Source organism: Hevea brasiliensis, chromosome 9 (genome assembly GCF_030052815.1).
Source record: "Hevea brasiliensis isolate MT/VB/25A 57/8 chromosome 9, ASM3005281v1, whole genome shotgun sequence".
In the NCBI taxonomy this organism is placed as follows: Eukaryota; Viridiplantae; Streptophyta; class Magnoliopsida; order Malpighiales; family Euphorbiaceae; genus Hevea; species Hevea brasiliensis.
In genome coordinates, this window is record NC_079501.1 from 10,892,353 (window position 1) to 11,034,336 (window position 141,984).

At 33.7% G+C, this 141,984-nt stretch overlaps 13 protein-coding genes, 2 non-coding genes and 2 pseudogenes across 36 annotated transcripts in view; 10 read left to right on the top strand and 7 right to left on the bottom strand.

Annotated features, from left to right (window-relative positions):
- The first annotated feature begins 2,199 nt into the window (after positions 1-2,199).
- LOC110668459 (putative pentatricopeptide repeat-containing protein At5g40405) lies at positions 2,200-4,074 on the top strand. The gene has a single exon (XM_021829694.2). It carries the CDS (start codon positions 2,313-2,315, stop codon positions 3,942-3,944), a length of 1,632 nt encoding a protein of 543 aa, XP_021685386.2. The 5' UTR covers positions 2,200-2,312; the 3' UTR covers positions 3,945-4,074.
- A 12,774-nt stretch (positions 4,075-16,848) lies between these two features.
- LOC110668495 (protein NRT1/ PTR FAMILY 4.6) lies at positions 16,849-22,752 on the top strand. The gene is made up of 5 exons (XM_021829761.2): positions 16,849-16,936; positions 17,073-17,184; positions 17,321-17,538; positions 21,011-21,451; positions 21,559-22,752. Exons 1-5 carry the CDS (start codon positions 16,934-16,936, stop codon positions 22,516-22,518), a joined length of 1,734 nt encoding a protein of 577 aa, XP_021685453.2. The 5' UTR covers positions 16,849-16,933; the 3' UTR covers positions 22,519-22,752.
- A 180-nt stretch (positions 22,753-22,932) lies between these two features.
- LOC110668488 (aldehyde oxidase GLOX-like) lies at positions 22,933-25,185 on the bottom strand (annotated as a pseudogene).
- TRNAA-AGC (transfer RNA alanine (anticodon AGC)) lies at positions 23,334-23,406 on the top strand. The gene has a single exon. It is a non-coding gene; the product is annotated as a tRNA-Ala (tRNA).
- Positions 25,186-26,368: 1,183 nt separating the features above from the next.
- Positions 26,369-31,912, bottom strand: LOC110668470 (protein TWIN LOV 1). 9 transcript variants are annotated; one of them, XM_021829707.2, is made up of 8 exons: positions 30,977-31,910; positions 30,673-30,880; positions 30,518-30,582; positions 30,278-30,357; positions 30,080-30,135; positions 29,927-29,990; positions 28,051-28,135; positions 26,369-26,684 (listed from the first exon to the last, which is right to left on the bottom strand). In XM_021829707.2, the coding sequence occupies exons 1-8, from the start codon at positions 31,512-31,514 to the stop codon at positions 26,614-26,616; spliced, it is 1,167 nt and encodes a 388-aa protein (XP_021685399.2). In that variant the 5' UTR covers positions 31,515-31,910; the 3' UTR covers positions 26,369-26,613. The 9 variants fall into 9 exon arrangements, 7 of the variants coding, with proteins under 7 accessions (XP_021685399.2, XP_058008824.1, XP_021685403.1 ...); XM_021829709.2 differs by having other exon boundaries at positions 26,537-26,684; positions 29,932-29,990; positions 30,977-31,909; XM_058152841.1 differs by having other exon boundaries at positions 26,369-28,135; positions 30,977-31,912.
- Positions 31,913-36,029: 4,117 nt separating this feature from the next.
- LOC110668457 (uncharacterized) lies at positions 36,030-38,644 on the bottom strand. Of its 2 annotated transcripts, none has more exons than XM_021829690.2 (5): positions 38,329-38,644; positions 37,641-37,889; positions 36,918-36,996; positions 36,466-36,544; positions 36,030-36,386 (listed from the first exon to the last, which is right to left on the bottom strand). In XM_021829690.2, exons 1-5 carry the CDS (start codon positions 38,587-38,589, stop codon positions 36,383-36,385), a joined length of 672 nt encoding a protein of 223 aa, XP_021685382.2. In that variant the 5' UTR covers positions 38,590-38,644; the 3' UTR covers positions 36,030-36,382. The 2 variants fall into 2 exon arrangements, with proteins under 2 accessions (XP_021685382.2, XP_021685378.2); XM_021829686.2 differs by having other exon boundaries at positions 36,030-36,374; positions 38,329-38,642.
- A 1,627-nt stretch (positions 38,645-40,271) lies between these two features.
- LOC110668471 (uncharacterized) lies at positions 40,272-50,758 on the top strand. 5 transcript variants are annotated; one of them, XM_021829713.2, is made up of 12 exons: positions 40,272-40,438; positions 40,808-40,867; positions 40,954-41,249; positions 43,757-43,834; positions 43,944-44,509; positions 45,722-46,342; positions 46,509-46,663; positions 47,789-47,976; positions 48,073-48,206; positions 48,300-48,649; positions 48,731-48,834; positions 50,322-50,758. In XM_021829713.2, the coding sequence occupies exons 3-12, from the start codon at positions 40,958-40,960 to the stop codon at positions 50,390-50,392; spliced, it is 2,559 nt and encodes an 852-aa protein (XP_021685405.2). In that variant the 5' UTR covers positions 40,272-40,438; positions 40,808-40,867; positions 40,954-40,957; the 3' UTR covers positions 50,393-50,758. The 5 variants fall into 5 exon arrangements, with proteins under 5 accessions (XP_021685405.2, XP_021685404.2, XP_021685406.2 ...); XM_021829712.2 differs by having other exon boundaries at positions 40,808-41,249; XM_021829714.2 differs by lacking the exon at positions 40,808-40,867.
- Positions 50,759-52,263: 1,505 nt separating this feature from the next.
- Positions 52,264-60,186, top strand: LOC110668472 (serine/threonine-protein kinase PBL34). Its single transcript, XM_021829715.2, has 6 exons — positions 52,264-53,007; positions 54,527-54,861; positions 55,008-55,143; positions 57,726-57,862; positions 57,939-58,062; positions 59,211-60,186. The coding sequence occupies exons 1-6, from the start codon at positions 52,791-52,793 to the stop codon at positions 59,726-59,728; spliced, it is 1,467 nt and encodes a 488-aa protein (XP_021685407.1). The 5' UTR covers positions 52,264-52,790; the 3' UTR covers positions 59,729-60,186.
- Positions 60,187-60,942: 756 nt separating this feature from the next.
- Positions 60,943-61,138, bottom strand: LOC131183533 (U2 spliceosomal RNA). Its single transcript, XR_009151582.1, has one exon. It is a non-coding gene; the product is annotated as a U2 spliceosomal RNA (small nuclear RNA).
- A 4,572-nt stretch (positions 61,139-65,710) lies between these two features.
- LOC110668473 (hypersensitive-induced response protein 1) lies at positions 65,711-70,281 on the top strand. 6 transcript variants are annotated; one of them, XM_021829717.2, is made up of 6 exons: positions 65,711-65,946; positions 67,416-67,642; positions 67,883-68,003; positions 68,587-68,678; positions 68,767-68,863; positions 69,555-70,281. In XM_021829717.2, exons 1-6 carry the CDS (start codon positions 65,787-65,789, stop codon positions 69,908-69,910), a joined length of 1,053 nt encoding a protein of 350 aa, XP_021685409.2. In that variant the 5' UTR covers positions 65,711-65,786; the 3' UTR covers positions 69,911-70,281. The 6 variants fall into 6 exon arrangements, with proteins under 6 accessions (XP_021685409.2, XP_021685416.1, XP_058008829.1 ...); XM_021829724.2 differs by having other exon boundaries at positions 65,800-65,946; positions 67,451-67,642; XM_058152846.1 differs by having other exon boundaries at positions 65,805-65,946; positions 67,311-67,642.
- Positions 70,282-70,974: 693 nt separating this feature from the next.
- LOC110668475 (mitochondrial outer membrane protein porin of 36 kDa) lies at positions 70,975-87,543 on the bottom strand. Its single transcript, XM_021829726.2, has 6 exons — positions 87,385-87,543; positions 87,191-87,258; positions 73,294-73,404; positions 72,494-72,580; positions 71,995-72,203; positions 70,975-71,639 (listed from the first exon to the last, which is right to left on the bottom strand). Exons 1-6 carry the CDS (start codon positions 87,431-87,433, stop codon positions 71,333-71,335), a joined length of 831 nt encoding a protein of 276 aa, XP_021685418.2. The 5' UTR covers positions 87,434-87,543; the 3' UTR covers positions 70,975-71,332.
- A 13,253-nt stretch (positions 87,544-100,796) lies between these two features.
- LOC110653556 (alpha-amylase 3, chloroplastic) lies at positions 100,797-110,240 on the top strand. Of its 2 annotated transcripts, XM_021809254.2 has the most exons (13): positions 100,797-101,193; positions 101,579-101,709; positions 101,906-101,960; positions 102,038-102,151; positions 102,268-102,388; positions 103,726-104,075; positions 104,965-105,602; positions 106,020-106,209; positions 107,209-107,315; positions 107,852-108,101; positions 108,535-108,657; positions 109,183-109,350; positions 109,679-110,240. In XM_021809254.2, exons 1-13 carry the CDS (start codon positions 100,927-100,929, stop codon positions 109,835-109,837), a joined length of 2,673 nt encoding a protein of 890 aa, XP_021664946.2. In that variant the 5' UTR covers positions 100,797-100,926; the 3' UTR covers positions 109,838-110,240. The 2 variants fall into 2 exon arrangements, with proteins under 2 accessions (XP_021664946.2, XP_021664947.2); XM_021809255.2 differs by lacking the exon at positions 101,579-101,709 and having other exon boundaries at positions 101,053-101,193.
- A 1,345-nt stretch (positions 110,241-111,585) lies between these two features.
- LOC110653557 (probable pectate lyase 19) lies at positions 111,586-113,816 on the top strand. Its single transcript, XM_021809256.2, has 4 exons — positions 111,586-112,139; positions 112,314-112,977; positions 113,059-113,301; positions 113,405-113,816. The coding sequence occupies exons 1-4, from the start codon at positions 111,958-111,960 to the stop codon at positions 113,627-113,629; spliced, it is 1,314 nt and encodes a 437-aa protein (XP_021664948.1). The 5' UTR covers positions 111,586-111,957; the 3' UTR covers positions 113,630-113,816.
- A 1,824-nt stretch (positions 113,817-115,640) lies between these two features.
- LOC110653499 (ethylene-responsive transcription factor WRI1-like) lies at positions 115,641-118,359 on the top strand (annotated as a pseudogene).
- On the bottom strand, positions 118,176-124,380 carry LOC110653555 (uncharacterized). 2 transcript variants are annotated; one of them, XM_021809252.2, is made up of 13 exons: positions 124,070-124,380; positions 123,921-123,982; positions 123,431-123,508; positions 123,237-123,318; positions 122,966-123,036; positions 122,676-122,777; positions 121,983-122,072; positions 121,717-121,791; positions 121,302-121,334; positions 120,046-120,123; positions 119,469-119,528; positions 118,976-119,112; positions 118,176-118,517 (listed from the first exon to the last, which is right to left on the bottom strand). In XM_021809252.2, the coding sequence occupies exons 1-13, from the start codon at positions 124,122-124,124 to the stop codon at positions 118,496-118,498; spliced, it is 945 nt and encodes a 314-aa protein (XP_021664944.2). In that variant the 5' UTR covers positions 124,125-124,380; the 3' UTR covers positions 118,176-118,495. The 2 variants fall into 2 exon arrangements, with proteins under 2 accessions (XP_021664944.2, XP_021664945.2); XM_021809253.2 differs by lacking the exon at positions 118,976-119,112.
- A 7,630-nt stretch (positions 124,381-132,010) lies between these two features.
- LOC110653552 (uncharacterized) lies at positions 132,011-140,961 on the bottom strand. 2 transcript variants are annotated; one of them, XM_021809247.2, is made up of 9 exons: positions 140,904-140,961; positions 140,619-140,833; positions 140,477-140,529; positions 140,166-140,328; positions 139,272-139,360; positions 135,565-135,697; positions 134,787-134,879; positions 133,336-133,438; positions 132,011-132,738 (listed from the first exon to the last, which is right to left on the bottom strand). In XM_021809247.2, the coding sequence occupies exons 2-9, from the start codon at positions 140,775-140,777 to the stop codon at positions 132,314-132,316; spliced, it is 1,218 nt and encodes a 405-aa protein (XP_021664939.2). In that variant the 5' UTR covers positions 140,778-140,833; positions 140,904-140,961; the 3' UTR covers positions 132,011-132,313. The 2 variants fall into 2 exon arrangements, with proteins under 2 accessions (XP_021664939.2, XP_058008831.1); XM_058152848.1 differs by lacking the exon at positions 140,904-140,961 and having other exon boundaries at positions 132,011-132,137; positions 132,289-132,738; positions 140,619-140,897.
- The window catches only part of LOC110653553 (single-stranded DNA-binding protein WHY1, chloroplastic), a 3,952-nt gene continuing 2,811 nt past the window's right edge, over positions 140,844-141,984 (top strand). Inside the window, exons 1-4 of the mRNA XM_021809249.2 lie at positions 140,844-140,848; positions 141,082-141,440; positions 141,564-141,664; positions 141,750-141,842. Coding sequence (XP_021664941.2) covers positions 140,844-140,848; positions 141,082-141,440; positions 141,564-141,664; positions 141,750-141,842 — 558 coding nt within the window. The remainder of the gene's footprint in view (positions 140,849-141,081; positions 141,441-141,563; positions 141,665-141,749; positions 141,843-141,984) is intronic.

The window sequence follows — 141,984 nt, forward strand, 5'->3', positions numbered from 1 at the left end:
ATGGCACCGTTTTAGTCCCTTTTAAAATTTCTTAGTATTAAGTTTGTTATTAAATGAAATTTTAAATTAGTATTTTAACAATTATTTTATATATGATTTTCAAGAGTTTTATTTTATTATTGAATTTTATTTCGATTTTGATTAAATAATTGATTTTGTCAACTATCTCTGCATTAGACCCATTAGGATTCCGGGAACAGGCCTTTAATGTATTTATATTGATTGATATTTGACTATAAATTTACCTGATGTGTTACTGAATTGATTTGAGATTGATTTGATTTTATTGACTCTCTAAAACTATTGAAATACACTATTGGAATTGCACTATCAGTTATTATTTGCTATCTGAAATTTTTTATTGATTTTGATTGATCTGTATAAATTGATTTTCTATTTTAAATTGGTACCTGTGCCCAGTATCTGTTTCTGTTATCTGGCCCCGCCGTATGGACTATCACGGTATTAGGTCGCATTGTCGAGTCATGCTTCATTGCAGTTTATGGTTTGCATTAGTATCATATGCATTGATATCTGTGAAGGAGGAGGAAGGTATCTAATATCTGGTAGTGCGCTTACCATCTGGCTTTTGGTGATGTGGTGTATCATCACTCTGGTGCACTGTACCATAAAATTTCTTTTATATATATGTTTTATGAAGTAATTTTATTAATGATTTTGACAGCATGAGCATGATTTTATTGAATAGAAAATTTATTGTGAAATTAATCAAGCGTCTGCCTGTTCCTATTCCGTTGTGTGCTATAATTATCATTCACTGAGTATCTAGCTCAAACCACGTTTTTTTACGTGCATTATCTGCTTTGGATCGGAGAATTCTGCAGCTGATACAAATATTCAGTCCATTTTCTGGAGAGGGACAATATTGATTTGTTTTCATGGTATGCCCGAATTCATGTTTTCTCGGGCTAATAATTAGTTTAGTTTATCGAATAGTTTAAGTTTTTATTGAAATCTGTAGAGACTCTGCAGTTTACTTATGTGATATTTATGATGTTTATTCAGCATTTTGTTTATTTAGATTTTGTCTATTTTTGGGATTAGTAAGTGACAATATATTCATTCAAGATACTTTGATAAGGCTTACTTGATTTAAAAATATTTAAATTATGCGCCAATCACGGTTCAGATTTTGGGTCGTGACAAGTTGATTACCTGCTGCATTTGTCTGACTATTTTAGTATAAGGTGTTTATAGCCCATGAAATTGGCATTTCGCATCAAACTTTAATTAGCTAGCTGCCTCCAATCCCCTCAATGCAACTGTATGCAGTTTTAATTTCTTACAATTTTGAGAAGAATATATATATATATATACATAAATACGCAGTTTGGCCTACTTCCATGATTATGTTATGTGCACGAGGAATTTCATCTGTGCTTTTTCCTTTATCACCTAAATGGTTTGCTCAATATCTTTGGTTAAGAACTAAGCCTGCACCTTCGACCTGAAACCATTATACTTGGAACATCCAACTGTCATATTGTTAAATCTTCTCTATGGGTTAGAGGAGATAGTAAATCCTGATTGACGAGAAAGGAAATTACCATTTTTACTGTCCAGACTAATCCTGTTGTAGGGTCTCGTGGGACAATTTATTCTCGCTGTGCTAGAAAGTTGGCTGGGAGGGACGCAACTCCACGCACTAAATAATCCTTCTTTAGAGAGCACATAAATTGGATGCTATTTCACTCATATAATATATTCATGAAATAAGAAAAATGAACATATTTTTATGTGAGTGATAGAACATATACATCAGTGCATTGAAATAATTTTACAATATAATTATAATTTGATATCATGATATTATAAAAAATGATAAATTAATTATAGATTGACATGTAGACAAAAACAATTTTTATTTTTTTTAAAAAAAAAAAAATATGTAAATATTTTGAACACACACACAGATATATATATATTATATATATATATATTATATTATTATATACAATTCTTGGTGTGCTGAGTGTCCATGCAGAAAAGAATAATTATGGAATACATCAGTACTTTTATATAAGTAATCTATGTGACAAACTAATTAATATAAGTATGAATAGATGAGTGTGAATATTACAAATATGAAAATGGACTCAAAAATGAAAACTATCAGGCAATTTATTTTAATAACAGAGTTTATATATTTGTTAAATATTTAATGGGCTGCCATTTCATTTATTCACAGCGTGGCTAAATAATTTATCGAAAAGAAAAGCCATACACCAATGAAGCAAAAACGGGGGAAAAGTTCATAACGCAAACGCATTTAAAGAACGAAACCAACGGTAATGAGCTACTTAACTTTCAGATCTGTTTCAAAGCACTCTATTCTTTCTCTTGTAGATTCTCGTGCCTGTCTTAAAGAGCTCAAGCAAATCCACACCCAACTTCTCATTAACGGCTATCTCAACGACCCTCATTTTCTAGGCCAATTTGTGGCTGCCATTGCCCTCAAAAGCCATAATCTTGATTATTCCAATCTTGTCCTTCACCAATGTCACACCCCGACTCTCTTTGCCTTGAATTCCATGATCAGAGCCCACTCTAAATCCTCTACTCCTCAAAACAGCTTTCACTTCTTTAATGAAATCCTCCGTTCTGATAAACGTATTTCGCCTGATAACTACACTTTTAATTTCCTCGTTCGAGCCTCTGCGCAGCTTTTGGCAAGGGGGACTGGCCCGTCTGTCCATGGCTTTCTTATAAAATATGGGTTTGAATTCGATTCACATATTCAAAGTGGATTGATCTTTATGTATGCTGAATTGGGTTGTTTAGGTTCGTGTCACCAGGTGTTTGAATCAATTCCTAACCCAGATTTGGTCTGTCAAACAGCGATGGTGAGCGCGTTAGCCAAATGTGGCGATATTAGTTTTGCGAGAGAATTGTTCGATTCAATGCCTCAGAGGGACCCCGTTGCATGGAGTGCATTGATTGCTGGGTACACACAGTGTGGGCAATCAAGGGATGCATTGCGTTTGTTTAATTTCATGCAATTAGAGGGTGTCAAGGTTAATGAAGTGTCAATGGTTTCAGTTTTATCTGCCTGTAGCAATTTAGGTGCTTTGGATCATGGGAGATGGGTCCATGGGTATATTGAGAAAAATATGATTCCATTGACGGTGATATTAGGGACTGCACTCATTGATATGTATGCAAAATGTGGGGACATGAATAAAGCAATGGAAGTGTTTTGGGGAATGAAGGAAAAGAATGTTTACACATGGAGTAGTGCCATGAATGGGCTGGCGATGAATGGAGCCGGTGATAAGTGCCTCGAACTATTTTCCCTCATGCAAAATGAGGGGGTTTTGCCCAATGAGATAACTTTTCTTTCGATTTTAAGGGCTTGTTGTGGGCTTGGATTGGTTGAGGATGGCCATATGTATTTGGACGCAATGAGAAAAGATTATGGGATTGAGCCTCTACTTGAGCATTATGGATGCATTGTTGATTTGTATGGTCGAGCTGGGCGCTTAGATGAAGCCTTAAATATCATCAATGACATGCCATTGAAGCCTCATACTGGTGCTTGGGGTGCTTTGCTCAATGCTTGTAAAACGTACAAAAATATGGAATTGGGTGAACTTGCCTCGAGAAAAATAATTGAATTAGAAAGCAAGAATCATGGGGCCTATGTTCTCTTATCAAATATATATGCTGATTCAAAGAAATGGGAAAAGGTTGATAATGTGCGCCAAGTTATGAAGGTCAATGGTGTAAGGAAACAGCCTGGTTGTAGTGTTATAGAGATTGATGGTGAAGCTCATGAGTTTCTTGTTGGAGATAACTCCCACCCAAAGTATGGTGATATTGAGGTCGTGTTACAAGATATTTCTAAGAGGATGAAATTATCAGGTTATGCGACTAATTCTGATTCTTTGCTGTTTGATATTGAAGAAGAGAAGGAGCTTTTATAACAATGAGAATTTTGCTTTTGCATTTAGTTTCATCAACCAGAAAGGAAGATGTTCCAATTAGGTTTCTGAAGAACCGCAACATTTAATTGGGATTTTCATGGTATTATAAAACAATTAATCTAATTTTTGACCTTCTGTATGCTGTAATAGACAAAGCTTAAAATTTAACAAATTCTATGATTTTTCAAATTCCTAAGTGGAACACCTTACTTAGATCAATCAAACTAAATGCATTCTCAGGCCTATATTCTATACATATTCTTTCTAATGGTTGATCATTACATTTGCCTTCATACTCTGCTGCACATTTGCCCCCTTCCCTGTTATTGGGATTTGGTGTGACATGTCTAACTAAGAAAGCATACAGGCTGCATGATGCTTGGCCTCTTAAATCAGTTATCCTTCTCGGGCCAAGTTCACCCAACTTTAACCTTCTTATACAATTAGCTAGCATATCTAAAGCAAAAGCATCCAAACTAAGTACATACCATTTAAGGATAATCCTTTACTACTTGATGTTTGAGGCTATCATAACTTTCTTGATTATTGCAGTCTTCTCATGGGCTCAGTGTTTGTTTATAGCTGAGTTATATGAGTACGTAGAATCAGAAAATGTTTTTCATGGATGGGCCAAGAGATAAGCAGCTTAAAGCCCAGGACCAAGATGTTTATTTATCTATTTATTTTTTTATGAGTTATGTTATAGTCCACATACCATATGCATTGTTGATGAACAGTCTATGACTAATTCTGTTACCTATGATTCATGGTCATAGAGTATTTCACTTTCAAAAATTGACTTCAATTGGAATTCAAAATTGAGAATTATTATTGAATTAAAATTAATTAGTAGTTATATATATTGTTAAACTTATAAATTTATTCTATTTAGTGGATATATATATATATGTAAAAAAAAGGCTTTAATTGTAAAGTTATAAAAACAGGATCTAATTGAAAATAATAGCATATCTTTTATTTTTGTATTTATCCCCAATAAGACTGTTTCCATGTGACTGTTTAGGTATTTACATTTATACCTTTGATGATGATCGTTGAGGTCAAGTCATCACGTGCTACTTTTAGTATCAATATCAATATAATTAAAATTTGATTGTGTTTGTTTCTGGTTACCTTCGTTAATCAAATCAATTGCCCATCACTCATCAAAATTCATTTAGATATATTTATTTATTTATTTTTATAAACTTTAATCGAGGGAAACACTTCTGATTGAAATTGCTCACTGATTACTTGCACTGCAAAACGAGTACCTCTTCACCATGCTAATATCTTATTAATTAGCAAAAATAAATTCAATTTTATCTCTATGATTATATTAATTTATTTAGAGAAATTATTATTAACCAATTAATAATTTTTTTTACCATAATTTCGATTAAATGTAACTTGTTATAATTTTATAAATTCAATTAAAATTTTCTCTAAAATTATTATCAATATTTTGGATAATGATATTTAGATTATTCAAAGTAACGGGAATCTAATCTTTTAATTGGGTTGATGAAGGAGTAGATAATTTATGAGGATATAAACATATAGTTAGTTCACAATCACATTAAGCTAAGCCGCCCCATGCATGAAAATTAAAGAAATTAAGACGTCATCAGAATTCAGAAGATTAATTGAAATTTCAAGTCTCAACTACTTTTTTTTCTTTAAATTATTTGTTTTTTCATATACAGGAGTTTAATTTGCGCCTGTATGCTCTCATGAAAATCCCATCCCACCTAATATGTTCAATGATTATATATACAAACACTCAATCCTTTTCAAATGTTACCATCTAATGCCAAGTAATAGAAATCAATTCCAAGTAAATTTCACACTAATCTCAAATTACAATCAATCATAATTGTAATTGTGAGTTGATATTATTAATTAATTACAACTTAGAAATCGGATATAATTAAGGGTAAAGTGTGAGTTGATATATCATATGTATATTTCGTTAATTTGTAGGTGATATACCCATTTTCGAACGGCATTTGAAGAAATAAATACTAATAAAAAAAAAAAAAAGTGACTCATGTTTCTCATCGATGAAAACGACACGGAAATGGACAAATTGGGTTGAATTTCAAACTTTTTGTGTCCTCACTATACAAATTTCTCTAATCCATGCATGAGAATTGAGATTGACCCATAAAATTTATATATACATATATAATAAATAAAAGGGAAATTTAAGTCACAACCTTGGTGGTCCCATTAGGAATGCAATAGAGAATGAAGAAATTTGTATAAATTTATTATTAATATTATTATTATTATTATACCATGCTACTCAGAAAGTCACACTTTCTCCTCTCATTTTCCTCAGCTCCCACTGATTGCTTGCACGTTTTCCTCTCATGTATTTTCAATGTAATTACAACTCTCCCTCATCTCCCTTTCGCAGTGACTTGAAAAAGTGAAAAATCTTGATCTAAACTCTGAAACGCATGTGTAAACTAATGAAATCTTAAAATGCAAGCATTAATATATATATATATATATATATATATATATATATATATATATATATATATGCCAATTGCTTTCTATATATAGCTACTACCTAATCTTCAATTACTGTGATAATCGTTTTTATGGTTATAAATTAGCCTATATTTAAATTAAGTAGCAAGAGAAACAAATACAAGTAATTAGATTAAATTACCTTGTTTTGCCACTGAATCATGCACCAATCTATTTTTGTTACATAAATTAAGAAATCTCAGAAATATTTGTTTGCGTGCGGTGGGAGCAGTTATGGCGTCCACTCCCTAACCACCTTCTCATTAATTCCAAACTTACAAAATTGTTTTGTCCTAATTATATCATACATGGTTTAGAAAATCACACTCGGTCCACACTGCAGTAAAGGTCCGTTCACATGTCTAATAGTTGAATTCTCCAGTTTTTTGAATTAAAACATTATTTATTTTAAAATTAAAAAAATCATATATATTTCATTGTTGAAGGCCCTCTAATGGCGTCAGATATTTCATTTGTCTAAATTTGAAAACCTTTTTTGCTATTTACCCACGGATTCAACAATTCTAAAAGGGCAAGCAATAAAATATCACCTTAATTAATTCTATCATCATAAATTAGTATATAGCTTTGAATTTTTTTGTCCATATTGAATATGGCCACTGTTTATGCATGGTGGTGGTGGTGGAATATGATGGGTTTACATATATTGTCACGATCCAAAATTTTGAACCGTGACCGGCGCATAATTTAAGTATTCTTAAATCATGCAAGCCTTATCAGAGTATCTTGAATGAATATATTGTCACTTACTAATCCCAAAAATTGACAAAATCCAAATAAACAAAATGCTGAATAAACATCATAAATATCCCATAAGTAAACTGCGGAGTCTCTATAGATTTCAAATAAAAACTTAAACTGTTCAATAAACTAAACTAATTATTAGCCCGAGAAAATATGAATTCGGGCATACCATGAGAACAAATCAAAATTGTCCCTCTCCAGAAAATAGACTGAATATTTTGATCACCGCACTCTATTCGATCAATAAAATATATGTGCAAGAGAAACGTGGTTTGAGCTAGATGCTCAGTGAATGATAATTATAGCACACAACGGAATAGGAACAGACAGAAGCTTGATTAATTTCACAATAAATTTCTATTCAATAAAATCATGCTCATGCTGTCAAAATCATTAATAAAATAATTTATATAAATCATATATATAAAAGAAATTCATTTAATAAAAATTTTATGATACAGCGCACCAGGGTGATGATACCCCACATCACCAAAGGCCAGATGGTAAGCGTGCTACTAGATATCAGATACCTTCCTCTTCCTTCACAGACATCAATGCATATGATACTAATGCAAACCATAAACTACAATGATGCATGACTCGACAATGCAACCTAATACCGTGATAGTCCACACGTACCAATTTAAAACAGAAAATCAATTTATACAAATCAATCAAAATCAATAAAAATTTCAGATAGCAAATAATAACTGATAGTGCAATTCTAATAGTGTATTTCAATAGTTTCAGAGAGTCAATAAAATCAAATCAATCTCAAATCAATTCAATAAAAATCAAATCAATCTCAAATCAATTCAATAACACATCGGTAAATTTTATAGTCAAATATCAATCAATATAAATACATTAAAGGCCTGTTCCCGGAATCCTAATGGGTCTAATGCAGAGATAGTTGGCAAAATCAATTATTTAATAAAAATGAAGATAAAATTCAATAATAAAATAAAATTCTAGAAAATCACATATAAAATCATTGTTAAAATATTGATTTAAAATTTCATTTAATAACAAATTTAATGCTAAAAAATTTTAAAATGAACTAAAATAGTGCCATGTACTATAATTACCACTCACTTGAAATCTCCAATACAATAGTTATATTCAATAAAAGAGAAACAATTTCAGCTGACAGAATGAATATTCGAATCTCCTACATATAAAAGAAATATTAAATAATAATAAAATAAAATAATTTTAATATATATATATATATATATATATATATATATATATATATATATATATATATATATATATATATATATATATATATATAATCTAAATTCAAAGTTATCGTTTCACAATAGTTATGATTAATCCAATTCAGTACCAATAGTCAAAGAGAAGGAAAATAAATTTATAGAGTAGTTGTAACGGTTTAAGGAGAGAAAATAAAATCAAATTCACCCATTATTGAACAAAGAACGAGAATTTTTATTTTAAAAATATAATCAAAGGTGATGAATTGATAAATAAAAATTTAAGAATTATCTGCGCACATCAGATTATAAATCGTATGTATATGTATAACAATAAATAAAAGATTATGAAAATACCTGTTGTGAGTATTTAGTAGGAAGAGGAGGTGACAAATAGGTTTTGAGAGCAAAGTTTAGCAGAAGAGATGATTAGGGTATATATATATTTCAAGAGTTCTATTAGGTGTAGAATGGGATAAGAGTTATTATTGAACTGGGTTGTTCAGATTGCAGATATATATTTAATTTCAAAAATAATATATATATATATATATATATATATATATATATATATATATATATATATATATATATATATATATCTAAAAATAAATAAGCAGACCATCTAATAAAATATATATATTTTTTATAAATATATTAAATTATTATTAGCTAATTAAAATAAAATAATAATAAATAATAAATGTATATGGGTTTCCACATACTTCCCCCCTTAAAAAAAAATTCGGTCCCCGAATTTGAATAGACAAAATTCTAACCTGAAGAATCAAATGAGTGAAGATATTTGGCTCGCATTTCAGATTCTGCCTCCCATGTGGCCTCACTACTTGAGTGATTATGCCACAAGACTTTGACCAAAGCCACTTCCTTAAACCGGAGTTTCCTAATTTGTCGATCTAAAATCTTTACTGGTTGCTCCTCATATGACATATCATCCCTAAATTGCATGGTTTGAGGTTGTAAAACATGAGATGGATCTGGTACATACTTCCTAAGCATAGAAATATGGAAAACTGGATGTACATGTGCAAAACCAGGTGGAAGGGCTAAACGGTAAGCAACTGCTCCAATTCTCTCCAAAATTTCAAATGGACCAACAAAACGAGGGCTAAGCTTCCCTTTCTTCCCAAACCTCATGATTCCTTTCATAGGGGAAACTCTCAGAAATACATGATCACCAATCATAAATTCTACATCTTTACGCTTAGGATCAACATAACTTCTCTGTCGACTTTGAGCAGTCAAAAGTCGATCACGAATTAGTCGAACCTTCTCTGAAGTTAATTGTATCAACTCTGGTCTAGTAAGCCTTCTTTCTCCAACTTCATCCCAACAAACCGGTGACCTACACTTTCGACCATATAATGCCTCATATGGAGCCATCTCTATACTTGCCTGATAATTATTATTATAAGCAAACTCCACTAAAGGCAAATGATGATCCCAACAGCCACCAAAATCCATAACGCATGCACGAAGCATGTCCTCTAATGTCTGGATGGTCCTTTACATTATCACCATCCGTCTGAGGGTGAAAAGCAGTACTAAAGTCTACTCGTGTTCCTAAAGCTTCTTGGAATTTCTTCCAAAATCGAGAAGTAACTGAGTACCACGATCAGAGACAATGGAAACTGGAACTCTATGAAGACTAACAATCTTGTTTATATACAACTGTGCAAGTTTAGCAAAGTCATATGTAGTCTTCACAGGAAGGAAATGAGAAAATTTTGTCAATCTGTCCACTATCACCCATATTGCATTGTAACCATCTCGTGTACTAGGTAAACCCACAACAAAGTCCATGTCAATATGCTCCCACTTCCACTCGGAAATAGGCAATGGCTGAAGTAACCCAGATGGTCTCTGATGTTCTGCCTTAACCTGCTGACAAGTAAAAAATTTAGCAACAAAGTCTGCAATATCCCTCTTCATGCCACCCCACCAATAATGCTCCCTTAAATCACGGTACATCTTAGTTAAACCTGGGTGTACTGTGTAAACAGAATGGTGTGCCTCCTCCATGATTTCTCTTCTCAACTCATCAATATTGGGGACACAAAGTCTAGTGCCATAACTAAGAACTCCATCATCACTCAACATGGACCCTTGAGCTTGGTCCTGATGAATACTATCTATAATCTCACACAGCTGAGAATCCCTCTTTTGAGCAGTCTTAATTCGATCAATCAAGATAGGCCTAACTCGAAAATGTGCTAAGAATGATCCAGCTATGATTTCAAACTCTACTCCCTGATCTAGCAACCCATGTAATTCACCAATCAAAGGCCTCATCTTGGTAGATATATGGGCTAAACTACCAGAAGACTTCCTGCTTAGAGCATCAGCCACTACATTAGCTTTTCCAGGGTGATACTGTATGGTGCAATCATAATCCTTCAGCAATTCTACCCATCTTCTTTGCCTAAGATTAAGATCACGTTGGTCAAAAATGTATTTCAGACTTTTGTGGTCAGTGAAAATTTCACAAGTCTCTCCATACAGATAGTGCCTCCAGATTTTCAAAGCAAAAATTACTGCAGCCATTTTCAAATCATGAGTTGGATAATTCTGCTCGTGCCTTTTCAACTGACGAGAAGCATATGCAATAACCTGTCCATGCTGCATCAATACACATCCTAAACCAATCCTAGAAGCATCACAATATACTACATAACCCCCTGATCCAGATGGAAGGGCTAACACTGGTGTTGTAGTTAAACGAGTCTTAAGCTCCTGAAAACTTTTTTCACAAGCCTCAGACTACTGAAATTTCACATTCTTCTGTGTCAACTTAGTTAAAGGTGCTGCAATATGAGAGAAGTCTTGAACAAACCATCTATAGTATCCTGCTAAACCCAAGAAACTACGAATCTCTGACACAGTTCTGGGTCTAGGCCAATGAAGCACTGCCTCAACTTTCTTCTTATCAACGCACACCCCATCCTTAGATACTGTATGGCCTAGGAAGGCCACACTATCTAACCAAAACTCACATTTTGAGAACTTGGCATATAGCTTGTGTTCTCGTAAGATCTGAAGGACAATTCTCAAATGCTGTTCATGCTCCTCTTTACTCTTTGAGTACACTAGAATGTCATCGATGAACACTATAACAAATTGATCTAAGAAAGGCTTGAAAACTCTATTCATGAGATCCATAAAAGCGGCCGGAGCATTGGTAAGACCAAAAGACATTACAAGAAATTCATAGTGTCCATACCTAGTCCTAAAGGCCGTCTTGAGTATGTCTTCTTTCTTGACCCTCAATTGATGATACCCAGATCGAAGATCAATATTGGAAAAATACTTTGCACCTTGAAGTTGGTCAAACAAGTCATCTATGCGTGGAAGAGGATACTTATTACGCACAGTTACCTTATTCAATTGCCTATAATCAATGCACATTCTCAAAGACCCATCCTTCTTCCATACAAATAACACAGGAGCACCCCATGGAGAAACACTAGGGCGAATAAACCCCTTATCTAATAGGTCCTGTAGTTGCTCCTTCAACTCCTTAAGTTCTGCAGGTGCCATACGATAAGGTGGCATAGATATGGGCTCAGTTCCAGGAACTAAGTCTATACCAAACTCTACCTCTCTCTCCGGAGTTAAACCTGATAAATCTTCTGGAAACATATCAGGAAACTCCTTAACCACTGCAACATTCTCCAAACCTGCACCTTCTACCTGAACATCTCTAACATAAGCTGGATACCCTTTACACCTCTTTCGCAATAATCGTCTAGCACTCACTACTGAGATAAAATTACTAGAGGCTATACTGCGATCTCCCTGAAATTAAAATTCTTCCTCCCTAGGAATTTTAAAGAACACAACTTTATTATGACAATCCAATGAAACGTGATAAGTGGCTAATCAATCTATGCCTAAAATCACATCAAACTCAAATATATCTGAAGAAACAAGATCTGTAGCTAATTTCCTTTCTCCAATGTGAACTATACATCCCCTATACACCATATCAGTGTCTATTGCATTCCCCATTGGTGTTGATACAGATAATGGATACTCTAACAAAGTAGGTGGTGTACTAAATATCGTGGAAAAGTATAGAGAAACAAAGGAATGGTTGTGCCCCAGTCTTAGCCATAGGCGTCTATTCAGATGTCTGATTAATAGTTTGAGGTGGTACCTCCTTTGTTGGATCAAGGTTTGCACCATTAAGACCCTTGGCCCTAGCTCTCCTCTTACGTTTAACAGAGGCACCTATTCATTTTAATAAACAAGTATTAAATCTGAAAATGTGAGCCAAATTAAGACAGGTGAAAAAGTACGAAGGACGCAGATATCTAAAGTAATGATAAACTGAAAAGACATTAAGGATCCTATGCTCCGCAAGTTTACTAGACCTTAACCGAGCTCTGATACCAACTTTGTCACGACCCAAAATTCTGAACCGTGACCGGCGCATAATTTAAGTATTCTTAAATCATGCAAGCCTTATCAGAGTATCTTGAATGAATATATTGTCACTTACTAATCCCAAAAATAGACAAAATCTAAATAAACGAAATGCTGAATAAACATCATAAATATCCCATAAGTAAACTGCGGAGTCTCTATAGATTTCAAATAAAAACTTAAACTGTTCAATAAACTAAACTAATTATTAGCCCGAGAAAACATGAATTCGGGCATACCATGAGAACAAATCAAAATTGTCCCTCTCCAGAAAATGGACTGAATATTTTGATCACCGCAGATTTCCGATGATAAAAAATATAAATGTGAGTGAAAACGTGGTTTGAGCTAGATGCTCAGTGAATGATAATTATAGCACACAACGAAATAGGAACAGGCAGACGCTTTATTAATTTCACAATAAATTTCTATTCAATAAAATCATGCTCATGCTGTCAAAATCATTAATAAAATAATTTATATAAATCATATATATAAAAGAAATTCATTTAATAAAAATTTTATGATACAGTGCACCAGGGTGATGATACCCCACATCACCAAAAGCCAGATGGTAAGCGCGCTACCAGATATCAGATACCTTCCTCCTCCTTCACAGACATCAATGCATATGATACTAATGCAAACCATAAACTGCAATGATGCATGACTCGACAATGCAACCTAATACCGTGATAGTCCACACGGCGGGGCCAGATAACAGAAACAGATACTGGGCACAGGTACCAATTTAAAACAGAAAATCAATTTATACAAATCAATCAAAATCAATAAAAATTTCAGATAGCAAATAATAACTGATAGTGCAATTCCAATAGTGTATTTCAATAGTTTCAGAGAGTCAATAAAATCAAATCAATCTCAAATCAATTCAATAAAAATCAAATCAATCTCAAATCAATTCAATAACACATCGGTAAATTTTATAGTCAAATATCAATCAATATAAATACATTAAAGGCCTGTTCCCAGAATCCTAATGGGTCTAATGCAGAGATAGTTGGCAAAATCAATTATTTAATAAAAATGGAGATAAAATTCAATAATAAAATAAAATTCTAGAAAATCACATATAAAATCATTGTTAAAATATTGATTTAAAATTTCATTTAATAACAAACTTAATGCTAAGAAATTTTAAAAGGGACAAAAACGGTGCCATGTACTATAATTACCACTCACCTGGAACCTCCAAGACAATAGTTAGATTCAATAAAAGAGAAACAATTTCAGCTGACAGAATGAATATTTGAATCTCCTATATATAAAAGAAATATTAAATAATAATAAAATAAAATAATTTTAATATACATATATATATATATATATAAACCTTGGACGGACGTGGATACAAGGGGATTCAAATATATATATATATAAACCTTGGACAGACGTAGACGAAGGGATTCAAATGCGTGGATAATAGGGATGCTTCCAATTGCTTCCCATATATATATATATATATAAAATCTAAATTCAAAGTTATCGTTTCACAGTAATTATGATTAATCCAATTCAGTACCAATAGTCAAAGAGAAGGAAAATAAATTTATAGAGTAATTGTAACGGTTTAAGGAGAGAAAATAAAATCAAATTCACACATTATTGAACAAAGAACGAAAATTTTTATTTTAAAAATATAATCAAAGGTGATGAATTGATAAATAAAAATTTAAGAATTATCTGCGCACATCAGATTATAAATCGTAAATTTATATATATCTGTATATGTATAACAATAAATAAAAGATTATGAAAATACCTGTTGAGAGTATTTGGTAGGAAGAGGAGGTGACAAATAGGTTTTGAGAGCAAAGTTTAGCAGAAGAGATGATTAGGGTATATATATATTTCAAGAGTTCTATTAGGTGTAGAATGGGATAAGAGTTATTATTCAACTGGGTTGTTCAGATTGCAGATATATATTTAATTTCAAAAATAATATATATATATATATATATAGATATATATATATATATATATATATATATCTAAAAATAAATAAGCAGACCATCTAATAAAATATATATATTTTTTATAAATATATTAAATTATTATTAACTAATTAAAATAAAATAATAATAAATAATAAATGTATATGGGTTTTCACGTATATATTACCAAGAATTCAAGAACACTCTATTTTCTGCAACTTGTTTTCAGCCTTGTGATCTTTAATATTGGTTTCAGTTACAATAGATGATTATGATCAGCCTCTCTCAACCAGACAGTTACAAATGTATTCAGTGAAGCAATTCTTATATGATCATCATCCATCGAAGGAAATCCCTAACTGATTCTTCTAGATCATTTAAAAAATCATGTTGTTACGCTTGTGCTTAGGGTTAAGTAGTTTTTTTCTTTTCAATTGTGATTAGAGATTTAATGAAACTTTCCATTCTAAATTAAAATACTTGGTTCTTGCTGAAGCCTGAAGAGGGCTAAAGCATCAGCTAATTATTCCTTTTTCTCTTTCCCTTTTGTATGTTAATATTGTATATTGAATTAAACAATGACATTCCACTGTTGATTTTTCTTGTGACTGGGATCTTTGCTGCTATTCTAGTGTCATTTATGGAGAAGTTAAAGTCAGTGAGCTCATCGTTCATTTAGTCATGGTTATGAATGCAATTTATTCCGCAGGATGCTTATTTAATTTCTTATTAATGTGTTGCCGCACATAATTAGATTTTCTTTAAAATACTAGAACATTTCTACAAAAATTCAGTTGAACATGAAGTTAAAATATAAATATGTAAGAATTGTATATTTAAAATATGAATCTCATTATACAATTTGTGTTTTATGTTGATAATAGATGGATTAAAAAAAAATCTTAAAACACTATCACATGAAGTTTTAGGGTAATCAATGTTTTAGCTAGCTAGTGAGGAAAGCTTTTCTATTTAACTGCAGATTATTTTTTTTTCATTGCAATATAATAACATATGGTTCTTGCTTTACTATTTGTTTTAGTGATGAAGGTTTTATATATTGGGGGCAATTTTCTCTCATTAATCAATCGCTAAACTGTAATATACTAGTTTAATATCAGATTCAAAGAAATGTGAAGCATCAATAACTTTAGATTAGAAATGAAAAATAATTTTAACTGATGATGGTCAAACAAGGAAAGGGTTGTCTTTTCTTTTTATTTGGAAGGAGGATTTGATGCTTATTTGTAGGGGTGAGCAGATTTCGCTCTTAATCGAAAAATAAAATCAAATTGAGTTAATTCGGTTCAATCGGTTTAGTTTGATTTATAAATTTTGATAATTTTTGTTAATCAGCTCGGTTCGATATTTTTCATAAAAAATAAAAAAAATCAAAGCGAACCCAAATTATATATATATAAAAAAAACCTAAGATTTTTAAGTCTTAATTTTTGATATTTTTGTTATTGAGATTTAATGTTAAAAATATAAAATCTTATAAAATTTAATATGATCAATTTAAAATCAAATCAAACTGATATTTATCAATTTGATTCTTTTTAATTCCTTCTTAACGATCGATTTGATTCAATTTTAAAATTTTTTATTTTTAATTTTAAATTTTATCAATTCAATTTAATTTGAAATGACTATTTGTACACCCCCTACTTCTTTGTCCATCTTTTGCCTTCCTTTAGTAAATATCTGTCTTCCCTAACTAAACAACCATTGAGAAGAAACTTTTCTTTTTCTTTTTGACATGTTGATATTCGGGAAATGAGGTTCCTTAACAAAATATCTGAATGGAATATCTTAACAAAATTGGAAAAAGATTTTTTTTAATGGAATAATGATAATAATGAGGTTTCCCAGTAATGGAAAGGGGCTAAAAGGATTAAATTAAGTAATTTTCTAATGGGCCCATATGATTTTGTCTTGCTCTATTTTTTCTCACTCTTTGAATCTTCAACCAGTCATCACTCATCCGTCTTCCTTTATAATCAGCAACTCCTTCCCCCAGTATCCAACTTCTCCACTCGAAAAGATATTTTGAGAGAGAGAAATGGTGGGTTCCTCTCCCTTTTTTTGCTCGTTTAGTCCCTCTCTCTATCTAATTCATTCCTGTTCTGTATGATTGTTACAATTTCTTTTCTTATATTTTGCTATCATCTCATGAGTCTTCCTTTCTGCTGTATATGTAGGAACAAGAACAAGAGCAGCAGCTCGCCCGATGGGATGGCTATGTAGACTGGAGGAACAGGCCTGCACTCAGAGGCCGTCATGGCGGCATGCTCGCTGCCTCCTTCGTATTGGGTCTGTTACATATAATCTTCTTATTCTTATCCTTTAGCATTTAACACTAGTTTTTGGGCTATATATCTTTTCTTGTTTCTTTGTTCACAGAAAGAGAAGGAAAATTATGGGTTTTTTACTTTGTTGGTGTGTGCAGTTGTGGAGATATTGGAGAACCTGGCATATCTGGCAAATGCAAGCAACTTGGTGAGGTATCTATCAAAGTACATGCACTTATCTCCATCTAGATCGGCCAATAATGTCACGAATTTCATGGGAACTGCTTTCCTTTTAGCCCTTCTTGGTGGCTTTCTCTCAGATGCTTTTTTCACTACTTGTCGCATATACCTGATAAGTGCAGCCATCGAATTTTTGGTAATTACAGCTCTCTCTCTCGATCTCCTTTAACTTGTACTTGTAACATAGTTTTCTGTTAGTTACTCTAAGAATTGGGTCTCTCTCTTCATTCCTCTGCACCTCTGCGTCTTGTGCTTCGGTTTCTTTTCTCTTCCTAGCTACTTTCAAACTTTCTTTCCTAAACTGGGAAAACATTTGATGATTCTCAAAGTCCTAGAGTATTTTCATAGGACCTTGTCACAGCCAGGACAGCAGAGTGTGACTATTGCAGGAAATGCAACAAACTCACTCATATAACTTCGGAAAATGTTCGCAAGATATTTTTTAGATTGATTCTCACTTTCTTTTGACACATTGCATGAGAAGTTTTAGTCCATAGTTAACCTGGTTTAGAAGTAGTAATATTTTTATGTTTAATAATTATACTTTCTTGAGTTTTCTTGTCAAGTGGATACGGCAAATCCAACTAATATAACTGTATAATTTATTTATTACAACATAAGTTAAGAACAGACTTTTTTTTTTTTATTTACTGGGGAAGTCTGAGGCTTGAGGGGTGATCATGATATGATATTGAAATTGTAAAAAGCATAAATAAATAAATAAATTAAAAACCAATGAAAAGCTTGTCCTAAGGGTTGCAGATCATTTTAAGGAAGAACAGGCAGAATTAATAAGGCACCGCTGTGATGTAATCAGCTTCTACTTTTTTACAGCAACTTGCTTGGTTGCAGAACTTCAAGTCCTAATCAAAGGGAACTTTTTCCTTAAGATAGCCATTCCTTTAATGGTTAAATTTGTCATAAAAATAAGTTTTCTTAAAGTAATTACATCCGCCCAGTCGTGAATATTTGAAAATTTATCATCATTTGATCAATAATTTAATCATTAAATGTTTATTTATAAAGTACAAAATTTAAAAATTTATTTCTTTTAAAATATAGAAAGTTTTGAAATTTCATCGTGAATTTAAAATAAAATAATGTTAATAGGGTTATTAGACAAGCTAATGATGATGATGATGAGTAGCATTTGCATCTAGGATCGTCTAATTAATGAATGTATTTGCCTGTAATACTACTTCTTGTGCATAAAAATAAATATTTTATTTCTTATAAAATAATAATTATTTTATAAAATAAAAAAAAATTAACTATTAATAAACATGCATATATTAAGTGCCTTGATATAATCTCTCTCGGTAGTGGTAAATTAATTACTATAAATTATAAATTAAAAGTTAATTGATTCTTTTTTTAATTACTCATATATATATATATAAATTTATAAATTTATATTATTCAAGTATTAATTTTTTTTATGAAAAATATATTTTTAAAGTGAGAAATTAATTGACTTTTATTTTATTAAAAAAGTTTTAATATTTATATTCTTTAAATTGACTATAGTGGGTTGGTGGGAAAAATTTTGAAGGAATTAAATAGGGTCGGGTATAATTATATGAATATTTTTATAATATCTTATATATATATATTAACCCTAAAAAAATTAACTAATCCAGTTAGAGCGAGTCCTCGTAAAGAAGAAACCCTTAAGGCATAGATCTGTAGCGTGTTTGCCAGAACAAATAGAAACTTCTTTTTTTTTTTTTCCTTAATATCTATTTTCGTCTTCTTTTCGCAATCTTGTCTCCACTGACAGACAACAACGCCACTAAGTCACCCACAGTTATGTGACAAACGTCTCTATGCCGTAGTTGCTCCTTTCCACGTGTATCTCCATCTGTGGCATCAGGTCTGGACTCTGCTCTCTCTGTCTTTAGATAAGGAAATCTCAGTCTGATCTTGGCTGAGCGAATTCTGGATAAATAATTCGTTCTTCTTTTGCCAACCCTTGTGGGTTTTCTGACAAAGTATGGTAGCCACGTACGTAGGTTTTTTTTTTTAATGAAAGATAAAATATCATTCAAGAAGAGAATAAAACCTCAGACAACAGAACATCCAGGAGGGGGAATAGAAAACCGCCTACAATAACATTACTAGAGCGAGCCTGATTAGCCACGCATTTTGCACTTCTATTGGCAAGCCTATTAACGTAAGCTACTTTTGTTAAAGGACACTGATTTTAAAAAACTCTTAACATTCAAAACATAAGATTTAATATCCTAAGAAAAAGGTAAATTTACGTTGAGTCTAAAATTATTTTTTTAAATAAAAATATAATTTTAAATGCTATTCAAAAAAATAATTTCAAAATAATAATTTCAAAAAAAATTATTTTATTATTTTAATATTTTTATAATTAAAATTAATTAAATTTAATTTTTAATTATTTTTTAACACTCTTTAATTAATATATTTAAAAAAATAAAATTTTCAACAGCAATTTTAACGGTATTACAAAACAGGCTCCTAGACTATTCCCAACAAATCAAATCTGCAAGTTGTATTTAGTCTACCGTAATAAGATAAGGAAATTAGCTTCTACTTGGAATCAATCTGCAAGCTATACTAAAAGCATACCCCTTTGCTGCCAAAGGAGAAAGGCTAGAAAAAGTTGCCATAAGGCCATCCATCAAAATATCTTTCCAATTTCTACATAAAATTCCAAACCTACTTTCCCAGACCATAATCAAATGAAGTATCAATATTGATCTTAAAACAACCCACATTAGGAAGAGACCAAGGCATCTGCCTAACTGTGGGAGAGCCTAGAGGAACCGACAAACTAGAAAATTTCAGGGTGGAAAATTATCGCATTTCTTGCTTTGTTTGCATCATTTACGTCTTATGTGATGTATTAATTAAGTGTTTATCCTATAAGGTCAAAAATCAAAATTTATGGACTCATTTCTAAATGGTAAAGTCTAATTTTTTTTTTCCTAGTGCTATGTTTGGATATGAAATAAGGGAGTAAGGACAATAAAGAAAGAAAAATATTTTTAATTTTTTGTTTTCTTTTTTTAGTAATGAAAGAAAAATAATGAGGGACATGAAAATAAAATTTATTTTTTCTTATTTGGAAAGAGAGAAGAGGAAAAGAAAATATTTATATTTTTTAAAATTTACCATTTTACTTTTACTTATGATTTAATAAATTACTTAAAAGTTGCAATGAAAAAATGAGATTGTTTATGCAATTTCATCAATTGAAATACATTTTCTTCCCTAGAGAAAATAACTTTTATTTTTCTTTCTCCTTTTACTTTTTTTTTTTTGCATTTCCAAATAAAATAATAATAATAATATCAATTTATTTTCCCTCATTCATTTCTTTCCTCACCCTTTTCCTCATATACAAACAGAACGTAAGTAATTAGAAGTGAACTTAAAAAAAGTGAAGAATTTGAAGTAAGATGATTCAGAATTTGCGCGAGAAGAAATGTAATTTTTAAGTAGAAAATAATTTTCATGTACTGTATATTATTATATTATGCACAGGTCCAGTTGATATGGGCTCTTTTGAAAATTTGAGGCCTCAGGTCCATTGTGTATTGGTTTTGAGAAATCTTGAATTTTGTTCGTCACAGGGCCTGGTGCTGCTCACTGTGCAAGCTCGCTCACCGTCGCTAAAACCACCAGCATGTAACCCAGCCAACCCCAACATCCCATGCCAAGAAGTAGATGGCGCAAAGGCTACAATGCTGTTTTTAGGGCTCTATCTGGTGGCCCTTGGCGTTGGAGGGATAAAGGGTTCTCTCCCAGCACATGGGGCAGAGCAATTTGACGAGAGCACCCCACAAGGAAGGAAGCAGAGATCAACCTTCTTCAATTACTTTGTCTTCTGTCTTTCTTGTGGAGGCCTAATTGCAGTTACTTTTGTTGTGTGGATTGAAGACAACAAAGGGTGGGAGTGGGGCTTTGGGGTTTCTACCATTGCAATCTTTTTGTCTATTCCTATCTTCCTCGCTGGCTCACCCACTTACAGGAATAAGATACCTTCCGGAAGTCCCCTCACGACCATTTTGAAGGTATACTACAGGTTTCTCATTACCTTTTTGGCTACCATGTTAAACTGCTGCACAAAATTTCATTAATTTTTTAGCTAATTGGCCACTTAATGGTTTTTATTGAACAGGTTTTGATTAATGCTGCAACTAACTGTTCCATAAGCAGCACTCCAAGCAATGCCGTGGCAAACCTGAACGCAAGCCCTTTCAATCCAACCCAAGTCAGCGAGGAATCAAAAGAAATGGCACCCAGTAGTGAAATTGCAACAAAAAGCTTCAGCTGTCTTAACAGAGCAGTAGTGAAAAGGCAAGTCCACTCTGCACTAGAATGCACAGTACAGCAAGTTGAGGAAGTTAAGGTTGTGATAAAAATCCTACCAATATTTGCCTGTACCATCATGCTCAATTGCTGCCTAGCTCAGCTCTCCACATTTTCTGTACAACAAGCTGCCACCATGAACACCAAGCTTGGTTCCTTGAAAGTCCCCCCAGCTTCCCTTCCCATTTTTCCTGTAGTTTTCATTATGATCCTAGCACCAATTTACGACCTTTTCATTATCCCATTCGCTAGGAAAGTGAGTAAATCTGAAATGGGCATCACTCATCTGCAAAGAATTGGCATTGGTTTATTTCTTTCCATAATAGCAATGGGAGTGGCAGCTCTAGTTGAAATCAAGCGGAAGAGAGTTGCTACGAGTTCTGGACTACTAGACTCGAATGATCCATTGCCCATCACATTCTTCTGGGTTGCTTTCCAGTACTTATTCTTGGGATCAGCAGATCTTTTCACCTTGGCAGGGCTGTTGGAATTTTTCTTTGCAGAGGCACCCACAGGCATGAGATCCTTAGCAACTTCTCTTTCCTGGGCCTCCTTGGCCATGGGGTACTACCTGAGCTCAGTAATTGTATCAATAGTAAACAATATTACAGGTAACTCTACACACAGACCATGGCTCTCTGGCAACAACATAAATCACTATCACCTGGAACGATTCTACTGGCTGATGTGTGTGCTAAGTGCTGTGAATTTCTTGCATTACCTTTTCTGGGCCAACTGGTATAAGTATAGATCAACAAGAGGTAACTAGCAAAATCAATTTACGCATTCGATATAGCTGATGAGGGGCCTGTTTGCCCTGTTTACACCAGATGATCAAATGTTTGCGCTAAGCAACCCCTTGGCTGTATATAAGATGAATTGCTGGATCTTTGTTGCCGGCCAATACGTGGGAAGGGTTTAGAGTAATTTTATCGTGTAATCACTGTTTCTTTTGAAAAAAAAGCAGCTAGTTCATTTTGTTCCAAAAAAATTGATTAAGCGACTCTTGTCCAGCGTTAACTAATTAATTCTAATATAAGAACACCTTGATTTCTAAAGGAGTTATTGTGCACCATTATCTACAGGGAACTTTCTAAAGGAGGAGCAAAATGGGTGAACCTGGCTATTAAAGATGCAAAGATTAGCGAAAATAGTACCCAAAAAAAAAAAAAGGCATTATGTAGTACAAAAGAATCTGAATACATTGCAGGATTAGAACTCATATCCACTGTAACCAAGAAGAAAGTAAACCACAAATTAACGAAATATATATTAAGGTGGAAAGCTTGTCATATTCATTCTAAACATTTGTCTTGTTCTTCATGCCAAGTCCCCCTATAGCGCCAAAAGCAAACAATTCCAAGAATTTTGCCCTCATAATAACATTTAAGTCTTTAAGAGGATACAGTGCAGGTACTATTAGGCACTTTTTTTATTTTATTTTATTTTTTTATTCCTTTTGATCAAGAAGGTACTTAAAGCTTAAACAAAACATCATCATCTCTTGTACCTTTCCAAGGGATCTATTAAGCATGCACTTCTGTTACGAAAAAAGAAATTAAATGTAGCAAATAATAACATAATGGGGATGTAGCTCAGATGGTAGAGCGCTCGCTTAGCATGCGAGAGGTACGGGGATCGATACCCCGCATCTCCAATTTCATTAATTTTTGTCCACAAAGAAATTCGGAACACCTCGTTGTACGACCGCGTTTTCCTCGTCGACGCCACTCCAGGAATTGACTGTTTTAGATGTGTGTCCAATGGGTCCTCATATGGCGGGTAAAACGCCTCCAAACTCTGTCTGTCTCGTACGTATATGCTGTCAAGTTGTACGTTGGGTGTGGATTGCTCAAACACGCCAAGATCCTGCCATCTGGCAAAAGCGCTGCTGTGGGGTGGTACATTCTTGGAATCTTCTCTGGGAGGTAAAGAACCAGGTTCACGGCGTCGTTCCAGCCCACTGTGCCATTAGCGGCGCCGTTGATAATGATGACGGCACCGGTGGGTAATAGTATCATATCATTCATGACCCGTGGAGTGGGCATGAGCTCCATTCTGCATTTGAGCTTCGGGTCTGTCTCTCTTAACCTCCCACATGTGCTAGATGCTCCGTTGTAACCATGCTCAATGTAAGCCTTGACATAGGAACTGGGCTTTGACCCGCCGCAGATCATTACTTCCGCTTCTGGTAATTCAGGCATGTCAGTCCCTTTGTTTAACAGAAGAGGAAGCAAAATGGAAGAGCCAGTGCAAGGAAAGTTCCTAGCACCATCGGGTATATCGGGTACTCCTTGATCACCTTGTTTCTCGTATAATCAAGCAAGATGGATCGATTATTAGCGAAAATGAAAAGATTTCCATCAGCAAGTAGGTGCAAAAAGGGATAAAAATTTTTCCCTTCTTGTGGGTCTTTTGTTTCTACCAAGAAACGCAAGAAAATATTATCCCGTATCTGAGAATTCTTGGGATAAATCTCTTACCCCTTGGTTGGATCGAGAGAAACAGAGAGAAGAGAAAAAAAAAAAAAAAAAGAAAATTTTTTTTTTAAAATTTTTTTATTTGAACATCAAATAAAAGGAAAAATTAAAGGGAAAGGAAGAAAAGGAAAGAGAAATAAATAGAAATTTTAATTAAAGTTTTTTTTTAATTAATAAAAAATATAAGAATATAAAAAAATAATTAAAATATTTAAATATTTTTTATAATATAAATATAAAAAAAATAAAAATATAATAATATTTTTTCTATAAAATAAATTATAATTTCTTTTTATTCTAACAATTTATGAAAATAACACAAAATAAATTAAATTTACTTTCTTTTCTTTTTTTTCCTCGTTGCCTCTCTTTAATTCTTCCTCGTTTCCTTGCCAAGTTAAGGATAAACAAAGGGTTAGGTAAAAACCGTTCTGCCACCAACAATAATGATGCGACCATCAGGAAGTATCTGACAACTGGCGTACCATCTCCGGCTCAAGAGGGGAGTAGAGAGCTCAACCCAGTCGCCAGATTTGTCATCACAGGGTATGAAAGCACGAATTACGCGCTCACCTTTCTCGTCGCCTCCGGTTTGGATAAGAGTACCGTTGGTATCGACAGCGCCGGAAGAGCACCAGGTGTTGGCTAGAATGTTGGGAGGACGAATTTTGTTGGAAGCGATGTCGTATAGGACGGAATGTGCAGTGCAATCTTTGGGTCTGACGGCCTCATTGTTATAGCGGCAGTGCCATGAGGGAGAGAGAGGTTGGAGAAGCCAAAGTCGGTTCGATCAAAGATGATGACCTTGCTGTTCTTGAGGGTCTGAATGTGCATGGCGGAGATGCCTATGCTTTCTTGGAGAAGGACCCATCTCCAGCCTGTTGTGGTGGAGAAAAACGATGTGGGGTAGGCAAGTTGCGAGCAGAGCATAAGCAAATTAAAGAGAATACAAGAAGAAAAATGAGAAAAGATTGGTTCTTGATCGCCGTTGGAGTTGTTTCTTGCGGTTAGAGTTTGATGGTTAATGGAAAGAAAGAGGGTTTTAGGCAAAGAATATTTGGAATAGGGTAATTCCCATGGACCTTGACTGCTAATGATGTTTAGATTTGGGTAACATCTTTCTCATGAGATTATCCCTTGATAACATTCTTTTTGGCCGGGACTTGCTGGTTCCTTTGGAAATGGAGAAACCAAATTATTTTTGAAGAGGAATAATGTGAGACCAGTGGATTGTTCTTCAGTTATAATGTCCTCTGCTAAGGAAGTAGAGGAGGCGCGGGGTGCCTGCGAAGGGGTCAGTATGGCAGGGTGTCTAAAGGGATGAGGCTTATAGGGCATAGGTTGGTCTCCACCTCCTTCCTGTAAGGAAGGAGGAAAATGGCTTCAGTTGGTGTTTGCGGTCTCACACAGGCTCATGGATTGCATGTTCTGCAACGAACTTATTAGGGGATTGCTCGATAACTATAGCTGAACAGTGGGGGCTGTTCACAGATTTGTCTATAGCTTGGGACAAGCGTGAGAGGATTGTGTTTGTTCTTTCAATAAACGAGAGGATTTTGTATGTTGAGATAGTAAAACTTGGCCTTCAAGAATGTGATTAGATAACTCAATTATTCAGTACACGTCTTATAACAAAATAAAATTTACACAATTGAAAAAAAAAAAAAAAAAAAAAAAGAAGAAGAAAGAAAGAAAGGCACGCGTTGGAGAATCATAACCTCAACTGAAGGTTGTTTTTTTGGGAGTCTCTATGTATCGTTGATAAAGCATCATGTAATTTAGCTTGAGTCATTTTTAAATTTTTTATTTTGGCTTATTTAACTTCGAATAGGGTTTAAATTCATAATTTTATGTTCTTCGATATGAATGATGCTCTTTTGAGTATTATCTAAAATCAAGGTCAAGGATGTCGACGTTGTGTTTGTTTATTTATCAAAAGAAATGCCTTCTATTTTCACCTTCCAATTATACAGAGCCCAGCATCGAAGCCCAGTGCAAATAATCAGCGTCCCACTTTTATTTAAGCCGAATCCTGCACTAGGTTGCTTTTTTTGAATTTGTAGTTTATGGATCTATAGAGCACGCATCAACTAATCTGCACAGCTCAACAATTCTAATTTCTAATAGCTGAAACACACGTGAATCCTCAATCATATTTTTATATATTGACAATTTGAATATCACAAGAATCCATCAGGGTCCCCATTTCTAGCCTTTACAAGATAATATGATGAATTTCAGGGTGAGTATTAATCCTCTTTCAAAACCAGTAACCAGCAGCAAAGAATGTTGAAGTTATATCCTATGATTTAGAGGAGCCGGCACCAATTGATGTACTTCTTACAGCTACCCTCACCGCACCTACGCAACTAAGCTGCCTCATCTCAGGGTTCAATCCATGACTTTCCTGGCTCTGAAACCCTTCTTCTATTTGGACACCCACATAGTATGCTATCTGAACAGTCAGACACCCAGTAAGAAAGACAAGAATTGCATAAAGAAATCACATGTTTGGTCTTATTTCCTTAAAATTAGAATCCAAACTATTGGAAGATATTTAAACCAAAATAAAACAACTGGGCAAAGCAAGAATGAAGATTGAATGAACTACATGCCAAGGTGCTTGTGTAACTAACACCAGCAGTTCATGATCAATAGTAAAAAGCAATAAATCGCCCACATTGTCAAAATATATAAAAGAACTCCTTCCCATTTTGACAATGTATCATTCTCAGCTGCTGACATCCAACTTACTGGAAAGTGGAAACCAATATGTTCATGTTCTCATATCCACAGCCATTTGGTATTTTTAGCTTAGAATCATCCTCATCAGAACACAAAGGCAAGAAGACCAATTTGTTGGTAATTCAATTATATCATCAATTCAATGAAAATAATAACACCAAAGAGTTAATCAAAATGCTTATGAGAAACCCTGACCCAAATAAGAAAGCAATATAATTGATTTCCCAATTTCTTCCTAAATTAGGCAGTATTAAATCTTTAACTGGCAGTCTCCCATCAATTTTACACCTAGAATAGAACACCTACAACCTTAATACTAAAGATTCCCAACCCTCTTGGCATCTGCTGTACCTACACTTTGTTGACAAGTGAGGTCATTACTAAATGGGTAAGCCTGTCACTTCAATGATAAATTTCTTCAACAGCAACCAGAATTATAGCTCTCTTCAATGATATATTTCTTCCACAAGTTGTATTATAGTTTATTGACACAGCAAGATAATGGCATTACGATTCTGAAACTCCTCAGAAAAACTTAAACAAGCAGAAAAATAGGGGACCATGGAATTTCCAACGAATAAACAGCCAAATATTGATGGGGTATTAATATGTTTCATAGACCTTGGGCTACCTGCCACAGCAAATAACCAGCCCAAGAAAATGACAATGACAACTGAGGGATATACATGTGTATATGTGTATAGATTTCCTGTGCTTCAACCCTAGAAGCATAAAAAGCAATGGTTTTCTCTACTTCTACTTATCATTGTGGATGGCATCTTTCACCTTTTCACAATGTTTAAGATTGGACCACCATAAATTGATAAAATGGGTACAACAACAACTGTATTTATCTCTTGAAGTTCTACAAAAATGAGATATAATCAACAATCATTATCCATGGCCAACAGTTTGAGAGGGTTAGCCTGAACCACATGTATAGTGTGACTGTGAGGAATTGTATTTGATATGGTGATTATTAGAGGCATACACACATGACATATAGAGAGAGACAGAGAGAGAGAGAGAGAGAGAGAGAGAGACAGGGAGAGAGAAGAAGGAAGAAGTAAAGTAACCAAGAAAGACGTTAAAATGGTTTTTGGTTGAGGTTGTCTGATATAGCTGAGCTGCTGAACAGCAACCATGTTCCAAGCCAAGTAACTGAAACAAAAGGTAAGCAAAAGAACCCGGTGAATTCTTCTTTTCCTAAATCAGCACAATTGACATAACATCCCCCCAGTCAAATAAGATAATATAGTCCAGAAAAGTAAATACATCTCAAATTATTCGATCTTGATGGGGGATTTAAGACTACCATTTATATTTTCATCCCCCCAACAAACAGAAGAACTATATTTGGTCTGAGTAAACCACAACAAATTTTATAATTAACCAACCTGTCTCTGTTATAAGATTTTTTCCCCTCCATTTTCCTTCTCTCACCCCCTCCCTGTCAATCCCCTCTATCTGTGTCTCCCAAGCTTTCTCTCAAAGATGCCCTAAAATCACCATATAATATTGAAGACTTTGGCTTCTTTTGCTTGCCGGGTAAATATGAATGTCTGCCCTTTTATGTAAAATAGTTTGATCCATACAACAAATAAGCAAAAGAGTTTGATGGACACAGATACATTTGGCAGCTGCAGTCCACTGTTCTCTCTCTTTTCACTGCTGATATCAGAGCTTCTCCATTGGCATTGAAACAAATCCCAGGATTCTTGATAACCTGATTCACCCCCAACTCTGCAAGTTTGGCACATGTTTTTCCAGAAAAGAGTGGTCCATTGTTTGTCCAAATACTGCATTTTGTGCTTGTTTTGACTATGATGATTGGATGGTGAACAGAGTTAGAGAATGAGGTTAGAATCATTGATTGATGCTGGGTAAAGCATGGGGTTGATAATCAATCATAAATTTCTAAGGGTGGCACGAGACCCTTTTTGGCAGCAGGAAGCACTGGCTTGACCATTCTATCACAGGAAAGTCACATTTCTCAGGCAATGAAAAGGAGATTCATATTGTATTGTTAATCTGAACAAGAAAACATGCTGAGATTTCTTTATCAGCAATTGGAAAATTAAGACTAACTTAAGCTAGAAATTGGAAATTTGAGATAGATTTAGATGATGATTTTGTAGGCAATCATTGAGAGGTAGAAAGAGACAGAGACAGAGACAGAGAGGGAGAGAGATGGAGTTACAGGATAGAAATGGGGCAGCAACAGAATTGAGAGAGGAAGACCATGAGAAAAAGGATATTTTGTTCCACTTCAATAAGGAGGTTGTGTGTTTAGCACAAATGTTTCTGGAAATAACCCCACTCTATTGAAAACCCATATTTTTAAACAATCAACTTTAGTTGCAAGGACAACTGCCTTATAAACATTTAAATTTTCTAAACAAATCTTGTCCACATACAAAAAGAAGATGATTCAGCACCACCCATTTCCCAATTCTGAATACTAAGAGAAGCTTTGTGCAGATTGACATCCTTTGCATACAAACAACAATGGGTATAAATAGCACATGGAGAAACAGACACGTGGGAAAAAAAAAGAACACAGATTGAAATCCCTAGTCTCCTTAAGAATTCTTTTGGAATTTGGACTTTGTGGTACTTGCAATGCCTGAAAACCTAGTGAAATGTAAGAAGTATTCCCTAAATTTTACTAAACTGTCATTCTAAACCGTTTACATACAAATTGACAACCAAATACAAGACCCGAAGTTCAATGTCTACGGTAAAAAGATATACTCCTATCTGACAATCATAAGAAAAAGTCTAATAAAACAAAGTGCAAAGTTGACTAGAGTAAAAAAAAACGAAACTAACTACCATTTTTCACTGCTTTGAATCAAGCTGCATGCTACCAGCAAAAGGATCTAAACCCATCACATTATCAACAATTAAAAATGTGAAAAATAATAAAAGAAATTTATGCATGCAAAGTACCTTGCCTGTAGCATTACGAACAGGTGATATGTGAAGAAGGTTCCAAAATGTACTCTTATTCTTCCTAGTAAAGGAGGAAAGCCATTATTGAGAACCCATGAGCAAAAATCCATTTCCATCAAACAAATTGGAAGAATAGTTAAAAGTATCAACCTGTAATTTAAGATACGTACTGTGCATGCTTGTTCAGCTTGAATGCTTTCTCTTATCTGGAGGAAAAGAAAAAAAATCCATCACATAAGTTTTCAGTCGAGAAAACCATATTACAAGTCACGAAACCCATATTCCAAGTCACCACACAGGCATAAATATAGTAAAACTAGATGAAAATGGAAAAAAGGAAATTTGTACCTTCTCAAGAACTGAGGAATCTGTTTCAACTCCACTTAAAAATCTACAATTGCGCCCCAAGACTTCATCCCTAGCATAACCTACAATGCATAACAAAATGGCACAAGTGGCTGAGCAATTTCAAATTGTTCAGAGATTTGGACACCTTAAATTACAAATAAATCTATGTCAACCAATGAAATTAAGCATTAAAAATGATTTATATTTGAGAAGTATCAAAATCATAAAAGCACTGAGCACCTGTCAATTTCAAGAAGGCATCACTTGCATAAACTATAGGCATATCTGGCAAGTGCGGATCCGTCCTGCAAATGCAAAAGCAGAAGCATTAGCAATCTTGTAAAGAAAATTTTTACGCAGAAAAAGAACATAAATAGGAATTTGAAACAACTCACAATACAAAGCTTTGTTTGATTCTACCAAGAGATATATTTAAAGATGAACTGATAAGGGTTGCTCCAGGTGAGCTGCATCTTTTTCCACACACCAATTTGCCAGTTGACTCGCTATATTGAGTTAGTACAGACAAAATATTGTTAATGGCAGATGCTGCTCTTCGCTTCTCTGCCTCACTAGCTTCGCATGGTTCCTCGGTATTTAATCCTGTAACACTCAAGCCCATTAACCCAAAAAAAGCACCAATTACAAGTAGAAAGCTCAAATTCAGGATGAAACCAACTAAGAGCTTGAAATAGAGACCTCTACTATCTGAATCCAATGCCGAAACCCGACACATATCCATCGAGCAAACCTCTCTCCTACACGAACCAAACACAATCTCCTTAAATCCTGACCCTTCCTCACTCAAACTCAACCCGTTTAGCCGCTGCCTACTCAAAATGGGCACCTGAACCGCTACAAAGTGAATGACCCTCCCATCCTCCTTAGCAAAAACAGGGCTTATGTGAAACAGCATCCAAAACGGCGTGCCGTCTTTGCGATAATTCAACAAACTGATCTGCAGCGCCCTCTCCTCCCGAATCGCCTCACGGATTTCCATGACGGACCTCCGGTTAGTCTCAGGACCCTGAAAAATCCTTCCATTTCGGCCGATAACCTCGTCCTTAGAATAGCCAGACATCTTCAAAAAGGCACTGCTGGCGAAGATAATCGGGTGGCCGGAGATGCAAGGATCGGTGATGGTAAAACATTCAGGCAATTCATCGAGAGCTTCCCGTGCCCAGATAGAGTAACTAGTATTAAACGATTGTTCAATCAAAGCCAAGTATGAATCCATTTGGATTGGTCCCCTTTGAAATTGTGTATCCTTGCTTTGCAAATCAGCCCCAATCCCATGTGGCACAGCTAATGCAAATAGCGAACAAGAAAAGAATAAAGATAGATGAAGTGAATTCTAGATTGAATCAAAGAATCGTATAAAGATAAAGAGAGAATCGTTTTCAAGCTACATAGCCTGTGTGAGAGTGAGGCGTAGAGTTGAGAAGAAATGGAAAAATATCTTGGTGAATGAACATGGATGACTCAGAGATACACATCAATCCTTGTTTGAGCTTTGTATTGCACAAATTTATCTTCTTTCTTTCTTTTCTCTGTGTCACAATGAATGAGAGGCTGCTAATCAAGAACTTGATTGCAAGTAGGCATGGCAATTGTTAAGTTATAATGGCTTACTTCACTACAAATCCAATATAGTACTATTTTTCTAACTTTAAACTTACTTTAAATAGAGTTATGAAATATTTAAACTCATTTTAAAAAATTACCAAATTTGTCAAAAATAATGAAAAAATTAATACAATTAATTTGATAGAGATTCTTAATTTTTTTTTTTTAGTGTAATTGATTAATTAAATTTTATTAATATTTTTAATTTTCTTTTAATTATAATTTTTGCCATTTGTATGCATAGATTGAAATTTAGAAATTATAATAAAGTTTAAGAGGATGTGATTGTGATAATAATTGGGAAAAGACATGTGGGTCCCGAAGCAATAATGCAAAAGGCAAATCCTCCAGGCACAAATGTTAAAAACAGGAAGCGAGGCGAGCCTCCAATTGGGAATGCGGTTGTAATCTTGCATGTTCCCCAATGAGCTCCTTCCAGTTTGGGGAAGCCTATCCTCACCGTGTTAGGTGTTCTTACCCTTTTAAAATGTGCAAACGGCGGATTCGATATCGTAGTGGCAACGCTAAATTAAAACATCTGGACATATTTTACTGGCTGGGTGTTGGTGTGTGGTGGTGGGTGATGATGCTTTTTTTTTTTTTTTTGAAAACAAAAAGAAATCTGCGGATAAAATTCTATAATCAGGCAATTTACAACCCTGTAATATTTAAGTCTCAACCTGTTAATAGATCAGCATAATTCGAGTTCATTTCCTCAAAGGCATCTTGCCTGCGAAAGTCCTCTCAATTCCGCCACAATTTTTGGAAATGGTAACTGGGCGGTTCGATAATGGATCACTCCTCCTTTTTCTTGCCTCAGGAGTTTGGGTCAGGTGGAGAATTTTAACTTTTGTTTTTTTTTTTTTAAATTTATTATTAAATAATATAAATTTATTTATTAAAAAATAATTATAAGTTGGAAGTATAAGTTTTTAAATATAATCTTAATAGTATATTTATATTTTTATTAAAATGTTAATATTTAAATATTTAAATAAATAAAATAAACTATTTTTTAATAAAAATATATTATTGTGGGGAAAGGTTACATGAATTTGGATAGAAAGACCTTTTCTTTATTATTGTCCCACAATATATCAAAATTGACACCAATAAAAAAAATTAACAAAATACATGGTGAATCTAATTGAGATAGAAAATAATTATCATCTCTAACAAATTTTAATGATTTCTCTGGGATGTGTATTATTTGATTATAATCAAATAATCAGATTAAATCGATGAAATTTTGATATTTTAATAAGAGTGAATTCAATTTGGTTAAATTTTTTATTAATAAATATAATTTTTTTTAATTATCTGTTTGGTTTAATTTAATAACTGAATTAATCTAGATAATTAAATTTTTATTAATTAATATATTAATTATAATTTTATTAATATTATATTATTTAGAATTATTTTATGATAATATTTAATTTATAATTATTGTATTATTAATATTAAATCATATTTATTAATTTTTACAAATAAAAAATTATATTTACATTTTTATTAATATTTTTTCAATTAATTAATAATATAAATATATATATTTTTCTTTTTATTAATTCAATTATAATCAATAAGCCACTAAATATTTGTAATATTAATAAATTTTAATATGATTCAATTAATATTTTTAAAATTAATTAATAATTTAATTAATTAAAAATTCAATTCAATTAAATGAATACTCATTTCTATGATTCTCTTCTCTTTTAAGTGGACAAAGGGTTGGCCAGTGGCCACAATTGATTCAGATAGATTTTAAATCGAAATTAATAGTTTTAGAGGCTAAAATTAAAATTACGATTACATGATTTTCCTCATTTTAGTTTAACATTAAAATTAAAATTCATAAAAAAAAAAAAAAAATAGTAGTAGTAGAAATTACAAAAGCAGAGGAAAACGTCACCGCCAACTCAGATGCGCGGGAATGTGGGGTCAGGGCCAGTGCAGTGCAGTGGGCCCAAACGTCACCGCCGCATTAGGTCGTGATCAGTAAAATGGAGGGTCGAGATCACTTGAAAGCAACGAGTGAGAAAAAACAGAAAAACCGATGCTGATTCTTATCCGTCTGCGTCATTCTGCAGTGTTCATTTTCCAAAAGAAAGCTTCTTGTCTACAGAATGTATACAATTACTGAATTAATTATTAATATATTATTAAAAATTATAATAATTCTTACCATTAAATATAATGAGTCTTATTAAAAATATATGTATAAATTTTAACTCTTTTTAAATCGATCAATTATTTAAGATAATTCAATTTAATTTAATACATATTACTCATTTAATAAATTAAAGTTTGAATCTCTATTTTCTTAATTTTCTAACTAAAAATAATTCAAAGATTTGTTGGAATCCCCTATTTAAAAAAAAAAAAAACTTTTCAAGGCAATTCTTTAAACTCTTCTCCCTGACTCATGGTTTTAGTTGTGGAATCTTTGCTAATTTGTTTTATCTCAACTAAATCCATTACTTCTGTTGTGATAAATATTTTTTTCATTAAAAATTTTAAATTATTAAAGTTCATTTATTTCATATAAAATATTTGATTAAAAAATATTTTCTATAATTTTTTAATGTTTGATGCACTAAAAAAATATTGATGAAAAATATTTTTTTATTAAAAAGAAAATTAAATCATTTTCTAAATTTTAATTATTTTACAAATATATAAAATAATTATATATATTAAACATAAATATATACAATTAATTTAATATTATAACTAAATAATTAAAAATATTTTTCATAAAAAATATTTTTTAAATACAAATTATTTTTTCATGAAACAAATAAAGTTTAAATTTTAAATTATATAAATTTAATGTCAAACATGAATAGCTTTATTAGTCTTTTTTCACTTTTAAAATATAAAAAATGAGAGTCTCAAATTTTAAGTTTTCTCTTTTACCTTATATTCTTTAAAATTGATTCCCATTGTGCCGTTATCGAATTTAAATCATATAAATTTAATAGATATGACCTAAAATTAAGGTTTTTTTTTTAATTATTGACTTATTTTACATTTAATATTAGCTTTATTCTAATGCTGTTTGCTAATGTTAATTTTTTAAATACACAATTGATGATACACCACACTCTATTTTTTTCTCTAACTAAAAATCCTCTGATGTCTCTTTTCGATATTTGTTTATAATTTTTCTATTTTCTTTTCTTCTTCTTTTGTCTTTTCTCTCCCCTTCTCTCTCTATATATAATTTAAAATACTTTATTTTAGTTATTATAAACATATTTTGTATTATTTTATTATATTATAGGTAATATAAAATAGAATCACTTTTTTAATTTTTTAATAAAAAAATTTATTAATAAAAATTTAATTTTACAAGATAAAAATATACATGATATTAACTATTGTTTAAAAAGAATAATTTATAATACTATATGTAAAAGTAATTGATAAAAATAACATCACATTTAATTAATTATTTTATTCTCACAAATTATTTATAGGATAATAATAATAATAATAATAATAATAATAATAATAACAACAAATTTAAAAATTTAATTTTATATTTTGATTTCTCTTTAAGAATTCTAAAATTTTTAACTTTCACCAGATGACATTTTAAGAGAAAAAAATAGTAGTTTTCAAGAATGTTTTTAGCAATAATTATTTAAGATAAGTTTATTCATTATTTTGTTGATTCACATAATTATAATTGTTGATAACTATTATCCTTTACTATTATATAATCTAATTTATTAAATTAAATAACATATTTAATTAATTATTAGTATATTTAAATAAATACTAAATAATTAATTTATAAAACATATAAGTTGTAAAATAATATAAATTCTTAGTATATGTAATTTATTAATAAAATTTCATATATGTATAAGATTAATATAAGTTAATTAACCATTTATTTATAATTTTTTTAATAAATTTTAACATATTTAAGTTTTTTTTTTCTTCTAAGAAAAGTACTCACCATTTTAATGAATCAATTATTGAATATGTTAAACCTTTTATCAAGACTTCCTTTGAACCCTTTTTTCTCTTCTAAAAGAAACAGCCAGAAATGGCAAAATCAATACCATTACTGGCAGAAGAATATAAGCAGAACTGTTAAGGGCATATATGAACCAGAACTGTCCTGTTTATATTTACATACTGGTTTACATAAATAGATTTCTTAAACAAAATATCTGATGAGGGAACCAGAAATACATTTAACTTTTCAAAAACTTGTGGTACATTCAGAAGAAGCACCCTCGGTTAGTTATTTACAAGAAGAAATTAAATAAAAAAAAAAGAGATTCATAATTTGGGGCTAAAAAATGAAAAAACAAATAGGAAACATTTGCCCCAACTGAGCTGCTTCACATCTATGTAGGCAGAAAATTGCCATTGATCATTGCTTCATTTCTGCACAGGCTGTAGCTTTGAAAAGTGCGGGGAAAGCTTCTTCTCCAACTCCAATAAACTGAAATTTCATCTATACAGCTAGTGAAGGAACATCAAATTTGAAAATGCTAGGATGAAATCAACTGACCAAAGGAAAAAGAATCACTTACATCTGATATTTTTGAAGCGCCTCATTTCGTTTGGCCAAGTACAAGTCACTATCCTTAGGTATATTGTTCGAAAGATTGCCTGGCAAATGCATTGCGGGACAAAATACAGCATCAACACGCTATGTCTAATTTAAGATGTATTTTTGAATGCAGATTTATAATCCAACTACAATTTATGTATTCTATGTCTATGTGCATCATTTGAATCAAGTCTGCTCTTACATTTATATCAACAAATTAGAGTCATCCCCTTGCTTATAACGAGATTAAATTAAAACTTGAAAAGGACTTCATGTCATTTTCCCCCCTATTATATGATGGATCAATTTTATGTAATGAAGCCATTTTATGGGATGGATTTTCACTTTTGGAAGCACAGCCTAAAAAAAAAAAAAATCTTCATTTTTCATAAATGCATAAAAAAGATCTAAGAATCTATGACAGGTACATACTCGGAAGAGATGATAGTTCCTTAGTATCCACAATCTTGTGAACTTTTGGAGAGGTTGTTTTGTCAGTCTGCTGCAATCCCTGTTCAAGTCAATAAGCCATATAAACTAGCATGCTCAATACAAATAGAACACAAATACCACGGTCAAATCAATTGATTAAAAAAGAGTCTTAAACTTCATAATATGAACTTGTCGGCCAAAGGCATTTCTTTATTGTGCTCCTTTAAGAAAAATAAAAAAAATATCTTCTTATCTGATATGCTCAACTACCTAAGATGAATGGCTTTTTGTTGAATTTTCAGCTACCGAGTTTTTTCCTTCTCCAACTGAAACAACTTCCCATTTAAATTTTAAATTATCATGTTCAGAAAGTTTTGCCATCAATAATCACTACAAGCCTAGAGTCTAATTACTTTCAAAGTCCAAATTGTCTTGGTAAACTCAGCAGTTAGGACCTCAATTAATTAACTAAATAAATAGGTTATAAAACAAACATTTTACTTGTAGCTATGAGATGGAGGAAGCATCACCAACAGGAAGTTTATGACAGTAGATGTTGGAAGTTGGAACACACTATTCCCATGTTTCAGGCACCAGCTAGGACACTAACAGTTTCCTAAAGTGTGTGTGTGTGTGTGTGTGTGTGAGAGAGAGAGAGAGAGAGAGAGAGAGAGAGAGAGAGAAAGAGAGAGAAAGAGAGCAAAGATGAGAAGTATCTGCTACCTTCTTCCTTTCCCTCCTCTTTAGTATCTTCATATGACACTTCTTAATGTAGTGCATCAAATGGTATCTAGCATGTTTGGAGCATAGCTGTTCTTTGACCTCTGGATTTTCAGTTAACCAGTCAGAAATATCTTTAGACTTGACCACTTCATCTTTATCTAAAGATTCCAACCAGGAATAAACAGGTAGCCATTGATCCGTCCGTTGAAATCGAACATGTGGAAGATCAACCTGAATCATTTTTGTTGCCTGATAAAGGAAAGATGGAAATTAATCTGATTGCATACGGAAACATGGAAATAAAGAGTAAACTTTATTTCACAAAAGCGAAAGCCCATCATTAATTATTAAGGAATTCCACCTTCTCCTTGTTTGATCGCTTTTACAGTAGAGGTAGTTGCGTCGTATACATCCTTAATCAAACAGCCAACAAGTGCAGCAAAGTTAAAAACATTTCCAAAGTTGTTTTCTTGCTCCAACAACAATGTTTTGCAGCAAACTAGCACTAAAATATAAAATTATAGCGCTGTAAGCAGCAACACATCCATTCATATACGTTATTTATTGTATAAACTCCACACTCAAAACTATCATAGGCGTTCCTAAATTGCATGTCAATACAGATAATTTTTCTAATCAAATTCTCAGAAATATAGGCTAACCAGAGTTGCGATTATAGTAAAGATACCTGATTGGGCAACCTCATGTAATTTTGAATTGCAAGGAGGCGATCAATGAGGTCGGCTCGGGGCATGGACTGGAGGTCGGCCGGTAAAGAGCCACGGTTAGAGTCGATCCAAGCCTCGACCTCGGTGGTGCTCACGGCTTTGGCCTCGGGGAATGCGCTGAGCCAAGCTCGGGCCATGGTCTCCCATTCTTGGGATTGATTAGGGTTTTGATCGCTGGGCCTTTGGTCTTCTTTTGTGGTTTGTTCATTTGAGTTCGACATTTCAATTATTTTCCTTTTGCGGCACGCAAAAATAGTCCTTTGGATCAGCGCTGCAGCCGCCGGCGTGAGTTTATGAAATTTTCACTTAAAATATGAAACTACGTCGTTTCTTTATGCTTGGTTCCAACATCAGTGAACTACTGGCTCTTTTTTTTCCTTAAAAGAAAAACGAAAATGAGAAATTAAATTTCTTTTTCCCATGCAAAACTAAATAATCATTGAAATTACTCTTTATATATATAAATAACTTTTTCAGTTTTATTACTTATAAAAACTTATATATTGCTTATTAATTGAAGGTTCATAATCAGAGATTCTCTTCATAATACATGGTAAATTATAGATTATATTTTTTTAGGCTTCATTTTTAAGCTTTTTTCTTTTTAATAAAGTTATTTAATTGAATATTGGCTAAATGGTAAACACAAATCTATCTATCTAAAATAAGCAAAATCTTGTTAAGAGTTTATTATGTGGCATAAATTTTCTAAAATTTGTTATGTAGAATTTTAAGAAAATCCTCTATCTTTTAATGGTATTTACTTAAATATCTTATTTAAATTTACATTAATATTTAATTTTTTTTTTTTTTTCTATCATCTAATCTTTTTTAATTTTTTAATTCTATTTTTATTGTTTTATTCAAGTTTTATTAATATTGATTTTCCAAATTTATTTATATTTCTACTAATTTATAATTTTTTTTGTAGAGATAGTTGAATCCAAAACTAAAAAATTAAGTAGCACCAATTACAAAAAAGAATAATAATAAAAAGACAAATATAACTATTTATAGATATATGTAAAGATGAGTTTGGAATATTAATTTTGCATACATTTCCTTTGATCTTTATTTTTTATTTATCTTTATTATTTACCCATTAATATCATAAAAATTTTATATTTTTAATATTTTATTTATTTATTTATTTTTATACTTGATGTTATATTTTAACTATATATTAATTAATTTATTTTTCGCAGAAAATAAATGAAAAGTGATAAAAATATAATTTTATTGAAAAATTAAAATAAGAAATAAATTTTAAAAAAATTAAAATGAAAGTATTATAATTACGTTTATAAATTAGAATAATTAAAATTATACAAAAATATTAAAAATAATTTTAATAAAAAAGTAAAGTATTAAAATTTTGATTAAATATATAAAAATTAATTTTTATTAAATTTATGCATAACACATTGATAACTTTTCTTATATCATCTATCCATTAAGGTCACTATAATTGCCATGACATCAACTTCACAACTGGTTCTGCTGGTACCTTTTCTCTCGAGAGAGAGTTTTTTTTTTTTTTTTAGCTACTTGTTTATAACTATGAGTAATAAAGGAGTTAGAAATAATTATGCAAATTACAAATTATTTAAAAATGAACACCGACTTCAATTGGATAAATCATCAAATTTGTGGAAGATACTTCAACAAAAATATGACATTTTAACAAATTAATGACATTTTCAGCTAAAATTAAAAAAAATTACCAATAAATTAAGTTGATACCTTCAAAAGAAAAAAAAAAATCTTCAAAAGAGAAACAATATTATGCAAAAATAATTATTTAAATATAACATATATTAAATTTTATATTTTTTATTTAAAATTTTTAGAATAAAAAAATAAATAACACTTTCAAAATGAAAAAACTTGGGCTGTGGGATGAGAGTTTTGAGTCATGGTTGAACAGAGGGGCCTTTATTTTGAGTGAAGAAACCCAGACTCTCTCAAGCCCGAAAGGTGTCTCTGCACCTCCTGCTACTCGTATCTCTCCGCGCTGAAAGTGGTTCTCTATCATTTCTCAGGTCGATTTCCGGTCTGATCTTCGATCAGGTAACAATCACTCTCATTTCACAAAAAATTCCATAATCATCATCTCCTATAGGACCCATATTTGTCGAATCACCGATCACTGATGCCTAAGCGTGCTTCATACTGATTTGCCTTCTTATCCTCCTTACACATTAAATTGTCTTCACTGATTGGGTCGAAAGTTCATGAATTGGCTGGTTTTGGCACATTATATTTCATCTGTGCTTTTGATTTGCCTCTCTCTCCGTGTTCGTTCTTTGTTCCATGGCTTAGTGTCACATGAAGAAGGATGAAGCTAATCATGATTTAGATGGCTTTATTAATCACATCACGTTTCATTATATTTTGCCTTGTTGTTAAAGTTTGTGAGGTATACACTCTTTTTATCAGGCAGTGAAATTCTGGCCCCCCTCCTCTCCTCCCTCCTTTTTCCTCGCACCGGCGGATAAGGCATACGCCTAAACTTCTTGCTTGTTCATGTGATAGCTAATTGGCACATCCAATGACAAATTCTAATATGCTGATACTCTTCCTAGGACAATGAATTTTCTGCAAAGGTATACTACCCACAACGTGGTGACAGAACAAGTTCCTGTACACGAACCTTCTGCAGACACGCGTTATGCATCGAAGCCGTCAGCAACTCTGGAGGGTCTTATAGCTGAAGATCCATTTCCCCAATCTCCTACAGCTGAAGGTGGTGATGGAGAGGCTCAGGGAATTGGTGATGAAAATGGCACCGTTGGTGGTGTGAGCTCAAAAAACTGCTCTCTTGTTGTGGAAAACCACTCAGATGTTTCTGAAGAAGAAGGATGGATTGCTATTCCACATGGTACTCCTGACCATTTTAGTTAGTTTGTCTATATTGATTCATTCAATAGTGTGTATGAATGCATGCACAGTCATCTTATTGCTTTGATGAGTATTTTTAGCATTGGAAGATTTTTTATCCGCCCTTATATTCTGGTTATAGTATGACTATCTTAAATTGGACCTTTATCTTGGTTTTATGTTGTAGTTCAACCATACTATGTTTAGCATCTTTGCTCTGCTTTACATTGGAAAGATCAATGCCTAATTCTTGTGCTAAATCCAAGTATCTTTATTAGGTCAATGCCTTTGGTAAATTTCCTTATTATTATGTGCACAAAGCATGGATAACTGAAGTAAGAGGTCGTTGAGGGGGATCTGAAGTATGCCCCTAGTGCTATTAGGGGTACAGATGTGATATTTATGGCAGATAACTCTCGTCTTACTTGCAAAAATGCTTATAAAGAGTTGAAATTGCTAGGATGCCAAAATTTTGAATGTTATTTCTGCTTAATAGGATAGGTGGACATGTTGGGTGGGGTTTCCTGGATTATGCGTTAGGTCCTTGGTGAACCTCACTGTTATCTGAAAATGGGATCCTGATCTGAAGTATTCGGATGAGTTAGGCTGTGAAGTCCTCTTTCTTTTGTCCATTTTTATCAGTGTTGATTTACATGATAAGATTGTTCCTAAACTGGAAACCTTGTTTCTATTAGTAGTTTTTGGTTGGTTTATCTTGGAAAGTGTTTTTGGCTCTGACATCAATACAGAACATAGTATGAGCGCTGACATCAATACAGAACATAGTGTGACTATCTTAAATTGAACCTTCATCTTGGTTTTATGTTGTAGTTCAACCATACTATGTTCAGCATCTTTGCTCTGCTTTACATTGGAAAGATCAATGCCTAATTCTTGTACTAAATCTAAGTATCTTTATTAGGTCAATGCTTTTGATAAATTTCCTTATTATTATGTGCACAAAGCATGGATAACTGAAGTAAGAGGTCATTGAGGGTACCTGAAGTATGCCCCTAGTGCTACCGATGTGATATTTATGGCAGATAACTCTCGTCTTACGTGCAAAAATGCTTATAAAGAGTTGAGATTGCTAGGATGCCAAAATTTTGAATGTTATTTCTGCTTAATAGGATTGGTGGACATGTTGGTGGGGTTTCCTGGATTATGTGCTAGGTCCTTGGTGAACCTCACTGTTATGTTAAAATGGGATCCTGATCTGAAGTATTCGGATGAGTTAGGCTGTGAAGTCCTGTTTCTCTTGTCCTTTTTTATCAGTGTTGATTTACATGATAAGATTGTTCCTAACTTTAAACCTTGTTTCTATTAGTAGTTTTTGGTTGGTTTATCTTGGAAAGTGTTTTTGGCTCTGACATCAATACGGAAAATAGTGTCTTTGGAAGAATATCTGTGAATTCTTAAGCTTCAGTATTCTGCTAACTGTTTGGGATTTTGATTTAGTCTAAGTCTTCTGCCAGGCAGTTTGTTGACTTTTGATTACTGGTCCTATGAACCGTTTAGGAGGGGAATGTTTTTGAAGAAGCTGAGGATGAGTAGTGTGTGATCCAGACTAGCTAATGGAATCTTTCCAAATTCAGCCCTTATTCAAAGTGATTTTCAAAACTCCATGAAGGTTGTGACTCTATAATATGCAACTCATCAAGGATAACAATTTATGAAAATAGATATGATGTAAATTACATAAGCAAATAAAGACGTTTGCTGTATGTTCTGTGCTGTGTCCTGTTGTCCAACTAGTTTTTTTGTTTACAAGCAAAGTTTCAAATAGTAGCCATATTGATTGAATTGTCACAAATTTTGAGGCTGGCAATACAGTGATGTGATTTTTAACAAATTGTTTACTTCCATTCACTGATCACTGTGGCAATTTTTAATCAAACACTGAAGTTTTGTGAGAACTAGGGACAATTCTGGCTTGGCTGGCATCTGGATGGAGTGCAGTTTAGGTTGGTTGATGTTGCAATTGCTATTGGTGACCTCTTCTTTGTTTTATGAAAAGGCGTAAATTAAATGATCTATGACATGCACCTGTGTTATGAGAATATTAAATACAATGTCAATGGGATAGTTTTCACTCTATTTTTTTTTTTTCTGACATGGTTGGAGTTGGAGACATAAATTTATGATTCATATTTCTTTTTTCAATTACGAAATAGTTACACAATCAAACATGAATGATTGTGTTATCTAAAAAAAAATTGAATGCTTGTGATCAATAATTTCAAGAGTTATATTTACCCCTCCCATATCTTGATCGAAGTTCCTCTTTTACTCTCCCAACTCATTTGTGAAAGTTGTTCTTTTAACTTCTTTCTAAAATGTATTAGTACTCTTCATGTTATTTATTCTATTCCTAAGTTTTGCTTTGTACTTCATCCAGAAATTAGTTTCACCAAGATTTTTGTTTTTGTGGTCCTGATGCTTTATCAGAAAATTTTTATATGGTTGATAACTTTATTTTGGTTTTTTATGCTTGATATGCTTTTGCAGGACAGCTTCCTGATGGTTGGAATAATGCTCCAGATATACATTCATTACGCTCTCTGGATCGGTCATTTGTCTTTCCTGGTGCCTATCTTATAGTCTCTTGGTTCTTCCAGTTCTTGACATGCATCAGTATTTACATGCTGGAGATGTGTGTTAATTGTATGATACCTGAATTCTATTTCCATTCCAGGCGAGCAAGTTCACATCCTGGCATGTTTGTCAGCATACAAGCAGGATACAGAGATTATTACTCCATTTAAAGTTGCTGCAGTAATGTCTAAAAATGGCACTGGACAAAACCCTGAAAATCAAAATGAGAATATGAAAGAAGGAACAGTTTTGGTGTATGGAGAAGCGGAAGTGAGTACTGATGACCAAGCAATAGACCAAAATGGGAATGGGCCATCAGAAAAGGGGATTGATCCAAAAAAGGGTATCTCCGCCAGTGAATCCATTCTCAGAATGGAAGATCACAAAAGACAAACTGAAGCGTTATTACAAAGATTTAAGAACTCTCACTTTTTTGTTAGGATTGCAGAGTCAGGAGAGCCACTGTGGTCAAAAAAAGGTGCTCCTGATTCAAACTCTTCTGAAATGGATGATCAGAACTCCAGTCAAGATGAAACGAAAAAAACTGCAAATAACATGTCTCGACTTGGTGCTATTATTGATAGAGGAGATTCTGATGCCCACGCCTCTGGTGGAGCAGCAAGAAATTCTGTTAACTGCTTCTCTCTCTCTAATGGAGACATAGTGGTATGTGTCTGAGACCTCTATGTTCTTCACAATTTGCTTTTTCATCTGGAGACATAATACTCTTGCTCTGAAAACTACTCCCTACATTTTGGAAGTTCCAGTTTCTGTCTTACACTCGAAACACACACTTTTAGTGTTGGAGCTGCATTTTGTGCTTGATATCTCTGCCTGATATGTTGGTTATGGTCACTGATCATCATAAAAGCCCTTTATTGTTTTCAAAATAGATGATTTATAAATTGAGCCATGTAATCCTTGTTTCTGATTTTTGAAGTAGTTCCCGTCATTTTGTTTCGTTTTGTTTTGAGTGAACTCAGTAAAAGTCTGGTTACGCCTATTGTTGGCTTAGGCTTGTATTATTTTTCTTAAAAGTACTGCATTTTGCAAACACAACTCAAAATTATGGTATTCAATCTTTGTCCCTTAGATGCATAGGAAGACTTCTGTAGCCAAATAACATCCAAGGATGATTGGAAGGCTTTGTTGCATGTGTGTATACAGAGGAGGATGCCTTGTGGCCTTATCTTTTCAATTGTAATTACACTCTCTTCCTATTTTTCTTGCTGTTTTAGAATCTTTTTACAGTGGATAGACTAGAAGATTCCTTCTGCAGTCACTATTTAGAATTGAGTTTCATGAATGGTTTGTGTCTTTTGCATCTTTTCCTAAGAAGCTAAGCTTCAATCTAGATTTGTTTATTGAATTTATGTCTGAATTTTTTGCATCTTTGATACAAGAAAATGGAGACAAGTTCTGAAGTATTTAGGAAAAATTTTAAAGTAAAATTCAATCTTTTATGACTTCATAATTGTTTTGCATGCAAACACACTTTTCTCCAGACTATCCATTTATATCCAGATTGACTTGCAACATTTAATGGTTTATTAGCTTCTTGATGGGCATCCACAAATTATGGAATGACAATGTAAATATTTGTTGCATTTGTGAAGAAATCTGTAATGTATTGTATAATGTAGTGTTCCCATTTGATAATGTATAGAAGGATGTAGAGGTGTTTATTGGCCTGGGATCCTACTGGACTGACCCATCAAAAACCCCAGGCTTGGATAGAGGGGTTTGGTCCCTGGGTCTGGCCCTGCCTGATTTAGGCTTGCCTTCTAGGTTGGCCAGGCCTGAAATTATCTTTGTTCATTTTAACTAATTGGTCAGGCTACCGATTATCATTCTATTTCTTTGTTTGGAAGGATGCAGGTACTTTTACAAGTTAATATTGGTGTTAATTTTATGAGAGATCCTGTTATTGAGATTCTTCAATTTGAGAAAAATCATGAGAGACAGCTGTCTGTTGAGAACCAGGACAACTTTAATGGCATGAATTATGACCCTTATGGTGAATTGTTAAAATGGTTGCTTCCTTTGGATAACACTCTTCCTCCTCCAGCTCGTTCTTTATCTCCTCCTCATTTAGGTTCTGGTTCAGGAATTGGCAGGGCTTCTCAAAAGTCTAACCCTTCTGGTTCTCAGCTCTTATCTCATTTTAGAAGTTACTCCATGTCATCATTGCCTCAAAATACTGCACCATCTCCTCAACCTGTTAAAGTCCAAAGTTCTACACCCAGCTTTGACCTTGGAGACTTGAGCCAGTTCTCATCTCAGAAGTTATGGAAAAATCAAAAAACAGGGGGTGAAGGTCTTTTATCTTTCCGAGGTGTATCGTTAGAGCGAGAAAGATTTTCTGTTCGTTGTGGGTTGGAAGGAATCTACAGTCCAGGAAGGAGGTGGTCAAGGAAACTTGAAATAATTCAACCTGTGGAAATCCATTCTTTTGCTGCTGATTGCAATACAGATGATCTTCTCTGTGTCCAGATAAAGGTTTGCATTTAGATTATCTACTTCATCAATTTATGTGACATATGTACTCGGTACTCTCTTACCCCTCTGAAAATCATATGATATATCTGATTCATCTATTTAGATGCTCATTGGAATCTTATTAGTTTTTACCAATTCCTAATTAATGTATCAATTTGCTTTGCAGAATGTTTCTCCAAGAAGTAATCCCGATATTGTGGTATACATAGATGCTATAACAATTGTTTTTGAGGAGGCTTCAAAGACTGGATCACCTTCATCATTACCAATTGCATGCATTGAGACTGGAAATAACCACTGTTTACCAAATCTAGCTCTCAGGTTGTTGTCCCCTCTAGGTATCTTAATGTTCTCTTATTTATTAGTTGTTTAACTGCATTACGCCCTGGTTAATTTAGTTGTCCCATATTTTGGTGATTTATGCCTTATGTTTGTTAATATTTTGCACATGAGTGGTATATTGCTTGTTCAGGTACTCCTAACACACCTAGTTAGACTAAGGTTAAAAAGAGGACTTTTTGGTATATAAATTTTCTTTAGTGGGAGCAATCCCTTTGTTACATTCAAGAGAACTAAGTAAGAAAATTCTTGATGTTTGTGTGCAGTTTACATTTGTAATGAAGCTTTGATTGTGATGCCATTGTCATCCATCTAGGATTGTGTGGAAACCTCTCCTTATACTGCTAATAGGTGTGTTGCATATTGATTAGTTGCCAGTTCTCGGCTTAATTTTTTAGAGAGGAAAACACAGAAGATAGGGAATAGAATCACTATACTGAATCCTTTATCCTATAAATTAAATGACCTTGGATAGTGATAGGTTAATATTTGTTGAATATTGCTTGTGTCTGATGATTTTGATGAGATCCAGTCTACATTGTGCGAAGGTTTTGACAGCTCATTCATCTAGAAATCCCCTTTATGCTCTTCTGCTTTTCATTATGTCTGGCAAGACGAATAGTATATATGTTAAAGAAAACCTACAAAATATGCTTTATACCACCTGTGTTTTTATGTGGAGAAGAAAAATAAAAGGAGCAAAAGCAGAAGATAGAGGATATATGGAATGGTTGAGTGGAATGGAGGAATGAATTTTATTTTGTTGTACTTGTTATTTACAAAAATGACGTGTTTCAGATTGTGTGATCCTATGTGTTGTATCTACATTAGATTTGTCTCCATACTACTAAAATTGTTCGTAGATGCATAGATTTATAGCTAAAGAAAGCGTTAACTATACTGGTTTTATTAAAAAAAAAACTGTAATTGCTGTTATTAAAAGAATATATATATATATATATATATATATATATATATATATATATATATATATAAAGTTGCTGGTATCTTGTGGTTCTTTGTGAATGGAAAGAGTCTCTATTTAGTTTTAGGATTGGTGAGAAAGTAACATCTGTTGCAAACTTATTGTGAGTTTCTGTGTGGCAGGAGGGGTGAAGAGCACTCTTTTATTCTTAAACCAGCATGTACTATGCAGAAGAATCTTAAAGTTCATGGTGAAAGAATTTCCCTGTCATCAAGTTCTCGTATTGCATCAAATAACATTGAAGGAAGGAGGAGTGTTTCAAATACTGATCAGTATGCAATTATGGTGTCTTGTCGATGCAACTACACTGGTAAGCATCCTGTTCTTGGTTTAGTTTATCACCTATAATATTTTCTACTTTTTCCTATTCTAAATTTTCTTGTTTCATTGTTTGCGTTGAATGAAGAATCAAGGTTATTTTTCAAGCAGTCAACTAGTTGGCAACCACGTATCTCAAGGGATCTTATGATATCTGTTGCATCAGAAATGTCGGGTCAATCTTCTGGACCTAACGAAAGAGCCTTTCAGCTTCCAGTTCAGGTTTATCTTATTCTGTGTTTTAATTTCTGTTATTTATCATTTATATTAGTTTTGTTTTGAGATATTTAATTTTTGCTTTGTTGAAATTGCCAGGTCTTAACCCTTCAGGCATCAAATTTGACATCTGAAGATCTAACCATGACAGTTCTTGCTCCTGCTTCATTTACTTCTCCTCCTTCAGTGGGGTCCTTGAGTTCACCAAGAGCACCAATTGGTCCATTTGTTAGTTTGGCTGAGTCTACAGGTAGAATAAATGGGGAGAGACATGGCGCTGCAATGCAGAGGCTGAGCTCTGTGCCTTCATCAGGGAATCCAAAACAGAGTGGCAGTGTCGGAGTTCACTTTGTTTCTTTTAATGGGCAATCTTCTCCTATAGCTGATGTCATTCCCAGTAATGGTTTGGGTTGCACACACCTGTGGCTCCAGAGTAGAGTTCCGTTAGGGTAATGCAACACTCCCTTTTTCTGTTCTTTTCCTTTTCAGATTCTGTTTAGACAGCAAATTACAACGTGTGGTTGCATCAGATGTGTTCCTGCTCGGTCGACAGCTACCATCAAGCTTGAGCTACTTCCATTGACTGATGGCATAATTACACTGGACACTTTACAGATTGATGTTAAGGAGAAAGGTATTATCTTTACAGAATCCATCATCTGATTTCTTAATTTGAAATTTGAATAACTATATTTTGATTATAAACTAGGTTTGTTCTTCTTTTAAGATAGAGGCCAAGCCTTTTTCATTAATTATTATGAACTCTCTTTTATTCATTTTTTGTTAATGCCCTTTCCGATAATCACAGGCATAGTTAAATATCTCATAAAAACAATACTTTTGTATAGTGGGATATTTCATCCAAAAAGGCTTTGTTTTGCTCCAAGTGGTGGCTAAATGTTTCTTCTGTGTTCTGATTCAAATTTTATTATATTTAGACTACATGCACCAAGTGGTAGCTAAACTCTGAAGTTGTTGCATTTAGCCCATCAACTCACCATAGTTTTTGTCCTTGTGGTGGTCCAGTGAGGAAAACTAGATCTAGAGATTTTGTTAATATAATTTTTAATTTTGAAATTAAGATCTTTAATTCAAATTTCTAGTACTATTTCTACAATGAAGCTTATGTTCCTATTATTTAAGAACTCTATTGTTATTAGGAACATTTAATAACTTTTTGCAGGTGTATAATTACCTAATTAGTATTGGTTTAGTATTTTCTTGTTTTGGGATTCATAATCCTAGTAGTAATAGGGTTACTTATTAGTTTACAAATACCTATGTAATTTAGATATTTTTCTTCTCTCTCTCTCTCTCTCTCTCTCTCTCTCTCTCTGGTTTATTTGGTGCTGACTAAAACTCAAACTCGAGATCTTATAGCTTTGAAGACGACTCCAACACCATTGAGCTAAAGCTCATTGGTATATAGGTATTCTTTTAGAGCTTTGTTAATTGTTATTTGAGAATTGGGAAATTTAATAATTTTTAGAGTATTGTTTCTTTTTTGTCGAGTGTTTTATTTGTGTGGTTCTACATCAATTTAGTATCAAAGTAGTTTCAGTGAGATTTCTAGATCTCTTCCTCAACCACTTGTATTTTCACGATCTAACGTTGCTTTGTTGGTTTTTCTTTTCAATAAAAATAGCATGGATCATCATTGCCATCCTGCTTTAACCCTGATGCAATACATGATTTTAGACAATGATACGGAAGAAATGTGCATTTTGTGTTCATGATTAGATAATTAGTTAATATTGGTGCCAAGGTACATTGCTATCTTGTTTGTTGCAAGTATTTTGAGTATTACCATGATTCTTCATGGATGGCTATTGCACACAAATATGCACTAACATCCAATAGTCAGCAGTCTTCAGCCTGAAGGTTGTAATGTTGGAAGTTTTTGGTTGGCCATATTACTTTAATGGCCTTAGCAAGCAAATGTGTTAGTGGGGTAACTATCTTTTGTTTGTGCTGTTCTGGCTATTAACATATTTATCCAAAGAAGTTCTGAACCCCTAAGATATAGTGCAAGCTCACACCATTGATGCATGTTTTCTAATAACTCAAAAGACCAGTTAAACAGCTTGAGCTGTTATGGGTAACTATTTTCTGGTTGTACAGGTCTGACCTATATTCCTGAGCACTCACTGAAGATAAATGCAACTTCAAGCATTTCCACAGGGATTGTTTAGGATGGATCAATTATACTTTCTGTTTCTTACCAAATTTAATCTTCAACCATGGAAAGCGATTCGAAGGGCTGTCTTGACTTGTATCACCTAGTTATTTTGTGTTCCTTGATTTTAAGAAAGTTATACCCTCACCTCATGTATTGTGAATCATGACCTGGAGACACAATGGCTGTCATATACCCTCGTAATGGGAGAGAAATATACCCTTTGGAGATGGATTGAACCGTGTGAATTGTTCTGATTTAATACTTCAATGACAGCACGGAATTCATTCTTGCTCGTGTATTCTATTCTATTCACTAATCTGTACACCCCATTTTTTTACGGTAACGTTATAGATGCGGGGTCCATAATTATCTGGTTTAAGACCTCTTTGTTGTATTTTATCTTTTCATGCGTATTCCAGGAAACACAAGCTGCTGATGTAATGACTAATTGAAACTGTGGTTGGCATGGAAATGAAAATGTTCCGGGTGAGGAATGTAAAGCCTATTTTTTAAATCGAAAATTTTGTACTTCTAATGATATGAAAGCTGTTTTGATGGCTGGAAGTCGTTCCTATCCAAGACTTCTCTAATTATTTTTAAACGGTAATTTTCATCGTTTTTAACTGGTGATACATTTCTATATGGTCTACGGTTAGCCCAAATGTTTGTTAGTGTGAATTTGGATTTGAATTATAGACTAAAGCCCCAGTCTATCGGTGATTTAAAATAAAAAGAACAGCTGATTAAAACATCATAAATTTACAGCAGTTGCATATATATTTCATTAGAATGTTTAAGGAATTAAATGCAATGAGGCACGCATGATAGCAAGTGCCGACTGATCTTGCTGTTGCACGTTGATATTTGATACTCAAAAATCAATTATGATTCCTCAAGCTAGCAAACCACCTCTTTTTGAACCATCAAAATTATGCTATTTCCTTTTTTTTATATTTTATTGAAAATTTTTCTATCTTTAAATTAAAAAAAAAAAATTGTCTTGGAATTCACTGAACATATGTGGACCGTAATTTTGTAGAAACTAATTGTAATAGTAAGACAAATCCGTCCTCTTCCCCCATCAGAGTAAGAGCTGAATGATTAAGCAAAACAAAACTCCAACACTTGTTAACGTCACAATCAGTGCTGCCGGTTTTCTTTGACACTTAGTGCTAGCACACGTAGCACTTTTTCTTGTTGTATCGCACAACACTTCACTTCAATTTATTATCACCATTCCTTTATTAGAGTCTTAATTCTGCATTTGTAGTCTTAAACAAAATTATGATTTTTTTAAATTATTTTTATTCCTTTAATTAGTAATAAAATTAAATATTATTTCGCTCACATTTCATGATGTATCATGTAACTTTATTACATTTGAAAAATTCTTTAAAAATAAGCTTTCATACCAAATTCTAAAAAGTCATGAAAAGGTTTCCTCTATTCATTGTCGTAAAATAAAATATTTAATTATATTTTTCTAAAAATGGAACGTAAATATAAATACAGATTTGTCATAAGATAAAATAATAAAATAATGGTAGAGAAGGAGGGACACGCACGCATAGAACCGGCGAGAGAAAAAATTTGGCACGCGCGCGTTGGTACCCTTCCACCCAAAGCAGACACGTCACCATCCAGGTAGGTCCTTTTATTTTTTTAATTTCTCTATCCTGCCCAAACTGCCCCACGTTTTTCGACTTCTCGGTTGCCCGAACTGCCCTCCCTCATTCTAGATGCGAAATCCTCCGCACAGTCAGCCAACTAGGGCTGCCCGAACGACCCTTTCCCGTTGCCCGCATTCTCCGGGCAGCATTTTGCTTTTCCCAGTCTTTGGAGAAACAATGAATAAAAAGGAACGGAGAATCGATAGTAGGAAAAGAAGAGAGAGAGAGTTTTATCTGATTTTATTGGGAAAATATATTTATTATTTTTAGTTCTTTGTTTTTAAACTGGTCAGCTTTGTGTCTGTGCGGGTTTATGTATTGGAGAGCTCTGCTTTTTTTTTTTTTAGATTTCTTTTATATTCAGAGCAGACATTTCCTGATCTTAACTGAGGTTTGTTGGTTCTATTTGTTAACCCATTTTTTGTTGAGAAAAAGGAAATTGAATGACCAAAACTACTTTTGTTGTCTGTCTAAATAGTTTCCACAACTTGATTAGTTTTTAGTCTCAAAAGGGGTTGTCATTTTTGACCTTCTTCATTTCATCTAGCTCTTTTGCTCAACTGGGTTTTTGGTGCGACAGAAATTGTTAAATTTCTGTGCTTTTCTGCCTTTTTTTTTTAAATTTCCCTTTCCCCCTCTTTTTGGGTTCTGTGAAGATAGATTTTGGTGGGGGCTTGGGATTTGAGGGTTTTTGGATGAAAAGTGGGTCTGGGTTTTTAGGGTTTTTGGAGGGAGAAGAGAATGGGATTAGGCAGTGAAGATGGAAAGATGAAGACTTCTTGGGATGTGGGCAAATCAAAGGGAAGGAAGAAGAAGAAGAAAGACAGTGGTGGTGGTGGTGGTGATGTTGTGGAGGAGGCAGAGACTGGGTGTTGGATCAAGTTCAGGTTCATGGGGAGCTGCATTTCTTCAAGATCCAAAGTTGATAGCTCTGTTAGTGGGACCAGTACTCATTGCGGTAATTCATACTTCTCATAGAGAATTTTGTTTTATTAGATATATTGTTTCAATTTCTTGGTTGACCAGTGGATTGTTTACTTAGCTGCTGCTTCTGGGAATGTCTGCTAATTTTAGCCTGGGTTAGTGGCTTAGTTTGTACTGTAGACACTGTTTATTAAAATAATTCTGATTGTAAGGAAGGTAGAGTTTGCAGTAGTTTTTTTAGTCGTTATTTTGCCAATAATAAATCCAAGAGCAGCTAAACACTAGGAATTTTGGATCCTGCATCAATAACAAGCTGCGTGAAAATCTAGGCCTTATAGCTAGTTGAATTGACATGCTAAAGGGGTTATTGTGAAAACCTGTTCTTTCTGAATTTTCCAAAACTGAGGGTCAAATTATGTACTTAGACATAATTGCTGGACTGCAGCAAGGACATGGAATTAATATCTGAATTGACATTCTCAACTGTTTCTGTTTGTAGTAGATTGTCAAGGTTGTGAAAACTTATATTTCTGATTCCATGGTAGATCGATACAGGAATGGGATTAGTATTCACTTGTACTTTGGTTCATGTGCTATTCACTTTATTGAGTTGAAGTTGTGGTTAGATTTTGGACTTGCCACTAGTAGTTTCCGCTTTTTGCTCCCAGCTGGAATATGTCATTGTAAGTTGATTGCTTCTTGAGTTTTATGCTTCTTTATAACTCAACTCAGTTCAACAAACTAAGAGTTGATCAAGTTCTATGTTTTCTTTATAAAACTGACTAAATTTCTGTTTCTTAGAAGCTGGTTGACTTCATTTAAACTTTCTAACAATACTCGATACATAGAATTCCACCTTTATTTTCCTAATAAGTCTGGCTCAGTTTCTTTTTCCAATCTAGTGACTCATACCTTTAGTTTTTTCAGACATGTAATAATTTCATCTTTTTGTATGATAAATCACATAGGGGGAATAGTGGGACCAACTAATTCTGTTTGACCATTGAACTTTAAACTGGCTTCCTCAGTGATTGGTGCCCATGTTTGTGATTTCAAAAAAAGGGTAGTGAGTTTGTATCTGTGGCATATTCATTATTTGTTGCAGCAATGGTGATGAGATGGCAGGTTGTACTGCAAACATTTTGTGTTGGTGATAATAGTGATAAAGAATGGATTGCATGAGATATCTTATTGCCTGATGGAATTGGAAAAATCTTGGAAGTGTAGGATAGATTTTATGGTATTGAAATCTCATTAGGAGAGGCTTTGCTAGGTTGGAAGAGATTATCAGGTTTAGTTAAAATGTCAGAATGTAGTTGTATGTGGATTGTGGTGCTTGTTAGCAGTTCAAGTCAAAACACCATATGTCTGTTTCAAATTCGGGTATTGGTAGGCCATTTGCTAGTAAAGTTCATTTTCTGATATACTGGGGAGGCGTCCACAAGTTGCATTGCAGTTTATATTTACTTTCCTTTTTCTGTTTCACTTGCATTTATGGACATAAAATGCTTATGTTTCATGTTTCACTGAAATGCTTATGTGTGTGTCAACAGAAAGTAAATCAATTAATGATACAAGTATAGACCAACCAGCAGCTCCTGCAGTCTCATCTACAACGACAAGTAATACAGAAAGTAATTCATCCACCTCTAAACTTGAAGAGGAACTTAAAATTGCTTCTCGACTGCGAAAATTCACATTTAATGATCTTAAGTTGGCAACAAGAAATTTTAGACCTGAGAGTCTTCTTGGTGAAGGTGGTTTTGGCTGTGTTTTTAAGGGGTGGATTGAAGAAAATGGAACTGCTCCGGTGAAACCTGGTACGGGACTTACTGTTGCCGTTAAAACCCTTAATCATGATGGGCTTCAGGGTCATAAAGAGTGGTTGGTATGGAACTATCCCCATCTGTTCCACTTCCTTTATAAAATGTTGACTGCATTTGTTTTTTCTTATTCTCTTTTGTGATGGTTTTGTAATAAATAATATTTTACATTAAAAATTTTCTTTTGATTCATGGCTCATCTATGTGGCAGGCTGAAGTGAATTTTCTTGGTGATCTTGTTCATCCTAACTTGGTTAAACTGGTTGGTTATTGCATTGAAGATGATCAGAGGCTTCTAGTCTATGAGTTTATGCCTCGAGGAAGCTTGGAGAACCACCTATTTAGAAGTAATTCCCTTGCCCGCACAACAGCCCTCTTTTTTTTTTTTTTTTTTTTTGTCTAAATCCCTTTCTAGCTGCCTCTTTTAATATCCTGTTGTGGAACTTTTTAGGCTTATATGGAAGTAAAGTAGGATTGCCCAGCAGCTTGCAGATTCAAATGATATTGCCTAGCAATATGTGTTTATGCAAACTAGACAATGTGCTTCTTTGTGAAATAGAATTGATGTAGAACAAAGGGAAAGAATCAAGAAAAAGAGAAATCAAGGATGAATCCTTGATTAAAAAGAAAAAAAAAGAACTATTTCTTAAGATATTATTGATCTCATAGAAATTGCCATAACAAAGTTTATCTAATAACGATAGAAACCTTACTTATAGAATTAGGAATCCCAATCATATTAGGATTTTAAAAACCTAATTCATTCTTAATTAGGAATACTAAATTAATTCAAAATAAACTAGGTAATAATAAAATTCCTAAAGAATAAAACTCTTAAATTTCCTAATTGTACACGGTATATAATTCCTAAATTTTATTAGGGATATCATCTTTCTATTATGCACTATTCTCCCTTGGTTGAAAAAAACTCGCCCTCGACTCTTGAAGTGCGAGAGAATCAGAAACTGCATTAGGAGAACAATAAACTCTTCATTCTCGTATGATAGCAAGAAGCTTGAAATCAAGCACTTCATGCTTTCTTTTGGATCTGTAAAAGGATCTGGACAAACAAAATCAAATGGATTACCAGTTGAAAGGCTCTTCAAATCAATAGGAATAACTTGATTTTCTTCAATTTCCATTGAAGTTTCCTTAAAGTTATCTTCTTTGTTCTACAATTTATCCTCCTCAAGCTTTGCTTTTGCATTTTCATCAACTTCTTGCTCGAGAGTAGGCTTTTCAAGGGGTGTATGTTCAAAACTTAAATCTTCAAATTCTTTGATCTTAGGTTCTTTAGGTTGTTGCTTTTCAATTTCATCTTCAACTTCAAGTTGCTTTTCAAATTCAAGTTTCCTTTGCTCTTGGCTAGCTTTTTCAAGATTTTTTGCCTTTAAATTTTCAATACTTTTTAGTGTATCCAATTGTTCTCTAAATTGGAACAAATGTGCTTCCTTCCATGCTTCAAATTGTTCAAGTTCTTTATCCCTAACTTGTTGATGAGCTTGTTGATAATGATATTCATTCTTACATTCTTCAAGTGCTTTCTCCCTATATTGTAGGATTAGTTGAATATCTTGATACTCTTCAGATAAATCACAAGGAGCATAGTTAGGACCTCCATACAAACCCATCAAATAACACACTTCATCAAGTTATTGATAATAATCATCAAAACTCATCTTATACCTTAGAATCATCAATATCATCTTATAATATTTCAGTCCACATTATGTTTTCTAAGGAAGCATACTTCACTGAAGAAAACTGAAATTTCAGTAATTTAAGAGTAATTTTCATCGGTAAAAAAAATCCAGCAAATTCCTTGACCTTTTTGCAACTGGGAAGTCGGACAGCAATTACAACAATTCCTTGACCTAAACTTGCAAGTCTAGATTTGGGTCAAGATTTGACCCGGTCAGATCTTCTTTTCCAAGAAGTTGCAAGTGATTGGAAAGGCGCCGGAATGGTTGCTTGGATGTCATTGGTGGATTGGCATTTGCGGTGGCGGTGGCGGTGCTGGTGCTTGGGTTTGATGGCCGGATGGTGGTGTATGGTGAGAGTTGGGAGTGTCCATTGGGTTACGCTGTTTCTCAAAGCTTTGTATTTGGCTTTTTTTTTCTTTTTTTTAACAATAAACAAGGTAGAAAATTTTGGACGAAGAGTAGAGGGAAATTTTTAGGGCATAGTGGAAGGACTGAAAGTTTGCGGAAACTTCTGAAAATTTGGATTGATTTTTGGCCCTGATACCAAAATTGATGTAGAACAAAGGGAAAGAACTAAGAAGAAGAGAAATGAAGGACCAATCCTTTATTAAAAAAAAAAAACTAATTCTCAATATATTATTGATCTCATAGAAATTATCGTAACAAAACTTGTCTAATAATAATAGAAATCCTAAGTCTTATTTATAGAATTAGGAATCCAAATCACATTAAGATTTTAGAACCCTAGTTCAATACTAATTAGGAATACTAAATTAAACCAAAATAAACCAGGAAATAATAAAATTTTTAAATAATAGACGTAATAAGAATAAAATTCCTAAAGAATAAAACTCTTAAATTTCGTAATTTTACGTGGAATATAATTCCTAAATTGTATTAGGAATATCATCTTACTATTTTGCATTAAGAATTGACCAAAAAAATCTATTTATAATGTTTATGCAATCTGGACAAGTATATATGCTGAATGCTTATGTGCTTGTGGGCTCAAGTTTATGTTTATGCGTATCTTTTTGTACATACTGAAGACTGGATATTTCTGGTTTCATTGGATGAGGCACTTCATGAAAACTCTTCTTTGAGATAATAGTTATCTTTTTCTATCATGGTTGCAGTCTGGATTTGCAATAGCAGATTTTTCCTGTACTATGAATTTGCCATTGACATAGACTAAGGTTCCAATTTGATAATGATGTTATCTGCAGGATCTCTTCCTCTTCCATGGTCCATAAGGATGAAAATTGCCCTAGGTGCTGCAAAGGGTCTTGCCTTTCTTCATGAAGAAGCTGAAAGACCAGTAATATATCGTGATTTTAAAACCTCCAATATCCTATTAGATGCGGTACATAATGAAACTTTGGCAAAATTGAATTTCTATACTTTATATGGTGTGCACGTCTAATAACTTGCTATTCCAGGATTATAATGCCAAGCTTTCTGATTTTGGACTTGCTAAAGATGGTCCTGAGGGAGATAAAACCCATGTATCAACCCGTGTGATGGGAACATATGGTTATGCTGCCCCAGAATATGTGATGACTGGTAAGCATAGTTTAGTATGAATATATCTTATCTTTGCTCCATTTACTATCTCTATTCAACTTCATTCAATGAAGATTAAAGTTTTTTATTTATGCTTTTTTCTTTTTTAGAAACAGTCAGATATGGTTGTGAAGAAGTTCTTTTCCCCTTGATTGCTATCTTTCTAGTTATTCTAGGACCATTCTTGACTTTCCATGTAGTGGTAAAGTACATGGATCTTTCTCCATTGAGCTCTGTTTGAGTCAAAACATTCTATTAGCTATTGAAAATTTTAAATGGTAGGTCATTTTTTACCACTTAAATCCTTATTATTTTTCATTTACAACACCGGCGCCCCCCCCCCCAGGGGTTAGAAAGTTTAAGGAATAATATGTAAAGTTCAGGGACTAAAGGGGATATTTTGTAATTATTTTCTATTCATGTAATTTTGGGGTGTGACAGGAGGAGATATCACTATGCTTGAGCCATCACACCCCAAAATTACATGAATAGAAAATAATTACAAAATATCCCCTTTAGTCCCTGAACTTTACATATTATTACTTAAACTTTCTAACCCCCTGACACCCCCTCCTTCCCCCCCAACCCTCCTTCCTCTCCTTCCTTTTTCCCTTCTCTTCTATTTCTTCTACAGGTCCATGTTGAACATGGCCAAACCTCTTACATGGATAGGAATTCAACATATTCTTGTTCCTTGAATACCTTATTGGGAACCATATTTTTGCTTTTCTGAGTGAAAACTATATTAGGCATAAAACATTTGGTTGATGCTTTTAAATTATGTGAATTGCTAGCAAGTGCCATATTCCTTTGGTTGAACCATTGGGCCATTTTCATTTGGCCATAGCATGTGCCATATTAGTGGGGACTGGAGACCAAATTTTTTGCATTCTTTAGTAATAATTATTTGGTGAAACAACAGATACTAATGCCATTTAACCAGCTGTTGTGAGGAATACATTTTTCTCACTGATGCTCTGAGGCATGGAGATGGTTCCATCATTTTTTTTTTTTTTTGTATTTTCTATTTTCTTTACTTATCTAGAAATTATAATTTCCAGTCCAGATGCAATCAACGCAGCACACAGAACTGGACTCTTTTTATTTCTTCTGTTGAGTCTAAACACACTTGCATTTTCATGTCTCAGGGCATCTCACATCAAAGAGTGATGTCTATAGTTTTGGTGTAGTTTTACTTGAAATGATAACTGGCAGAAGGTCCATGGATAAGAATCGACCTATTGGAGAGCATAACCTTGTGGAATGGGCTCGGCCACATCTAGGCGAGAGAAGAAGATTCTACAGATTGATAGACCCTCGGCTTGAGGGCCACTTTTCAATAAAAGGTGCCCAGAAAGCAGCACAACTGGCTGCACACTGCCTTAGCCGGGATTCAAAAGCCAGGCCTCTGATGAGCGAAGTTGTGGAGGTGCTGAAGCCTCTGCCAAATCTCAAGGACATGGCAAGCTCATCGTATTATTTCCAGACCATGCAAGCTGAGCGAACTTTATCCAGCCCAAATGCCAAAAATAGCAACCGAACACAAGGAGGATTGTTGAGGAATGGACAGCAACAGAGGAGCCTTTCAATACCAAATGGTTCCCATGCATCTCCTCACCATCATCAATACCCCCATCAATCGCCAAAACCCAATGGAAAACCATAGCACATGGTCAGTAATTATCTCCTTTTCTCCAACCCTTTGCATCATTCAATTCTTTCCCTTTGTTCCCAATATAGATATATTTTCTGTGAAAGCATTTGTTCTTGGACACCAGAAAAAGCAATGGGAACATTTCCGCCGTATGTTGTGTTTAGAATGATGACCAGACCTTCCAGCAGGGAAGAATGTTTGACAGGTGAAGCTTATGGAGCAAAATGTGTCAACGCTAAGTTGTCTTGAAATGTTTAAAGATTATTGGCTTCTTGGTAATTTTTTTTCCTTCTTTCCCACCATCCTTCATCCCATTCATATAAACCCGAAATTAAGCGTGATGTTGCCTCGGGAACAACTGTGCAATGTTAGTGAAGTTCTGACGGCAGCTCTATTTTTGATAAATCCAGGGTTCCATTGATCCTTGTTACAGGGATGTGAATGGCCATGTGCTGCCTCCGTTTTTGCTATCTGAAATTGGTAATTGTTGAAATGGATTTCTAGGAGGATAAAAAATAAATATCAATGAGTAAGTTCGATGGTAAACTCTTGAGTTCAATCCCTAGTTGAAATTACATAAACTAAAAAAAATTAAATAAATAAATTGAAATGCTGCTTGCTGTGTTACTAGGTTTGGTAATTAATATTGGAAATCCCAGTGTGGGAAACAAAATGTAGTTTGGACCATAATTTTTTGGATCTTTGCCCGGCAATTACATTCCTCTTGGTCACTGGCAAGAGGAACCAATGGGGCAAGTCCTGAAAGCAAAATGATCAATACAGCTGATTGAACCAGCTCCAGAACATCTATCGCTGTGGGATTGCGGTTCAAATAAGCTGTTTCCTTACCAGACAATACACTCCTGAAAAACGATTCTCTCCCTGCTGTGATTCACGAGAAGACAAGAACAAACACGTAAAATGCATGATCTACCAGTTGAAACAAAATTATTTTTAAAATAGCGATTTGCCACAATATTTAGTGGTTGATGCGACATTGGGGTGACCTTAGGACACTAAAAATGATCCCTGTCCTGCCAAATGACACTAAAAATGTGAGCCTAACAGCTCTAGAAAAATTAAGAACAAGAATGGGGCTTTGATAAGGCGCCATTTCTCACCATTTATTCTGACACTTTGGTCGTTTATCATTCTGTTGTTGTTTTGTTTTAATCATTTCTTAGGAATAATGGTACTCCAAATGACAAAAAAATTTCATCTGATTTGGTGGGTGCGCCAGGCCCTTGCAGTAGTGCAACGCATGGGCGACGCGCGAGTACCCCAGTAGCAAGCTACTGTAACGGGCCCTCCCCATAGAAAAATTAATTTAATATCATGTGAGCTAATAGCCCACGTATCAGATATTAAACTGATAAGAACAGATACTACACTTGATCTTAGCCAAAAGGCCGAGAAAGGTATGATTTGCTCGTTCGCTTCGGCTTACTTTTATAGTCACAGCTTTCCAATATCAACTCTTTTCAAGCGATGTGGGATATGTCACGCACAACTGCATTTTTCAATCTCTTCCCTCCCTCTTTTTCGATGACCAGCCGATTCTTGCTTACCGCTTAGATTGATATGAAATGGTTGAGAGAGAATTTTATGGAAGTAAGCAATTTGTTTCATATATTTGACGAAGTATGGAACCAAATTCGAATCATTGCAAGGCTAGCATTGCCTCAGGCCCTCAAGAAGCCAAACATATTGTAGCATAAACTGCCTTAGAGCGCATTCGATATCTTGCCTAAGAAGCTGGGCCAGCAACGCAGAACCTCGTAAATTGATATCTCATGTTTAGCCAAGCATGAATTAACACACAAAAGAAAATTTGGATGTAAAATTATTATGTACATAACAATTGTATTCTAAATTTTTTCATAGATATAATATATATAGTCAGAAAGAAATTATGAAATGTATTGAAAAATGTTTAAAGTGGGACGAAATTGCATTGAAGTTTCTCTTATTTGCAAGTTAGTCGATGCTGTAGCAATGGCGTCTGGTTTTGGACAATTAAATTCTACCTAATTAATCATATAGCTTGTCGAAATTAATTAGTGCTAAGAACTCTTCCAAGGTGGAGTGATAATTGATTTTCCTTTATGCGATTTTAAAATTATATGATGCTATTATAAGTATTTAAATTTAATATGCTTTAATTAGGGGTAATTGTATATATCAATTCTGGAACAATTAATATATTTTCAAAAAGCAGACAACTCTAATTAAAAGATAACATGGTAAATATAATAATACAATATTATAGTTATAACCCCGAAACGGCCCGAAACGGTGAGTGGTTGTTGGCGTTGAAATTCAAGGACTAGAATTATTTTTTAAAAAATATAATATAAAAAATTATTTTATTATTTTTTATAAATAATATTTATTAAACTTAATTTTAAATTATTTTTAATATTTTTTAATTAATAATTTTAAAAATTTTAAGGGAGAAAATGTGGTGCGGAACCGAACATGGTGGCGTACCATAATCCAGAGTACGCAACTTGTGAAAAATGTGATGTGCGCGTGTATGTTAGTGCAATCATGGCCGCCGGTTTGTATTTTTAAATTATTAAAAATCTTAATTTTAATTATTAATTTATCTCTAAAAATATTCTTTCAAATTTAAAAATAATAATTTTATCAAATTTATAATCCATTTGATTCAAGAAAAATATTTTTTTAAAAAATATTTTTTATATTTTTTCAACGTCCAACTTAAAAAAATGAATTAATGACAAATATTTTTTTAATTAAAGAAAAAATTTAAATTATTTTAAAAAAATGATAAGAAGTTTTTTTTAATTTTAATAATTTTTATTAAAATATAAAAATATATATATTTAATATAAATACATATTATTAATTTAATATTACAATTAAATAATAAAAAAATAAAAATATTTTATTTATAAAAATTAAAAATTATTTTTCATATATAAATTATTTTCTGTTAAATAAATAAATTTATAATATTTAAAATTAATTTTCTCATTAATTATGAAAATATATTAAATATTAAAGAAAAAATCTATTTTTTAAAATTTATTTTATCTTTATATCCAAATAATGGTAAGTAATATCACTCTACTACCAGACCTAAAGACCTACAGTATATTTAGTAATATTAATTATTTTAATAGTTAATAATTATTTAGTAATCATTAATTATTAATAATTAATTATTTATATATTAATTTAAAATATTAAATATAGTGTTTGATAAAAATGTTATATTAATTATTAGCTATAAAAATAATAATATTATATTTTTTAATTATAGTTAAAATATTTTTTAATTTTTAAAATTTAAGAGAAATAATATTTTATAAATTATTTTTTAAATTTTTAAATATTAATATAAATATTATATTATTAAATCGTATAAATAAAAAATATGATATTTTAATTAATATCAAAACTATAAACGCTATCGTACGGAATAAGTCTTCAAAGGACATATTAATTTTGATCCGCAAAAAGTGGCAGACCAACCAAAAAATGAATAAAGCAACTTCAGAAGGAGAATATACCATAAGATTATAAGAGGACAAAAATGTAAATATCAGCTGATAAATACGTTCAATCCCAAGACCAACAAAATCACAAATCCCCTCCATGACTTCCTTACAGCCATTAAAAATAGTGATGATGCGAGTCTTTTCATTAGATTTTTTTTTTATTAAAATTTACATTCAAAATATTTAAAATTATTATTATTATTATTATTAAATTAAAGTCTATTAGATATTTTAATGGCCATGGCCAACCAAAATTTTTTCTGTTATATAAATTTCTGTAATCATTAATTGCAGAGTGAATGACATAAGACAGCTCCCTCTTTATGTAGCTCCAAAATTTAATTGCGATGTGAATCAGAAGGACACACGCGTTTCTTGAAATTATGACAGATATCAAGTAAATTATGGAGTATTTAATTATTATGGAATAAGACTTTATATCTTCATAAATAAATTGTAAAATTATTATTATTATTATTTTATTATTAATCATCAAACCACATATTAATATTCGGTAAAATATAGTTATTATTTTTTTGTAAATATTATTAAATTTTTATTTTACTTTAGTATGATTAGCTAAATATTAAACTAACAATCGTTTAAAGAAACTATAAAATTAAAAGCAAATTTTGAAGTTAAGGAAATGGACAATTCCTATAATTAACATCCAAGATCATTGTTTATAGTTTATTATTGTGATCAAAAGAATGGATATTCTCGATATCTTATAAACATTTATTATAAATTCACAATTTCTTTATGATTGGAACTTTTATACTTTAATCTCTTCGGATAAATGTTTCATACAACATTTTGCCACATTAGTAATTTTTCTACATAATTTCTAATCATAAGTCAATTTAATCTATTTATTTTTTATGCATAAAGTGGAAGCCTATCAAAATAAAATGAGACAATTAGAGTGTTATCATACTTTCTTTAAACAAAGGCAAACATATAAAAATGAAAGATAGCTGGTGTTGTTAAGGAATCGGAGAACTCAGTAAACATGTCTTGCCAAACATCAATACCATCACCAATCACCAACTTTAATAACTAAATCACCTTCTTCTAACTTGGTTTATATTATCAATTCACTTTCTCTATCTTTTTTTTTTAGAAGAACTTTAGTAAATAAAATAGATAATCTAGTATAAATTTCCCATATACCTAAAAATGTCACAGTTGAAAAATCTATCATTCTTCTCCTAAGCCCCTATAATATCTATATAAAAAAGAATTGACTTTCTCACTAAGAACATCCAATCTATCATCCGCTCAAAGAGATTTATTATAAAGGAGTACACAAGACATTACTTTTTTATCATTATTATTTTTGTGGCTTAAATTTTGGATATATTTTTCATAGACCCAAATTATGATAAAACCCGAAAGTTTCGCGTTGCGACCCGACTGCGATAAAAAGTGAGATATGTAGTGGTAGCGAAAGGTCCCATAGTATATAAACCAATATAAATATTGTAATATTCTACCTTTTATGGTAAAGTTGTGAGATATTATAAATATTGTAATATCCTATCATTTGTGGTAAAGTTGTGAGATATTTGAGAAACACACTGGGTTAGGGTTTGAGAGTTTTGATTGATTATATTTTGCTCTTTTCATTATAGTGAAACTTTTTATCTTGTCTTGCCCGTAGACGTAGACCTTACGGTTGAACCACGTTAAATCCTGTGTTATTCTTTTTATCTTTTTAATATTGTGTGATTGTATAATTTATGTATATATCTTAGATTTACGTGTTTGTTATAACAATTATAATGGACAACTCTCTTTACCTTATATTCTTAACTTAAAAAACAAGAGTCTCTTAAAGCTACGACTCTTAAAAACTAAAAAATTAATTCTCTAAGTATGAATACACTGTCTAACAAACAACAACAACAACAATAATAATAATAATAATAATAATAATAATAATAATAATAAATAATCAATTAAAATTTATAATAATTAATAATATAAAAATTTTTAATTAGAGTTTTAAAAAAATGATAAAATATTAATTTATTAAATAATTATTTATTAAAAAAAATGTATACATAATGAATTAGAGTTTAATGGCTTCCAAAGTATTTATAGGTAACATAAGTTGAATAATACGTCTGTTTAATTTATAAAATGAAATTGACACTGACCATGCGGTCCGTATCTTTATTAATAATTCTTTTTATAAAATTACCGCATAATTTAATTTATAATTAAATATATAACTCGATTATTATTAAAAAAAAATTAAAACAGATTAACACTGACCCGTAACTCATTATCATTAATACCCCGCGAGGCCCACATAACCATTTCCACCTACGATAAGAGGCCCACATATTAATTTATTTTCAAGAATGCGGCTTATATTATTATATAATTTTATTTATTTAAATAAGATTTTATTTTATTTTATTTTTTAAAGGCAAATGATTTTATTGTTTATTTGCCCAAAAATCAATATCTAGATAAAGCCGTAGTTATCTATAGAGAGAAAAAAACCGTCCCATCTTTTTCTCTGCCAGCCTCTTATGCTGGTTTTGTTTCGCGGAAATTTCAATCCCTTCCCACTGAATTTGCATCTACTTCTAACTTCTTTGCAGAAATTACAATCCTTTTATCTGCTGAACTGGATAATCATATTTGGAGAGCGGCAACGTAATCGTGGTTTTTCACTTCAAAACTCGATAGGTGAGCGAAGAATTTTACTAGTTTCGATGTAACTGCGAAGTATGGTTTCAATATGATTTGGCAAAAACAGAAATTAGGGTTTTAATGTTGCGATTCACAATATATTGAGTTTATTGATGTCAAATCCGGTATGGAATATACTTAGTGGATGTTGACCTCCTGTGGGAAATAGCAACTTGTTTACGGAGTCCTTGCGTGTTTTCCTTTTTTATTAAAGAAAATGATTGCTTATTTATTAATTATTTAGTTTGCACCTGTATGTATAGTTTTTAATAATCCTTAATTTTTATATTTATGTTTGAATTCTTCTTAGAAAATGATTGGGATATTTGCCAAGATATTTATTGTTGACTAATGGGGGAAGGAAAAAAAAGTTTCTTGTGTGAATGTGCGTCTTATCTTGTAGCTTTGTGCATATCCAGTATCTGTGTGTAGGGCTATAGGGATACGTCGTAGACCCTGTTGCTTTCACATTTTCATCCTTCATTTATAAATTATACGTAAAGACCTCCTTCTTCTTGCCAGTGATGCCTCCTTGTGTCTTGCAAAGGTAACCTGATATTTTTTTAGAATATTTTGCTGATGTTTCTTAAAACATATATCTATTGCTATTACGAGTTATGGAGCTGCTCCGTGCACATCTAGTGGACGGTTCTACTGATGTATTGTAATTTTGGTTTTGATATTAAAAATTGCAGTCAACAGTTTTAGATTGTTCTGCTTTGTGTTTAAAGCAACATAAACTGTTTACAGGTCTTTATTAGCATTATTTATTTAGGGAAGCTAGTACTTTGTATGGAATTAGCAATTCTGAGCTATTAGCTGGGCAAGCTTTTATGTGACATTTCTTACTGACAATGCTCTCAGTTTGTTTAAATTTTCCTGTATATATGGGGAAAGTTTAACTTTGAAAGTGATCTCACCGTAACTCTCTTGTTGATCTTACATTTAATTTTTTGATCTGCAGTAAGTTCTTATTACAATTGCAAGGGCACAATATATGATTCTTTGTCATTTGCTTTTATTATTCTATCATTGATTTCTTTCTTAGTTTTGGTATTCAAATATGGCCTTGTAAGCATTTATTAATTCTTAACAAGTCAAGTAGTCTTAGTTCAGGCAAGGGTGAAAATTGGTTGGTGAATAAATATGTTCTTGTTCTAGAGTTTCTATTATATTTTGGTTCTTAGAATTACTAGGATCATCCATGAAGTGGGATTCTGAAATTGTTGAAGTGGTTTTTAAACGTGATTGTTTCATGTTCTCAAAGATCAATGTTTAGTGATTATCTTAGCCTACTTGTGCATGAGTGCATCTGCTCTTCTGCACTCTGAATATAATTAGAGCTTGTATTCATTTTTTAGGGTTTTTGTGTTGTGTTACTTTGTTGATACATTTACGAGGATGGTAAATGCCCTGCCATAAAGGAAAACATGCATCTATTGGAATATTCTGAGAATTGTCAGCAGATTATTACAGATGTTACTGTACTTGGTATGATCAGAAAATGGGACAAGCTCTGGGTTGTATTCAAGTGGACCAGTCAACTGTAGCTGTCAAGGAAACCTTTGGGAAGTTCAATGAGGTGCTTGAACCTGGTTGTCACTGTTTGCCTTGGTGTTTGGGGAGCCAGCTAGCAGGTCATCTTTCGTTACGTGTGCAGCAGCTGGATGTTCGATGTGAAACTAAAACCAAGGTCTGTTACCTGCATACATAATAATTGCTAGGAAATTAGTAGGCACTCTATTTTATGGGATTCATATAATCCTATGGTGTAGCATCCTACTGCAAGATGGGATTGTATAATTTGGATCATATAAAAATTTTCTGACTGCCAACTTCTTATTTGTTTGCAGCATTCTTTTATGTATTAAACATTTTATGAAAATCAAAATGCAACTATCAAAGGCTCTGATCTATTATGCTTTATCTTCAGGATAACGTGTTTGTTAATGTGGTTGCTTCTATTCAATACCGGGCACTGGCAGAAAAGGCTGCAGATGCTTTCTATAAGCTCAGCAATACCAGAGCACAGATCCAAGCCTATGTCTTTGATGGTATGAATTTTTAGTTTAGCTTTGCATGAGATTCTAAAATTTCAAATTGAATCAGCTGCTACCAAAGTATCACGATCACATTCTCTCATGAGTTCCATAATCATGATATGCTATCTTTGAATTAGAAATCAGATTGGTTACGAGAAAACGAATCCATATAGTCAACCCCAAATTTTTGGGATAAAGACTTAGTTGAGTTGAGTTGAGTATTGGTTATGAGAACCTGAATTGTTCAACCATATGGGGATATTGGGCCTGGTTTTCATTAACTTGATGGAGATAGAGGTTAACAACACTTAAAATGTTTCATTTCTTCTTATTTTCTAAGAAGGCTGGAAACCAGTTTCTTTCTAATGCTACCTGATTTTTAAGGGACGTGTTATTGTATGATTTTCTTCTCTTAGTAACTTATGACTTGTCTGAACACTTGAGGTAGTGGATGGGTGTTGGGAAAGAAAGTTTTGCTTGATTTTGAGCTGTAGGACAAGAATATTCATAAGGTTGAGTTCTTTGATTTAGGCCTACTAGTTTATGTCTGTTTAAGCTTTATTATGGCAATTAATTTGACCCCTTGCTTCTTTAGTTATTAGGGCAAGTGTTCCAAAGTTGGATTTGGATTCAGCCTTTGAACAGAAAAATGAGATAGCAAAAGCTGTGGAAGATGAACTTGAGAAGGTACTTGCCAGTATGCTTTTATTTGATTTAGAATTAATCAAATCATCTGGTCTTGCTATATTTTTTTAATTTAATTGTGGATATGTAGGCTATGTCGCATTATGGATTTGAGATAGTTCAGACTCTTATTGTGGATATTGAGCCAGATGAGCATGTGAAGAGGGCAATGAATGAGATCAATGCAGGTATAACATTTTACCCTGTTCTGCTTTTTCTTTCTTTCCTCTTCTTCTTCTTCTCCTTCTTCTTTTTTTTTTTTTTTTTCTTTTTTCTTTTTGAAGTCTTTTCCAAAAGTTTTCAAGGCTTAAACTCCGTAATTCAGTTATTGGATATCTGTCCAGTAGGGCAATTTATCCCGTTTCCTCCTTAGGCCTTATTATTGTTGAGGTTCTGAGTGACACTGAAAATTCAGGTTATCATTGTCTGTGCTCTGTTGGTATACCATTCATTAGAGGAGAGATTTTCTGTTGTAAACATAGACATCTTTCTTTGTATCATTTCCAAAAAAGCTAACAAAGTGAGTGGATATGTAAAAATTATTTTTATACATCTATTAAAAAAAATATTATGACATCTATTTTCTTACAGCATTCTCTAACTAATCAATCACAGCAATTTAATATCATGTAATTTCTCCGGCTGTACTCTTTAATCTTATTAGGTGATATCCATAACCACACTGTAGGAGAGGTCTCCTAACGTATGTTTTTCATATCAGTCATTAATGTATTTAATCTGAAAGACCTAGGAAGCCCTCGTCTTCAATTTGTATTTTCTTGATACAACATTTTTTCCCCAGAGAAGCACTCTAGAACTAGTCTTGTTCAACCCCTGTTTCTGTACATCGTTTGATATAATTTTTTTCGGTTGTAACAGCTGCTAGATTGAGGGTGGCTGCCAATGAAAAAGCTGAAGCAGAGAAGATTTTGCAGATCAAGCGAGCTGAAGGAGATGCAGAGTCAAAATATCTTGCAGGTCTTGGTATTGCTAGACAGCGCCAGGCCATTGTAGATGGGCTGAGAGATAGTGTTCTAGCTTTCTCTGAGAATGTACCAGGGACAACTTCTAAGGATGTCATGGACATGGTTCTAGTGACCCAATACTTCGACACCATGAAGGAGATTGGTGCATCCTCAAAGTCCAACTCTGTTTTCATACCTCATGGACCTGGTGCTGTGAGAGACATTGCCACACAGATCAGGGATGGTCTTCTTCAGGCCAACTCGACTTAGTAGCATTGCAAGTTTCTGTAGTATTTTAAGAGGCTTGGTGATATTGCAGAAGGCTTTTTGATCTTGCTTTCTCTAGTTGTATATGGTTCAGAATCCTCGATGCATGGCGTTAAATGGAAGGTAATCCCTAGAGAAAAATATCATAGTATCTAAACTATAATCCCAGTGCATTTCTTTCTATGCTTAGTAGAATTAATATCGAAATAAGTTGCAATGTTGTTCATAGAACTTATTGCACTTGGTTGATGTTGATATAGTTACATATATGGGTTTTGGATAGCAAGTTAATGATCTTTCCGAGTCCTTGAAATAATGTCATTGTTCATTGTTGTATGTGAAAATAAGTTATGAATAATTCTGCATTGGTGGAATTGCTTGAGCTCACTCTGGGGTTGGGCAGAGAAGATTGTTTTGTGCGTTAACTACGGACTTGTCAAAGCACTGCTAAACGTGAATAAATTTGGGCCGCCAACCATTAAATAGGGCGGATGGCTTTAAGCAATTAAATAATATTTATTTTAATATCATTTTAAATTTAAAAATTGACTATTCAATTAGGACATCAAAGTTTCTATTAGTCTTTTTCAAAACAATTGGCGACTTATTTAAAAAATATACAATAAAATAACATTGCCCATATAAGGTAATCTTCTCTAATAAATCAAAGTTGGGATATGTTGCAGATATTAAATTCTGCGACTGAAACTGGATTTAAAATAAATAAAGGATAGAAGTTCAACTGATAAGTTCAATGACACTATTGGAATTGACATAAACTAAAAAATAAAAAGCATAAAAAAAAAAATTTTCAGCTCACAATGTCAATAATATCAAATTCAATTGGCTCAAGTATTGCATTCCTGACACATATCGCCGCCATTTACAAAAATAAAAACGTGCAAAGCATTCAACCGAAAACCATTACCTTAGCCAACCGCGACAACCGCGCAAAATGAATGAAACGCTGAAACAGCGATTAACTCTGATCAAGATCCAAGCTTTTTCTCCCAACATGGATGAAAGTCAAAATATGATGAAATAGCAGCTCATTGAGATGCTGGAGATTGAAAAACAACAATCATATTGAAACAAAAATGAGATTGAAAAACAACAGTCACATTGGAACAAAAATTCCATGTGCAGTATAATCGCTCGAGCATGTATACCCTCTATTAGGGGCAGATGCATAATCCAAAAGAACAAATTGAAGATGGATCCAGACACCAACTAGAATTATTTTCTACAACCCATAACCACCAAAATATGTGAAATCCAATGAGACAACAGAAACAGATGGTCATTTGATTATAAAAAGAAAAAAAAAATACAAGAAAAAAAGTGTCATTTTTCCTTGCATTATTGCCCCCCACAGCTAGAAAAGGCAAGGACAGCGTTCCAATCACCCAGAAAAAGTTGCTTCGTCTAGGGCTTGAGAGCCAAGGCCAATCCAATCTTAGCACTCTTTTCAATTGCCCTTGTGTCTACCTCACCAGAGATGGTGAAAAGAGACTTGGGGCGCCACTCATGCTGGATGAGGGCACTTGCCCTGCCATAGTTGTTCACCCGAGCCTTCACTGTTGTCAAGGGGTCGAGCGCATGCTGCGTGCCAATAGTTAGTGTGTTCTCATTGCTTGAAAAACTATGGGTCAGCTCTGCACCAACAGCTGTATTGGTCAACGGGCTCACTGTGTGGTAATAGGAAGCATTAAGAGTATCCCCTTTGTCATTCCTGTGGTCATTTCATAAGAAGAGATAGCGAGAGAACAGATGAGAAGGGGAAAAGAAAATATCAATAGTGACAAACCACAGGACCCAATAGACATGCATAAACAATATAAATACCTGATTTCAATATTTGAACAAGACACTAATTTTACAGTCTAAACAAACATTTTTATCCCAGTCAAGACAATCTAAACAAATATCAGGAACACTATTTCAGGTTTATCATCTTCAAATGCCTCTACAATTCAGAATTATTCCAGGAACCAGAGGAGTACTTTACGATAGTATGCCAAGTGTATGATATAACATCATATAAATGACTGAAAAAATTATCTACTTTTATTGCAGAAGGAACTCACAATGTGAGGGAAGCAATAAGGTCAGCGTTGGTATAATTCAACCCTGCATTCAATTTGGTGAAATTCCCAGTGGCAGTGTCAAATGAGAGATCAGTCCCAAGAGCAACAGCATTGTTCCCAACCACACCTGAGAAGTTAACAATGGGATTTGCAGTCAACCCAATGCTAGTGCTTATCCCAGCATATTCATGCTGGTACTGGAGTTCCACCTGTGAACGTAATCACAAGTCAGACCATACAAATACAAAGTTGCAACTAATGACGTCCAACAAACTATGATGCGTCCAGCAATGCAGCAAGCAAGTTCAGAAAACAAAAAATGCATGAAGTCTTCCTATTCAACCATAACTACCAAAGATCTGAACCTAGACTAGCAATAAATAAGCACCATCTGGCAAAAGTGGTTTTTTTACCCCTCCATCCATCAACCAACTAATTCATAACTGAACAGGAAAATAAAATCCTCTAGTCAAGGAAAAATAGATCAGAGGCTTCTTACCTTGCCAGATCTCTGATCAGGAACTTTGAAGCTGAAGATCGCCTTGAGTCCAGGAGCAGGCTCATCAACGGTGATGGTTGTGAACAGCTACAGATAAAACCAACATTTAGCTGAGTGATCATAATTTCATATAATGAAGAATATATGAATGGATATCCACCTAATAATAAAACAATAACTCCAGTTAGTTTGGAAAGAAATGCCAAAAGGAACTCCATTTTTGAAGAACAGGTAAAAAAGCTGGGCTGCATCCACCCAATCCAGCCAAATGAATTATATGCTTAATTCGGATTATGCAGTTGATCTACAGACTTATCTCCCAAGTGAAAATGCATCTTGTAATTTAATACACTACAAGTTGCTACCATAGAAGTACAAATATGCAGTAGAAAATAAAAATCAAAGACAGACAGCTGCCTTATTTATAGGGAAATAATTCTAGGTGACAGACAATGGAGTTGAAGCAGAAATGACAAGGTTCATAACAAGTAACGCAACTTTCCACGTTGCAATTCTTCAAATTTTTGTATGGAAGTTTGCATGTTCAATAGAATGTATGCATGAATCACATTATAGCAAATTTCCAGGGATTAGTATAATTTCCATCTGATCCTTAAAACTGCAGCACTACACAGTTTCTCATAAAGTACAAAATCAGAAGAGGGTCATGATCTTGTGATTTTTCATAACTAACAATAGCAATGCAAAAACTCAGATGATGCAGCCAACTAATAAAAATGAGTTTAAGAAACCAAAGGAAAAGAATCCATCACAAATACACATACAGGCATACAACTTACATTGGAGTTTGTGTCCACTTTTACATCAGTTGTGATATTCTTGTTCTTCAACTGACTGCTTACATCTGCCAAATAAAACTCACCTTTCTTAACTCCACTTGAAGTGATTGCCTGAAACAACAATGAAATAAACATCAGAAAACTACAAAAGGTAGCCGGTCATATACTATAGTGCATGACTGCATGTCCAGCGTAGCAAGCAACAATAGAAGTGTTTGATTCTAAATATATAAGAAATTCACATTACACCAAAAGTATTCATACGCTATAGAAAGCATACATAGGGTAGAAATATTTACACACACGGAATGCACAAACAAGAAATTATAGTCAAAACAGACGCCCAAACACATGCCACCAGAAAATCCCAGTAACTCCTTTTTAAACAAAAGCCATTTCCAATGATGAAAATAAAGTCCAAGATGCTTTTCTGGAAACCACTAATATGATAGCAGTGAGATATTGAATTCATACACAAATTTGGCAATCCCACAACAAAGAAACCAGATGCTACACAAATGCTTTTTAAGTACTCGTGCAACTGATCCATCCATCTGTTCTTGTGTGGGAAGTAATGAAAATTATATGTAAATGTAATGAAAATTATATGAAAACCTATCAAATAAAAAACACAGCCAAGAGATTATCACAAAAGAACATGCAACAAGAGAATTAATCACCAAAAGAATAAACACATTGTATACCCTTATTTTGTGATGAGTATGTGCATTGAGGCTGTAGGAAACCTGACGTTATATAACTGTAAGATGTAATTGGAGGCATGAAGCTGAATTATTAATTCCGAGGCATGATCTTGGAAGAAAATAATAATATGTTTTTTTTGGGAAGCGAATTTAATTAAATTTAAATAAAATTTTATTTTGTTTAATTTAATATAGGTAATTTTAAATGCACCTAATTAAGTTTAATTGGGCTCCATGGACCTAAGAAAACCTAGTTAGAAATTTTAAATAAGACCTATTCAACTTATTTTTTCAAAATTAACATAAGAAAATATCTTTTTATCTATCCCTTTTTTCCTATTGGTTGGAACACTTCACCCATATTCTAGTGTCATCCAAATTCCTCAATAACAGTTTTTTAAATTATCTGAATTTTATCACACTAGGACTTCAAACCCTACTACACCTCTTTCTCACTCCCTATTGGTGCCTTCTCCTTTCCTTCTCTTCCCATTGGTTGAAACACCTCATCTATATTTTAGTCTCACCCAAATTCTGCAGAACTTTATCACGCTAGGACTCCAAATCCTATTACACCTCTCTCCCAAAACCCTATAAATACCCTACTGAAAAAAAAAAAAAAAAAAAAAGAACGTAAAGGAGAAGACAAAAAAATAAAAAAAGGAAAAAAAAATTAAAGAGAGGAATAGCTAAAATTCTTTTAGTTTTTCTTTCTTTCTAGCATATTTCTTAAAGGTTAGTTCTTTTATTTTATTTTCAAGATCTATGCTATGTAATGTTTAATTCTATGTTCCTTGTTTTTAATTTATTTTATATGTTCATATAGATCATGTAATCATGTTTAATTTGAGGGGATACACAATTCTGCACATGTTTAGTTTCTGTCTCTCGTATTTTTATTATTTTTCATTATTTTCTGAATCTGTAAAAAATTTGTAAAAATTATATTCATATTCCGCACGAAATTCTATTAATTTTAGGCTCAAGAATCACTAAAAAAGCTTTAATATTTTGTAAGTTATGACTGTTTGAGGTTAGGGTTCCTGTAAAATCCGATTTGCAGGATACCCAACTTGTGGAGCCCATATCTCCCTTGTTTCTTAATATTTTTGTGCAAATGTGGTGTCTAAAATTAAGTTTGGAATCTTGTGAATCTTTACCAATTAGTTTCGCACTCATATCTGTTATGGTTGGTGAGTTATGAATTTTACAGAAAAGTAGTGCGATTCTATTACTGGAAAAAGTTATAATTTGTGTAGACCATTCGGCTAGGGTTTTGTTTGGTTTATAAATTTTATGATGTTGTATGATGTTTTGGCTATCTTCTGTAATTTTTTCATAATTTTTAGGCTTGTCTAATTATGTTTCAAAAATCAAATTTCTTGCTACTGTCAATCTGCCAGAATTTGAAAATTGTATGTTTATGCATGTTCTTGTATTTTCTTGGGTTTCAATTGATATTTGATCTATTTTTCTGTACCTTTTTAATTCAAGAAATATTATGAAGTGTTTGGAATATGTTAAAAGATGTGGACCCTTAGGTAGTTATAACTAATTAGGAATTTTAATCCAATCTTAATCCTTTAGGAGACTAGAGTTAGAATCCAATGTAAATTGTATTTAATATTTTCTTATTTTCTTTAGTTTCTTTATTTTTTACTAAAAACAAAATTGGTAAGTAGCCATAAGGTAAGTACCAAAGAGGGCATTTGCGTAGAGCTTATATGGAGCTAAGCGGAAGTAAGCCAGGGATTTCATTGACATACTAGAAGAGAAGACCATTTTTTAAGAGTAGCTTGCCTCAATGGCAACTGCAATTACTAATAAGTAAGTAATCCTAAATTCCTAAAATAACCATTGGCATGAAATTGCAGTAATAATAGGATTTTTATTTGGTAAATTAAAATTAACTTTGTTTTTAACTTAACTGACATTTGCATGTAATTAATTTAAATAAATACTTTGTAAATTAAAATTAATCTTGTTTGTAAATTAAACTAACATTGGCATGTAAAATAAATTTAATTTAATACTTGGTAATTGTAAAATAAATTTACATGTTAGAAATCTTTATTAGCTTGTGATTGTTTGGGCCTTATGTGATATTAGAATAAATTACGCATGTACATAATTAACTTAGTTCAATTATCCTTAGGGTAACTTGATGAAAATTAATTAATTTGGTCAAATAAAACGTAAGGTTATTTGAAATTGAATTTGTTTGTAAATTAAATTCTCGATAATAAATTAATTTTAGTCATCTGGTCAATATCATTTAAATAATTAGCAACCCCATAGATAGGAATTACTTGTGCATGAAAATTGTTTGCAAACAACAACCCTTTTATGAATTCCTTGCGTGTGTAGGATTAGAATTGCATTTTTTAGGATGAATTTTAATAAATGAATAATAAACAAGACTTTTAGAAACATTAGCAGATGACTGGCACTCGAATTAAAGAGGTTAGACCAGGCGTAAGGGGTGCCTAACACCTTCCCCTTACGTACCCACTATCCCAAACCTAGACATTGGGCTATGGTAATGACGGTTGTGGAAACTCTGCAAATAGTAAGTTGCCATCCATGACCCTTGGAAAAAAATACTGAATATGTCCCGGTTATTACCCGGGTGGCGACTCTTGTCTATCTATGCCTTCGTTGCATAAATCCTTAGTATCGTGACAGTGTTATGGGAAGACGGTACTTACCAGTGATTTGATTCTATTAAGATTGTATGAAATGCATATCTAGGAAATGCTGTCTATGGAGGTGGTACTTAAGTGAGACCATTGTGACTCCACCATCTTTCCTGGGCATTACCTGGTGCATTTATATAATTCTAATGGATGATATTTCGCCTCACGCTCCGCTCCTACAGTTTGGCTAGGGATTAAATGGATAGTTACTCCAACATGTTTCTATTAGTATAATATTATTCCTTTGTTAAACTTTTTGCATTGCATTACACTATCACACGGATCACTCTCACCCTTTTTAGCCCCGCTAGTACTTGCTAAGGAGACCATAGTTTTACTCGAGCTATAACGAATTGGTGAATGCTAGCACCCTATGCCCGTACCTTCGAGTATATAAAAGAGCAACAGCTCCGGCTGTTGTGCTTAATGGACAAGCTCTCGCATGGGCGACCCTTTTCCTATAAAATGAAGCCCATGAGCCATAGATTTCAACCATAGGTTATTGTGCTGGATTTATAATCTTACTATTTAAACCATAAGTTCTAGTTGAGATGAACCTAAGCCTATGTATAAACCCAATGTGTGTATAGGCCTAAGTCCATTTCAAAACCTGTATTAAGCAAAAGGATGCTTATTTATGGTTAAACTTTAAGAAACTTTAAGGATATAAATCCTTTGTTTGTGAGAGAAGGATCGTCCTGGACCACCCCCCTGTTGGTGTGTCCAGTGTACCATAGCCTAGGATAAAATTTTTTCTTACCCTATGCATGAGAGTTGAAGGTATAAGGAGGCAAAAATTCAGTTCTGGAGTTTTTTTTTTATTATTTTGATTCAGTCTTTGGTTCGATTTTAGTTTAGTTTATATGATTTGGTTTTGGTTCAATTTTGGTTCTATTGGTATCGTTCGGTTTTGGTTTTGTAAAAGTAAAGGCAAAAAAAAGAAAAAAAAGAAAAAAATGATCCATTCATGCACTGCATTCATGTACATAGCATGCTTAGGTTAACTCTTAAATTCTATTTTTTTGAGCAAACATAGCCTCAAAACACACCAAAGAGACTTCCAATCAGGTCACTTGGGTTAGGGAAGGAAAGAGACTAGTAAGAATTTCATCTGCACTACTTAAGATGGAGGAAACTATGGCCCTGCTTGATGAAATATTGAACGCCAAGATGTTTGAGCTAGAAGAGAAAATTGTGGTCAACTTTAGAAAGAGGCCCCGAGGTAGGTCAATCAAGTGGCAGTAAAGTTATTGAGGTTCAAATTGTGTCTCACACCCCAAGGAGATTTTTCCAATTCAGCCAACCCTTATCTGAAGTTTTGGAGCGTCTCAAAGCTCAAGACCTCCTATAGCTCTTAGCACCCAGACCACTACCAAATCCACTCCCACCTAGCTATGATATCAACCAATGTTACCGGTTCTACCAATGCCTCCAGTCATGAAACCGATTGACGCTTTCAACTTAAGCATGATATCTAAGACCTAATTGATGCCAAAAGGATAATTGACCCAAAAAATCAACCAAAAAAACCCACACTAGCCCCATGCCTAACCAAAATTTTCACCTACACCAGGTCTCTACATGATCTCCATCACCCCAAATAACCCTAACAGAATTATTGACTTTATCCAACCCATCCAAAAGCCCAATGGACATATCCAACCCATCCAAAAGCCCAATGAACCTTACTCTATAATGGTTGTTGATATTTGTGATTATTCTAGCTATGATGAGAGTCCTTTGAATGTTTGAACTGATTCTGATGAGGAGATAGTTGCATTACAACTAGATGGTTCAGTTCCACTAGTGTATGATTTTCAAGTTGTCGGGATCTATGAAAACTAGATGGATTTAAAAGTGGCTACCATGAAGAAAGGGATGAAGTTTTTTCTTAGCATAGGCCTAGGAGAAAGTATAGATGGTCTAGTGACTTTTCTTGAGATGAAGGGGTAGATCACAGAGTCATGATTTGGGCTATAAGCCAACAGAAGAGGAAAAAAAGCCAAAGCCTCCTAAGTTCTAGAAAGAGGGGGCAATTACCTTGACGTATGATTAGGGTTATCATATGTGAAAGAATTAGAGCAGAAAATCAGCACCATTGATCTAAAGATTGCATGGAAGCCAAGAACCTAAAGTTGCACTCCTAAGTTTGAGTTTGTCTTTTGTAATGCTCACAGTAGTGATACTGATGTTTCCATTTCTAATGTACTTGATGAAGATTTTGAGGCAAAAATTACTAATATGACTAGTCCTTTTGTTTACTTATTTGATGTTTATTCTAATAGGCAAATGCATGGCATTCATAATCATTTAGAATCAGATTCTATTAATGTATCAAAATCAATCTTTATTAATTTGAGTACACCAAATAATCCTAAAGACATCAAGTTAGCTAAAGATTTAACCTAAAAAGAAAGAGATAAATTTAAAGCCTTGTTAACAAAGTACCAAAAAGCACATGCCTCGAGCTTAAAATTAGATGGCCGATTCCCAAGCCAAGCTAGTGTCCCCATAGGAAAAGAATGATCAAAAGTTGACTTAGCTAGTTATCCTAATGAGGAGTAAAATTTCATGCTATGAAGGATTAGTAGTAGCACATGTGGACCTAAAGGGAGAAAGAAATTGGTATGAAGACGTAAGAAGGTCTCTGGAAGTGAGAGAATACTAGCAATCAGCCAATAAAAGAGATAGAGCAACAATTCATAAATTAGCCACTCAACTTACTTTAGCTGGGGGACAATTCTACAAACTCTTATGTGTGATAGAAAAATAGGCTGAACAAATAATGAAAGAAGTATATTAAGGAATGTGCGGTCCCCATATGAATGGAAAGGTTCTAGTTGGGAAAAAAATGTTCAAAACATATAAGGATTGGCCTGAAAAATTCCGTATGTTGTTTAAGGTTATCGTAGTACTGTAAGGATATCCACGGGGGTAACCCATTCTCTTTAGTAGATGGGACTAAACCAATGCTATCCATTAGTAAGAGGTCAAATCCTTGAGGGTGATACTAGAAGCTAAGATCCAGGAAAATGAATGGGCCCAGAAAATATATAAAGAACTAGTTTTGATTAATGAGAAGAGGATGCGAACCTTGTATCATATGCAGGCTTATCAGAGGAAGATAGCCAGGACCTTTAATAAGAAGGTGAAGCCAAGAAAGATCAAAGAGGGAGACATGGCTGTGAAACAAACTCGGCCCATCCATTTTGATCCAAGAGGAAAGTTTAAGTCAAACTGGGATGGTCAATACATAGTCAAAAAGATCTTGCCAAGAGGTGCTGCAAGAATAACAGACCTGGATGGGAATGAATTTCAAGAACCAGTCAACTTTGACAGGCTCAAATGGTACTTTGTGTGAGATAGGCTCTCTAAGCTGAAAACCTGTAAAGGCAGTCTAGGCAAAATGAGATATGAGATAAGATCTGGATGGAAAACTTGAAAAGGTCATTCGGCAGGTTATAAAGCTTATTTCTAACTCTGGAAGGTTAAAAATTTGGTAAAATTAAATGGTGTATCTGAATAAATAAAGAAACTTTTATTGCATTAACCAGGAATAGGTTTTATTTAATTATGATTGTGAATGTTTGTGTCTTGAGGGATACATTAAAAGATTAAGTAATTGAACTGCATTGTTTTAATTTAACCTATTGTCTTGTGAGTATGACAGAATAGGTGCTTGATATAAATGCCACAGTGATAGTCTAATTTCCAAAAAAAAAAAAAAAAGAGAAAAAAAAGGAGCTTGCTAGGTGGAAAACCCAAAAGGGCCGCTTAGGCAAAAGTTAGAGCAAGCACGCTGAGATGAAAACTCAAATGGGCATTTCAAGCAAAAGTAAGGGCACAGAGAATGGAGTTCATGGAAGAGAAAAGAGTCAAGGCAGACACTATGGGGAGAGAGAAGAAAAAAAAATCAGAGGGAAATTGTATTGTGACTTTAAGGAAATCTTCTTTGGTGAACGGTTTTTTTCAAAAATTTTGAAGCTAAAAAAAAGTTTTTGCAAAGGAAGTCCCTAAGAGGACTATATTTTTTTATAGAATTTCTAGTAAAATTTGCATGCTCATGATAGGAAGCAGCATACAGGAAGCACAAAAATCACCGAGAGAGTTTTGAGACCTAGTCATCCCAATTTTTTCAAATCATGAATTAGATGTTTTTGGTAAGTCCTTAGACATTGTTTAAGGCACACGACATAGTTGTGTAAGGCGTAGAAGAACATGCATCAACATGTCACCTATAGGTGTGTAAGGCGTAGAACATGCATCACCATAATTTCAAGTGTCGAACTACAAGGGGGTTTGATTCTTCCTCAGGGTAGCAAATGAGATACGTAGGTAGTCTAGGACCGCGGTCCTAAATACGAACCCACAACATTTCATGACATCTTTTTTTGGTAAGTCCTAAGACGTCGTTTAAGACATATGGTATAGTTGTGTAAGGCGTAAAAGAACACGCATCAATATGTCACCTATAGGTGTGTAAGGCGTAGAAGAATATACATCACCATAGTTTCAAGTGTCGAACTACGAGGGGGTCTGATTCTTCCTCAGGATAGTGAGGGGGATACGTAGGTAATTTAGGATCGCAGTCCTAAATACGAACCCACAACATTTCATGACAGATGTTTTTTTGTAAATCCTTAGACGTTGTTTAAAGCACATGGCATAGTTGTGTAAGGCGTAGAAGAACACGCATCAACATGTCATCTGTAGGTGTGTAAAGCGTAGAAGAACATACATCACTACAGTTTCAAGTGTCGAACTATGGTCTTAAATACGAATCCACCACATTTCAAATCACACAGTTGCCATTGTTATGAGACCGTAGCTAGTCTCATGACACAGAGTGTATTGACAGAGCAAGATGCAATCAATTTTCACATGACACAGTTATCACTGTTATGAGACCGTAGCTAATCTCATGACGCTAAGTATATCAACAGAGCAAGAGACACTCTTTTTTCACATGACACAGTTATTACTGTTATGAGACCATAGCTAGTCTCATAACATAGAGTATGTCAACCGAGCAAGATATACTTGATCCTCATAACTAATATTTCATAGTTATTAGAAATTTAAGTTTCACTTTGACGAAACTTGAGCAATACTTTCGCATTGATTTCAACTTTCGCCAAAGTAGGGGGCAAACTGTAGACCCTTATTTTGTGATGAGTGTGTATTGAGGCTGTGGGAAACCTGATGATGAAAAATTATATGACTGTAAAATGTAATTGGAGGCATGGAGCTGAATTATTAATTCCGTGGCATAATCTTGAAAAAAAAAATAATATGTTTTTTTTTTTGAAGCTAATTTAATTAAATTTAAATAAAATTGTTTTATTTAAATTTAATATGGGTAGTTTTAAATGTACCTAATTAAATTTAATTGGGCCCCATGGGCCTAAAAAAGCCTAATTATGAATTTTAAATAAGACCTATTTAATTTATTTTTTGAAAATTAAAATAAGAAAATATCTTTTTCTCTATCCCTCTCTTTCTATTAGTTGGAACACCTCACCCATATCCCAGTCTCACCCAAATTCTTCAATCCCAATTGTTTAAGTTATCTGAACCTTATCACACTAAGACTTCAAACCCTACCACACCTCTTCCTCACTCCCTATTGGTGCCTTCCCCTTTCCTTCTCTTTCCATTGTTGAAACACCTCATCCATATTTCAGTCTCACCCAAATTCTGCAATCCTAGTTGTTTAAGTTATCTGAACTTTATCATGCTAGGACTCCAAGTCCTATCACACCTCTCTCTCAAAACCCTATAAATACCCTACTGGAAAAAAAAAAAAAAAAAAAAAGGTGGAGAAGACAAAAAAAAATAAAAAAAGGAAAAAAATTAAAGTGGAATTACCAAAATTCTTTTAGTTCTTCTTTCTTTCTAGCGATATTTCTTAAAAGTTAGTTCTTTTATTTTCTTTTCAAGATCTATGCCATGTAATGTTTATCAACAGAGCAAGAGACACTCTTTTTTCACATGACACAGTTATTACTGTTATGAGACCGTAGCTAGTCTCATAACATAGAGTATGTCAACCGAGCAAGATATACTTGATCCTCATAACCAATATTTCATAGTTATTAGAAATTTAAGTTTCACTTTGACGAAACTTGAGTAATACTTTCGCATTGATTTCAACTTTCGCCAAAGTAGGGGGCAAACTGTAGACCCTTATTTTGTGATGAGTGTGTATTGAGGCTGTGGGAAACCTGATGATGAAAAATTATATGACTGTAAAATGTAATTGGAGGCATGGAGCTGAATTATTAATTCCGTGGCATAATCTTGAAAAAAAAAATAATATGTTTTTTTTTTTGGAAGCGAATTTAATTAAATTTAAATAAAATTGTTTTATTTAAATTTAATATGGGTAGTTTTAAATGTACCTAATTAAATTTAATTGGGCCCCATGGGCCTAAAAAAGCCTAATTATGAATTTTAAATAAGACCTATTTAATTTATTTTTTGAAAATTAAAATAAGAAAATATCTTTTTCTCTATCCCTCTCTTTCTATTAGTTGGAACACCTCACCCATATCCCAGTCTCACCCAAATTCTTCAATCCCAATTGTTTAAGTTATCTGAACCTTATCACACTAAGACTTCAAACCCTACCACACCTCTTCCTCACTCCCTATTGGTGCCTTCCCCTTTCCTTCTCTTTCCATTGTTGAAACACCTCATCCATATTTCAGTCTCACCCAAATTCTGCAATCCTAGTTGTTTAAGTTATCTGAACTTTATCATGCTAGGACTCCAAGTCCTATCACACCTCTCTCTCAAAACCCTATAAATACCCTACTGGAAAAAAAAAAAAAAAAAGGTGGAGAAGACAAAAAAATAAAAAAAGGAAAAAAATTAAAGAGGAATAGCCAAAATTCTTTTAGTTCTTCTTTCTTTCTAGCGATATTTCTTAAAAGTTAGTTCTTTTATTTTCTTTTCAAGATCTATGCCATGTAATGTTTATCAACAGAGCAAGAGACACTCTTTTTTCACATGACACAGTTATTACTGTTATGAGACCGTAGCTAGTCTCATAACATAGAGTATGTCAACCGAGCAAGATATACTTGATCCTCATAACCAATATTTCATAGTTATTAGAAATTTAAGTTTCACTTTGACGAAACTTGAGTAATACTTTCGCATTGATTTCAACTTTCGCCAAAGTAGGGGGCAAACTGTAGACCCTTATTTTGTGATGAGTATGTGTATTGAGGCTGTGGGAAACCTGATGATGAAAAATTATATGACTGTAAAATGTAATTGGAGGCATGGAGCTGAATTATTAATTCCGTGGCATAATCTTGAAAAAAAAAAATAATATGTTTTTTTTTTGGAAGCAAATTTAATTAAATTTAAATAAAATTGTTTTATTTAAATTTAATATGGGTAGTTTTAAATGTACCTAATTAAATTTAATTGGGCCCCATGGGCCTAAAAAAGCCTAATTATGAATTTTAAATAAGACCTATTTAATTTATTTTTTGAAAATTAAAATAAGAAAATATCTTTTTCTCTATCCCTCTCTTTCTATTGGTTGGAACACCTCACCCATATCCCAGTCTCACCCAAATTCTTCAATCCCAATTGTTTAAGTTATCTGAACCTTATCACACTAAGACTTCAAACCCTACCACACCTCTTCCTCACTCCCTATTGGTGCCTTCCCCTTTCCTTCTCTTTCCATTGTTGAAACACCTCATCCATATTTCAGTCTCACCCAAATTCTGCAATCCTAGTTGTTTAAGTTATCTAGGACTCCAAATCCTATCACACCTCTCTCTCAAAACCCTATAAATACCCTACTGGAAAAAAAAAAAAAAAAGGTGGAGGAGAAGACAAAAAAAAAAAATAAAAAAAGGAAAAAAAATTAAAGAGGAATAGCCAAAATTCTTTTAGTTCTTCTTTCTTTCTAGCGATATTTCTTAAAAGTTAGTTCTTTTATTTTCTTTTCAAGATCTATGCCATGTAATGTTTAATTCTATATTCATTGTTTTTAATTTATTTTATATGTTCATATAGATCATATAATAATGTTTAATTTGAGGGAATACACAACTCTGCACATGTTTAGTTTCTGTCTCTCGTATTTTTATTATTTTCGTTATTTTTTGAATCTGTAAAAAATTTGTAAAAATTATATTCATATTCTACACAAAATTCTATTAATTTTAGGCTCAAGAATCACTAAAAAAGCTTTAATATTTTGTAAGTTATGGCTGTTTGAAGTTAGGGTTCTTGTAAAATCTAATTTGCAGGATACCCGACTTGTGGAGCCCATATCTCCCCTGTTTCTTAATATTTTTGTGTAAATCTGGTGTCTAAAATTAAGTTTAGAATCTTGTGAATCTTTTCCAATTAATTTCGCATTCATATCAGTTATGGTTGGTGAGTTATGAATTTTACAAAAAAGTAGTGCGATTCTGTTACTGGAAAAAGTTACAATTTGTGTAGACCATTCGGCTAGGGTTTTTTTTTGTTTATAAATTTCATGATGTTGTATGATGTATTGGCTATCTTCTGTAATTTTTTCAAGATTTTTAAGCTTGTCTAACTATTTTTCAAAAATCAAATTTCTTGCTACTATCAATCTGCCAGAATTTGAAAATTGTATGTTTATGCATGTTCTTGTATTTTCTTGGGTTTTAATTGATATTTGATCTATTTTTTTGTGCTTTTTTAATTCAAGAAGTATTATGAAGTGTTTGGAATATGTTAGAAGATGTGGACCTTTAGGTAGTTGTAACTAATTAGGAATCTTAACCCTTTAGGAGACTAAAGTTAGAATCTAATGTAAATTGTTATTAATATTTTCTTATTTTCTTTATTTCTTTTATTTTCTTTAGTTTCTTTATTTTTTATTACAAACAAAATTGGTAAGTAATCGTAAGGTAAGTATCAAAGAAGGCATTTGCGTGAAGCTTATATGGAATTAAAAGAGAGTAAGCCAAGGATATCATTGCCATTATAGAAGAGAATACCTTTTTTTAAGGGTAACTTGCCCCAATGACAACTGCAATTATTAACAAGTAAGTAATCCTAAATTTCTAGAATAACCATTGGCATGAAAATGTAGTAATAATAGGATTTTTATTTGGTAAATTAAAATTAACTTTGTTTTTAACTTAACTTACGTTTGTATATAAATAATTTAAATAAATAGTTTGTAAATTAAAATTAATCTTGTTTGTAAATTAAACTAACATTGGCATGTAAAATAAATTTAATTTAATACTTGGTAAATGTAAGATAAATTTGCATGTTATAAATCTTTATTAGGTTGTGATTGTTTGGGCCTTATGTGATATTAGAATAAGTTACGCATGTACACAATTAACTTAATTCAATTATCCTTAGGGTAACTTGGGGAAAATTAATTAATTAGGTCAAATAGAAACGTAGGGTTATTTACAATTGAATTTATTTGTAAATTAAATTCTCAATAATGAATTAATTTTAGTCATCTGGTAAATATCATTTACATAATTAGCAAGCCCATAGATAGAAATTACTTGTGCATGAAAATTGTTTGTAAACAACAACCTTTTTGTGAATTACTTGCGTGTATAGGATTAGAATTGCATTTTTTAGGATGAAGTTTAATAAATGAATAAATAAACAAGACTTTTATAAACATTAGTAGAGGATTAGCACTAGAATTAACGAAGTTAGACCAGGCGCAAGGGATACCTAACACATTCCCCGTAAGTACCCACTATCCCAAACCTAGACATTAGGCTATGGTAATTACAGTTGTGGAAACTCTGCAACGAATAAGTTGCCATCCATAACCCTCGGAAGAAACACTGAATATGTCCCGGTTATTACCCGGGTGGCGACTCCTGTCTATCTATGCCTTCGTGGCATAAATCCTTAGTACCGTAGTAGTTTTATGGTAAGACGTTACTTTCCAGTTGTTTGATTCTCTTAGGATTGTATGAAGTGCATGTCTAGAAAATATAGTCTAAGGAGGTGGTACTTAAGTGAGACCACTGTGACTCGACTATCTTTTCCTGAGCATTAACTGGTGCTTTTTATATAATTCTAATGAATGATATTTTGTCTCACGGCCCCCTCACGCGGTCCTACACACATATAATGTGAAATACCTTACTCTAATAAAATGTACCTAACAATTACACAAACAGTTGCAAGTGGCAGAAATTCAATCAATTTGGTTGCTTTAGAAAATTGACTTAATTAGTACTACTTAGATTCCTAAAATTCAATCATAAAAATCAAATAAATTAGAATAATGTTTCAATATTTATCCAGCTGAACCTTCTTATTTGTTAAATAAAACCTGAAAGCAAAGTGTAATTTTCTTTGATTTTCATTCCTTTTCTTAGCAACCAGACAAGGAATAAATCCCCAAAAATAAAAAGGGGAACTCCTATAGATTAACATGCCAATCAAACCGATCATTAAATGCCAGAAAAATCAAAATTTATGCATAAATATAAAAAGAAAAATACTCACAACTCCAGTGGAAGTGTAGGTAGTGACGGTGAATTTGTGGTCGCCCTGGTAATCCTTGTAGAGAAGATCTGCAAAATTTAAAGAACAAAAAAAAAAAAAAACAAACAACAACGACAACATTCAAAAAATAACCCAGCAGTAAACGAAGCAAAACACGCAGAATCAAGCGAAAAAATAGTAGGATTATAAAGTACCTCTAGCTTTCTTGCCAATATCGGAATAGATACCAGGGCCTTTCCCCATGATTTTCCCGAGAAAATGAAAATGAGAGATGAAATGAATTGAAGGGTTTCTTTGTAAAGAGCCTTCTAGAGTACGATAATCGTACCAGAAGAATTGGAAAAGCAAAAGGACAACCCTAATGTTTTGGTGTTATAAGAACCGTTGGATCCTCTGGTGCTGAGACATTCGGTCTCGTGGGCCGTTGATTAAGAGTTGAGAAAGAAGTTCGAATAGGCTGTGGTGTCAATAAGTTTGTTTAAAAAAATATTTATTTCGACTCACATTAATTAAAAAATAAATTTTAAAAAATTAAAAAATTTATATTATTAAATCAAATTAAAAATTAATAAATTTTATTTTTTAATACACATTAAATTATCAATTAAAAAGTAACATATAATTTAAGATAAATAAAAAATAAAAAAAATATTATTTTAGATGGTATTTAAAAATAATAATTAAAATTTATTTGAAAAATTATTTTAAAAAATTATCAAAAAATAATTTTAATAATTTTTCAATGTATTTAAAATAATATTGTTGAAATAATTATACCAAACCAAACATGTCTAAGGTGTTGTGCGACTTTGAGAGAATCCAGACAAATGTTACGAGCATATTGGCCTTTGGGGCTCTGTTTTTTAGCTGGCCTGCTATAAGTTTGTTTAGTATTATTCTTGAAATTATTATTAAAAAATTATATTTTTTAAATATCTTAATTAATATATATTAAAAAAATAATTAAAATTTTATTTTAAAAATTTTAATTATAAAAATATTAAAATAATAAAATATTTTTTTAAATTAATTTTTTAATAATATTTAAAATAATATTTTTATTTTAAAAAAAATTAATTTGAACTCTTTAAATTTAATGTCAAATTGATACTGTAACTTTTCACTTAAATCAATTAGGCTAAATTTATAATTTAGCTTTTATATTTTTAAAATTAAATAATTTAACAAATAAAATTTACTATTTGGTCATTTTATTAATAATAAAAAATTTAAAATACTCTTAATTTTACATATTTTCTAATTTAAATAATTTAATCTCTAAAATTTTATATTATAAATGAAATAGCTTAAATTAAAATACTATTTTATTGGCAAAATTTAAATCAATGAATTATTTTATTTGTAATACAAAATCTTAGAAATTAAATTATTCATTTGAAAATATATGTAGTTAATGATATGTTTGTATTTTTAATATAATTAACTGTCAATTAGATTGAAAATTCAATAAAGGGATTAAATTGTAAATTTTATTAAATTTTACATCAAACTGTTTAATTTTGAGAATATAATAACTAAATTACTTAGTTTTACCAAACTTTAGTGCCTAAATTATTATCTTTAAACAAATCAAAGAAAAATTAAAAGAATTCATAAATAAAAAGTTGATTTAATAAAAATAAGTTTATTAGTAGACATTTTCACATTAATATGATAGCGAAGGATGATAAATAAACATAATAGTAAGTAAATAATTTACATGGTTATATTTGAAAATAGATAAATTAATTGAAAATAAAAGTAAGTAAAAGTAAAATTTACTTTCTCTTATCTTTTAAATTTATTTTTTTTATATTGCATATTGAGTGCAAGGAGAAAAAATAAAAATTATAATTATTTTATTTTTTATTACTTAATTTTATCTTTTTTTTATATATTTTTAAATATAAATAATATATATTATCTCTCTTTATCTTTTCATTAACTAATTATATATATATATATATATATATTTTTTTTTTTTTTTTTATTATAACTTTCTTTTTTATTATTTACATTTCATTAATTACCCTTTCTCCCATCCCACCCATAAATGAGAAGAAGAATGAAACTGGATCAATTTACGTCCATGCCGGTATCGCTGTTATTTCATGAACTGAATTAAAGCAACTTGAGTGGATTGTGAGTGAATTGTCGCCCTCTTCATTATAGTCCTCTTATAATCAACAACCTTTTGCAAGAATTATAGCCTCAATTATGACTATTAATAAAAATAAGTCCTTTTTCCTTTTAATACAGAATAGTAGGTAGAAATTAATTTGCCCCGTGTTTCCATGTTAGTCAAACTTCGTACCATTCCATCAATGAGATATGAAGGGAAATGAAAATTTATTAAAATGGAGAAATTACTAAATATATCAAAAGCTTATCTCTCACAAAATATACGGGGTTCACTTTTTAAAATTTATGATTATTTTTTTCAAATAACATCAAAATTTTTTTAATAATATATAATCAGATTTCGAATGAGTTTAGACTTAAATAATAATACTCATGATGAATTTTAATTGAATTCGAATTTTATAGGTTGAATATCCGTTATTCGAATCCGTTTATATAAATACTTAATTAAATATAAAATATATATTTTTATAATAATATTTATAAATTTGTATTTTAAATAAAATAAAATTTAAATATTCTATGTAATTATTAAGTTTTTAAAATATATATTATTAAAAAATAATTTTTATATACATTATTAATTAAAATATAAAATTAAACATATTAGGGTGATAATAATATGGTTTTAAATGAATTCAGATAGTTGAAAATAAATTTTATTTATATAATGAGTTTAATTTAAATAATATTAATTAAATTTAAATATAATAATTTTCGTGATGCCCTATTTATTGCTATCTTATGCCTAAAGGAATATCTCATGGCTCTTTTTTTTAATAAAAAATAATTTTTAATTACAGTTTAAATTTTAATTGATTTAATTGAATATCATTTTAATCATGTGAACTAAAATAATAAAATGAGTTAAATTTATATAATTTTAATCTATTTAATATTTTTTATTCGATTCAAAACTCTAAATCATATAGAAATACAAATGTTAATTTTTATAATTAAATATTAAGATTTATATAATTACAAATTAAATCATCATATTTAATTTATATCTCAGTTTGACTTCACCATTAATAAACCATTAGTATATTTTAACAAACAAAAAATTACAACCAAATTCTATTTTACATATATAATTATTATATTCCATTCTAATCAACTTAAATATTTAAATCAACTTAAATATTTAAATCAACATTAATAAAATTTATTCACTGCCATTATATACATATATAATAAAACAATACAACCCTAAAAATATAACAAAATAAAATCAAATCAAATTTTTTTGCCTAGGCACGATCAACTATTTTTCAAATAAACTATTTTATCATTCTCTTAACCATTGCAAATATAATAATCCTAAACCTTTAACTTGTAAAATTATATAATAATCATTTTACTTTTATTTTCATTTATGTCTTCTAATTGTTTGCATGTTGTCCTTTTTATTGTCACGATCCAACCTATGGGCCGGACCGGCACTAGGACCTGGGTCAGCCTAAAGCCCCCGAGGCCCGTAGTAAGCCTAACTATTCACTAACCCAACTCTAAGGCCCATTTGGGTCCAATTTCAAGAAATCAACCGGACAGAGTCCGGCCATAAAATGGACCTTCCAACGGAGAGTTTTTTACTCACCCAACCTGTAAACACAATAAATAATCAACTGGGGAGCTCAGCTCACCCTCCACATACTCATATCAGCATAAAAATAAATGGGAGCTCAGCTCCCTCATCCAACCCATCAAACATGCATAAAATTATGCGTCTACAGGTCCAACATGATAATAATATTACAGACTCAAATCAGATAAATACTTCTAACACATGCGGAAATTCTAAGAGTTAATAAAATTACACAAATATTAATAGACAACCTGCGAAGGAGAAAAACAGGTTAACCACAATAAAATCTTCCTGTAGCCTGAAAAAAATATTGAACAGGAATGAGCGTTCGACTCAGAGAGTAAAATATCAATTTTAACCATAATCTCTATAACTATCTAAATTTAACTAATGCACCCTGTAGAGTGAAATGCATCATCAGCAATAAATTCACATCATAACAGCAACAAGGTAATTTGGAGCACTCACACACCCAGTAATATTAATCATAATATATGGGAGCTGATCTCCTATACAGCTCTCTTAAATCCAACCTGGTGCCAGTGAAGAACTCAAGCCGGATTTTCACTTAATAAACCAAATCGGGGTCCCAGCAAAGAACTCAAGCCGTGACTACCCCCGAAGGATCGGGTCCCAGCGAAGATCTCAAGCCGTGACTACCCGTTCTATTCATTGCCAACGCCACATCACACACACGCCAACGCACGTACACTGCTCCAAATTACCACAACAACATACATGTCACTTTAACAGTTGTGAATGCAATATAAAACGTGCCTAGAGTTTAACTACATAGATATATGCATATAGGTGATGCATGGGCATGCTTGAACATATAATATTATTGAAATTACAATTAAAATTAATATTTTACTCACAGACTTGACAACAATCACTGTGGCGGCTGGGCGGAGGAAGAAGGCTGTCCCGGCTCACCTGAAAATTACATTACAATTATTTAATACAATTGACTCAATACAAATCAAGAAAAGACCAAATACGTCATAAGTCGTGCCGAAAATCCGGCAGAGTCTCCCCTATACCTAGGACCTACCCAATCTGCAAAAGGCTCAAAACACACTTCTATATTCGCAACCCATATATCCACAACTCAATCACATCACACAGCCTCTCCTGGGCCCATCAAATCAGTCATCCATCACAATATGTAAAATTTCAATTTAGTCCTTATAATTGATCATTTTTGCAAAAACTGCCCAAACAAACTCTAAAAATTATAGAACTTTGCCCCGCTGTCCTTAGTAATATTACTAGGCTATTGCAAAAAGAATCATAATTTTCTGAGCTACCACGAATATTTTATGGATTTTTAATCCTATTTAAGCATTAGAAAATTACGAAAAAGCAAGGTTCGGGTTTACCTTTGCCGATTCCGATTCCAGAGACGCGCTCGGGACGTTTGACAATGATGGGGTAGCCAAAACCTCGATTCAATTTGGAGACTTTTTTCGGTAGCCAGTCTGTCTGGCCGGAAATTCACAGATCCGGACAACTGTCGAATTTCCGGGAATTGAAGATACCTACACGAAGCCCATAACACGAGGGTTAGTACATAAATTTTACGGAATTTTCTAAGCTCATTAAATGCTCGGAAAAACACTGTAAAGTTCCGTGGGACCCACCAAAAAATGGTGTCGAAAAAATTTGAAATTTATATCGTCGCGAAACTCTCAACGAGTGGAGCGCTCTGGTACTCTCAGTTTTCTCGTGGGGTTCACGGTTTGCGAGAAATCTAGCCCAAAAGTCAAAATGGGCTAAAACTTTCCGGCAAAAAATTGGACAAACCGCTCGATGGATTTCGGTGTTCTTGGTGTCTATGGAAAACTCTCGACGAGTAGATGAGTTTAGATACAAGACCAGATTCGATTGGTTACCGGATAGGCCGGATTTTGGCCGGGAAGACGAAGCGGCTTCCTTGCAAATCGCGTCACTTCGGGAGCCGTTTTCCGGAGTTCCAAGCGGTTGCCGCCGAGCTGGGGCGGCTGGGGATGGGCGCCGGCGAGCTGGGATGGCAGGGGAGGTGGCAGCGCGGTAAGGGGAGGAGGGAGGAGAGAGAAAATGAGAGAGAAAGGGAGGAGGAGAAACGCGCGCGGGAGAGGAAGAAAAAGGAAGAAGAAGGCCGGTCCGATTTGACCGGTCCGATCCGGTCTGGTTCGATTCGGCCGGTTATATTCATAATACAAAATTTTGAATTTTTACTCCGCCTTGGGACCGAAAACGAGGTCCAAAAATTTCGAAAAAAAATTCAGAAAACTCAGAAAAATTCGTAGACTCCAAATATATTTTTAGTTTTGCCACGTGGTCTTTAAATAAATTTTTAAAAATCATCAAAGTTTATATTTTTGGAAAATCTAACCCGATTTTTAAAAACCAAAAAATCTCAAATAATTTCTTAAAATTTAAATAAAATTAAAATATCAATATTACTCATAAAATAATAAATTTAAAATTTTTGGGGTGTTACATTCTTCCCCCCTTACAGAAAATTCGTCCTCGAATTTTACACAAGACAGAATAAAGTACATGATTACACATTGAACAGATAAGGGTACTTGCTACGCATGTCCCGTTCTGACTCCCAGGTGCACTCTTCCACTGACTGGCTCCTCCACAAAACCTTAACCATAGGGATCTGTTTTGATTTTAGTTGTCTCACTTGGAAGTCCACTATGACTACAGGTTGCTCCTCAAATGTCAAGTTTTCTCTTAGCTCTATTACATCTAGTTGTAGTACATGAGAAGGATATGGAATGTATTTCCTGAGCATGGAGATGTGAAATACGGAATGAATGTGAGAAAGGTTGGGTGGTAGCTCCAACCGGTAGGCAACTGCTCCAACTCTATCAGTAACCTCAAAAGGTCCAATATACCGAGGTGCCAACTTGCCCTTCTTTCCAAATCTCATCACTCCCTTCATCGGAGAAACCTTCAAGAATACATAGTCGCCTACTGCAAACTCCACATCCCTCCGTCTGGGGTCTGCATAACTCTTCTGCCTACTGAAAGCTGTTTTCAATCGTTCCTTGATTAAAGGAACTATCTCTGAAGTGTACTGCACTAGGTCTACATCATGCACCTTCACTTCTCCCATTTCTGTCCAACACAGAGGAGACCTACACTTTCTTCCATATAGGGCCTCATAGTGTGTTACTCCTATGCTGAAATGGTAACTGTTGTTGTAGGCAAACTCCACCAAAGCTAGCTGATCATCCCATTGACCTCCAAAATCCAAAACACTCATGCGAAGCATGTCTTCCAGTGTTTGGATTGTCCTTTCGGACTGTCCGTTTGTCTGAGGGTGGAAAGCAGTGCTAAAGTTCAACTGTCTGCCAAGTGCCTCCTACAACTTTCTCCACAACCGAGAAGTGAACTGGGGCCCTCTGTCAGATATTATGAAAGTCGGAACTCCATGCAATCTGACTATTTCTCGAATGTAAAGTCGGGCGTACTGTGCCACAGAATATGTAGTCTTCACAGGTAAGAAATGAGCTGATTTAGTTAGGCGGTCTATAATTACCCATATCGAGTCATATCCTCACGTGGTACGAGGCAACGCAGTCACAAAATCTATAGTGATCATTTCCCACATCAATTTTGGGATAGGGAGCTCTTGCAGCTTCCCTGACAGTCTCTGGTGTTCAAACTTCACCTTCTGACAAGTCAAGCACTTGGACACAAAGCCTGCTATGTCTCTCTTCATGCCATTCCACCAATAGCTATCTTTCACATCATGGTACATCTTGGTGGAGCCTGGGTGGACATTGTACAGTGTATAGTGTGCCTCTTGCATGATTTCATTTCTGAGATTGTCCACATCGGGCACACATATCCTTAAACCTTGCACTAGGGCGCCATCATTGGTAAATCCAAATTCACCACCTTCACCCTGTTGTACTCTTTCTATGATTTTCATCAATTGTTGGTCTCTGTGCTGGGAAACTCTAACTCTGTCTCGCAAGTCTGGCCTCACTGAAAAATGAGCCAATAATACCCCCTCATCTGAAAGGTCTAGGATTAAACCTTGATCCATCAACTGATGTACTTCCTGAATCAATGGTCTCTTCTCTACTGAAATGTGCGCCAAACTGCCAGAAGATTTTCTGCTCAAAGCATCTGCTACCACATTGGCCTTCCCAGGGTGATACTGGATGGTGCAATCATAGTCCTTTAGAAGCTCCATCCATCTCCTCTGTCTCAAGTTTAAATCCCTCTGTTGGAAGGTGTACTTCAAACTCTTATGGTCGGTGTATATCTCGCACACTTCACCATACAGGTAATGTCTCCAGATTTTTAGCGCAAAGATTACAGCCGCCATTTCCAAATCATGGGTGGGGTAGTTTTGCTCATGCCTCTTTAGCTGCCTTGAAGCATAAGCCACTACTTTTCCATTCTGCATCAAAACACACCCTAGGCCAACTCTGGAGGCGTCACAGTACACGGTGTATCTTTCACCACTCATAGGTAGTGTCAACACAGGGGCGATGGTTAGACACTCCTTAAGCTTCTGGAAACTCTCCTCACAGTCATCTGTCCAAATGAATAGAACATTCTTCCGAGTCAACTTAGTTAAGGGAGTTGCTATCCTGGAAAAATCCTGCACAAAACGTCTATAGTAGCCAGCTAGACCTAGAAAACTTCGCACCTCAGTGACTATTGTAGGCCTAAGCCAATCAGTTACAGCTTCAATTTTCTTGGGATCTACTTGAATGCCGTCACTAGAAACCACGTGTCCCAAGAATGAGATGCCTTCTAGCCAAAATTCACATTTTGAAAATTTGGCATATAGCTGGTGCTCCCTCAAAGTCTGCAACACCATCCTCAAGTGCCACACGTGTTCTTCCTTGGTTCAAGAGTATACCAAAATGTCATCTATGAATACGATGACAAAACGGTCCAAAAATGGCTTGAACACCCAGTTCATCAAGTCCATGAAGGCTGCTGGTGCATTAGTGAGTCCAAAAGACATCACCAAGAACTCATAATAACCATATCTTGTCCTGAATGCCGTTTTGGACACGTCCTCATTCCTGATTCTCAACTGATGATAGCCCGATCGCAGGTCTATCTTGGAAAAGAATCTAGCCCCTTGAAGCTGATCAAACAGATCGTCGATCCGAGGAAGTGGATACTTGTTCTTCACAGTCACCTTGTTCAGTTGTCTGTAGTCAATACACAACCTCAATGACCCATCCTTCTTTCTCACAAATAGAACAGGAGCACCCCAGGGTGAAGTGCTCGGACGTATAAAACCCTTATCCAAAAGCTCCTATAGTTGCTCCTTTAGCTCCTTCAATTCTGCTGGCGCTATCCTGTAAGGCGGCATTGATATGGGGTTTGTACCCGGCATAATATCAATGCAGAACTCTATTTCCCTTTCCGGTGGCAACCCTGGAAGCTCTTCAAGGAAGACATCCATGAATTCTCTGATAACAGGAACATTTTCCATGTTGACACCTTCTACAGATGTATCTCTCACCAATGCCAAATACCCTTGGCATCCACGCCTCAGCATTTTTCTGGCACTAATTGCTGACACCAAATTATATGGAGCCACGCTCCTGTCACCATCAAAGCTAAACTCTTCCACACCAGGTATGTGGAAATGCACCGTTTTGTTCCTGCAGTCTAAAGTGGCATAATGAGTTGCCAACCAATCCATCCCCAAGATTACATCAAAATCTATTATTGGTAGAGGAACCAAGTCTGCTGGGAGGATCTTTTCATTCACTACTACTGGGCTACCCGGAAAAACCATATCTACATCTATGTTGTCACTAAGTGGGGTAGCTACAGATAAAGGGTATTCTAAAGTGATAGGGTTTCTACCCAATCTCATGGCAAACACAGGGGAGACAAATGAGTGCGTAGCACCCGAATCTATCAAAACACAAGCCTCATAGGAACAGACTAGAAGAATACCTGCCACAACTGCATTGGAAGCCTGAGCATCCTGGTGGGTCAGGGTGAAAACCCGAGCTTGACCCCTAACCTGAGTGGCAGAACCCTGATACTGACTTCTACCTCCTAATCTGCCTCCAAATCCACGTCCCCCTTGTCCTTGACCTTGGCACCGAATCGATCGCCGCCATGCCGGAAGCACCGGATACAATCGACGAGGAACATTTGCAATGTAACCTGTGACCCCATCTGTGGCTCGCTGAACACGGGGCATTCCCTAGCAAAGTGACCTGGTTGGCCACACCTGAAGCATACTCCTGAACCCATCAAACAAGGTCCTGAATGTCCTCTTCCACACTGTGCACAAGGTGCTAAGGAGGATTCTGAACCAGACCTAGAACTGCTGTACCCTGAACTGTGACCACTGCTGGATCCGTATCCTGGTATGAACCCTCGAGGTTTGTGTCTAAAACCACTCTTCTTGTTCCTACTTTTCCCTCTGTAATTACTCTGGCCGCCACTATCCAGAGTACCCATGTGGGGAACACCTGAAGAACCCTCTGCTCTGTTTTTCTTTGCCCTTCCGCTATCATCCACAGCATAGCTAATCTCAATCTGTCTGGCTCGATCAACTACCACATCAAAAGACTGATCAGACATCATGGCCAGGTTTGCATACCTCCTATCAAGCCCCTTCAGGAATCTCTTCACCGTCATAGTTTCTGTAGCTACTGCTGTAGGGGCATATATGCTCAGTTCCAGAAATTCTATAGCATATTCATCTACAGACCTGCCATTCTGTCTTAAGGCCTCAAAGGCCCACTGCTTTTGGTCTCTGAAACTTTTTGGCACAAACCGGTTGATGAACAGTTCCACAAACTGAGTTCACGACAAACCCTCTATCCGAGGTATGTAGTCATTCATCCATTGTCTAGGCATAGACCCCATGACATGCGGCATACACTCTATAAGTCTTCTATCAGTCAACTGCAATTCTGTTCCTGCCTGTCTGCAGGAATCCAAAAATCGATATGCATCGTCTGACACATCATAAGTACCAAGCACCAACTTCTTGAAATTGATTATCTGTTTGTAAGGTTCCCCTCTTGGTGCGGTGGACTGCTGCTGCTGTGGAGGGTGGACCATATACTGCGCCATCATGTCGATGGTGATGCATGGAGTTTAACTACATAGATATATGCATATAGGTGATGCATGGGCATGCTTGAACATATAATACTATTGAAATTACAATTAAAATTAATATTTTACTCACAGACTTGAAAGCAATCACTGTGGCAGCTGGACGGAGGAAGAAGGCTGTCTCGGCTCACCTGACAATTACATTACAATTATTTAATACAATTGACTCAATACAAATCAAGAAAAGACCAAATACGTCATAAGTCGTGCTGAAAATCCGGCAGAGTCTCCCCTATACCTATGACCTACCCAACCTGCAAAAGGCTCAAAACACACTTCTATATTCGCAACCCATATATCCACAACTCAATCACATCACACAGCCTCTCCTGGGCCCATCAAATCAGTCATCCATCACAATATGTAAAATTTCAATTTAGTCCTTATAATTGATCATTTTTGCAAAAACTGCCCAAAAAAACTCTAAAAATTATAAAACTTTGCCCTGCGGTCCTTAGTAATATTACTAGCCTATTGCAAAAAGAATCATAATTTTCTGAGCTATCACGAATATTTTATGGATTTTTAATCCTATTTAAGCACTAGAAAATTATGAAAAAGTAAGGTTCGGGTTTACCTTTGCCGATTCCGACTCCAGGGACGCGCTCGGGACGTCTGACAATAGTGGGGTAGCCAAAACCTTGATTTAATTCGGAGACTTTTTCCAGAGTTTGCCATTCGCCTGAAATTCACTGCACTTACAACCGCCGAATTTCCTTGAATTGAAGATACCTACACGAAGCCCATAACACGGGGGTTAATACATAAATTTTACGGCATTTTCTAAGCTCATTAAATACTCGGAAAAACACTGCAAAGTTTCGTGGGACCCACCGAAAAACGGTGTCGGAAAAATTCGAAATTTATATCGCCGCGAAGCTCTCGACAAGTGGAGCGCTCTGGTACTCTCGGTTTTCTCGTGGGGTTCACGGTTTGCGAGAAATCTAGCAAAAAAATCAAAATGGGCTAAAACTTCCTGGGCAAAAATTGGACAAACCGCTTAATGGATTTCGGTGTTCTTAGTGTCTATGGAAAGCTCTCGACAAGTAGATGAGTTTAGACACAAGACCCGGTTCGATTGGTGGCCGGATCGGCTGGATTTTGGCCGGGAAGACGAAGCGTAGCGCTTGCGCGTCGCTTCGGGAGCCGTTTTCCGGCGTTCTAGGAGGCGGCCGGTGAGTTGGGGCGGCTGGGGTGGCAGGGGAGGTGGCGGCACGGCAAGGGGAGGAGGGAGGAGAGAGAAAACGAGAGAGAAAGGGAGGAGGAGAAACGCGTGCGGGAGAGGAAGAAAAAGGAAGAAGAAGGCCGGTCCGATTCGATCGGTCTGATCCGGTCCGGTTCGATTCAGAATACAAATTTTTGAATTTTTCCTCTGCCTTGGGACTGAAAACGAGGTCCAAAAATTCTGAAAAAATTTCAGAAAACTCAGAAAAATTCATAGACTCCAAATATATTTTTAGTTTTGCCACGTGGTTTTTAAATAAATTTTTAAAAATCATCAAAGTTTATATTTTCGAAAAATCTAACCCGATTTTTAAAAACCGAAAAATCTCAAATAATTTCTTAAAATTTAAATAAAATTAAAATATCAATATTACTCATAAAATAATAAATTCAAAATTTTTGGGGGTGTTACATTTATTTTAATATTTTTTACAACAATGATAAAACAGTGAGGCAATATTTTATGAGCCCCTTTTCATAATTATGTATTTAATATAATGTTTATTAAATTAAAATCTTTATTCATATAAAAAAATAATTTATAAGACGAGGGAAAGATAATAATTTTAATTATTTTATTTTCACTCTTTCACAAAAGAAAAAAAATTTATCTTTCTCCTTCTTTTCAAATACAAGAAAAAAAATAAAAAAAAATAAAAAAAAATTTCCTCCTTTTATTTTCCTTCCCCTCCTATAGTTTATCCAATCATAGCATCAATGTTTAATTAATTTTGATGATAAAACTGAAATGTTAAGAACAGTTGGCTTTGCAAATTGTTCCACATGGCAATGTTTAAGCAGCACAATAGGTTGTGTTCTTAGGTTTAATAATAAGATGTTGACCCTTTTGATTTACTCGAAAGATGATTTGATTCCTCGCATCCCCACGGATTCTATTTTCTAAAAGGAGGGAGTGGGAGAAAAGGAACTTTTGCGGACGCAAACCGCCACGACGCTTTCTCCAATAAGAACAAGTTCACCCGTTTGGACTTTTCGCGGACAAAAAGCGTTATAAATAACCCCCCAACTATATATATATATATAAGAAATAGAGTGTTAATTTACGTCAAATATTAGTGTGACTTATTAAAATAGATAAATTCGAATGGGATTGCCTCGCAAAGCAATAAATTGATAATTTTTTTTTTCTTTTAATTAATTATATTTTATAATTATTTAATTTAAAATAAATAAAATAGTTTAATAAAATTTTATAATTTATCTCATTAAATTTTTATAAAATAATTTTTTAAAAAATTATTAATAATATGCATAAAATATAATTTTTTGAATCAAATAATAAATTATTTAATGAATTATAATATAAAAATATATTTTTATTTTTTTATTATAAAATATTAATATCGAAATCAATCGACTTAATTACAATTTGTAAGAGAGATTTCAATAATAATTAAAATTCATTGATTAATTTAGATTTTTGTACGTTAATGTAGATATCGTTTGTTATAATCCGTGCATGCTCAATACTTATATTAAAACAAAATGAAATTATCGACAAAAAGTGGAAATTAGAAATTAAAAATCCACAGTGAATCTCTATAGAAATTCGGGAAAATCCCATTCCCACTTTCCCTCTCTCTCCCTCCTCCATTCTTGAAGTTCCACGGATCACAGAGGCGAGAAGAGAAAGAAAACAAGGATGTCGACCGTTACCATTGAGCCTCTCCTTCGATATTTGCGGAGGGAAAGACCTCTATGCCGTTGCAGAACAAAGATCCTGAAACCTTCCTCTTTGAATTTCTCTCCAAAGCTTCTCTCCAATGGCGCCAACACCAGCTTCTGCAACTTCAAGCCTCGTCGGCCCCACATAATCCGAGCTAGCTCCACCGACACCGCTCTTCTCGAAACTTTTAAATCTACCGATGGCTTCTTCAAGGAGACATTTCCTCTCACGCTAACTCAAATGGTTTTCACTTCCATAGCTCTCTTTACTTATTCAACCATTTTCATTTACATATACAAATACATTTTTACTTATGTGCGTTTTTGCTGGTTTGGTTTTTGACGTTCATTGTGGTTTGTGGAGATGAAAATTGATGTTAAATTTTACGTGTGTGTACTTTCCCATGCCTTTTTCTTTTGTTTAATTAAGTTGATAATGGAGGCCTTTTCCACAGTTTCTTTCAGAAAATCTGAGGAAGAAACTGAGTGTGATAGACAGATTGGATCAGTTCAGTTGCCAGTTCCATTTAATTTAGACTAAAGCTAGTAGGACTGAAAATGTTCATTTCAGTCTTGAATATGATGTTGACCTTCATTTTTTTTTTTGGCTTGGAAATTTGGAATGATAGGTTGAGGGAAAGATTTTCATAAGATTAGATAAGGACCAGAATCAACAGTGTTGGCAGCTTAGCGTAGGGTGTAGTCTTCCAGGGAAATGGATTCTTCATTGGGGAGTTTCTTATGTGGACGATGTTGGCAGGTTAAATTCGCTTTGATATTGATAATTTATTGATTATGTTTTTATTTTGAATTTAATATTCACAAAATATGTAAATGGGCTTTTACTCTTCTTCTTGTAATTACTTTTATGTTATTGAAATTTGTTATTTCTTCTATTTTGCTAGGTTTTATATGTAAGATGTTATTTTGATAATGCACTCTTTCATATCTTGCAGTGAATGGGATCAACCACCTAAGAGTATGAGACCTCCTGGTTCTGTTTGTATAAAGGTAATGGTCATTAAGTTCTAGTAGCCCATATTTACATTTTAACCTTAAAAATTAAAAATATAAATGGTCTTTTTCAGGACTATGCAATGGAGACACCGTTAAAGAAATCATCAGATGGAGAAATATTTCATGAAGTGAAGATTAATTTAGATCCCAAAAGTTCAATTGCAGCCATAAACTTTGTTTTAAAGGTTTGATTTTTCAATATTTAGCACTTGATCTTGCTACTTATTGTGTTAGATGTGCTGAGCTGTATATAAGTTATTGTGTATTGTCTTCCCATTTTGTGGTGATTGTGGTGTTACAGGATGAAGAAACTGGGGCTTGGTACCAACACAGGGGGAGAGATTTTAAAATGCCTCTAGTGGACTATCTTCGCAATGATGGCAAGGTAGCTGGAGCGAAGAGAGGCTTCAATTTATGGTCAGGTTGTAGAAATCATCACCTGATGGAATTTAAATCCTTCTGATTTTTTTTATTTGGCATTATGGTAAAAAAAGGTCAAATATTTCCAAGTTTTTGCAATTATGTTTTAGCAATTTTCCCCTAATTTTAAAGGTTAGTTGTAAATTTTTTCAATGGTCAAAATTAAACATAGCGGTGCTTATGTGGTATATAATTAGAATGGAAATATTATTTTTTAAATTGCAGAGTCTACATAATTCAATTAAAATATTATTTTTTGAAAATTGTTGGTTTATATATGTGGATCACACAACTCAACTCTACTCAACTCAACTAAGCCTTTATCCCAAAAATTTGGAGTCAGCTATATGGATTTGCTTTCTCCACTCTGAACGATTTTGGGTTAAATCCTCAGAAATGTGTAATGCTTCTAGGTCATGTTGTACTACTCTCCTCCAAGTCAATTTAGGTCTACTCCTTTTTTTCTTTCTACGTGGATCACACAATTAAAAAAATAATTTTTTTGTTCTTTTCAACTGCCATGTAAGCACCATCACTTCAATTTTGACCATTGGACAAAACAACAACTAACCTTTGAAACTGGGACAAAATTACCAAAATTAAAAGGATATGACATAATTGCAAAAACGCAAAAAGGTTTAGCTTTTTTACCATTAAATTTTTTTTAATATATATATATATATATATATATATATATATATATATATATGTTTGATTCTATGGGTCTATTATGATAATCTATATTTGGTGTGACTTTTTGCCCCTAACAAGCTTTTTTTGCAGTATAATTCTAAGAGGACAGATAATGAAATATATTACTTTGATAAGGTTATACACGTTTGCATGACCACAAAGTTGTGTTAAAGAGAGGCATGTTCTGAATATAAACCAGTAACCAAGTGTTAAATTGAGTTGGAGACTTGGAGGAAATGGATAAAAGTAATCAGTGGCTTAAACTTAGAATTGGATTCTGTTAGATTTATGTTTTCTTTCTGTTATTTATTTCCTTTCCATATAATTTGCAATCTCGGATTCTTCTTTCTTAATGGTTAGTCTGTTGAGACTGAGATTTGAAATGTAATTGATACCCAACATCTGGTTCTATTTAAGTTAGAAATGTAACTTTTTGAAATTTTGTGCAATTACAAATAAATGAGGAAAAATGAATCAGATGTCTTAGTTGGGGCTAATTTGTAGATGCAACTCACAGTTACTATTTTGGGTTGGTAAGAAGATGATCACAACTTGGTGGTCTGTTCATCTCAATAGTCTTTCCTTTCTTCTTTGTTGTATATTTATTCATAAAATGACAGCTTGTTATTCCTGTACTCCATCATAGGGTTTTTCCTTCCTAAAATGCTTTTCAAAGCAAAAGAATTGCCTTCTAATGATCAAGGTAGCAGTAGTGAATCCAAAGGAGCGACACAAGAAAATAGGCAGGTAGAAGGGTTCTATGAAGAGCATCCTATTGCTAAACAAGTTGTAATTCAAAACTCGGCCACTGTTTCAGTTACAAAATGCCCTAAGACTGCTAAGAATCTTCTCTATTTAGAAACTGATCTACCTGGAAAAGTTGTTGTTCACTGGGGAGTTTGCAGAGATGATGCTAAAAATTGGGAAATTCCAGCTGGCCCATATCCTCCAGAAACAACTGTATTCAAGAACAAGGCTTTGCGGACGCCTTTACAGGTATAGAATATAAGTGTCTCTCAAGAGAGCTCAATAATGGACTTCGTCATTTCTGGATGTCTGATGATTTTATTCTTGCCAGTTTAATATGCTTTAAATGCATGTTTACTTCTTTTGGATGTCATTATGTTCTAATCTAGATAAAGATGCTATGCAATTGTTTTCAGTTTTTTTTTTTTCAAATTTCCTGAGAAACTTTATAATCAGTACCCTGTCATTTGCATACGACGGTTAAATCTATTCAAATCTTGCTAGAGCAGTTCATGTGAGTTGCTAAAAAATTAAAACTATGCAAGCATTCATTCACTATGGACCTATTGGTTCAATGGCCTTTCTCCTTTTCCATGAAGCCTAGGATATGGTTTGGAACCTGCAGGGGATGGGATGTTGGGGAGGATATGTTTCACAGCAACCACCAATAAATCAGGAAAACAAAATTATTTTTTGAGAATGAAATTCTACTGTCTACATAAAGGATGGACTTTTTTGGTGGTGGTGGTGGTTGTTCTACATCCTAGTTACTGTTTGCAAATGATGACTAACTTTTATTTTTATTTTGTGGGTTATTACCTTGTCTATTGAGTGGTCTGTTTTGGACTGTGGAGGATGGTTTGAAAAATTTTTATTCAGTAATGCAAGTGTTGAACCTGTCTGAATAAATATATTTTCCCATGTGACAGCCTGTGGGGCTGATTGAAAGCAGTGTTTTGCTTGCAATCACTTTTCAGCTTGTGTTTTTCCTATTACTGATATGCTTTGCTGGACACTTCATTTAATGCCTTAATATTGTTATTTTAACCGAAGGTGCTCAATCATCAGTTTCAGAATGGTTGTATCTTGTTTTGATTTTTTTTAATTATTTATTTATGGGGGGTTTCCTTCTCTGCAGCCTAAAGATGGTGGAAACGGATGTTCAGGGTTATTTACTTTAGATCAAGAATTTGTTGGCTTTCTTTTTGTTCTCAAGTTAAATGAGGATACTTGGTTGAAATGTAAGAAAAATGACTTCCACATCCCCCTCTCAAGTTCAGGCAGCTTGCCTGCTCAACCTGGACAGGGACAATCTGAAGGCGCACTAGTATCTGAAAAGACTGTGGAAGCAAATCAAGAAGTTTCTCAAACTGCATCTTCTAAGGGGATAATTAATGACATAAGGAACTTAGTAAATGGCATTTCCTCTCGTCGGCGGACAAAAAAAAAAGAAGCACAAGAAAGCATTCTTCATGAAATTGAGAAATTGGCTGCTGAAGCCTACAGTATCTTCAGAAATTCCATCCCTACTTTTGTTTCAGAATCTGAGCCACAAGAGACTCCTAAAATTTGTTCGGGGACAGGAACAGGGTTTGAAATATTGCTCCAAGGCTTTAACTGGGAATCTCATAAATCTGGAAGATGGTACATGGAACTCAAAGAAAAAGCTGTAGAAATATCTTCCCTTGGATTCAATGTGATTTGGTTGCCCCCACCAACAGAATCTGTGTCACCTGAAGGATACATGCCAAAGGATTTATATAATTTGAATTCCAGGTACTCTATATAAATTTATGAAATGTATGAATTTTTTCATGGCCTTCATGTATTTATTTATTTGTTGTTATTTTTTAAAGTGTGGATTAAATAATAGCAAGTGATCCAAGCCAAGCTGATCAAATGATCCATTTGCGTTTGCTTTGGAGCCTCTCTTTCTCTCTTATTTCTCCTCTTTCTCTATCTTTTCCTCTTACCATAATGACTGGTTTTTTAAGAAAAGATTATGCCCTTTTGTAGTTGGCAAAAAACCTCTTTCTTTTTGACATAAATTTTTATTGTTTCTCGTTCACTGGGAATGGTGGTAGTTGTTCAAAGAAATTCCCTATTTACTTTCTATTTCTTTTTCGATGTAAATGATAATGGGCACTATCATCAACTGGTGATGCTCTTTGACCTCTGTGGCATTTATATCAGATATGGAAGTATCGATGAGCTTAAGCATCTCGTGAAGAGTCTCCACGAAGTGGGTCTTAAAGTTCTTGGAGATGCTGTCTTGAACCATCGCTGTGCACACTTTCAGAATCAAAACGGTGTATGGAATATATTTGGAGGTCGTTTAAATTGGGATGAGCGGGCCATTGTTGCAGATGATCCACATTTCCAGGTACCTGAATGTTTGATTCCCAAAATCTGACATCTATTTGTTTTTCTGGACTCAGAATCAAGCAGCTTAAAGGATAAAATGTTTATTGATTTTGTATAATGTACATTATTACATGTGATGATGTTGGGGGTGGAAAAATTGATATTGTTTCTTATGTGCATAAACACCATGCCCCTGCCTTTTAATGCAATATTTGCATTTTCAGAAAAGAAAGAAGCCCCTTTGGTACCTTCCAATTTAATTCTATTACTGATCAGGGGAAAAGGAAAAGGAAAAGAAATATAGTGACAGCTTAAATAGGTACAAAATAGAAAAGATCCCAAAAGATAATAGTTCTCTGCTCATAACAAAATAATAAATTTTCATAATTTTATGATGCACATATTATCCTAACTAAATTTCATTTTAAAGCGAACATTGTTTGCACTGTAAAAATGAACTTATATTTGAGCAACTTTTTTTATCGTTAACTGTTTTGGTTTTTGATGCTTGAAACACTTGTTTTGGATGTACATAGGACAAGATACAAAAAGACATGCACCCATGTTTTCATGTCATCAAGTGTTGCTTCAGCTTATGATTGAATTGCCCAGTGGATTACATACCAAGCAGTACAAACTTCATTTCCATACTTCTTATTGCTTACTGTCAATGGTCAAATTTATGCAATAGAATAATATTTCATTGCTCTGGTATTCCTGAATTGGCTAGACTATATGTATTCCTGAACTTCATTGGTGTGGAAACTTTTATATTGGCTAACTGGTAATTTGGTTTTTGCCATTGGAAAATTTTGTTTGGTTGGCTTGATATCTGCAAATGTGCCTGTTCTGTGCTTTTATGATTGAAAACCTATTTAGACAATGTTTCTGGCAAATGTAGTGGCCTTGCAACTTTCAGGAGTGCTTTCCTGTAGCTGAATTGAATATGCATAGTGGAACTTGTATGCCAATGCTGTATATTATGGAATAGATTTAGTCAGTTGTTTCTTTCATGCAGGGCAGGGGCAACAAGAGTAGTGGAGATAATTTTCATGCTGCCCCTAACATTGATCATTCTCAAGATTTTGTGAGGAAGGATCTCAAAGAATGGTTATGCTGGCTAAGGTTATCTTGTTCCCTTCTTATCATCTGTAAATTTAAATTCTTCCTACATTAACAGGAAAGAAAACGTAATTTATATTCAGAACAAATAATTTGTGGGATTTATATTGAAATCATTGTTCAAATTTGTTCACCTAGTCTTAGTTCCATTTATTTTTTGGAAAGTAAATACTGGGATGCAGGTAAGCTTTAAAAAGATGATTGCAAATCAATTGGATTTGGTGTATTGTATATGCATGACTTCATATTTCCCCAGTTTTTCTGGCCTCTGAAAGAACAATTTTGCTTAGCTTTCTGAAGTAATATATCATATAGTTTGAGGTCTTATGAGTTTGATATACTTTTCCATTTACGTGATTGTTGTCATGCTTTTCCTAATATTCTACTGACTGATCCAATGAGCATTATCGACCCTCTATTTCTTTCTTGTGTCAATTCAATTTGCTGCAGATGTTCCCATGTATTAACTTTTGTAAATTTGCTTCCTTATGCCATTTCAAATTATTACTGTTATTTTCCTGGTTACATTTGATATGCAGAGATGAAATTGGATATGATGGATGGAGGCTTGATTTTGCCAGAGGATTTTGGGGTGGTTACGTCAAGGACTACATAGATGCAACTGAACCTTATTTTGCTGTTGGCGAGTACTGGGATTCCCTCAGTTACACATGTGGTGAAATGGATCACAATCAAGATGCACATCGGCAGAGAATTATTGACTGGATCAATGCTACAAATGGAACTGCTGGCGCATTCGATGTCACCACAAAAGGGATTCTTCATTCAGTAAGCGCTCATTTAACAAATGAGTCTAGTCTGAACCTAAATTTTACATAAATGAACCAATCTTGATTTGACTAAAGCTTGTCTCGGCTCATTTGTAGCCCTATGTGAAGGAAAAGTGTTCTAACTGTTTGTAATTAATGCTTCATTGAATTGTCAAGTCAAAATTGGGGCTTTTAATCACCATTAGATCACTGTGTCAACTGTCCTGTGCCCTTAATGATCTCCTGAAATCTATGGATCATGGCTTCATTCAACCATGAAGAGCCATTGTCCATGAGATGAAGTGTAAGAACATGAAATTTTTGCTCTCATGGTCATACTGTTTGCTTTTGCTGCATCATCCCTTATTCTTGACCCTTTCCTGTTTAATTTATTTGTAAGAACTTGTAAAACAGAGGATATTATCTTTACAGCAAATACTTATCTCATATAGGCACTGGAAAGGTGCGAGTATTGGCGGTTATCAGATAAGAAAGGAAAGCCTCCTGGAGTTGTGGGCTGGTGGCCATCTCGTGCTGTTACCTTCATAGAGAATCACGATACTGGTTCTACTCAGGTTTTTACTTCTTACTTCTTCCATTGTATCTGGAATGCTGGCCCGAAACAATTAACAAGACCAACTGTAAGCACATTACAAAATTCTGAATTGATTCAAGGAAATAATCATAACAATTAGTTTTAGTCTGTCTGTTTTTCTTTACACATCTTCGGAAGCTTAACTCTGAATCTTCAGTTGCTTTTAGTCTCAGCTCCGGACAGGTTATTAGCTTTCTGTAGGATTTTTGTCGTTTTTTCCTTTCCCAAATAAAAACTAGTACATAGGAAGCATCCAGGGAGAACATATGGGGAAAAAAGAAAAGGGAGGAGAAAAGGACAGAAGAAGAGACAAAGTACGTAGTAGATTAGATATTAAAATTTGAGGAAAAGGACAGTAAATTACTGCATAATAGCATTAATTTGGGAGAGAGGGAGACGTTTTTTAGGAGAGCTAAAAAATTGTCAAGTCTTGCTTTGGTGCTGCTGTCACAGTTTGATATTGTGAAACTGTCATGTGACTAAATGGTATTCTTTCTTCCTAAAGGGTCATTGGAGATTTCCTAGTGGAAAGGAAATGCAAGGGTATGCTTACATCTTGACTCATCCAGGAACTCCAGCTGTTTTCTATGACCACATCTTCTCTCATTATCAGTCTGAAATTGCATCTTTAATCTCTATCAGAAACCGGAATAAAGTCCACTGCCGGAGTACAGTAAGTGTCAAAAAAGAGCCATCTATTTTTGCATCAAGATATTATTAACATGATGCTGACAATTATCACGTTTGTTTCCATTCTCTTCTAGCTTATTAACGAGTTAAACTATTACAATCATTCAATCTATGTACATGCATATCATTGTTGTTTCCACCTTTTTTTCTTGTTAACTAAAGTACCCGTACATAGTTCATGATTCCCTTTTCTGAGAAGCATAACCTAATCCTACTTATTATATGTGGAACAAATCCCCAAGGAGAAGAAAGGAAAAACATACAATGAAATATCAAAATACTGACTGCATGTACTGGTTTGCTTGTTCAAGGTCAAAATTACCAAGGCAGAAAGGGATGTATATGCAGCCATAATTGATGAGAAAGTGGCGATGAAAATGGGACCAGGTCATTACGAACCCCCAAGAGAGTCTCAAAGCTGGTCTGTGGCTATTGAGGCAAAAGATTACAAGGTCTGGGAAGCATCTTAATGCAGTTGCATTGATATAATTTTAAAGCCTCCTACTGAAGTAAGTCAACAATTCTATTTATCAAGCAAGTTGAGGGAGTTAGGAACCGGATGACCTGCTTGTTGGAAATGGTGTACGCTCGACTCTCAAATCACAGTTGCTTATCCGGTTGTCAAATGAGCAACTTGACTGAGGAAAGGGCTGCGTCACTGACCTGGGGAACAGGCACCATTACAAGGGGTGTGTGTGTGTGTGTGTGTATATACGCATATATATGTTATTGAAATAGTGAAGGGCACCATTAATTGTACCTTGCAGTGATGTGCAGAATTTGCGTGATAAATCATTGATCGCTGAGATCTTTGATTGATTATCTGTTGTTATTGAAATAATGAAAGATATGATATGTTCTTAATCCTTATAATCAGACCTGTGTGCAAATTCATCCTCGTACCGGCTGTGAAGAGCATCTACTGGTTTGCTCTACAATCCTCTCTTTTTTCTTTTCATTTTTTTAAGAAGGGTGTTTCTAGAAGTGTATTTGACTAATATGAAACCCATTTTATAAACTTTTACAGACAAGCTATATATATAATTTATATTTTTTAAATTATAAGTTAGTCTTGAAATATATTGAAAATTGCAAGATGGTCCTATATTTCTTATGAGAAATAATTTAATTCTTAAATTTCATTTTATTAATAGAATGATTTTATCATCTAAATTACTGTTAAATTGAAATAATTATGTTTTATATATTTTAATTAATTAACAAAATATCCATCAATTCAAATTTTATTTGAAAGAATTATTTGTTTTTAAATATAATATTTAAAATAACTGTAATTATACAATATAAATAATTATATAATATAAATATAAAATTTTTTCATTATTTATATGTAAACTATTAAAAATAAATAATTAAAAAAAATATGCTTTTCTAACTTTAAATAATATGTTTTTATATTTTAGATAAATATTTATTTAAATAAATGAACTATTTTATTATAAAATAAAATTTGAGAGATGTAATTATTTAAAATTATTTAAAATTAACGTAATTAATATATTTAAATTATTTTTTTATAAAAAAATATAAAAATGAACTTATGATTTTAATATATTTTAAAAACTAATTTATAATGTATCTCTTTTTAAAAGAATAACTAAACCAGAAACTAGACAATAATTTCGTGCCGACAAACTCCTTTTATATTGTGAAGTATCCAAATAAGAACACCACGTGGAAGATCTTGGAAAGTTGGGGGCAACAAACAGAAGAGACATTTCAAAATTAACAGCTTACAATTTATTAAATATATTGATTAAATTACATTTAAATTTAATATATTTTAATTATAAAAACTTTAAAGCTGTTAAATATATTTTTTAAAATAATTCTTTTAAAAAAACATATTCTAATCATTCAATCACAAAATCTTAGCCGATACAAAACAAAGGTAATTTGTGGGATTTATGTGAGATTCGCTGTAATCAATATTTATAGCAAAATCGTTTTATTATACGTAATTTGTCGTTTACATGTCCAATGCACTTCTCCCAATCTCTTGCTAGAAGCTCTTAACGCTATTGCAGAACACTGATTGCAGCAAAACAAATTACAATTTAATTCAAAAAAATAATAATAGTAAATAAAAAAAATATATATATAAATATTACTACCTGAAATCGAAAAGGAGAAAAAAAAAAAAAAAGAAACTATGAAGAGAAGAGGTAGCTAATTTTACCCGTTCTATTAAAAAAAGAAAAAAGGAGGAATAACAAGCCATATTTAGAAGTATATCAGTTAATCCAGAAGTGGCTCTCCAGAATTCCCTCTCCCCGTCTCTCTAAATTCACCATTTATCCTTCTTTTTTCAATTTCTATAGCTGTTTAATTTATTTTATAAACATTCACTATAAACTGTCTTAAATATTTGCCTCCTAGCAGGGCCAAGATAGGGACGTTTGCGGGTTCAAGCCATTGGCACCGGCTACCATCTTGGTCCTGCCTCCGCTCAGCAAACGGAGGCAGGAGCCATCAAACGCACCTTAGCTTCACAACAGGTTGAAACCAAGAAAAGGGGGGTGAAAAAGGGGAAAAGAAGTTCAGAAATACCTGCAAAAAGAATAAAGGAATGGAAACTCTTAAGTTTCTGTTCCTCTTCTTCGCCGCTTTAACAGTAATAGTTCATGCCAATATCGCTGAATTAGATGAATATTGGAAGCAGCGAGCGGATGAAGCCAAAGAAAACACACTTCAGGCTTATCGCCCTGACCCTTTCAACGTCACCAACCAACTTAATTACCAGGTTAACAAGTGAGTTGACCCCTATGCCTGGTTTCAACCCAAAGATGGTAGTTTAATTCAATAATGAAGTGCCTGGAAATCAGTAGTTTAATACTATCTTCTCCTTTTAACGCATAGATTGAATTTTTTATTTAAAAAAAAAAATAAAATACTGTCATTTTAATGAAATTTTCCCGCAAGCAGGGCCACGGATACGATGAATCACAATGGCACCAGAAGGAACCTGCTGAGGAAAAAAGCTAGTGGTCCATGCAAGGCCACTAACCCTATAGACAGATGCTGGCGGTGCAATCCCAAGTGGGCTACCCACCGAAAGAGGCTAGCAGAATGCGTCCTTGGCTTTGGCCACAGAACCACTGGTGGAAAGGACGGCAAGATTTACATAGTCACTGATCCCTCAGACAATGACATGGTTAACCCCAAACCTGGAACCCTTCGCCATGCAGTGATCCAAAAGGGACCCCTTTGGATCGTTTTTGCCAATAGTATGATAATCAGACTCAACCAGGAACTCATGATAACCAGCGACAAAACCATTGATGCTAGAGGAGCCAACGTCCATATTGCTGGTGGTGCTGGTCTTACTCTTCAGTTCGTCAAGAATGTTATCATCCATGGCCTCCACATTCATGACATTGTCGCCGGCTCCGGCGGAATAATTAGGGATTCCGTTGATCACTATGGATTCAGGACGAGGAGCGACGGTGATGGGATTTCCATCTACGGATCCACCAACATTTGGATTGATCATGTTTCCATGTCCAATTGCCAGGATGGGCTGATTGATGCCATAATGGGTTCAAGTGCCATTACTATCTCCAACTGCCATTTCACCAAACACAATGAGGTAATTAGATCAAATAATTACTTAAAGTGATTCTGATTATATATCAATGGGGTGTGATCAGCTAGATTGAAATGGATGCAGGTGATGTTGTTCGGTGCAAGCGATGGCCACACCGGTGATTCTCTAATGCAAATCACGGTGGCGTTCAACCACTTCGGTAGAGGATTGGTGCAAAGAATGCCTAGGTGCCGATGGGGTTTTGTCCATGTTGTCAATAATGACTACACTCACTGGCTCATGTACGGCATTGGTGGTAGCCGCAATCCTACCATCATCAGCCAAGGAAACCGATTCATTGCTCCTGATAACGTTTCTGCTAAAGAGGTAATGAAGTCTCAACTTCTTGTGTCATTCGAAGCCAAATGAATGAAAAGAAAGAAAATGCTTGACAAAATTGTCTGATTCATGATTGATGTTGATTGTGAAGGTTACAAAGAGGGATTACGCAATGGAAAGTGAGTGGAAGAATTGGAATTGGAGATCAGAAAGAGATTTGATGATGAATGGAGCATTCTTTGTTCAATCTGGGAATCCTATGGTTAACAAGCAATTCTCAAGGCTCCAGCTGATCAAGTCCAAGCCAGGAACATTCGTGACCAGGCTCACACGCTATGCTGGTGCACTTGACTGCCACGAGGGAAAGCCCTGTTAGAGTTTTCATGCATCGGTTCCCAACCCACCGCACCCACCCCCTCTTTTTTCTAAGAAAAAAAAGAAAATCTGTTGGATCTCCCTTGGCAACTAATTAAAAGGAAGGAGGTTTTATATGGAATGTTTTTTAATTACTTTTTATTAACCAGTAGTTGTTTTCATATATTTTTTTTAATGATTGTTGAAGTCCATGAATGAAAAAAATATTTAAAAATAAATTATTATTATTATTATTATTATTATTATTATTATTATGTGATTTAATACTTATAATTTATCAGCAATATTAAAGTATTGTGAGTAATGCTTGAATTAACTGACATTTGTAATTACACCTTTTTTTTTTTTGTATGCATATTAGAGAAAACAATATCCAATGAAATAATTAATTTATGATGATGAATATGTGGACTTGGAACTTAGAAAATCTTCATCCTTCACAATGGAATGGGGTCAGGATTTTATAAAACTTAAATTTGTTAGCGTTTTAGTTTTAGGACTAAAAAAGGCTACCTGGATGTGTTGACAGCATGTGTACGTAGCTGGATGCTTATTTGATAGGGTTTTGCGCTAATTTGATTGGCTACCAAAATTAATGAATTATTTAAGGAATTAATATTTTAATTGATTAAAATTTAATCACCCAAAGAATACAAATATTAATATAAATTCTTTTACCTAACCTAACTTGATTCAAAAAAGTCTCCACTCTTCTAATACTCTTATTAAAAAAATTAAAAAAAAATCTTTTTAGCCTTTTGTCTTGCATCATTTACTCATAGACATTAAACCTGTTATTTTTTATGTAACTTGAAATTTGAATATGTTTTCATAGATTCAAATTGTGATCCGATCTGAAAATTTCGCTGCAACCTGATTGAGATATAGACTAGTATAAATATTATAATATTCTGTCTTTTGTGAGATATTCGGAAAACACACTAGAGTTAGGGTTTGAGAGTTCTGAGTGATTGTATCTTGCTCTTTTCTTCATAGTGAAACTTTTTTCTTTTGTCTTGCCCGTGGACGTAAACATTCCGGTTGAACCACGTTAAATCTTGTATTATTCTTATTCTCTTTTCTATATTGCGTGATTGTGCGATTTATGTATAGACTTTATTTGCATGCTTGTTATAATAAAACCCTTTTATAATCTATATTTAAATTTTAAGATTGAATTTTAATTTTTAATAGTAAAATAGCAAAAAAAAAAAAAAGAAAAATTCGCATGGCGACACCAATATAATGAAAATAAAGAATATAAAAAAGTTTGATGATATAGGAAATACCGTGGAGAGTTAAGACCTTGATGGTGGAAACAAAATCCCATAGCTTTTGCCCACACAAAAATTTAAAAACATGGTTCAGAGAACCTCAAATTATCATAAACTCTTACACGACGAAGAATCCTAAGGACAAGCTACCCATTAGAAATAAATTGACATTTTGTCCTGTTTGTCATGTAATTGTTCATCGCAGGTTTCTGCGTACATTTCTTATCCCATCAAACAAAACCTTTCTGAGGCATTTTGGAACCATGCTTGGGACAAGCCAAGTTCTTTTTTTGTCTCATATATTATTTGTCCATTTCCATCATCCAAAAATTTTTTCGTGCTTTAATTTTATTCCTTTTTCTTATATAATTTCCCCAAAAAATAAATTCCTTTGTTTGCTTTTTTTTTTTTATTATTTTTAACCATTTGAGCATCAATTTAAATTTGATTGAAAAAACTAGAGGAGATAAAGCAATTAACAGTAGAATTAAAGAGAAGTGAAATAGACTTATTAGCTTCTCTATATAAGGAGTTTTTTTTTTAATAAAATTCTATCATAAATGTGAATAATTTTAAAATAAATAGATAAAGAAATTAAAATTTAATACCTCTTCACTTTTTATACTTTATTAAAGGTGAAAGAAAACTAATCAAAATAAGGCTAATAAAAAGTAAAAATCTTTTCAATATTGAAGATGTTGATGATGATACCGAAGATCTAATTTTCAGGAAGAATAATTAAGGATCTGGATACCTGCCTCGCTAGTAGGACGCTTAAAAAGTTTGTCTGAAATGATATTGGGAGCATCGACTATTACGACTGAAAACAAATTAAGCAAAATACAAATCGTAGAACATGCTTATATAAGTACTTGGTTTCAGTTTCTGATCAACTTCAGCAAGCAATTAATTGAGGTTTCCAATTACAAGAAATGGAAATGGCTTCTGGGAATTCTCAAGTAACTAGTACTGCAGCAGCAGGAAGGCGCAGCTTTTGTATGGTAGAAGGTGATGCTATGGAGATTAAGTGCGTTAAGAGACGCCGAAGAGACCCTTCTTTGGTAACTACTACATTGAGCTCCAATGAACATGAACAAGCTCATCAGAAACAGGGTGATCAAACTGTTGCTGCTGCTGCCGCCACTACAGTGAAAAGAAGTTCAAGATTTCGTGGAGTGAGCAGACAACGATGGACTGGACGCTATGAAGCTCATTTATGGGATAAAGGGTCTTGGAATCCAACACAGAGGAAGAAGGGAAAACAAGGTACTTAAGGTTGAAGAATGTCTGTTACATTGTTTTCGTGTAATTTTATTGATCTCATTGATTGCTCATGATTTTCTGTGATTTTGTCATCTGGATGGTGATTCTCTGGAATTGGAATTTTTGGCCTGGAACACTATATCTTGGTAAGTATACCATCCATGCACTTTCAGATTGAAATCTATCATTTTTGCTGTGTAGGTAAGTTGTAATCTAATTTGGAGGGAATTGAAGGCAACCCCTTTTGCTGATGTTTTTTAATTCAACAGGAGCTTATGATGAAGAAGAACCAGCAGCAAGAGCTTATGATTTGGCTGCTCTCAAGTACTGGGGAACTTCAACTTTCACAAATTTTCCAGTACGATCTGAACCTTTCCATGAAAGTTTTCCAAGCATAGTTTATCATGTGATGGTCTAAAGCTGTATATATATAACATTCTTTCTTGGGTTTTGCTGTAAGTAGGTATCTGACTATGAGAAAGAAATTAATACAATGAAAAATGTAACAAAAGAGGAGTACCTGGCCAGTTTAAGAAGGTAATTATTCCTTTGATATCCTTTCTTTTTCCTGGTAATTATAGTCCTTAAACTCAAGGTTTGTAATATAATCAGAAGAATATTAAGAGAGGATATCTTTCTTAATTTTTGTTAATTTGCAGGAGAAGCAATGGTTTCTCTAGAGGGGTATCCAAATATAGAGGAGTTGCAAGGTAAGCAATGCTCTTTCACACTTGATATTACCAACCACTATTAAGTTCCTAGTCATATATTAATTTGAGTGACTGTAACTCTGCACTGCAGACACCATCACAATGGAAGATGGGAAGCAAGAATAGGGAGAGTGTTAGGAAACAAGTGTCTCTATCTAGGCACTTACAGTGAGTTTACCCTCCTAAAGCTATTGGTTATATATTCTGAGTTGGGACCTCAATAAAAATTTAATAAATAATAAAAAGAAAAATAAAAAAAACCGTTAAAAAGAAAGGGACAGGTATTTAGCAGAAGAACTGTTGTTTGTTGATTAGGTGCATAATATGAACAATAAAATATTGAATATTGAATAATTTCTGTTTATGGGATGGTTGTTTCCTGGAATCGCAGGTACCCAAGAGGAGGCTGCTCATGCTTATGATATTGCAGCCATAGAATACAGAGGGATTAATGCTGTGACCAACTTTGATTTGAGCACATACATAAGATGGCTGAGACCAGGAGTTGCTCCTTCTCATCCTCCTCCTACCCAAGAATGAAAATCAACTGTAGACCTTTTGCAGCCAATTACAACCTTCTTTAACCACATTAATCCAAGTGAGAAAACTACCCCACAACTGCCTATTCTCCACTCTAATAATCCCTACATTATAGAGGATTTAAACAGATCTTTAAAGCAAGATATTTTTCATACAAGTGCACCTATTACTCCTTGCGCCAAATCATCTTCTGCGCCAACTGCACTCAGCCTCCTGCTTAAGTCTTCCATGTTTAAAGAGCTGATGGAGAAGAACTTAAATGCCGATGAAGATGAAGAGGAAGATGAGGCGAAAGTAGCACCAGAAATGCGCAACAATAATGAAGTTGGAGACGTTTTGTACAATGGAATCAGTCACATTGATTACATTTACCCTTCCAATGGGGACGCATTGCCTGTTTTAGAGTCCAAGGAGAAGAGTACATTTGCCTTTGTATGATAGAGCAGGGGACTCCCCATAGAATATGAATTTTCAATTTTTTTTTTCAAATTTCCATCAACCAACGATTTCAAGATCTTTTTTTTCATTTTTTTTTTCAAATTCAAATAGGAGCAGTGCCTGTGCACGTCAGCACATGTATAGAAACTACTCTCTCCTAGGTGGTACCATAAATTGCGCTTTGTAGAAAGCTTCATTTCAAAAAAAAAAAAAAAAGTTGTAAGACGGAACAAATTTAAGTTAGGAGATTGATATTTAGCAAATTTATTCAGCTGATAATGGCTGTTGCCTGTTAGTTAGCTAGAGGACCTGCAAGTTAAGATTATGATAATAAGAAATTATTAAAATTATTATTATTATTATTATTTACAACAAAATAACAATAAAACCTATACTTTCACGTCTACAACCCTACCGAGTGCGCTATGCGAGTTACGAACTCGCGTTCATCAAACTTCAAAAACTGAATTTTAACTATGAAATAAGAATTAAAAAAAAAAAAGAAATTAACCATCATTTTCGGTAATTAAATCACACTTTGTGCTCGAGGCTTCCCTTATTTTTATAGAAATGCTCCAATACTACACAACGAGCATGTTGCAAAGATAAAGGCTAGTCAAGTATCTGGCTCAGAATGTTTTCTCAACACTTGGTTGAACTGAACCTGCAAATTTTTTGCCATGTAAAACAAAACATAAATCAACATACTTGCATAATAATTGACAAGAAGTAACGCTAAATAATATTTCAGAGACGCTTATTATGAGCACCGAGAGAATACAGCCTTCTAACACAGATAAAATGCTTTGAAAGAGCAACCTTTCAAAAGGAAATGAAAAAGCGCTGTGCTCTAAGTAATGATAAAGAAGATGTTGAGTGTTCCGAGATCCCATTCAGTTGATTTACAGAATTTAATAGCACAAATAATAATAACAAAATATAGAAGGTCGGCAGTTGCCTTCCAAAAGGGATGACAAGCCAATGTGTTCTAGATGATAACATGTTAAAAAAAAAATTGCTTTCAGAATTCCCTATTCCCCAAAAAACTGCCATATACATTCACCGCACATCCACTCCAACAAACCCATATCATCTAAGACAAAGAAGAGTTAGATTTCAAACCTAAGCAGGGTTCTTGGTTGGTCACTTTGTGGAGTATGTGGTGGGCCTTCCAACTTATCAATTCCATCTTGCACTATGACATCAGCTGTTGGCTCACGCATGGTTTGATATAAATTGTCTGCCAGCTCCTTAAGACCCTGCTAGCAAAGGAGGGATCAATTTCAAGTTCAAATTATGTGATGAATACAACTCAACTAAGCCTTTATCCCAAAAATTTGGGGTCCGCTATATGGATTCTCTTTCTCCACTCTAAACGATTTTGGGTTAAGTCCTCGGAAATGTGTAAAAATTATGTGATGAACACACTAAACTTTATTACTGCCTAAACATCTTCAATTCATAAGTGCAATTATATGCAAATACATTGAATTAAGCTTAAATGTCCTAAGCTGGTTTCACTGAAACAGATGGCAACGAATGGTCTGTGTTAGTGTGTACTTGCATGTATAGTGTGTTAGAGAGAGAGAGAGAGAGAGAGAGAGAGAGGATATACACTCAAACTTGCTTCAGCATATGTGATAGAACGAGTTCTCCCAGAAGGTTTAAGTTGATCCTGCAAAATGTTGAACATTTTATTAGGTCAATGTGTTAGGAAAGTAGACAAATATGGAACTAGACTAGGATAATAAAAATATGGTAAAAATACACTGAGAATCAGAAAATAAGAGACTTGCAGCTAAAAAGGTGATTCAAGAAAACATCGGGGAAGCTTTGGAACCCACCAAAGAAAAGGAAGCACATGGAGAAGATAACTTCTAGAGGAGAATAAGAAAGTATCCTTGTTTATTTGAATCATAAAGGGAGGGAGGAAGAATGTTTTTTCAGCTTTTTACAAGGAGGATCAAATAAAAAATTATTATGCTTTTCGCAACATTCCCTCAACTTTTAGAATGTTTTGAATTTTGCAGACCTAGGAGGAAGAAAGCCTCCATTTTCATCTTATACTTTCCATCCAAGGTCCAACCACAAGTACTCCTATCTTCCATTTTCTTCTTACCGAAAAAAAATCTAAATTCAAATATCAACAATTTTTTTATTTTTAAATGAAAGGCTTTAAATGCTTTTCCAACCTCCAGAGCTTTAGGCATTTTCATTTTGTTACCGCCAACAAAATTGCACAGGTACAGCACACCCATATTTGCAAGATCCTGCAACCATACCATTGCATCAGTATATCCACAAGCACACAAACAGGAGATCAAATGATAACAACTAATGCAATTCCAGGGCTTAAGACACTGGCGATTGATTCTAACAATAATCCACAGGAAACCATTGCTACACCTACACCAATAGTGTTATAAATAAAAGAAAAAAAAAGAAGACTGTTTGGCATTCATGTTGAAAGCTACTTTTTCAAAATGCACCATTTTAGAGCCTGTTTGGCATTGCTGTTGAAACTGCTGTTGACAAAATCACTTTTTTAAATATACTAGTTAGAGAGTATTAAAAAATAATTAAAAATTAAATTTGATCAGTTTTAGTTATAAGAATACTAAAATAACAAAACAGCTTTTTCCAAACTACTTTTCTCAACAGTATCTAAAATGGTAGTTTTATTCAGAAAAGTAGTTTCAGGCTCCAAAACTCAATGCCAAACAGGGCTTTAGATGTTGCAAAAAAGCAGTTTCAAACTGCTATTTAGAACATTTACATTTAAAACAATCTTTAATGGCCTCTAATCAAACATATTCAAGATGATTTCTCAACTGCAACTCTAACAATAATACCAAATAGATCTTATGTAGGTTTAAAAATGTTGACTACCTAAAAAAAACATCACATAGGTTTTCAAGAAATTGTTACACAATCTATAGAACGAATACTATATAGGTTTTTAAAAAAAAATGCTTGACCTATCTATAGAAAATTTTCACATCCTAATTCTACTTGAATTCATAATTAGGAATGGAACAAACATGGATATATGCAAACTCTTTTTAGTTAATAAAGCAAAACAGAATGAGTGTTTTGCACCAATAATACCCAAAGAGCTACTTGTTTATCACTCATGTAAAGGTCATAGTTATTGAAGGCACAATACACTAAGGGGTCCTAGAGTCTAGGTGCAAGATACAAGGCATGTGCTTGAGAGAGGTCAGGTGAAAATAACAAATATATAAATATATAAAATTAATCTCTCTCTCTCTCTCTCTCTCTCTCTCTCTCTATATATATATATATATATATATATATATATATATATATATATATATATGTTTCCAGAATATTTGTGGAAATGTAAGCCAGAAAATAAATAAATATAACATTTCACAAAGAAGTATTGTTTTTGGTATTTCGGTAACAAAAGTATAAAAGTCATTACCTGCTTCTCCTCCAAAGAACCTATCTTCCCATCCTGCAACAAGAAGAAATTAACAGATTATAATAAATTCAACAAAAGGAAAAGGAGGAAATGGAGAAGAAAAAGGGAAGATAGAATGTAGCTACAAATGAGATTGCAAATAATAGACCATTTTAAACTTTCATTACTATTGAAATCTTTGTTCTTTAGAAAAGTTGAAAATAAAAACTCATGATAAAGACAACCAACGTTTTCAGTACAATCGCCACAAATGAAGTGGAACTTTCAATAAAATGAATCTGCTGTCAGTAAAAAACATTAGGGGGATTAAAATAAATTAGAAGACAAGTCACCAACAGCAGCCACCAGTGCTAAAAAGACAACAAGTTCCCCGTTGCTACCTATGTATTTGGACAAAACTGTGGAATTAACTTACCAAACCTGAAACTAGACACTGCAATTGCCACAATTCTGAGCCAATTTGTGATATATTTTCAGAAGTAGCATTAACCTGAATCAAAAGAACCATATTAGTGTGATGGAAAATATAAATTCATTGTATGTTTCTAATTACCCTGAAATCATATTTGTACTCCAAACAGAGGCTATTACGAACATAGCAATATAAAATATTACCACTTCAGAGAGAGAGAGAGAGAGAGAGAGAGAGAGAGAGAGAGAGAGGAAGAACTATTATCTTACATCATTTTGAATTGCCTTTGAGATCTCTTTTTGGCTCTCCATTTTATCATCCAAAAGCTGTATTCGCTGAGTCAGATGTACTTTTGCAGCCTGACCAAAAGGGAACAAAGAATGAAAACAAGATCAGATGCTGTAAAAACATTGAATAAATGTTAACATAACACAAAACAATATTAGTTTAGATTATACTTACATACAAGATACATACATTCAAAATTATAAATATGGTTGGTTCATATTATAAGATAAATATTGACTGATAGTTATTCCAACATGAACATACCCAAGCATTGATTTGCTTTGAATCATTTACTTTTAGCATGCAAGCCTTACTTACCAAACTCCAAAAAATATAAATAAATAGACTTACAGTTTATAATTTCAATATCAACAGACTACAAATAATAGAGTGATCCACCCAAATAAATAAATAAAACACACACAACTATACACAAGAATAAATGCTAATTTAGAAACAGAACATAGCTTTTATTTTTGTACAGAAGCATAGAGTTAGACCAGGCAGTCCTTGGAAAATTTAAATCCAGTAATGTGTACTCTCTCTTTCTTTTTTTTTTTTTTTTAAAAATTACCTATTTTATCACACCCTTCTCAAAAGTTCATGACAAAAGTTAACCTGAAACAGCTAATCAATTTAAGAGATAATAATAATGTTCAATTAATAAGACTTACAGATAGAGCCTCGGTTACTTGCTCCAGATGCTTCGTCAAGTTTGAAACAGCATTTGCCATACTGCGCTTAGTTACATACATAAGATCTGAGAATTTTAGACCCTGATTATTAAAAGAAAAACAGAATTAATCTCCTGAAAGCAACTAACATTATCTAAGATTTCCAAAATACACATATAATAAAATAACCAAATAGTGAAATCATTGCTTAAAATGTAAAAGTTAATCTTGAATCATATATTTCAATATTTGGCAACCACATCTGAAAATATTAATATTCAATTAGATACCTTCCACCACATGTAACCATAACCCAATGCCCCCAAGGCCGTAGCTGGAACTATGAGACTAGTTAAATTACCTGCATCAAGAAAAAGGAGAAATTAGAACTTAACAACAAAGACAATACCAATTACAAATTAAGAGAAAAGTCATTGTCTGCAGTACAAAAAGTGTACGGCATGGCAATTTTTTGAGATAGGAAAATGCATCCCAGTACTAGTTATTTGAAAAAAGAAAATAATACAAAGAACCATTCAACATAAATATAATAGCTGATACCGATTTGGCCAGAACTCCCATTCAGAACAGTTATTTGCCGTGCTGAGCCCAGTTGTCGAACGTCCATTGCCAACCGCTTCACCTGCAAATAATTTCATAATAGCTAAATGCATCAAACAATATATCATTAACCTAAAACGGGCAAAATAAATAAATTACTCCCTAATATACCGCAAATAGTTAATAGTTATTACCTGTTGGGCAAGGGCATCACTGTAGTCAGAATCACCATCTGCACGCTCTCCAGATTTTTCAAGTCCCTTCACCAGCGACTGCATACACAAATACAAAAAATTCAATACAGTTTCAACAATATAAATCAAGTCGGTCATACGTTCTGTTTTCTTCACAATAAAATAAGGTAAAATTCAAATAATACGTTTTCAAAATAGCATTCATAAAAGAAAGGAAATCTCCACTCAATTAAAAGAAAGGAAATCTCCACTCAATTAATCACTAAAGTCACGTTTCCCATTTTCACAGCAACCAAACAAACAGCACGGCAAATTCACCAACCTCTTATCCTAATCGAACCTAAATTAAACTCCCCACCATGAAAACCAAATCGCTTAAAGCTAGCCATAAATATGTGACATGAAAACTGACACAATCCATAATTAACAAATATTAACTAACATGTAACCAAGAAAACTAACTAAATAACTAAAACAACAATTACAGTACCTGAAGTTCACCGATCAGGTCTGATAATTTGCCCTTTTTAAAGAGGATCGTACCGGTGTATCCTGCAAACAACACCAAAAAAGTCAAAGTCAAAACAGAACGCCAAGAACACAGAGAACTGCAAACATACAGTCGATGAGCATGTCTACCGGCACCGGCGAGGACGATGATCTTTGAGAGGCTGATTCCGGTTTGCATAGCCATGGCTAAGCAAGTGGATCAGGAAACCTAGGACAGAACTCCGATTTGAGGATAGAGCAGAACAATGTGTGAGGGAGAAGTATATTCTGTTTCTATTGGGCTGGCGATGGATATCTAGATTCAGCTGAGCTCCACAGACCGACCTAGCTAACTGTCCAAGGTCCAAAACCTAATCAGTTGGTCCGACTCCGACGTCGTCTTTCCACAGGTGCGGCGCGCTCAATGGCATTGAAAATAACTGCAGACCTAAAAATTAATAAAGAGGGTGGTGGGTTTTTTTTTTTTAATAAGACTATTAGGAGTTAGTATTTAATTTGGTTTATAAAAATTATTTAAAATAAAATAAAATTTATAAATATTTAATTATTTTTATAAATTAAATTTAATTATTTATTTTTAATAAGACTATTAGGAATTAGTATTTAATTATTTTTATAAATTAAATTTATTTTAAATATCTTTTGTAATACCCCTGATTTTTTTATATATTACTATCACCATTGTCATGCATCCCGAACCTTACTTTTTCTTAATTTTCTAGTGCTTAAATCCATAAAATATTCGTGGTAGCTTAGAAAATTACGATTCTTTTTGCAATAGCTTAGTAATATTTCTTTTATAATTTTTAGAGCTTATTTGAAAATGATCAATTATAAGGACTAAATTGAAATTTTACATGATGGATGATTGATTTTGATGTGAATGAGTTGTGGACATATGGATTGTGAATATAGAAGTGTGTTTTGAGCCCTTTTGCAAGTTGGGGGGGTCCAGTAGATAGAGGAGATTTTTTTTTTTTCTCACTTGACGACGACGTATCTTTTCTTTGTTTGTATTGACTCAAATTTATTAAATGATTGTAATAAAATTGTCGTGAGCCGAGAGACGCCTTTCTTCCTCCGCCACCCCCACATGATGATTAAGTTTGTGAGTAAAATATTAATTTTAATTATAATTTCACTATTATTATATGTTCAAGCATGCCCATGCATCACTTATATGCATATATTTATGTAGTTAAACTCTAGGCACGATTTATATTGCATTGATAACTGTTAAAGTGCCATGGATGTTGTTATGGTAATTTGGGATGTGGTGTGGACTATGGATAGGACGGGTAGTCACGAGTTCTTCACTGGACCCGATCCTTCGAGGGTAGTCACGAGTGAGTTCTCTTTCACCCGACCTTTTTTTATTAAGCGAAAAAGTCTTGTTGAGTTCTCTCACGTTGGATTTAAGAGAGTCAGATAGGGGATCACCATATGTTATGATTGATGCTACAGGTGCGTGAGTGCTCCAAATTACCTTTTGATGTTATGATGTGAAAATGTTGTTGATGTTGCATTTCACTCGTGCATTAGTTTTAGATAGTTATAGAGATTATGGTTAAAATTGATATTTTACTCTCTGAATAACGCGCCACTCCTCTCAATATTTTTTCGAGGATTTTATTTTGGTTAACTTGTTTATCGATATTTGTGTAATCTTATTTACTCCTAGAATTTCCGCAGGTGTTAGAAGTATTTATTTGATTATGGTCTGTAATATTATTATCATGTTGGACACAGCGTATAATGATATGCATGTTTGATGGATTGGATGACCATTTATTTTTATGAGGATATGAGTATGTGGAGGGTGAGCCGAGCTCCCAATTGAGTATTTATTATGTTTACAGTCGGGTGAGTCAAAAAAACTCCGGAAAGTCCATTTTATGGCCGAATCAATCCTTGTTTTCTTGATATTGGGCCCAAATGGGCCTTAGAGTTGGGTAAATGAATAGTTAAGGCTTACTACGGGCCTGGGCTTTAGGTCGCCTGTGTCCTAGTGTAGTCCCGCCCAAAATTATCTAAGTGTTGGGAAGAGTCTACTATTGTTTCTAGATTCTACGTTATACCTCGGAAATATAAGATTACCTCGATTAGTGTCATGATTTTAACATGAAATAGATTTAGCAAACTTATTGAGGTCTACGTTGGAAACACGCATCTAATAAATACTATATTTTCACAAGATGGGTTTAAATGGTGTGCTCATTTTTGCAAGGCAACAGTACATAAAAGTGAGTCTTGAAAAGATAAGGATGAGGATACTAAGTTTATGATAATAGAAGATTCAAGAGAGATAAGAGATTAAGAGACCTAGTCCGCCAGACGATCGTAGTAACTATACAATATTCTAGATTATTGTGTAGAGTCGCGTACTTCCCCCTGCTTATGATGAGGATGTTGCAGCACTCCTTTGGTTTGAAGAATGCAATGCGGAGGGAACTCTGGTTAGAGATCTAGAGCTAGAATATCCATGAGCTAGAGTTACAGGAAGAGTTGCAAAGTATAGGTGTCACCTTTAGAGTGAGACGTTCTAGTCTTCGGTATTGAATTTTGGATGGTTTTTGCGCAATGACAAACATTTTGCTTAGAGCTTAGTGAGAATAGTATACCTTGTGTGTATCAAGATGGAATAAAGTACAACCCTACTATCTAACTATGAATATATGATTTCTGAGCTATGATATGATAAGAGAGACATTAGTTTGACATGGTTTTGGGCAAGGTGGTAAATGTAGTACCGTATAGTCCTATCTTTCGTGTCGAAAGGGACAAAGTTATTACTAATAATGGTGACCCACAAAATAGTGGTAGAGAGTAGTTGGCTCCCGGAGAGGATACAAGTTCCATTATAGGAATCATATATAATCGATCACGATGGATGTAAATCCTTTGAATTGGATGCCCAAATCTTAAGTTTTGGAATTGAGTAAACATGGAAAATAATAATAATAATAAAAATAATAATAAATAAAATTATTATGTAAGCTAAAGGATAAGAATAGAAATCATGACTTCATATTGTTCAAGTATAATCTAATTATAATAGTGTTAAGAGTAATAAATTAGCGAAGATAAATCGAGAAAGTGTAGAATGAAAATTGGGATAATTGATTACAGATGCAATATAATCTAAGTGCCGTGGGAGTACTAGCTAGAGTGGTCAAAGGACCAAATCTGTAGCAACAGACATGATAACGCGATAGAGACTCAAAGATATAGTTAATGTTAGGAAGAAGAATGGAACCGATAGAATAGTCAAGTTCTATTTTGGGTAAGACAAAGGAAATAAATGAAAGGACAACCTTAATAAAAGGAACAAAGTTAAGATATAGGATAGAGAATGACAAGGATGGAAAATCCAAAATGGGACCACATTAGTGAGAAAAGTGATGGAGGTATGGAATACAATAATAATGAGTAAATGTTAGAAGGTGTGCGATGGTATTTGGGACTACCTAAATAGGTGTTGAATAAAAGTCACTCTAGGGATCAAATAGGTATGATGAGAGGAAAAGAATGATAGATAATGACACATAGGTTTTAGGTTAGACTTTTGAGATAGTGAGAAGGTAGTTAGAGGTTCATTATGAATGTCGGCAAACATTTTTAGTGTGATCAATGTAATCACGGTAGAATAAAAAGTGACAAGTATGGATGGTAATAAATCACTAGAAAGTTTAAGGATCAAATTAATGACCATAAATAAGGGTGGAATTAGTGTTGAAAGAATCTATTAGTGAGAGAAATCTTTCAGGATTCAACAAGGGTTAAGGGCACAATATAAACGATGATAGATATGAATTATAGGTCGAGTATAAGTAAAGTTAATAAATTATAAAATATTATGTCGTGAAGGACGATGGTACAAAAAAGGGTTCATGCAGATGATACCTTATAGGTAGAGAGATGATGAAATTTGAAGAGAAAGACTAAGAAACATAGGTTAAACATTATTATATGGACAATCGGGCGTAGTTGAATATAAAGGATATTTTCTTTCTTTTCAAGTTTAGCTCGTGTTTTTGATTCCAGCGTTTTATATAAGTGGCAAGGAGACCTAGTTATTTGAGATTTTGATAGGCACCAATTCATATACAATGCATACCTAGTGTTAAGTATGAAAGGACGATCAGAGTAATGACATGAGTTAAATTGAGTTAGCTACTAAGGCTTTAAACTATGAGCTAGATGAAGTACTATTTATGGATGAGTTTCAATAGATGAAATTGATGGGTAATTTGAGGTTGAAGTTTAGAAAGTATATGATTATATTAAGGAGAATGAACACGTGAAGTATCTTGTTTGGAATTAAGGCATGACACATATTTCCTACAGTAGTGTTAGTTTTGATGGAACTTATAGTTTATGGGGCTCATATTCATCTAGGATAAGCAATTTGGAATGATAATGTTGATAGTTAAGTTAGAAAAAAGTGGATACAAGAAAAATTTTATATGTGTAATTATAAGTGTTACATAAGGTGAAGAATGTGCTTGTAGGAGTAAATCATAGGGTTAGAATTCTCTCAGTAATGAAACTAGTAATCAAGATAAGACTAAGAAATAAAAAAAGTTAAAGTTGATGATGGGATAGACATCTTTGAAGGAAAAGGTGTAAGGATGAGATATGACTAAAATTAAGGAATAAGTTGAAAAGATACCAACAATATCAAAAATAGGAAAAGGGAAGTGGATAAGATGCAAAGGAAAGAGAGCTAGATAGAGTCGCTTATAATGATGAGGATAAGGAGTGTCTAACCATCGCCCGTGGTTAACACTACGTGTGTTTTGATGCATGGAAAAGTAGTGGCTTATGCTTCAAGGCACCGAAGAGGCATGAGCAGAACTATCCCACCCATGATTTGGAAATGGCAGTCTTTGCACTAAAAATGGAGACACTACTTGTATGGTGAAGTGATATACACAGACCATAAGAGTTTGAAGTACATCTTCCAACAGAGGGATTTAAACGAGATGGATGGAGCTTCGAAAACTATGATTGCACCATCCAAGGCCAATGTAGTAGCAGATGCTTTAATTTTCTCGCGCTTGGCGCATTTTCAAGAAGAGAGAGAGACGTTGATTTCGAAGTACATGAGTTAATGGATCAAGGTTTAATCCTAGATCGGTCTTGTTGGCTCATTTTTCATGAGGGGGACTTGCGAGATAGAGTTAGAGTTTCCCAACACGAGACCAACAATTAATGAAGATCATAGAAAGAGTACAAAGAGTGAAGGTGGTGAGTTTGGATTTGCCAATGATGGTGCCCTAGTGTAAGGTTCTAGGATGTATGTGCCCGATGTGGACAATCTCGGAGATGAAATCTTGCAGAGGCACACTATACAATGTCCACCTGGTTCCACCAAGATGTACCATGATGTGAAAGATAGCTATTGGTGGAATGGCATGAAGAGAGACATAGCAGACTTTGTGTCCAAGTGCTTGACTTGTCGAAGGTGAAGTTTGAATACTGCAGACCGTCTGTGAGTTGCAGAGCGAGAGACGTCGGGGAAGTTGCAACTCCTATCCGGAAATGATTTCTATCGATTTTGTTTGGAGAAAGTTGCAGGAGGCACTTGGCACACAGCTGAACTTTCAGACGCTTTCCACCCCTCGGGGGCAGACACACATGGTTTGCGGTGGGCGATATGTATTCTCGAGGTTTCTCCAATGAAGAGATTTGGAAAGAAGGGCAAGTTGGCACCTCGGTATATTGACCAAGGAGAACTTGACATTTGAAGGGCAACCTTGTAGCATAGTGGACTACCAAGTGAGACAACTAAGATCAAAACAGAAAGAGTGCACTGAGTCGAAAATGGACACATGCAAGTACACCTTATTTCTTCAATGTGTAATCATGTACTTTATTGTGTAAAATTCGAGGACGAATTTTTTTTATATATTATTATTGGGCTTGTAGGTATCCTCCTCATCGGAAAAATTCGGCGGTTGTCCCGATTGTGAATTTTTCCCGAACAGCACCTCTGAAAAAAATTCGTTCCAAAAATCGATCGCAAAAGTAAACCCGAACTTTTTTTTAATTTTCTAGTGCTTAAATCCATAAAACATTTTTATAATTTTTAGAGCTTATTTGAGCAGCTTTGCAAAAATGATCAATTATAAGGACTAAATTGAAATTTTACATATTGTGATGGATGATTGATTTGGTGGGCCCGGAGGGGTGTGATGTGAATGAGTTGTGGACACATGGATTGTGAATATAGAAGTGTGTTTTGAGCCCTTTTGCAAGTTGGTAGGGTCCTAGGTATAGGGAGACTCTTTTTTTTTTTTTACGACGACTAGGGTTTGGTTTTTTCTTTGTTTGTATTGAGTCAAATTTATTAAATGATTGTAATAAAATTGTCAAATATTAATTTTAATTGTAATTTCACTATTATTATATGTTCAAGCATGCCCATGCATCACTTATATGTATATATTTATGTAGTTAAACGTAATTTGGAGCAGTGTGCGTGTGTTTGGCGTCGTGATGTGGTGTGGACTATGGATAGGACGGGTAGTCACTGCTTGAGTTCTTCCACCCGATCCTCCGAGGGGGTAGTCACGCTTGAGTTCTTCACGACCTCGGACCTTTTATTGTTTATTAAAGTCAAAGGAGTTCTTATGTTATGATTGATGCTACGAGTGCTCCAAATTACCTTTTGATGTTATGATGTGAAAATGTTATTGATATTGCATTTCACTATTAGTTTTAGATAGTTATAGAGATTATGGTTAAAATTGATATTTGATTTTATTGTGGTTAACTCGCTTTTCTCTTCAGTTGTTTATCGATATTTGTGTAATCTTATTTACAGTATTTATTTGATTATAATGATATGCATGTTTGATGGATTAGATTTATTATGTTTACAGTCGGGTGGAGAAAAAAACTCCCGGAATGAATAGTTTGACATCTTTTAATAAAAAAATTTAAATTATTTAAAAATTAATTTTAAATAATTTTAATAAATAAATAATTATTTATTTTTAAATTAATTTATAAATTAAAAATATATTTTTAATAAAAATATTAAAAATAAGTAGTTAAACCAAAATCTATCTAACAACTTCACAAATTATAAAACATTACAAATTATTTATTGTTATATATCTCTTTACTCATAAATATTTAGGAAAATTATTTAATATATTCTGTATATATACTTTAATTTATTATAATATAAATTTTATTCTTTATAATTAAAAATACATATTTTTTAAAAACTTAGTAAACTATTTTTTAGTATATCAAACATATTTAATAATTTATTATTAGGAAAAATAAAAAAAAAATATGAACCGTTAAAATTTTTGAAATTATCCCCAATTAAAAAATTATCTATTAAACTATGTGTTTTTATGTTTGCGCAATTACACCCTACTATTCAGATTATCTATCAAACGTTTCGACCTAATTAACTCAATCACATTTTAATTAAGTCTAATTAAAAGAAATAAAAAAAATAAAATAAACACAAATTGCTTTAAATTTTTTTTATAAATTTTACTTGCAAAAAGTTTTGGAAATATTTTTATTAAAGCTTGCAAACGATAATTTTGAATTTTTTTTTTAAATTAAGGCTTGCAAAAAAACTTTTGATAACTGAAAAGGATATCCTTTCCAGTTAAGAAATCGAAATCCTTTTAAGTCCCATTCATGGGCCCAAACTCACCACAACTCCACTTGCGCAGACTTTGGGTTCACCAGGCCTACTCTTAACGCAAAGCTATTTTTTATGCAGGGGTTAGACTAGAACCCGAGATCGCACGGACCGTTACGTGGCTCTGATTCCAATTGAACCAAAAAAAATATCCTATCTAATCAAGACACTAAAATCCTCTTAAATTCCATCACGGGCTCAAACTTGAGTTAATAAAAGATGAAAAAACGTCATACATAGAATTTTTATTAATTTATTAATAAACTTATTGATAGCAAAATGTAGTTAAATAAACATAAAAGTATATATATATATATATATATATATATATATATATATATATTAAGTGAAAGTATTGTTGTTTCACATAAGATGTCTTATGCACAAAACAAAAGTACAAAAAAAAAAGTTAATTTTGAAAAATTAATAAAAATCAAACATCCAAATTAAGAATACATGGGTTCTTCATTCTCTGCTAATGCTTTTGAGGATACCATCTTTTTTTGGCCGCCAAGCATATTGCTTAAAAAAAAAAAAAAAAAAAACTAGAAATTTAACGGTAGCTAAAATCAAGTACTACATACAATAAAGCCATCATGAACAATAATTTCTTTGAGGTACAGAAGCTGCAGACAATAAGGAAAAAAAAAAAAAAAAAGAAAAGAAAACCTACGGCCTGTAAGTTCAATGAAGACGCATTAGCCCACAGACAGGCCGTTGGCGTCCTCTTTATATCCAGGATTAATCGTTGCAGGATCTCTATTTCCATTAGGACAGGTCCTCATGTTGTGTCCTTTTTCTCGACAAAAACGGCAGGTGTATGCTCTACGTCCAGCTAGCACAAAATCTTTCTTTGCATCAGTGCAGCCTGATTTTTTCCCCGTCAGTTTGGGGCAAGTCCTTCGATTATGGCCACTTTGATGACAAATTTTGCAGCTGTGATGCCTTCTAACTGTACCTTTATGATTACTTGTCCTCGACTTCAGGCATGTTCTTCTGTTATGGCCCTTTTCCCCACACAATCGGCATCGAAACTGCCAGTCTGTCAAGCTATCCCTAAGTTCTGGACAGTAGTGTTTTCGATGTCCTTCTCGTCCGCAGTGTCTGCAGTAAAATTTCGCTCCTGAATCATGAGAAGAAAAGGGTCAATGCATAAACCTACAAAAAGAAATGCAAAGTATTCATGTCACTCCAAAGAACATGCAGGAGACTGATCATAATTTAGTTCCCGATTCCTAAGGACATTAGTTCTGAAACAGAAAAAAAAACTTACACTCTTGTAGTCAGATTTGCACCGTTTGTACGCAAATCAAAATGACAGTTAAACAATCAAATAATTGTCAGTGAGGAAAACTTAATGATTAAATCATCAGCAATGCAGTTACTAAATAGAAGTAATATCTAAACTGTTCTTGGTTACAATTTTTCACACTACAGGTTTTCATCAAATCCAACAAGGGGATATTATTGCTTTCATCAATTTCATAAAACATCATAAATTGGATTATGCAATTACAGGTATAGTTCTGGATAATGGCAACAGATAAGTGCTACTCAATTCAATTCAGCTAAGTCTTTATCCCAAGAATTTGGGATCAATTATATGGATTATCTTTCTATATTCTAAACATTTTGGGTTCAATCCTCGAAATGTGCACAACAGATAAGTGCTAAATAATTGAAATCATAGCCAAAAGTTTTTTGTTGTTTGAATCATAACCTTTCATAGCAATGCTCCTCTTGCGTCGATTTTCTGGATCACTAAAGAAAGCTTTCAAAGTTTCAGAAGTATGTTTCCTTGCTGCAGCAGTCCCTTTGGCCTTCTGCATTGCATTATAAAGTGTATGATAAGCAAAAACCCATTATATTTTAATTAAGTTGAAAATTTAATATTTCAATACTTGCTCCTCCCAGATCATGAAATCATGCTGTAAACTTCCCATGCATCTTAATAATCAACTAGTTGTTCCCTATGTTTTCCTTCTACTATAGCAAGGGGTGCACATGGATTGGTTTGGACGGATTCGATGTATTTTGCCAAATCAAACCGAAAAAGTTGGTTTTGATAGTATTCAAAGCGAAATCAACAAATTAAATTACAAAATCACATATATTCGGTTTTTACAATAAGCAAGTTGGGTTTGGTTTGAGCAGTTTTTACTTATTTTAATGCTTTCTTGATTTTTATAATTCAATTCTTGTTGAACCTTTTTCATATACATATTATCATGCATTAATTGAAAAACAAAATATTAATTTAAGATGTACTATTTAGTAAAAATAAATAAGAATAAAAAGTAAAATAAAATTATTTGCGTATTTCTCTTTATATATATATATATATTTTTTTTTTTTTTGGTTTGAGTTTGATTTTTATTATGTCAACCCGAAACCCAAATGAAAAATTTGGTTTATAATTATTTTCAAACCATAACTAATATTTAAACATATAAAATCACTAATTTTGGTTTGGATTTATTCAGGTTGATCGGTTTGTCGGTTTCTTTACACGCACCTGCCTATAGGAACTTCAATAAGAAAACATAGCTATGTGCTAGCCACATAAAGGGATTCCAAGCAGGGTGATCTAACAGTTCTGATTTTTACCTGATATGAATAAAAAATGCAACATACAAAAATAAAATGGTAAACATAGATATTTCATATGTCTGCACATAATGTAAATGCAATCCTAACCTTAATATCTTTATTTTTTCAGCATGAGACCAAATCTATACATTCTCAATTTCATTTTATATCTAGTCTTTACCACCTTTGAGGCACATGGCTCCTGTGGTCTTAGTTATTTTGTTTGTGTTGAGGAACCAATAATACCAACTACAATATAAAACAGTAAAAAAATGTGAATATTTAGTTATCTGGTCCTTAGGCACATAGTCAAGATCTTTTTTATTTCATTTCTTCGTTAAAAAGCTATCATCTGATATCAAGACCCAACAATATGCAGCTATAATGTGACAAAATTATAAGCAATGGCTTTGGACTTCGTTCATTGTTACAGACTAAGGCCTACAGTAATCAATAGAAATAAAACGTCGATATTCATGACATAATTTGATGTTCTATAATGTTAAACAGATGAACATAGGGCCAATGCTTGAATGGAAAATATAAAATAAAAAATAACTAAAAAAATATTAAATTGTAGACCTTAATTGCAGCCACCCTTTGTGCATGAAGCTTAGGATTGCGATGGATAATCTTCATTCTTTTACTAAATAGTCCAGTTTTGGCATTGAGACTCTGTAATCATCCAACTAAACAAAGAAGATTAAAATCACGATCTGGCCAATTCAGAACTCCCTATGAGTACAAGAACCAGCCAGGACTATCACAAATGATAACAAAAGCCTCAGAGTTTGTAGATAATCACATCAATTGTCAGAAGATGAAGGATAAATACTTGAATGTATGCAATATTTAAAAGCAGGTCTTCAGGTCACTCATTATTGAAGTAATACACAACCTCCATATGTGCAGTATTAAGAAGTAAACACAATCACTTATCACTTGCATACCAATTGATTTTCTGTAACTTCTTCAATGCCCCTAATTAATATATAGTCCCTCCAATATTTATGCATGTTATTTGAGGACACAATAGTTGCAGGGTGACAAGCTTAAGGTTTCAGACCAACTCTTTCTTTTCTATATACCCAATTAGGTAAAGAAATTGACACAAGCAGAGAAGGGACAGGAACAGGAATATAGCAATACAACATTCAGGCAACTGCTCAATTGATGAGCATCCATGACATCTAATTTAACTTTATTTGCTAATGCACTACAAGACAAATCATGAATGAGATTGCACATCCCCATTTATAGTTTAGATTGCTTCTAACAAAACAAGAAAAATGACAAATATGCATCTGATGCATTTTAGCTTTTATATGGAACATGTCTTGGTAAGGTTGAAGCTACCAACTTTTAGTGATCGACTGATCTTCTGTCCAACTTCAGGAGGTGGTGATTGGTACACACGCTTAGATTTTTTCTTCATTTCCAGCTTTATTTCTAAATTGTCTACTTCATCATCATCCTTCACTTTGAGCGGAGAACTGAAAAGACAAAGAGGAAAAGAGGATCAGAATTCAGGATCATGCCTTGTCATCAATTGACCCAGATTTGAAAACAACTAAGGCAAACCAAAATCTGAAAACTATTTAAAACTGCTAAGCACATCAAGTAAGTCCAGCATACAATTCAAGAAAATGTATTTAGTTCACAGTAGCTTGAGGAGTAGGTAACAAGAGAGCTTCTTATCATTAGTTGAGATCCTTTACTGGTTAAAATATTGACAAATCAACATAAAAAACCTGATTCGTCACATCACAGTGGTCCACTCATATTTATATAGCACCTCTACATTACCACATATTACTGCAAAAAACATACTAATTCAACTCAACTATGCCTTTATCCCAAAAATTTGGAGTCGGCTATATGGATTCGCTTTTTCCACTCTAAACGATTTTGGGTTAAATCCTCAGAAATGTGTAATACTTCTAAGTTATGTTGTACTACTCTCCTCCAAGTCAATTTAGGTCTACCCATTTTTTTCTTTCTATCCTCTAACCTAATGTGCTCTACTTGTCTAACTGGAGCCTCCGTATGTCTACGCTTCACACGACCAAACCACCTTAATCTCCCTTCTCTCAACTTATCTTCAATTGGCACCACTCCTACTTTTTCTCTAATACTTTCATTACGGACTTTATCTAGTCTAGTATGGCCACTTATCCACCTTAACATTCTCATCTCTACAACTCTTAACTTAGATGCATACGACTCTTTCAGTGCCCAACACTCACTACCACATAACATAGCCGGTTTTATGGCTGTACGATAAAATTTTCCTTTTAATTTATTGAGAATCTTACGATCACATAAAACTCCCGTGACACGTCTCCACTTCAACCATCCGGCTTTAATCCTATGACTAACATCCTCCTCACATCCCCCATCTACTTGAAGGACTGAGCCTAGATATTTAAAGTGATTGCTTTGGAACAGTACCACTCCATTCAAACTAACTCCTTCCCTATCACCAGTTTGGCCTTCACTGAACTTGCAATGCATGTATTCTGTCTTCGTTCTACTTAACTTAAAACCCTTTGACTCTAGAGTACTTCTCCAAAGTTCTAGCTTCCTATTGACTCCTTCTCGTGTCTCATCTATCAGAACAATATCATCCACAAACATCATGCACCAAGGAATACTCTCTTGTATATGTTTCGTCAGTTCATCTAAAACTAATGTAAAAAGGTAAGGGCTTATGGCTGATCCTTGGTGTAATCCAATTGAGATCGAAAAATCTCTTGTGTCCCCTCTCACTGTGCGCACAATAGTAGTTGCTCCTTCATACATATCTTTCAATACTTGTATGTACCTAATAGATACCCTCTTTTGTTCTAACACATTCCATAAGACCTCTCTTGGAACACTATCATAAGCCTTCTCCAAATCAATAAAAACCATGTGTAGATCTTTCTTCACATCTCTATATTTCTCCATCAAGCTTCTAATGAGAAAGATCGCTTCTATAGTTGAACGACCCGACATGAAACCAAATTGATGGAGAGAGATAGAAGTATCATGACGTAGTCGATACTCCACAACTCTCTCCCACAACTTCATAGTATGGCTCATGAGTTTAATTCCCCTATAGTTTGAGCAACTCTGTATGTCTCCCTTATTTTAAAAAATAGGTACTAAAATACTCTTCCTCCATTCATCAGGCATTTTCTTTGAGTTTAGAATCTTATTAAATAATTTAGTTAACCATGCCACTCCCATATCTCCCAAATACTTCCACACTTCAATTGGTATTTCATCGGGTCCACAGGCTTTACCCACTTTCATTCTCTTAAGTGCTTCCTTTACTTCTAAAGATCTAATCATTCTAGTATAATTTACATTCTTTTCTATTGTTCTATAATCTATATTCACGCTATTTCCATTTTGACTATTATTAAAGAGATCATTAAAATAATTTCTCCATCTTTCTTTAATGTCCTCATCTTTCACCAACACTTTTCCTTCTTTATACTTAATGCACCTAACTTGATTGAGATCTTGACATTTCCTTTCTCTACTCCTTGCTAATCTATAAATATCTTTCTCCCCTTCTTTAGTTCCAAGTTTCTCATATAAGTTTTCAAAGGCCTGTGCTCTTACTTAACTAACTGCCTTTTTTGCCTCTTTCTTTGCTATCTTGTACTGTTCATATGCCTCATTATTATCACATTTAGGTAATTTCTTATATCATTCCCTTTTTCTCTTCACTGCCTTTTGTACTTCCTCATTCCACCACCATCTCTCTTTTGAGGGTGGTCCATGTCCTTTAGACTCTCCAAGTACTTTTCTAGCTACTTTTCTAATCTTTGATGCCATCTGTATCCACATATCATTGGCCTCCATATCTAGCTTCCATACTTCGGACTCGAGAAGCTCATTTTTGAACTTCACTTGCTTTACTCATTTGAACTCCCACCACTTTGTTCGAGCTATACTATTTCTTCTGACCTTACTTGAATTGTTCCTAAACTTGACATCCAAGACCACCAACCTATGTTGACTTGTTAAAGCCTCTCCTGGAATGACCTTGCAATCCTTGCATAGATCTCTATTTGTCTTCCTGGTTAAGAGGAAGTCGATTTGGCTTCTATGTTGCCCACTTTTGAAAGTCACTAAATGTAACTCTCTTTTTATAAAGTAGGTATTTGCTAGTATTAGGTCGTATACCATAGCAAAATCCCGGATGTTTTTTCCCTCCTCATTTCAACTGCCAAAACCAAAACCTCCATGAACATTCTCATAACTTTGCCTATCACTTCTTACATGTCCATTCAAATCTCCACCAATGAAAACATTCTCTTCATTCGGTATGCTTTGCATTAAATCATCCATATCTTCCCAAAACCTTTGTTTACTCTCACTGTCTAGTCCTATTTGTGGGACATAAGCACTAACTATATTTATTGTTTCTCCTTCTAGTACTAGCTTTACTAGTATAATTCTATCTCCTACTCTTTTCACAGCTACTACTGCGTCTTTCAATGTTCTGTCTATGATTATACCCACTCCGTTCTTGTTTCTCTCATTTCCGGCAAACCACAGTTTATACCCTGAATTACCCACTTCCTTACTTTTCTCTCCTACCCATTTAGTCTCCTGAATGCAAGCAATATTCACCCTTCTCCTTTCCAAGGTATCCACAAGCTCCATTAATTTTCCTGTAAGTGATCCAACATTCCAAGTACCAACCCTGATCCTCCTCCTATCCTGCTCCTTCCTAATTGGTCTCCTTCTATGATAGCTTCTATTGTTTTCTATGTCTATCTTGTGTTCTGTTCCACTATTTGTTCTACTATCTGTCCTATGGACTAACTTCTTTACCCACACCCGTCCATGATGTGGGAACCCTTTCTCACTTAACACCACACCTGGACGCCGGCATGGCGGGTCACTTTCGGTGAATGCCCTACAGTTGGCTTGTTTAACATATGTATGCTTAAAAAGACTATCAGCTTTTATATAGTTACTGACAACAGGTAAAAGCAAAAAGGAAGAAAGATGTGAATTTGGCAAACCAAGAAATATGCGAGTCATGAGCAGATGTTGAGGAGTTACATTGAGCGAGCTTTCTCCCATGGTTGCTCATCAATTGACTCTTCCCATATGACACAATCACCCAAACACTGACGGCAAGTCATTATACCCTGTTGTGATTGGTAACAATCAAATAAGTGAAAATAAAAGGAAAAAAAAATTATGCCTTATATAGTGAAGATATATGTCGTTTTAATTTACAACCAGACAAAATAATCAGTAAGACGTCATGCATCGAAGATCCCATAGGCAGTTAATGAAGGGAACCAAATCCCCAAGGAAAAAAACGAGAAAGGCACAGAAATAGTAAGCCAAATTCATCCAATTCCATGTGCATTCCAAAAAGAAAGGAAAAGGATATTAATTGAACTTATTTGAATGGTGCCTGGCACGAGGCACTGTCAAAGCATTAATATGAAAGCTGTGAGCATGTGGTATCATCTAGAAAATTCTTGTAACTTACAACTGAATTCAGAACTATTAGCGTTCCAGTTCTGTGATACTTTGGCTAGATAAATTCTAGTGAAGTTAGTACGAGATCCCTATCCTGCTTGTGACTTTCATCTGTATAGGTGATGCATTCACTCAGGTTAGGAACCAAGAATCCTTACATCAGCCTATTTTGACCATATATTTAGCATTTGCACTATATGATATAAGCGTTTGGTTCCCTACTTGACTAGATGAAGGGAGCAATGGTACTTGCAAGAAAGTAGAGGCAGAGAGGGTATGGTGTAAACTAGAAGAAAGTCTTCCAAAAGAAACTAGGAATTAACAACATTCTTTTTTGTGGGAAGCAGTAGCAGAAAACGATTCCCGACGTTTCTGTAAAAGAGGATGATTTACTACAGAACCATAGGCATAGAGAATTGGGTAATGTCGCTGAATTTTTAAATGAGGATGAGAAGCACGTACCTTTCCATTACATTGAGAACAATCTAATCTTGATCTTTCGATTCCACACTCTGTACATGGAGTATAACCTCTCCCCCTGCAACTAGGGCAAGGAAGCTCTCTAATATACTGACCATTTGGACCAAACCAAGATCTTGGTTTAGATGCACCATAGATAGAATTCCTGAAATTGAATTTGTGGGCATTAGATGTCACATCCCCAAGGTCTCAATACTCAAAGAAACGGCTAATCTTGCTCTATCAAAACAACAGAGCAATTAACCAAGAAAACAAGAGAGAAAGAGAATTATAGGAACTGAGAAAGCATCAACCTTGGCTTGAGATCAGCCTCAAGTCCCAGTAACTCTTCTGAAGGATCATAACCCTATTACCATATGAAAAAAAAATATATTAAAAAATAAAAGTTTTCATAAATATCTGCATACGAAGGAGAGAGAGAGAGAGAGAGAGTGCCTGGCTTTGTTTGGAAATGGAGTCATTGTTTGAGCAGTAAATTACAGGCGAGACGAAGCTAATATATCTCTTGGAGTGAAATAAAATCAAGAAGCGGGTGTTCCTCCTGTGCCTCAATTGAGGAACCAGAAAACCAAGCGAGCTACAGATTGAGGACATCTGAGTGTTGTATTAACGTTGAAGAATTCGCAGTGCAGGGAGAAATCTGCAAAAATCTGAAAGATAATGGCGTGAAAAATATATTTGCAAAATGGAGGTGAAAGAAGTAAGATGAAGCCTGCGTACTGTTGTTGCACTTGGCAGTAGCTTGAGGAACAGAGAGCCAGACCCCTTGCCTGCTACCGTTGCATAGGACATGTGGTCCTAGATAAGCCACGAAACAAATTGCAGGTGTCAATCAAACAGTAGTTTAGTTACATGGAGAGTGGGTCGGGTCTCACAAGGAAGGCGGGTTTTACTAAAGCGAACCTAAACACTGCGTTTTGAGGGTCTATAAAAATCATAGTCCACCTCTGGCACGAAACGGGACAGAGAGAGCAAAAATGGTGCAGCTACACTTGCTATCTCCCCAACTCAGTACACAAAACCCTAAACTATTCAGTCGTCAATCAGTACCCTTTCACCAATCCTTTCGGCCAACTGCATTTAACCCCAAAATCTATACTCTTTCTCCAACCAAAACCTCTGACACCACAAAGAGTAAGCTCGCTGTGAAGGGCCGTCAGTCGGAGTTCTATGAGCAGCAGAGGTTCAACTCTTCCCGTTCTTCTTCCACCACCGATACATCTTATGTTCCGCATTCGCCGTCGGCATCTGCAGGAGGTAATTCACTCTTCTCACCTTCTTATTTTGTAGGTCGCTTTGGAACTTTGGATGGGATAAGGAGATTTTTTTTTTTTTTCTTGTCTGAAAATGTAGTTATTGGGTTGTTTTTTTATTGTATAGTTGGAGAATTGCCGCCTAGGGTTTTTGTTGGCCATTCAATATACAAAGGGAAGGCTGCTCTTACTGTGGAACCTCGAGCACCGGAGTTCGCGGCATTAGATGTATGTTCAATAATCTAATCTTTTACTCATTCTAGTGGTGAAGCAGTTTTATGTACTGTAAGTGATACTTTGGTATCTTGTGCAGTCTGGGGCATTTAAACTAGCCAAGGAAGGTTTTGTTCTGTTACAATTTGCGCCTGCAGCTGGTGTACGCCAGTATGACTGGAGCAGAAAGCAGGTAACATAGATGATAAAATCCAGTAGATTTTGTGGGAAAGCCGATTGATGGACTATAGCAGGAAATTGCCTTCTTTTTTATTCACACACTCTTGCAGTGGTTGTAGATAGGAGAGAGAACAATGCATTATCATATCTGGTTT

Excerpts from the sequence above, each read along its gene's own strand:
- LOC110668459 (XM_021829694.2), top strand. The coding sequence starts at position 2,313 with ATGAGCTACTTAACTTTCAGATCTGTTTCAAAGCACTCTATTCTTTCT.
- LOC110668495 (XM_021829761.2), top strand. Across the intron at positions 17,539-21,010 it reads GTGCAGCCATCGAATTTTTG|GGCCTGGTGCTGCTCACTGT; the intron begins GTAATTACAGCT and ends TGTTCGTCACAG. Across the intron at positions 21,452-21,558 it reads CCCTCACGACCATTTTGAAG|GTTTTGATTAATGCTGCAAC; the intron begins GTATACTACAGG and ends TTTATTGAACAG.
- LOC110668470 (XM_058152841.1), bottom strand. The coding sequence starts at position 31,514 with ATGGATTCATACTTGGCTTTGATTGAACAATCGTTTAATACTAGTTAC. Across the intron at positions 30,358-30,517 it reads TGCCTTCTTGAAATTGACAG|GTTATGCTAGGGATGAAGTC; the intron begins GTGCTCAGTGCT and ends TATGCATTGTAG. Across the intron at positions 28,136-29,926 it reads TTCGTAATGCTACAGGCAAG|TTACTTGGCTTGGAACATGG; the intron begins GTACTTTGCATG and ends CTTTTGTTTCAG.
- LOC110668457 (XM_021829686.2), bottom strand. The coding sequence starts at position 38,589 with ATGTCGAACTCAAATGAACAAACCACAAAAGAAGACCAAAGGCCCAGC. Across the intron at positions 36,545-36,917 it reads GGAACTATCATCTCTTCCGA|GCAATCTTTCGAACAATATA; the intron begins GTATGTACCTGT and ends TGCATTTGCCAG. Across the intron at positions 36,375-36,465 it reads GCGCTTCAAAAATATCAGAT|TTTATTGGAGTTGGAGAAGA; the intron begins GTAAGTGATTCT and ends ATGAAATTTCAG.
- LOC110668471 (XM_021829712.2), top strand. The coding sequence starts at position 40,958 with ATGAATTTTCTGCAAAGGTATACTACCCACAACGTGGTGACAGAACAA. Across the intron at positions 46,664-47,788 it reads TTACCAAATCTAGCTCTCAG|GAGGGGTGAAGAGCACTCTT; the intron begins GTTGTTGTCCCC and ends TCTGTGTGGCAG. Across the intron at positions 47,977-48,072 it reads TTGTCGATGCAACTACACTG|AATCAAGGTTATTTTTCAAG; the intron begins GTAAGCATCCTG and ends CGTTGAATGAAG.
- LOC110668472 (XM_021829715.2), top strand. The coding sequence starts at position 52,791 with ATGGGATTAGGCAGTGAAGATGGAAAGATGAAGACTTCTTGGGATGTG. Across the intron at positions 57,863-57,938 it reads CCAATATCCTATTAGATGCG|GATTATAATGCCAAGCTTTC; the intron begins GTACATAATGAA and ends TTGCTATTCCAG. Across the intron at positions 58,063-59,210 it reads CCCAGAATATGTGATGACTG|GGCATCTCACATCAAAGAGT; the intron begins GTAAGCATAGTT and ends TTCATGTCTCAG.
- LOC110668473 (XM_021829717.2), top strand. The coding sequence starts at position 65,787 with ATGCTGGTTTTGTTTCGCGGAAATTTCAATCCCTTCCCACTGAATTTG. Across the intron at positions 65,947-67,415 it reads TTCACTTCAAAACTCGATAG|ATTATTACAGATGTTACTGT; the intron begins GTGAGCGAAGAA and ends AATTGTCAGCAG. Across the intron at positions 68,679-68,766 it reads TGGAAGATGAACTTGAGAAG|GCTATGTCGCATTATGGATT; the intron begins GTACTTGCCAGT and ends GTGGATATGTAG.
- LOC110668475 (XM_021829726.2), bottom strand. The coding sequence starts at position 87,433 with ATGGGGAAAGGCCCTGGTATCTATTCCGATATTGGCAAGAAAGCTAGA. Across the intron at positions 72,581-73,293 it reads AAGTGGACACAAACTCCAAT|CTGTTCACAACCATCACCGT; the intron begins GTAAGTTGTATG and ends TTTTATCTGTAG. Across the intron at positions 71,640-71,994 it reads CTTATTGCTTCCCTCACATT|GAATGACAAAGGGGATACTC; the intron begins GTGAGTTCCTTC and ends AAATGACCACAG.
- LOC110653556 (XM_021809254.2), top strand. The coding sequence starts at position 100,927 with ATGTCGACCGTTACCATTGAGCCTCTCCTTCGATATTTGCGGAGGGAA. Across the intron at positions 102,152-102,267 it reads CCATAAACTTTGTTTTAAAG|GATGAAGAAACTGGGGCTTG; the intron begins GTTTGATTTTTC and ends GTGGTGTTACAG. Across the intron at positions 107,316-107,851 it reads GAATGGTTATGCTGGCTAAG|AGATGAAATTGGATATGATG; the intron begins GTTATCTTGTTC and ends TTTGATATGCAG.
- LOC110653557 (XM_021809256.2), top strand. The coding sequence starts at position 111,958 with ATGGAAACTCTTAAGTTTCTGTTCCTCTTCTTCGCCGCTTTAACAGTA. Across the intron at positions 112,140-112,313 it reads CTTAATTACCAGGTTAACAA|GGCCACGGATACGATGAATC; the intron begins GTGAGTTGACCC and ends TCCCGCAAGCAG. Across the intron at positions 112,978-113,058 it reads ATTTCACCAAACACAATGAG|GTGATGTTGTTCGGTGCAAG; the intron begins GTAATTAGATCA and ends AAATGGATGCAG.
- LOC110653555 (XM_021809252.2), bottom strand. The coding sequence starts at position 124,124 with ATGGCTATGCAAACCGGAATCAGCCTCTCAAAGATCATCGTCCTCGCC. Across the intron at positions 123,509-123,920 it reads ACCTGATCGGTGAACTTCAG|TCGCTGGTGAAGGGACTTGA; the intron begins GTACTGTAATTG and ends TTGTGTATGCAG. Across the intron at positions 121,792-121,982 it reads CAAAGGCAATTCAAAATGAT|GTTAATGCTACTTCTGAAAA; the intron begins GTAAGATAATAG and ends CTTTTGATTCAG.
- LOC110653552 (XM_021809247.2), bottom strand. The coding sequence starts at position 140,777 with ATGTCCTCAATCTGTAGCTCGCTTGGTTTTCTGGTTCCTCAATTGAGG. Across the intron at positions 140,329-140,476 it reads GAGGCTGATCTCAAGCCAAG|GAATTCTATCTATGGTGCAT; the intron begins GTTGATGCTTTC and ends ATTCAATTTCAG. Across the intron at positions 133,439-134,786 it reads AAAGGGTGGCTGCAATTAAG|AAGGCCAAAGGGACTGCTGC; the intron begins GTCTACAATTTA and ends AATGCAATGCAG.